Source organism: Octopus sinensis, linkage group LG23 (assembly GCF_006345805.1).
Source record: "Octopus sinensis linkage group LG23, ASM634580v1, whole genome shotgun sequence".
Lineage (NCBI taxonomy): Eukaryota > Metazoa > Mollusca > Cephalopoda > Octopoda > Octopodidae > Octopus > Octopus sinensis.
This window is the reverse complement of record NC_043019.1, coordinates 28,510,057-28,654,235: the sequence shown is the minus strand read 5'-3', so window position 1 is coordinate 28,654,235 and position 144,179 is coordinate 28,510,057. Positions and strand designations below refer to the sequence as shown.

Below are 144,179 nucleotides of genomic sequence, written 5' to 3'. Positions count from 1 at the left end.
GAGAAAAAGATGTTTTATGTAACACATTCTACCACTATACGAAGTTTAAAAGTGTTTAGTTACAAAGAAATTATTTTAAAAATCTGCCGGTCAAAGCGAAAAGATCCCTTATTTCTCCTTTTAAGACGGTAAGATGAGATTTGAGGGAGATCCTTCTGCTGCTTGTTAGTTTGATTGCAAATCTGTCCAATCGCTTTGTGGTACTACTTAAGAAGAGTGGTCCCGGTGCGCGCACTCGCGTATCCGCGCTAGCTAGTCGTGACTAGTCGATCCTATAACGACTACCTAGCAAAGTAAATAAAACACAAAATAAATCATTTTTTTTACACAAAGTAAATAATTTTTTAAAACAAATTAAATAAAACACAAAAACACAAAGTAAATAATTTTTTAAACAAAGTAAATAAAACAAAAACACAAAGTAAGGATCGACTAGTCGCGACTAGCTTGTGTGAGTACGCGAGTGCGCGCACCGGGACCACTCTTCTTAAATAGTACCTCGCTTTGTAACATAAGGCCAGAATTTTTTGGAGGAAGGAATCAGTTTATTAAATCAACCCCCGGAAGGATGGAAAGCAGAGTTTGATCTCGGCCAAGTTTGAATTTAGTTGTAACTAAATACCATAGGGCATTTATTCGACGCTCTAACGATTCTGCCAATCCGCTGAAATAATTGATGAATGGTTCAGTCATTAGCCTGCAGCAGCGATTTTTAAGTACCTCTTTGCAAGAAGAGCAATATGAGAGAGAAACCAATGACCTATTTAGAAGATTTATCTCTCATCCGCTTAACAATGTGTGCGGGCGTGCGTGTGAGTGTATGTGTATGTATGTGTATGCATGTGTGTATATATATATATATATATATATACACATGTATGTATGTATGTACGTATGTATGTATGTACATATGTACGTATGTATGTATGTATACACACACACACACATATATATACATACACGTTCACTTACATACATATATACATACATACATATTTTCTCTATTGGCAAGAAATCTTGAAATAGACTAAATAATGACATATATTCGTTCACACTCTCGTATATGTACGTGTCTTCTCTCTCTCTTTCTCTCTCCCCCTCCCCCTCTCTCTCTATATATATATACATACACACACACACACATTCAGAATTTGAGGAAGCAATATCCCCGTAAGGGATTGTTAAAAAACAATCCAGATGCCAATTGGGCTTAACCAAATATATTGATAGAAAGTTCCTCAATATATGTGTATATGTGTACAGTCTCATGAAATTAAAAAGTCAATAAAAGAAAATGGAGAAGAAAAAAATAAAAGATGCTTGGTTCATTTTATTTGTATCACAATTGGAAAAGTAACGCAAATTAAAAGAATAAATGATGTACCTAAAAGAACAAGTATAAAAGGAACAGCATCAACAAAACAACCCCAAATTATCTTAAAAAGAGATAGACAGACAGGTAGCCAGAAAGATATACAGATTAGATAGATGGATAGATAGATAGATTAGACTGATGGATAGATAGATAGATAGACAGATAGATGGAGGGATAGATAGATAGATAGATAGATAGATAGATAGATAGATAGATAGATTAGATTGATGGATAGATGGATAGATAGATAGATAGATAGATAGATAGATAGATAGATAGATTGATGGATAGATAGATAGATAGATAGATGGATAGATAGATAGACAGTCAGACAGATAGAGAGATAGATATATAGATAGACAGATAGATAGATGGATGGATAGATAGATAGAGAGATAGACAGATAGATATAGATCAGCTTTTATGGAGTCTCGTGACTTGGGAAAGCATTAACCTTTTCACTTCCCATAAAGTCTTTGATTACGAGCCAATGGAGAGAACTTCAATGCAGTCGTTTGACCTATTTATTGGAATTTATAAATATGATGAGTAAAACACGTTATTCATATTTTGTTATATGAAAGAATAATTAATAAAACAAGATAAGCTTCTATATAATTTTTCTTAAACTTTTAACTTTTTAATATCGCTTTTTTTTTATAGAAAAATTTATCATGTCAACTTGGTTTTTGAATTTGGCTTGCAAGTTTCTTTATATGAATTCTTGTGTTGAAACAAATTTGTTGTCTTGGGAGAGTCATCATGCTAATATTAATAACACATCCACTGGTTCAGTTCTACTCCTCTATTAGACAATTGATTAAATGTCTATTCAGCTAACTAATCGATCGTTTGTTTAACTTGTTGGTTAAAAGTCATTCTCAACCTTTTCATGTGACTATCTCTCCCACTTCGCTACAGAGGACATTTTTGCCTGTGCCAGTTATTTTTTGCTTGATCTGCAGAAAGCTCAAATTCAAAATAATTTTCAATCTTTATAAGACCTTCTGCGGAAGCGCAATGGCCCAGTGGTTAGGGCAGCGGACTCGCGGTCGGAGGATTGCGGTTTCGATTCCCAGGACGGGCGTTATGTGTTTATTGAGCGAAAATACCTAAAGCTCCATGAGCTCCAGCAGGGGGTGGTGGTGACCCCTGTTGTACTCTTTCGCCTCAACTTTCTCTCGCTCTTTCTTCCTGTTTCTTGAGTAACGCTGCGATGGACTGGCACCCCTGGGGAGAACACATACGCCATAGAAACTAGGCTTGAAAAGGGTGCATAAATAAATAAACAAATAAGACCTATTGCGGGTATCAGGAAACATTTTTAACCAATTACTCTAAAATATATTTATTCACACCAACATTGCCCCCTTGATTTGAAAGGGAGAAAATCATAGATTCTTAGAATTCAAAAAATTTATTGAATTTATTTATATGAATCTACTTACACGTCCATTATATTGGACAGATGCAGTGTTGTTGCCAAAAGAAAAAAATCTGTCGTAACAAGGAACATGTTTTTTATATAATTTTATTTATGTCTAATGAGTCCGCATTACCCCCAAGAATTTCATTTTTACCCCACTTGGGATAATTTACCCCGGTTCACCGACCCCCATTCTAGTGTCATCTTTTCAACAAGAGATCATTAAGGTTTATATAGCATAATTCTTTATCATTCAGATCACTCTCTCAATTGACATTTGCTTACAATATGAATATCATATTGTTTTCGTGGAATCATACATTAACTTGTAGCTTTGAGATTTCAATGATGTACATGTTTATTTTTAGATGGATATTATAGGGTAGTTGTGAGAGGCTAGATCTTGTCAGTTTGAATATAAACCAGCTGGAAAATTTGTGCTGGATATGGCTGGTTTAATCCTGTAGCATTTAAATTATTATCAAATGTAATGCTTTTCAATCACATTGTTTTGGATTAACCATGCATTATCTTGTAGCTTTGAGATTTTTGATGATATGATTCTATATTTTTAAAATGATATTGTATGGTAGGTGTGAAAGGCCAAATTTAGTCTGTTTAAACTTAAAACAGGTAGAATATCTGGGCCTGCTATTGCCAATTTAAACACTAAGACAGTGGTTCCCAGCCTTTTCACAAGGGTTCCCAGCAGTGGTTTCCAACCCGTTTATTTAAATGAGTTTTCCCGTGGACCCCTTTTATTATGCTTATCCTTATATATACTTTTATTTTTTCACTTGTTTCAGTCATTTGAATGTGGCCATGCTGGAGCGCTGCCTTTAGTTGAATGAATTGATCCCAGAACTTACTCTTTGTAAGCCTTGTACTTATTCTATCGGTCTCTTTTGCTGAACTGCTAAGTTAAGGGGACATAAACTCATTAACATCGGTTGTCAAGCAATGATGGTGGTGGGGGACACAGACACACAAATACACACACACACACACATGTATATATACAATGGGCTCTTTCAGTTTCTGTCTACCAAATCCACTCACAAGGTACTTGTATAAGACACTTACCCAAGATGCCACGCAGTGGGACTGAATCCAGAACCATGTCGTTGGGAAGCAAGCTTCTTATGAAATTTTGAATTTAGTCCACAGACCCCAGTACTACCTTTGTGTCCTAGAGCAAGATACTTCATTTCACACTGTTTCAGTCCACTCAGCAGCTAGCAAAAATGAGTTGCACCTGTAATTCAGAGATCCAGCTGTGTTACATTCTGCATCGCATTGAATCTCCTATGTTAATGTTATGCATATCTGTGGGGTACTCAACCACTTTTGCGTTAATTTCATATGCAGGCTGATCTGTTGATTGGGTCAACTGGAACTCTCATCATTCTAACTGATGGAGTGCCAGTTTTTCAATCCTGATTGAGTTGACTTATGATTGAAGGTGTTCCAGTCATGGCCATGCTGTTGAGTCCTCTCCTTTTTTGAGATGGTAAGCTGTGATTCAAAAGAAACTTAGCTACTATTTCTTGTAGGTTGTGTGGCCCTCAGAGGTGCCTTCCTTGGCATGCCTTCACTAACATAGCTGTTCCTTCCTTAGAATCAGGTTTTCCACGATCAAGCAGACCTGAGATCAGAAATGTTCAGGTGTGACTGTTCAGTGTTGTTCTCATACATAGTATATCAAGGACTACATAATGTAATGTGTGCGAGCTGCAGAAACATTTGCATGCCGGACGAAATGCTTAGCGGTATTTCGTTTGCCGTTACATTCTGAGTTCAAATTCTGCTGAGGTCAACTTTGCTTTTCATTCTTTCAGGGTCAATAAAATAAGTACCAGTTACGCACTGGTTCGATGTAATCGACTTAATCCCTTTGTTTGTCCTTGTTTGTCCCCTCTATGTTTAGCCCCTTGTGGGCAATAAAGAAATAAGAAACGTTAGCATGCCAGACAAAATGCTTTGCGGTATTTCGTCTGTCTTTATGTTCTGGGTTCAAATTCCACCGAGGTCGACTTTGCCTTTCATCCTTTCGGGATCGATGAATTAAGTACCAGTTACACACTGGGTCGATGTAATCGACTTAATCCCTTTGTCTGTCTTGCTTGTCCCCTCTATGTGTAGCCCCTTGTGGGCAATAAAGAAATAATGTAATGTGTGCTGCTTCGTATAAGACAAAACCAAATGAGTGGAGAAGGATTTGGCTGCTATTTCTAGCAGGCCATGAGACCAATTATTGACCTCCCTCTCTGAGATCTAGTTTAGCTTCTCTAGCTAATTCTCTAATCAATATCCCTGATTACCTGCCTCATTCCTTCAGCATACTAATCTCTGCCTCCCTTTTAAGTCTGAACATTAATCTCAGCATGGCTACTTCTGCTTCCGTTGCTTCATCTTATCAGAATAACTCACAAAACTGAATTTTCCATGTCGATGTTTGGTTGACAAGGAAAAGCAGCTAAATCTCAATCAAATCACACCCTACCGTTTTAAAGAAGGAAGGATACATTAGTTAATGCAGTCTAAATAAAATGTGTCTGAATAGGTACAGGTGTGGCTATGTGATAAGAAGTTTTGCTACCCAACCACATGGTCCCAGGTTCAGTCCCACTACATGGCACTTTGGGCAAGTGTCTTCTACTATAGCCATAAGCCAACCATAGTCTTCATCACCACCACCACCACCACCACCACCACCACCAATTCAAGGTGGTGCACCAGCATGGTCACCGTCCAGTGAAACAAACAGATAATAAAAGGTAACATATAAATGTATATTTTAGGTAGCATTCACCAGCTCTTATATACTCTTACACAAGAGTATATAAGAGTGTATATAAAGGTATATATAAGTGTGTATTTCCTTGGTTTTCTCAGATCAAGTCATTTGCCAGAAAAGTATATTTTTTTTATCATGATATTGTATATTATTTTATATATACATGTGGTAAAAAGTTTGCTTTCCAACCATGTGGTTCTGGGTTCAGTCCCACTACATGGTATCTTGTGCAAGAGCCTTCTGTTATAGCCCTGGCCTTGTGAGTAAATTTGGTAGACAGAGACTGAAAGAAGCCCATCACACACACACACACATGTGTCTGTGTGTCTCAGGGTTTGTCACTGACAGAACTTGACAAAATGGTGTTAGTTTGTTTACATCCCTATAACTAGCATTTTCAATGTTTTGCTCAAAATAGTTCACATTTTAATCAGTAAAAACTTCTCACAATATACAAAACCAGCAGACTAATGGAAAGGATGTTGCTCCAGAGGATAGAGAGGCAAATGTACTGGAACAGTCAGCCTGACTCATGGGGCTTGTATTTGCAGACAGCAATCTCTCCCCCAATAGCAGTAAGCAGAGATATCGTCTGGGGAAGGGGGGCAAGAACACCAGAGGTCTCAACTGCCACAGGCTCACCCTGTAACTTAGAGGTTTAGCAATTGGCAAAAGAAACCAGTAAAATAAGTACAAGGCCTAAAAAATAAGCACCGGGGTTGATTCGTTCAACTAGAACCCTTCAAGGCAGTGCCCTACCATGGCTGCAGTCCAATGACTGAAACGTAAAAGACGGAAGATTTATTCAGATCAATGTTTTGATGGTACATTTGTTAATATATATTAAGTTTGTATATTTTGCTGATGGATGTAAATGTTGGTGAGAAAAAAAATAATGATAATAAAAGGGTAAAAAAAAACAGTGCTTTTCAAATGAAATTCTTTGCAATATTTGCTTCGCACCAAGTTATGGACACACCCATGTCATTCTCACTGTAAGAAATTCAGTGAACCAGTGTTTGATCCGTCCACTGAAAATCTGTAAACGGCAACACTATTGTTCACCAATTGCAATAGATAATAAATAAATACATAAATAAACTCGTTAATATAAATGAGGTTAGAAGTAGCATCAGGAGAAGGTCGTCAAGTCATTTAAATATCATTAGTTTTGAAAGGAAATGATTTCCGATCGATATTGAGCCAATAAAACCTTAACACAACAATCTTTGACATTCTCGTGGCTGTGCATATTGAATTATAATTTCTCAATAGTTGTAGTTTATTTGTGTTTGGCTTACCAATGACAACAAACAAAGAATCACCGAGAGAATAAGGAAGCTTCTACTCAGTCATTTGATCTGCTAGAAATAGCAACTAGATCTCCCTTAAATCACATACTCAACAAATATCTTATATAAGTATACACTTTTGTTTATGCGCCCTTTTCAAGCCTAGCCAGGCTCATGGGCCCGGTTTCCCGGTTTCTATGGCATATGTGTTCCCTCCAGCTGGACGGGACGCCAGCCCATCGCAGTGTTACTCAAGAAACAGGAAGAAGGAGTGAGAGAAAGTTGGGGCGAAAGAGTACAACAGGGGTCGCCACCACCCCCTACCGGGGCCTCATGGAGCTTTAGGTGTTTTTGCTCAATAAACATACACAATGCCGTGTCTGGGAATCGAAACCGCAATCTTCCAACCACGAGTCCGCTACCCTAACCACTGGGCCATTGCGCCTCCATGTAAGTTAAAAGTTACAACAATGCAAGGAAGCATTATAAAATAAATAAACAACAGCAGGTATGGATGAGTGGTAAGAAGTTTGCTTCTCAACCACATGATTCTGGGTTCAGTCCCATTGCCTGACACCTTGGACAAGTGTCTTCTCTTATAGCTTTGGGCAAGCCAAAGCCTTGTGAGCGGATTTGGTAGATGGAAACTGAAAGAAGCTCTTGGTATATATATGTGTTTGTGTCCCACCACCACTGCTTGACAACTGATGTTGGTTTGTTTACATCCTTGTAACTTAGCAGTTTGGCAAAAGAGACCGATAGAATAAGTATCAGACTTTTCAAAAATTATAAGCTCTGGGATCAATTTGTTCAATTAAACCCTTCAAGGCAGTACTCCAGTATGGACTGAAACAAATAAAAATCTAAAGATAAAATGTCGTTAATAATTCTCTGTATTATTTTTGTTGGTGCAGACCATCAACAGTTTCCATACTAATGCAGGACAGATTAGGATCAACTTTATAATCGCAAAATAATATTCTATACAGACAAACTTCACCATCCCCAGCAGGATGTAAATGCAACAATTCTGAAGGGTGTGAATTTTGGTGAGAACATTTGAAAAACCCAGAGCTTTTCCAAATGAAATCCCTTGGAATATTTGTTCTGCACTGAGAGACACTCCCTTACCACTCTCACTGTGAAAAATGCAGTGAACGAGTGTTTGATCCATTGAAAACCTGTAAGCAGCAACACTATTGTTAATTAATTGCAGTATATGATTGATAATTACATTTTTTTTTTCTGCCTTTAACCCGCCAACGCAGAGTGTAGGCCACTTATAATTGAATCCCATGTTGCATAATTTTTCGTTTCTGTACTTATACTCTGCCATGAATATCCCCCATTCTCTAGTTCCTTTTGTGTTGATCTACGCCACGAGTTCTTTTGGCCTACCTCTCTTTCTGTATCCATCTGGATTCCACTGTAAAGCACTTTTCGCTACATTTGGTGTTTCTTTTCTAACTGTGCTACCAATCCACTTCCACTTTTTCTTTTGAACATATTAATATAAATAAGGTTAGGAATAGCATTTAAATATTCGCTTCCGCCTTGGGAGAAAATTCTCAAACACCCAGAATAATAGCAGTGGCTCTATGCTCTGCAGTTGTAGAATATACCACATGTCTTATGGGGGTGGGGTTTAAATTTTCACATACCATAAATCCTCAAGTATAATCCACATTTTTTCCCAAAATTTAAAGGTCAAAATCCCTAGTGCATACTATATACTAGGTTAAAACTGAAAATTATTTTCAAAACAATGTCCGAGTCTCTATTTGCTGTCCGGCAATGTTTATTCAGATGCATTTTGTGTTGTCGGGCGCGAAAATACATTAAGCTAAGCCTGAAAGCAATGAAGTCATAAAAGAATCATCCATAACTTGCCGTAAACAACATTTATTAAACGTTATTACTGTTATTTCTTTATTTTCTGCAAACAAAATGCACAAAAAAGCTACACATTTGCATTATGTTATATATACAATAATAATAAAGTACGTTACCATATACATTTTTACAAACCAAGGACATTATATAGACCTCCTAGACTCAAGTTAGAGAAGGAGTGCGTATTATACACAAAAAAAAACCCTCTGGATAATGCTGGATTAACCATTAAGCAAAATAAGGAGGGGAAGGAGGGGACATCATAGAAATGATAAATGTTTTATGGCATAAAACTTGCTAAAATAATATTTGAGATACCTTATCTCAACTGTGTATTGAAGTAGATGCGTTATATACTATTGAATAGTAACAAAAAATTTTTTTTAATTCTCATGATTACATTTTATTCAGTGTGAGCCAAATACAAACTTGCAAGTTTTTCGGAGAATTAATAAGCCGTAGTCCTTATTAGTAATAAACAAGGATCACATCTTACAACATTGAGGTGGTTACAAGTTCCAACTAGATTAGACAAGACAAGAAGCTGACAAAGCAATAACATATCATTTTACTATATCCAAGCAATTTTATTACTTTGTTATAAAATTACATTTGTCATGTTTAAACTGAGCATCAGTTGTTTTGTTAATCTGTAACTTGAGGCTTTCATGTAATGCAATAGGATACCATATTAGTTGTACTTATCTCAAGTAGATACACCTCTCTACTTGGAATGCTTGTCTCTGGCAAGTTTCTGAACTGACCTTACATGTCATTGTAAAAATACATCAGATACTTAACATACACAGGAAAATCATTGTCTTACAGTTTTATGTTAAGTGTCACCGAGAACATAACTTTGTTTATTAACTTTGAATGGCTTATGTTTTTTTCAGTGAAAATATTGGTTTCAAATTTTTGGTATTAGGCCAACAATTTCAAGGGTGGGGCATGGCGGAAGAGAACCAGACTACTACATCAACCCCAGTGATTAACTAGTAATTATTTTACCAACCCCAAAAGGATTAAAGACAATGTTGATCTTGACGGAATGTGAACTCAGAACATAAAGACAGATGAAGTATTTTTCCTGTTGTGCTAATGATTCTGCCAGCTCACTGCGTTAAATAATTTCAAACTTTGGCACAAAGCCAGCAATTTTGGTGGTGAGCATTATTCTATTACATCAACCCCCAATGTTCAACCGGTGCTCATTTCATTGATCCCGAAAGGATGAAAGGCAAAGTTGACTGCAGCAGAATTTGAACTCAGAAGGTAAAGATAGCTGAAACGTGGTAATAATTCTATCGGCTTGCTATCTTAGGTTTCAAATTTTAGCACATGATCAGCAATTTTGGGGGAAGGGGGTTAGTTGATTACATTAACCCCAGTGCTCAACTGGTACTTATTTTATCAACCCTGAAAGGATGATAGGCAAAGTTAACCTCGGTGGAATGTGAACTCAGAATGCGAAGATGGACAAAATGTCGCTAAGCATTTGGCCCAGTATTCTAACAATTCTGTCAGCTCACCGCCTTATTTCCAATGAAAATATTAATTACTGTTTTGCAAGATATAAGGTTACAATATTTTTCTTGTAAATGTTTGTTCTGAAATTAAGGTCTTGAAATATATCTGAGGTTAAAGTACATCACGTCTGGCAGCAACCATATGTTCATTCACTAAGTTGTTTCCTAGTCAGCAATAACACAAAACTGTCCCAAAGTGCCACAGTGTAATGAAAGACAATTACTTATTGATAGCTGTTACCCCTCAATACATCACTAAGTGTTTAAACTTTTCAACATTTCAATCATTAAGTTCCTGAAAAAGATGATCATGAAATGAATTTGGTTTGATAGGGTTGACAGCTTTCATAAGAAGAACAAAAACATTTTGAAGAAATCATCTTAGTTGTCTTGAAATTAAATGCCGAGGATGGACCCATACTGTTTATGCAAAGAACCATTGGCACAGCATTTTGAAAATAAAGCAATAGACCCTGACCCTTATATATTTATTTATGTACTGCATATATATATGTATTATAGAAGCAGAACAAGTCATTCATCATCATCATCATCATCGTTTAACGTTCGCTTTCCATGCTGGTATGGGTTGGACGATTTGACTGTGGACTGGCGAACCAGATGGCTGCGCCAGGCTCCAATCTGATCTGGCAGAGTTTCTACAGCTAGATGCCCTTCCTAATGCCAACCACTTCGAGAGTGTAGTGGGTGCTTTTATGTGCCATTGGCATGAGGTCCAGTCATGCGGTACTGGCAACGGCCACAATCTCAAATGTGCTTTTCATTTATATGTATATATGTTCTACTGAGGTAACACAAGCCATTATATTTATACATGTGCTACAGAGGCAAAACAAGCATCACTAAAGATTCATTTTTGTTACTCAAACAGATGACTTTGGTAATTTCATTTGCAATCTGCTTCATGACAGTTGCAATCGCAACAGATCCAAGTTCACATCTATTAATTGTCTTACAAGGTTTTGTAATTATCTTGAAAATATCATAGTATGCAAGTCAACTGTCATCTACAGTATTTTCTGGCCTACAAATCAAATTGGTTGACCAAAATTTACAGCCAGGAAAAGGTAGGTTGACTTATAATCCAAGATGACTATGAGGGACCAAAAATTTTATGTGAAATGCAGCAGGATTTGGTAAGATAATGATGAAGTTTGAACGTTTACAATACAGATTTATGTTATGCAAGGGGGTGCTGAAAAGTTCCTGGCTTTGGGGCAAAGAAAAGACAGGAAGATCAGTTAATTATGATTTTATTCAACATATTCCTCTCTCACATTCACACACTTACTGCAGCAGTCCTTCAGTTTTTCTAAGTCCTGTGAAACAACTCAGAGGGTTGGGCCTCCAGCCAGGCCTTTTGTGATACCCTTAGAGCTAGGAACTTTACAGTACCCCATCGTGTACTATGTCAACTTGTATGCTGGAAGATACACTACTTCAGCTTCTTCTTTACAAAACATTTGAGTCAATGTTTTCCCAGCTTGGAAATCATCTTTTATCTTTTATCTTTTACTTATCTCAGTCATTAGACTGCGACCATGCTGGGGCACCACCTTGAAGAAATTTACTAAAATAATAAATCAACCCCAATACTTTTAATTACTTTTAATAAGCATGTTACTTATTCTATTGGTCGCTTTTGCTGATGTGCTAAGTTACGAGGACATAAACACACCATCACTGGTTGTTAAGTAGTGGCGTGGGACAAACACACATACACACACACATGCACTCACACACGCATGCATGCACACACACATTTAATGTATAGTTTATAATATACATGCATATATATATTATATATATATATATACATATATATATGTGTGTGTATATATATATATATTTCAATAATAATAATATATATGACTTGAGATGTTTGCCTTGCCTTAACGTTTGTTGTCCTCTTTAACAATTATATATATATATATAATATATATATATATATATAATATATATATTATATATATATATATATACACACACACAGACATACATACACACACAAAGACACACATATGTAAAATTCATTACAGAGATAAATGCATAGATAGCTAGATGGACACACGTGATTCACATCATACATTTGACTCCACTAAAAACGAGGTATTTATCACAAATGTGCTCACTCAATAATTCTAAATAAATTAAATTAGACACAGCTATGATAACATCTATGTGACAAGTGAAACAGAAATTGAAAAATCTTGATATGTATATACATACACCTTCCATCCAGGTTATATAAGTAGATATCTTTCTGTATGTAAGCTATAAAATGTTTCATGAGCTGGTCAAACTGGTCTCAAGAAAAAGGTGGAATTAGAGCTGCTAGTAGGCATATTTATCCCTATTATTATCTATCTGTCTGTCTGTCTATCTGTCTATCTGTCTATTTATCTATCTATCTACCTATTTGTCAATCTATCTATCTATCTATCTATCTATCTATCTATCTATCTATCTATCTATCTATCTATCTATCTATCTATCTATATGTATGTATGTAGTTATATCTAATGTGTGTGTGCCTTTGTGTCTTTGTTTGGCCCCCTACCTCTGCTTGACAACCAGTTTTGGTGTGTTTATGACCCCATAACTTAGTGGCTCAACAACTGATATCAGGTTTTAAAAAAAAGCATTGGGCTCAGTTATTTCAACTAAAATTCTTCAAGATGGCATCCCAGCATGGCTGCAGTCTAATAACTTTTATAAGTAAAAGATAAAAAATCAGCAACTAAAGTGAGATCACAGCCACGGCCAATGCCAGTGTTGCATATCCGGCTTATTTAAGTTACATATCCAGCCCATATCAGGCGATATGATATGCTTGAGAAGACCTGTTGAGACAAGTAAAACCAAAATCGTAACCCCCTGATTGGCTCCCGTTCTTGTGGCATGTAAAATGATTCATCTGAACGTGGTTGATGCCTGTGTCCCCTGACTGGCTCCTGTGCTGGTGCTACATAAAAAGCACCATCCAAACGTGGCCAATGCCAGTACCCACTGACTGGCTCTTGTGCTGGTGCCATGTAAAAAGCACCAACTGAATGTGGCTGATGCCAGTACCCCCTGACTGGCTCCTGCGCCAGTGGCATGTAAAAAGCATTATCTGAAAGTGATCGATGTCAGGCCCGCCTGACTGGCCCCTGTGCTGGTGGCATATAAAAAGCACCCACTACACTCTTGGAGTGGTTGGCATTAGGAAGGGCTTCCAGCTGTAGAAATATCACCAGATCAGATTGGAGCCTGGTGCAGCCTTCTGTCAAACTGTCAGCCCTCAGTCAAAACTGTCCAACCCATGCCAGCATGGAAAACGGACATTAAACGATATATATATATATATATATATATATATATATATATATATATACAAAATTTAAAGGACTGACCACTAAAAGTGGACAGTCTATATGCTAGATATAGACGTCAAAATCGCTATTTTCCACTTTTAGTGGTCAATCCTTTAAATTTTGTATGTAAAAATATTTTTAATCTTCAGATTTTTTAAAAATATGCTAGGCCACTGGTTTTAATTGATTAATGTCAATTTCTACCCTTATTCAATTTTATATATATATATATATATATATATATATATTATATATCATCATCATCATTTAACATCCATTTTCCATATTAGCATGGGTTGAACAGTTTGACAGGATCCATTGTCAAATTTGGCATGGTTTCTAATGCTGTATGCCCCTCCTAATGCCAATCACTTTACAGAATGTATTGGTGTTTTTTTTTTTTACCTGCCGATAGGACCCTGGTGAGGACACCTGATTAAACTAGCAAGACAGAAAAAGAACAAGAAAAAAAAAAAGAAAAAGTTCCCACTACTAAGAGGGGAAGGTAGTTAGGTGGGAGGCTTTATGCCAAGTGTTGACTGGCTAGACTATAATAGAAGGACAAACTCAGGCATCTTGCTATAGAGGAGATACTTGGCTGAAGGAGACAAGAGGAAGGTAGTGATGAAGTGCTGAGGTACTTGAGGTACAAGAGTGTGAGCATAAGATTGGATACAGACAGTGGGTTATGGGAAGGGAAGAGAGAGTGGATTCTTTCATAAGGGTGTGGAGGGGAGCAACAGAATATAGTGTGAGGAACTAGGGTAGAGGTGCAGTTGAAGGGGAGAATACCAGAATGGAGAGGGGTAAAGTGAGAGATACAGGAGTGAATTAGGTAGAAGAAGAAGAGGTCAAGAAGTAGTAGCATGATATGTAAAGTGTAGAAGCAGTGGAGAAGAACATGCACAGGTACATAAAGGTGCTATAGATATGATATGAGAGGGTATTGAGAAAGAAAGCAGATAAGAGAAGTGTTAAGAATAGAGTTTAGTGGAGGGGTGAGAGAGAGAGAGGGATAGAGAGAGAGAGAGAGAGAGTGGGACAGAGGGAGAGAGAGTGGGACAGAGAGGGGAAAGAGAGAGGGAGAGAGAGTGAGAGAAAGAGAGAGAGAGTGAGAGAGAGATAGAGAGAGAGAGAGAGTGGGACAGAGGGAGAGAGTGGGACAGAGGGTGAGAGAGAGGGGAAAGAGAGAGGGAGAGAGAGAAAGAGAGTGAGAGAAAGAGAGTGAGAGAAAGAGAGAGAGTGAGAGAGAGAGAGCAGTGACTGAAAGCATAGCAAGGAGGTGATTGGTAGAAATATTGTGGACAGGAATGATAACAAGGAATGGAAATGGTTCGGTGGGGTGGGGTGGAGGTGGAGGTGTCAGAAGGGAAGGGATTGCAGTATGTGCCAATTCTGCTTTCAGGTAATTACAGCAGCTGAATAGTACCATAGTACCATAGTACCATAGTACCTGTGCATTTTCCACATACAAACCCTACTTTCTCATCTTTTACTCTTTTACTAGTTTCAGTCGTTTGACTGTGGCCATGCTGGAGCACCACCTTTAGTTGAGCAAATCGACCCCAGGACTTATTCTATTGGTCTCTTTTGCCGAACCGTTAAGTTACGGGGACGTAAACACACCAGCATCGGTTGTCAAGCAATGTTGGGGGGACAAACATAGACACACAGACACATATGCACACACATACATACATATATGTATGGCTCGAAACGTAAAAGACTTTTTCTATTCCTGAGCGCTATACTAATACATTTGTTTGTTTGTACTCCACCTGCCTTCTTCTTTTGTTTATTTTCGTAAACTTTCCCTTTACATATATACGACGGGCTTCTTGCAGTTTCTGTCTACCTGCCATTCATTCTCCCTGCAATCCTGCAGAAGGCTCTCATATCTGGCATGCTTTCATTCATGGGCTTCATCACACTCCTCTTTCCATGGGACTGTGAGTTCAATTACAATAATTTTCTTGTCCTTTTCAGACTACAAGACCACATCTGGCTTTAGGGTTATATGGACAACCTGGGAAAACTGCAATCTCTCCCCTAAGTCCTTTTTCATATCCCATGGGTGAGATCCATGCAGCAAGCTATACATTGTTTTTGCCGACTTTTACTAGCCTCTCTCCCTCTTTCATGAACTTAATTGCTGTTGCCTTCCCCTAGTGATGATGGTTTTTTTTGCCTTTCCGACTCCAGAGTGTGAGCAAATGTTGCAAGCATCCTAACATGGTGCCAGTTATATCTGCCTTGGGAAAGTACTATGCTGCACTCTGCCAAAATGTATGCCAGAGTGCCCCTTTCTCCACAAAGTCTACACAGCTGGCCTTCCCTCAAACCTCATCTTACAGGTTCGTTGGTGTTGGAAGTGTGTCATACATTGCTCATGGCAGGAAGATGTGAAAAGGTTCCAGCCTCCACAGGTCAGTCCATGTTAGTTTCCTCTTAGGGAGGTCCCATTTAGACCATGCACCCTGATATGTAGATACCAATGGTATCAGGGCTTGCATAAGTCTTGAAAAAATTACAAACATCTATTCCAGGTGAGAATGCGATCGATAAAGCCATGGGAATGTGCATTTGTACGTGCAAGTACATCAGCTGTTGCGATTGATACTACATGTATGCAAGAAAAATGCACATGCAGTTAGCACAAAAAAGCCGGCCTGTTTGGTGTCTCAAATTTAGGTTAAATCAGTGTTTCTCAAAGGTGAGGCCTATGGGACAGTCGGACAAGTTGTTTTGAGAAAATTTGGTTTAAATGTTTACAACTCAGCACTGTCCATTGGACAGAGGGCATTTTGCTCATATATATATATATATACATACACACATAAATATGCACACATATATATGTATATACATACATACACCATATATTATATATACATAATACACATACTTGTATATCATCATCAGCATATAATTGTCCATGCTGCTGCTGCTGATGATGATATTGATATACAATTATGTATATTATCTATCTATAATATTTGGTGTATGTATATGTGTGTGTGTGTGTATGTATGTATGTATTTATGTATATGTATATAAGCATGTGTGTGTATATGTATATATATATATATATTATATATATATATATATTTGGTAAAATCCTGTCCAGGATCTTCTTGCTGACGGATCCGATGTCAGACTTGGTTGGGTTAATCAGTCGGACCGATGGTTTGTATTGAGTACCTTATTTACTGTGGTTAACCCCGACTCAACCCGGGACCTACATATCCTAGCACACCCCAGTGCCCTTATAACCATCACCAAGAAAAAATGCTGACAAGAATCGACCTCAACACTTCCTTGAAGAACATTGCTATCCCACCAAGGAAACAGTACCAAAAAGCCCTTATTAGACGGACTGATGAGTTCATCAAAAGAATTATATATATATATATATATATATATATATATATAGTTATAGCAATTCAGGAATAAATGTACTATACTTGGGTGTAACCCTACAGTCTCTTATGTGGTGGTTTAATAAAGTATGTGATTGAGTATTATCTGGTAATTGATATTTGATTTAGATATATTTCTCCATTTTCTTATCTTGTATATATATATATATATATATATATATATATATATATATAGGTAAACGGAAACACACATATCCACACGCACGCACACATATATGTATATATGTCTCTATGTACATATGTATATGTATATACCTATGCATGAATCACCCTGGTATCCTGCTGTGTATCTGTTTTACACCACAAGTATTAAGAAGTCCCAACAGTGAAGAATCTCACCGACATCCTCCTACCTATGCCAGCCCTTTAAATATTTGTTTCTCTTATTAAGTTGTATGAGTATAAATAAGGCATAATCTAATCTGATACCTGTTGTCTAACTCTTTATGTTTTTGTTCTTTTATACATATATATGCATAACAACATAAATATGTATAGTGTAGCTGAAACTGTGAACTCACTGTCAACAATGTTCTTGTTTAAGAATAATAAATTTGTACTCTACAAAAGTATAGAGTAACCCATTAGATTAATGTGAGATAGTTTTTATTATAACTGAACATAAAAACAAACATTAATACACACACATACAAACATTAACACACACACATACATATACATACATACACACACATGTTTGCATATATATATATATATATATATATATATATATATATATATATAAGTATACATATATATACATATTTATATGTATGTAGGCGCAGGAGTGGCTGTGTGGTAAGTAGCTTGCTAACCAACCACATGGTTCCGGGTTCAGTCCCACTGCGTGGCATCTTGGGCAAGTGTCTTCTGCTATAGCCCCGGGCCGACCAATGCCTTGTGAGTGGATTTGGTAGACGGAAACTGAAAGAAGCCTGTCGTATATATGTATATATATATAGGTATGTGTGTTTGTTTGTGTGTCTGTGTTTGTCCCCCTAGCATTGCTTGACAACCGATGCTGGTGTGTTTATGTCCCTGTTACTTAGCGGTTCGGCAAAAGAGACCGATAGAATAAGTACTGGGCTTACAAAAAGAATAAGTCCCGGGGTCGAGTTGCTCGATTAAAAAGGCGGTGCTCCAGCATGGCCGCAGTCAAATGACTGAAACAAGTAAAATAGTAAAAGAGTATATATATATATATGCATAAATATATATATACATATACATGCATACACACACACACATCATCATCATCAACATTGTCATCATCTGCATTTAATGGGCATTTTTCATACTGGCAAAGTGTATATATGTATATATTTGTGTGCGTGTGTGTGTGTGTGCATATATATTATATATACTTGTGTAAGCATATATATGTATAAACATATTTTTATGCATATACACAAAAATGTATTTATGTATGCGTATGTATCTGTATACACACACGTACACACACACACACACTCACACATATATATAAATATGTATATATATATATATATATATATATATATATATAATACATATGAATCTCAAGTGTGTGTATATTAGCTTTATTATCTATTTTATGCTGCTGCATAGTTTAAAATTCTCTTTGATTTATTCTTCATTCAATTTAGCACTTCTATAGCTTCAGAATGACAGAATTTTGTGCCTACACCATGAAAGCATGTCTGGACTACTTGAGATGCCTTGACATGTGAATACTGATTATGAACAAAAAGCTTTAGCGTTCATACAGTGTCTTTTGTTTGTAGTTCTCTGCAAAAGTATGTTCAGGCCGTTCTTTGTTCGATTCTGCCTCAATCAAAGTTGTGCCTGATCTATGCAAGCATGGAAAAGTAGATATTACAGTGATGATGATGACATAAATTGGCTATGTTTTATAGACATATTTTACTATTAGTTAAAATTATTAGTTGTCTGCCTTGATTTCCTTCTGGTTTTAGATTGTACATGCACAAGTATATATATACGTTTATATGCTATGGGCTTCTTTCAGTTTCTGTCAACCAAATCCACTTACAAGACTTTGGTTGGCCCAGGGCTATAGTAGAAGACATTAGCCCAAGGTGCCATGCAGTGGAACTGAACTCAGGACCATGTTGGGAAGCGAATTTCTTACCATACACCCATGTCTGCAGGGTACTCCCTTGGTTATGATGACGAATGTTCCAGCTGATATGATCAACTGAACAACCCACTTGTGAAATTAATGTGCAAGTGGCTGAGTACTCCACAGACAAGAGTACTCATAATGCAGCTCACATGGAGGTTCAGTTGAAAAATAGGTACAACTCATTTTTTGCTAGCTGAGTGAAATAGAGCAATCTGAAATAAAGTGTCTTGTTGAAGGACACAATGTGCTGCAGGGAATTGAACTCATGGTCTTACAATTGTGAATTGAATACGCTAACTAATTTATCGACCTCGAAAGGATGAAAGGCAAAGTCAACCTTGGTGGAATTTGAACTAAGAACATTCACATGGATGAAATACTGCTATGCCGGCATGCTAACGATTCTACCAGCTTGCCACCTTGGGTTTTTATAATAATCTTTTCTCCAAATGGCATAAGGCCTGGAATTTTTGGGGAAAGGGCTAGTTGATTACATTGAGCCCCACCTCCTCCCAGTACTCAACTGGTACTTATTTTATCGACCCTGGAAGGATGAAGGGCAAAGTTGACCTTGGAGGAATGTGAACTCAGAATGTAAAGACGGATGCAATGCTGCTAAGTGGCTAACAATTCTACCAGCTTGACACCTTAATAATAATAATAATAATATTAATGATGATGGTGAGGGGGAGGAGGAGGAGGAGGAGAAGAGGAGAAGAAGAAGAAGAAGAAGAAGAAGAAGAGAAGAAGAAGAGAAGAAGAAGAAGATGTTGAAGAAGAAGAAGAAGAAGAAGAAGAAGAAGAAGAAGAATCACTGGGTGAGGAATAATTTTTATAACATATCTGATGGTAAGTTCTTAAAAAGTTAATCACAGAGATTAAGGAAACTTAGAGTGACAGATAAATAAAGTGGAGTGTTGGGAAAGCCTAGCAGTGATATCTCTTTACTCTTTTACTCTTTTACTTGTTTCAGTCATTTGACTGCGGCCATGCTGGAGCACCGCCTTTAGTCGAGCAAATCGACCCCAGGACTTATTCTTTTGCAAGCCCAGTACTTATTCTATCGGTCTCTTTTGCCGAACCGCTAAGTAACGGGGACGTAAAGATACCAGCATCGGTTGTCAAGCAATGCTAGAGGGACAAACACAGACACACAAACATATACACACACATACATACATATATATACATATATACGACAGGCTTCTTTCAGTTTCCGTCTACCAAATCCACTCACAAGGCTTTGGTCGGCCCGAGGCTATAGCAGAAGACACTTGCCCAAGATGCCACGCAGTGGGACTGAACCCGGAACCATGTGGTTGGTTAGCAAGCTACTTAGCACACAGCCACTCCTGCGCCTATTAAGCAAATGATGGAATAGGAGGGATGGGGTGTTTATAGATGGTCAGTGGGTGAAGTGATAAGGTAAAAGGATGGAAATAAGTAGGGGAAAGCAGATTCAACCAGGAAGGAATGGAAAAATATTTCTTTTTTTAAATATATATAATGTAAAAAGGAGTTTAGTTAAAAAAAAAGATAAGAGATAAGGATTATAAACAAATGCGTGTGCACGTGTGCATGCACATATACACACATATACAAACTTGTGACAGATACATTACATCTGGCACAGAAGGAAATTCATTCACTATTCAGGAACAACAGACAGTTATGGAACGAAGATAACAATGAAGGAAATAAAGTGAACTCCATGTTGTGATACAAAATGTTGATTGGGCCATACTAATATGGAAGATGCCATCCACAGTTTCAACAGTTGTTTGAAAATATCTTCAAAGTACTACTTTCTCATGTGGTGGATTCGCACATACACACACTGATACACATAACATATCTACAAAATGAAACTATTGCTTCCCACTACATCCACCTTTCATCTCCAGTACCCACATAAAATTTTCTGTGTTCTCGTCCAGGTAGCAGTGTTGCCTACTTTCAAAACACTACGTAATCGTTCGACCAGCTAGAAATAGCAGCAAGATCTTTCTCAAATCACACACAAAACCCAGAGCCGTCTTAACAGCATTATAGGCTTCCGAGTAAACCAGTGCACGGGACCCTAGAATATTTACTGATAGTAAACCACAGCATACACAGATTAAAATTGCTTACTAGACCTGGGCTCCATTTTCCCCTCTGAGCAATTGCCTAGCGTGTCCATGTCTTAAGACGACACTGACAATACCGTCTTAAAACATAAAGGATATAATAGATATACCGCGTCTGAAAATACAAAGACAGTAATAATGTTGCTTGAAATGCATTCGCTTATGGGTTTGTCTGCTCGATCAGGGTTGACCTGTGGTAAAAACTGCAACAATGCAATGTCTGCCATGCATCCTTTTCAAATTAGAATAATCTATTTTAGCAATTTCATTCAGCAAGCATATCGTTTCGCGCGGTTCACGATACATGCGAGGTTAATGTTACACCAAAACTTGTTCTGTCTCAAGTTGGTAATCTATAATGTATAATATATGCATATCGTTTACAATAGTTTACTTTCAATGAGTTTTTATAGGGAAAGAAAATTGAACATGACCTTGTCGCCTGAATGGCTGGTCGCTTCGTGCGTCACACAGTTAAACCTTATACTCAAGAGGAGCTTGGCCCTGGCAAACATCCCCTCCATCTTCAAACCATCTGGGTTGTCCAGATGTGATGGGAAGAGACCTGACGGCCTCACCTTGTGCACCTAGTCGAGAGGCAGATGCCTTGTCTGGGACGTCACAGTTAGCGACTCCTTTGCTTCTCACATCCTGGATGCTGCGGCCAGGGCGAGATCCACAGCAGAACAAAATTCTGAAGTAACGCGATCTGTCGGTCAACTACATTTTCCATGCTGTGGCGTTTGAGACGTTTGGTAGGGTCGGACCACTGACTGCGAGATTCCTGTCTTCACTGGCAGCTCGCCTAGCAGAGGTAATTGGGGAAGCTCGTGAGGGCGCTTGGTTGTTCCAGCACATCGACCTCGCCATCACCCGCAGCAACGCTGCAAGCCTGCTGGCGTGCCTCAAAAGTCATTAGAGAGGTTTCCCAGCACCCCCAAATTTTCAACCTAAGGTGGTGAATTGTTTTCGTTTTTTTCTTCTTCTTTTCACTCTTATGTATATATTTAAGTATAAATAAATTGTTTTAAAAGTCTTTATATTAAAAAAAAAAATGTGTTTGGAAATAGATTACACTCGGGGATCGAAAACAAATTCATGAGCTCAGGTTGCAAGTAGCTCACCCACATTCTATAGTAGTTAAGATGGTAGAGACTGTAGGGAGAGTTGAGTGAGTGGGTTAAGTTAAAACCCCTCTTTCTCAGCAGAAACTAAAATTCTGGTGAAGACTGCACCGCTGTCTTGTGTGAGCCACGTACTCTTTCAGTCATATCGGTGTCAAGTCGAAGCAGAAGCTTTTCAAGCGTATAAAATTGTTTAGTATATATTGAAGTCAACAATGACTACTTTTATGAGCTGATTGTTTAGTAGAAAGTAATCGGAAGGGAGAAGTACACTGCATATGTTAAAATCACGACTACAAGGGGTTAAGTTTGAACATGATGAAAGGGGTCATGGAATATGCTTAAATTAACTCCTCTATAACAAGTACACCAGAACATGTAGAACCTAAACTCAAAAGTTGTTCAGGAGTCTAGCATTGAAATATGGGTCGACTTTACTAGAAGACATCACTCCTTTGGATGAAGAATGAACGTGCAAGCCCAGATCGGTTGCATCATTTTCTCAAGAAATATGAAAACATTTCATTGAAGATACATGAGGTTTCATCCCTGGATCACAACAGACTTTAGTCATCATAACGTGACCCTCTTTTTTCAATAAGAATGAATCTGTTCTTCGGAGAGATAGCTTCACTCAAGGTAACGCTTGAAATCTCGACGAAAGTACGACAGTGTAGAGGCCAGGAATAATCATAGCTGAAGAAAAATGGACAAATAGTTTGGGGCCATAGCACTAGAGAGCGTGGACATTGTGTAATCAGTGCTACAGGGAACATTGTTCCTCTTATACTTGTATTTTCTCGAATTCATTTGAGAACCATTTTCTTCATGGTGTACCACGGTGGTGAACTGGCAGAAACGTTAGCACGCCGGGCGAAATGCTTAGCGGTATTTCGTCTGCGTTACGTTGTGAGTTCAAATTCCGCCGAGGTCGACTTTGCCTTTCATCCTTTCGGGGTCGATAAATTAAGTACCAGTTACACACTGGGGTCGATGTAATCGACTTAATGCCTATGTCTGTCCTTGTTTGTCCCCTCTGTGTTTAGCCTCTTGTGGGTAATAAAGAAATAGGTATATCAGTGTGGCATATAACTCAGGGTGGATAACTGTAGAAAATTTTCCACTTCAACGAAGCATTTTGCGGCACATGTTGATTGTAAACCAGGCAAAAAGAGAGAAAAAAAAAGGCGGTGTTCTCTTTGTACTTGCTACGTTAACGCAAAATGCTGCAACATCAATCAGCCAGGACCAACTGCTACAGGTCTCTTAACGCGAGTGCATTTCAAACCTTTCACTAAAATTGACTCAAGAAAACAAAAAGGTGGGAGAAAATCTGGGAGAACAACAGGAAGAATATTTCTGAGCAATCTCAAACCGTTATGAGCCGAGAAGAGACCCATGAAATCATTCAAGAAACAAAAGAAACCAACAGCTGCAAGGCAGTTTTTTGAAGATTCTACACAGGAAGCTGATAGCAAGACTACAATGTTTCTCCTGACATTGTATCGAATTAGGAAGAACGAACTGACGGTCAACAAACTGCAAACCATCAAATGCAGGAATTTGCGCACAGAAAAGAAAAAGGTGCATTATTATGTTGCATTGGTCGATAAAATATACGAAAATGGTGACATAACTACCATAATCCTGAAACGTATTCTGTGCAAAGATTTTGCGTTCCAAATTCACAATATCAGATGCTGCTGAAATATATACATATGAACGTGAAGATGTATTTATTTTACCCGCTTCGTACGATTAAACGTTGTTAGCAGAAATTTGTGTTTTCTGTTGATTTATCGACCTGTAAACCAGAATAAATAAAACACACGAATCATTAAATCTGTTTTATTGGTGACACACACCAAAGTGACAATCATGCCTAGTTGACATCTGTTAAAAATACATCACACGAATTGATACCGATATACCGATTCTAGAATTGTCCTACAGCTACTGGTGTGTTCCAACACATCCCAAAGCCTCTTCCAACTTGCCTCGTTGAGGAGCCGACTCGGGGCAGAAAAATTTACTTTTTTCAGAAATCTTTCTAAGCTTTCGACGAACAAGTTTGGTTAGTTTGTTGTATAAACGATGTAGATTTATTAATATAAACGAATGTTGAAAGCAAGTGATTTTGTAAAATACGTTCCAACAAACTCTACCTTCTAATTCTTGGTAGCTGCAAAATTTCGTTTTCGCAGTAAAAAAAAAAAAAATGTAATAATAATATAGCGTTCATACATTCCCCAAGGACATTAGCAAGTATAAAAAATTAAATGACTTCATTTAATGAACTGAAATCAGTCGCAGACGCAGCTAAGCGGGAGCTTACATGACTGACAGTTTAGTCTTATGGAATTCTTCAAAGGCAAGTAGGATAATTCCCTTAGATAGTGGCGGGTGAATGTTTGCTTGTAATACGATGAAACAGCAGATTAAGACACCGAAATATTCTGATCTAAAAGTACCCGATGTGCTGGAGCGATTTATACCATTCTTCTTTGTCAAGAGATGGTCTATAGTTGGAGTCGAATTCAATATTGCAAGCCTACTAAAACATCAGTTAATTATACAATACACTATTCACTTTCACCGCTGATTAAATAGTTATTTCCTTTCATATGTTAATCAGTATCTATTTACACCTATGTAAATGGAAGCAGTGAGAACTCTAATGAGTTGCCTTGGTCAAGCGACACAGCACAGGACGCAAACGATTGTCCAATACACTTAATCAACGTGACCAGCTGTGACTCAATACATACATACTTGCATACATGAGTCTTCATTAAATATATGACGAATATTAATTCACTGGTGTATGAACTAAGTACTTCGATAAACATAATTTAAATGATATGGTTGGTTTAGAATACACAAAGTAATAACAGCAGCTTGCTTTGGCCACAGTAGTTTTATTTTTTTTGTAGACTTTAATGAATGAGTTTGTCTGCTTACAAACGTAGTAGCGCAGGTATCGACACAATGTGCGGCAGATACCACCCGTTGATTGTTCATATCTAACTTAATTGGGCAAACTATTACAACCGACGTCCTTATTGGCTAGTTCACGCGTGGCGTTCTCTTCTTTAATTGGTCAGTTTTTTTTAATATCTTCATCACTCTATTTTCTCTTTCATTTTGTCTATCTATCTATCTATATATCTATCTATCTATCTGTCTGTCTTAGGTTCATACATACACACACATTAGTGTTAGCATATTCTACACACACACACACACACACATACACACGAGTTCAAATATACACACAAGTTTTTTTCTTCACGTCATACTGATTATTTTCAACATGCCTATGCTTTTTATATTTCTATACTCATAAATATATACAATTCTTTCTTTAATAAATAAATAAATAAATAGATAAATAGATAAATAAATACATATATACAAATACACACACATACACTAACATACTTATGGGTGTATGCGCGGTTATGTATGAATGTATGTATGTGTGTGTGTGTGCGTAGTATATCCTACTGCCTTTTTTCTTTTCCCCAGTCCATCCCCTTTGATAGTAGTAGTAGTAGTAGTATACTCCTTCTACTACTACTACTACTACTACTGCTAATCATAGTATTATTAGTAATAATAGTAGTAGCAATATCGTAGTTGCAACAGCAGCAGCGAGCTCTGCTGGTCTATCGTTAGCGTTATTTTTGCAGTCTCTTTCCTTCTCTTCTACAACCTACTACTTTTCTCCTAATAACGCTAAATTCATACACTTTCTCTAATCTATCTATCTTTCTCTCTTTCTTTTTTTTTAATTTAAATGTAAACGGAAATTTTTATAAATATATATATATATATATATACGCATACATACATATATATATATATATATACGCATACATACATATATATATATATATAAATATATATCTTTCCTTATATCTCTTCACACTTAACAGTGCTGCTTAAGTTTTTTTTTTGTGTTTACCCGGAATTGCTTAGGAGGAAAAAAAAAGACAAAAAAAGACGGTAATCGAGTTGAAGAACACAAAAATTTTTCAGGTAAATTACATTTTCCATTTTAAATATACACGTACATAGTATGTATGTATATTATATGTAACTGTGCGACCAACTTAACCGCATTAAGGGAGCGTCTGTGCGGGTGCTCGACCTGTTAGAAATGGCAGCCAGTGTCCTTAAAGTCACACCCTATGTCTTATAAAAAAAAAAAGCGGGGAAAAGATGTGTTGGGTTGATTATAAGTCTGGTTAGTCGGAGCTTAAATCTGGAAGGTCGACATAACATTTTAAAGACTAAAATGATAATAATTGTGCATACATGATATTGCTGTTGTTGTTGTTGTTTAGCCCTAGGACAATCCTGATTAAGCAGACCTATGACGACAGGCATTCCATTCCATTAATAACCATCCTTGTCTTTTTATCGTGCATTTAACACTACATTTTTATCTAACGAATCTCTTTCCCGTATTTAAGGCGGTAAGATTATGTTACGTGAGAGCGATTTGGCTGTTATTTCTAACATGACGAGCAACCACAAAGGTGGGTGGGCTCCCTCCCCACGAAAAAATTTTTTTTCTGTAGTAGCATGGAGCCTATTTCAAACACTTAGAAAACTGAACTTGGGGTTGGGTTGCGTTTAGTTGTTTTATTAATTTTATATCGCACAGAATATATATTCGTTTCAACTTATATCACACCATAATCTTAATTAACACAATCTCTTTTTTAGTTATAGATCCTGTTTTTTTCTTTTTCGCTTTTGTCAAAATATTGTCGGTTCCCTCCCTATGTTGAAATGTTTGTGATAATATAGCAAATCTTCTATATGGACTAGAAGCTTTTTCATGCCAGATACACCAACACCACGTTCACCGCATTCGTCCCAACCGGCTTCTGCTACGATGCCATGCCATGCTATGTTGTAATCTAATATAATAATATATCATATTAAAGCTGTCTTTTTAACTCACACTTCTCCATCAACAACGCAAATATATAATCTTTCACTATATCTCTTTTTTTTTTTAAATCTTACTTTCTATTTCTTCTTCGGTCCGTCGTCCATATAGCAGCTTCTCTTAATTTCTTCCTCTTATTTTATTTATTCCATTTTATTTCTATTAAATTTATTTATTCACTCCGATGTGAGTTTTTTTTTCTTCTTTTGACAACTGCAACAGCTCTCTCTCTCTTCTCATACGCACATATATGTGTGTATGTTTGTATGCATATATATATATATATATATATATATATATATATATATCTTGTTTGGTTTCTGTTGGTTTTTATGGTCGTTCCCAGAAATACAGTCCTGTTTTAGACACACACACACATGCCTAGTTATCTCGCTATACACGTACATAAATACATTACATACATATATGTATGTAGTTGTACATATATATATATATATATATATATATATATATATGTTGTGTGTGTAGGTTCGCTCTATCTTTTGTTGCTTTTCTTTTTTTGTGCCTATCTTGACATCGTCACCAAAAAGAGACCCAGTAGCTAGCTTAATCAGGGTCTCTTTTTGAGCCCGAAGACCTCCCTTTATAACAAACACCGCACCAGCTTTTTAGATCCTTTACACACACACAACCACACGCACGCACGTGTATGTGTGTGTGTATTTGTGTAAGTGTAAATGTACGAATCCCTCTGTGTGTGTGTGTGTATTAAATCTTGAATCTAGGAAATGAAAACATCAGTGAAATAAATGAACCTTTTCTCATGTATTGCCCGTTTATGTATTTATTAAGTGAAAATATATGCTGCTATAGAGATGACATTTGAAAAATGTCAAAGCAATGTAACTTTCTCTGCCCAAAACGATGAGAATAATTTTTTCTCTTTCTCTCTCTCTCCCTGTTTCTTCATTCTTTTTTCTCCGCTTAACCTTGAAGTTTTCTGACTAGCAGCTATCTTGTTTTGTTGCTTCCTATCTTCATGGAACTTCTGTCTTTCCTGCGATAACTGTTACTAAATGACCGCTTTGTGGTTAGTTAATTAGTGGCAAGACGAACGCGAAATTACTAATAGGTTACCATCTCTGATGAACCATATATATATATATATATATATATATATATATACTCTATTTAAAGCAGCAGAAAATTCAACAAAATCTGTTACTCTGAGTTTCTCGTTGCCGTTCATCAGACAGTTTTTTCTAGCTTAAAATAAAGCATATTACTCTACCACTGGTATTTGAGTACTTTTTTCCACCTTGTTTCACATTTATGTGTTTACTCCGGTGTATATATATATATATATATATGCGTACATACATGTATATGTATTCTGACACTAAAATTTTATTTTTCTTGTATAATTTATACCAAACCACAGAACGACATCCATCCAGCTAGCCAGCGTTAGTCGCAAGTAACACACAGGTTATTATAGTTGTATAACTTTTAATGAGAAAATATACTCTTATATATGAATACTGACATGAAAAATGAAAAGATATGAGGAAGATGGGTTGCCTTTTAGTAGTAACAAAACCAAAATTTAAAAAAAAATGAAGCTAGTAATCTCTCTATCTATAAAATTGTTTCATAAAACTTAATTAAAAATGTCTCCGGTGTATGTCAGTTGTGAGTATACATATGTTTTGTGTGTGATATGTTCATATATGATACGTTTTGTACCTTGTAATGTATGTATAACAATGTTTGTGATGAGTATCTGCGTGTGTGTGTGTGTGCGCTTTGTCATGTGTGTTGGCGTATGTATATTTGTGGCTATAAGTATACTGTGTAATATTTCTTTTTATGTAATGCGTATACCTATCATGTATGTATATGTATATATACACACACATGATGCTCTGAGTGATATCAAGTACTTCTGTGAGTCGCTTGTCTCGAACCTGTATGTATATATATATATATATTATATATATATATATATATATAATATATATATATATACATATACACACACTGTGTAATACAGTGTGATAGGTGTGCCTACTTATGTAATATAGGTTTAAGTGCCTCGGCTGTATATATATATGTATATATATATGTGTGTATGTGTGTGCTCTGATATCCGCAGTGTCTGGACCTTGGAGATATATATATATATATATGTATATATATATATATATATATATATATATATTTATTTATTTATGATGATTAATGTTGTGAGTGATATATAATATCTGTGCTTATGGTGCCTATAGAGTGTTTACCCACCCAGTCCTTGTGACTGAAATTTAGAGTTGAGAGAAAATTGAACGGATGTCCGTCGGTTGAACTAACTGTAACCTAAAATTTAAAGGTCCGGCGTTGTTACATATCGTGTCACGCTGATTTGGCCTGAGAATTACGTCAACGGAATACTCGGTCAGGTAGTTACGTTAGTTTAGCAATGAGGCATTTAAAGTTCATTGAAAATCTAAAATGGTCATTGTGTAAATCGACGGAGGATCCCTCAGTGCACACGCACAGATACACACACACACACTATATGTGACGAGCGTTTACTCTGATATCTCCGCTTATGTAATGCGACTATGCCCCTGATGTATATATTGTATTCATGTACGCTTTTGATGCACGCGTATCTGATGTATGTATGTGCTATGATATTTGTATGTGTATCAAGTATAGCTTCGCATCCATGTGGTCTTGGTTTCGAATCCACTATTAGGCATCTTTTGTATATTCCCTTTATTTATTTTTTCTCATAGCCTACTCGAACTTTGTGAATAAAATTGAGTAGATGGATACTGCGTAAAAGAAACCTCGTCGGTCGCATTTTTATCTATAATTCAAAGGGGCCAACCATGTCACACTGTATCACGCTGAAAATTTCGCTTAGGGTACACGTGTCTGATCAATACTCAATCACTTCCCACGCGAATTCGATGACTAATAAGTCGTCAAGTTGATCGAACGACTGATCACTCATACATGGAAATCGATGAGAGTCTATTCTGTGTGTGTATTCGATATGGTCGACCAACCCCGTTTCCCATAAATTTCTGGTCTTGTGCCTATAGTGGCGAGCTGGCAGAATCGTTACCGCTCCGGGCAAAATGCTTTGCAGCATCACGTTTTTCTGAGTTCAGATTCTGTCGAGGCTGACTTTGCCTTTCTTTCTTTCGAGGTCGATAAAATAAAGTACCAGTTTAACATTGGAGTCAATGTAATCGACTTACAGGCGGAAAGAATACATACACCACCCGTTTTCGGCGTAACAAAAACCCTAACCCTAACTACTAAATGCTGGGGTGTACGTATTCTTTACTTGTGCCTATTATTTATTATTATTATTATTATTATTATTATTATTATTATTATTATATGACAAATTCAAAAAAGAAGCCTTGTCCAGCCACTTGGAGTAAAATATTCAGATAAATCTGAGTGTGAATAAAAATAGTTCCCGATGAGCCATAGGCGAGACAGGACATATTTTGTCGACCTAACGATTATATATATATATATATATAGGCGCAGGAGTGGCTGTGTGGTAAGTAGCTTGTTTACCGACCACATGGTTCCGGGTTCCGGGTTCAGTCCCACTGCGTGACACCTTGGGCAAGTGTCTTCTACTATAGCCTCGGGCCGACCAAAGCCTTGTGAGTGGATTTGGTAGACGGAAACTGAAAGAAGCCTGTCGTATATATATGTATGTATGTGTATGTGTTTGTGTGTCTGTGTTTGTCCCCCTAGCATTGCTTGACAACCGATGCTGGTGTGTTTATGTCCCCGTTACTTAGCGGTTCGGCAAAAGAGACCGATAGAATAAGTACTGGGCTTACAAAAGAATAAGTCCCGGGATCGAGTTGCTCGATTAAAGGCGGTGCTCCAGCATGGCCGCAGTCAAATGATTGAAACAAGTAAAAGAGTAAAAGAGTATATATATATATATACACATACATAAAGAGAGGGAAGGTGCGGGGTAGTTGTTGACTTGTTGCAGCTTCTTGTAGTTTTGTTGCAGCTTCTTGTAGTTTTGTAGTTGCTGCACGGATGAGGAAGGGGGAAAAAATGCTTGTGGGCCAGAAGACCCTGCCTAGGCATTCCTAGACATTCGTTGGTAGCATCGATGCTGCCCGGCACCGTTGGAGGGAGCGACACAACGGGAAGGTTCCGATGATGTCTTTGTGCTCCTACCTCTACCCTATCGACAGCTAGTGAAAGGAATGTTGAATATTCCGCAGCCATAAAACTCCTGAGCAATAATAAAACACGGATCGGTGTGTGTTTTTTTTAAATAAAATTATTCACAATGTTAAGACATTTATGACAAGAGTCGCGCATAAAAGCAGCACATGGCTTTAAAGCAGGACAAGCACGCACGCGTGTATACGCTTTCTTTTCTATCTCTGTCTGCTCCTCTCTCCTTCCATCCTTTGTTTTTCTCTCTCTTTTTCCTCCACATTTCCCTCTCTGTCTCTTTTTCTACACGTCTATGTTTCCCTCGCTTTTTTTCTGTCTGTCTCTCTCTCTCTCCTACGCACACACGTTTGCGGCAATGATGTGTATGATTTACAAGTGGCTTTTAAATGTAAAAATATTAATCATTTTCTTTTTAAAACTTCACACCGATATCAGATTAATATTAACATATTGCAACGTTTTAACCTACAGCTTGTGCAGCGGGACATTCCCTTCAACAAGTATTGTAGGGTGTTACACATGTAATATGATGAGTTGATAAATTTCCATTAACTACCATTAACCATGCAATTCGCGAACAAAAACCCCCTTTGGAGAGTGTTTAAAATTTACAAAACAAGCAACAGGTTATTTTCAATAAGATCAGCATATCGAAACCTCTGGACTGATTTTTAAAGCCAGCTGGTCGAAATAATGGGCGTGTTTCAGTCTTATTAGATCTTTTTAGCGAAGTAGATTTTACTTTGTTAACAAGGCTAAGATCTGTCTGTCTGTCTGTATCATCATCGTTTTAGCGTCCACTTTTCCAAGATTCCATGGGTCAAACGGAATTTGTTGAGGCAGATTTTCTATGGTCAGATGCCCTTTCTGTCGCCAATCCTCATTTGTTTCCAAGTAAATTTTGTTTGTCATTAGACTGCAGCCACCACCTTGAAGAATTTTAGAGGAACTAATTGACCCTAAAGTCAGGTACTTATTCCATTGATCTCTTATGCTGAACAGCTAAGTTACAGGGATGTAAGCACATCACTGGTTGTCAAATGGGGGTGGTGGTGATGAACAAAGACAGGCACACACACACACACACGCACACGATGGGCTTCTTTCAGTTTCCTTCTACCAGATCCACTCGCAAGGTTTTGGTTGGGATGAGGCTATAGTAGAAAACTCTTACCCAAGGTGCCATGCAGTGGAACTGAATCTGGAACCATGTGGTTGGGAATCACAAGTTTTTTGTTTGAGGATACCATCCTTTCACCTCTCACCAGTCTCAGAGGCCTTGTAATGGGCCAGAGATACTTTCCTTTCCTTTCCTCCAGACTAAGTGGTTATACGATATTTTCTGGCATACAAGTAGAATTTTTCAGACCAAAATTTGCAGTCAAAAAATGGCAAGTTGACTTATGCACCAAGACAACTTTGGGGGACCAAAAATTCTATGTAAAATGCAGCAGAATTTGGAAAGATAATGATGTTTGAATGTTTACACAACATGTTTACACTGCATACTGTGTTGACTTGTATGCTGGAAAATTATGTATGCATGAACTAATGAAGGAAACCTTTACATAGCCACTAGGTCTGTTAGAAATAGCAGCTAAATCTCTTTAAAATTGCACTCTTCTGTCTTATATATATTTGATACTGTATTTTCCAGCATACAATTTGAATTTTTCAGACCAAAATTTAGAGTTGATAAAAGTAGGTCAACTTACACACCAAGATGATTTTGGAGGATTAAAAATCTCATGCGAAATGCAACAGGATTAGAATGGTAGTGATCTTTGGATGTTAATGCCATATGCCACATTGATTTGTATGCCAGAAAATATGGTAAAAACAATGGTAACAAGTGATTGCAATGATTTAAGCGCCTCTGAAACTGTCACCCCTTCTACTGCTGCCTAGCAATATTGATGCTCCTGGGGTGTGTCCTGTTTCTGGTACACATCTTAGCATCCTTTTCTTCCCTTCCTCTCATCTATACAACTATCTTCCCAAACCAAAGAGAAGCTATACCCATAAACAGGCAGACAACAGGCAACAGGTCAGATTGTGACACACACAACTTTTAGAGAGAATCAAATACATGTATTTATGTATTTGTTCCTCTCTACATGTTGTATAAGAATAAATATGGCAAATCTGGCCTGATACCTGTGTATGCTTTTATTCCATTGTGCACACACCAGCTCAATCAGTGCATTGCGCACAACCAGTCTTCATTTAATTAGCTGTCACATCCCTGCACTTAAACTGGAGTTTAGGCACAAATTTGACCTGTGTGCTAATTGTATGTACCTATTGTCTCATGTCATTTGACATTGTGTTTCCCACAATTTATTTCTATTTACCTATCTATCCATCTATTTATCCATCCATACAAACATACATATAAGATGTAGGCAAAAAGTATCTGGCCTTTGGCCAAAAAACAAGTAATATTAAAAAAACTCTCCATTTTGATTCAGTCCCCTTCAAAGTATTCGCCTTGGGAGTCTATACATTTCTGCCAGCATTCCTGCCACTGCTTGTGGAATAAGCTGCCGGACGAGATAGTGAAGATGCCGACGACCGCTCGGTTTAAAGTCTTCCTTGACCACAAATGGCCTGAACTCTTTGCATGAACACCCTCCCTGTACATAACTCCATGTCCCCCTACATGGCCTTGCTTTTTGCTTTTTGAGCCAAAAAATTAACTTAACTTCTGGAAATAACTTTTTGGGATGCTGTAGAGCTGTACTGTTGAATTTTGCATAATGTCCTTTGTTTTTTTTGAGCTTTGGGAATAGCCAAAAGTCACATAGAGCCAGGTCTGTGGAGTAGGAAGCTTGATGAACAAGTGGTGTGTTTTGCTTGACTAGGAATCCTTGGATGATGTGGGGGCAATGAGCAGGTGCGTTATCATGGTGGAGTTTCCAGTTCTTTACTGCCCATAGGTCAGGTCGTTTTCACCGCACAGCTTCGCAAAGGTGATGATGAACCCCCAGGTAGTATTCTTTGTTAAATGTTTGACCTTGTGGTACACAATACCTCTGTAGTCAAAAAAACAGGTCATCATCAGTTTAACATTGCTGTGCACCTGTCTACTTTGGTCTTGGCAAGGATGGATGCTTCCATCGGGATGATTGCAATTTTGTTTCAGGGTCATAGCCGTACACCCATGTCTCATCACCAGTTATGATAGTGTTCATGAAGTTTTGATCTTGGCTAGCACATTCCTGCATGTCCTGCAAGATTTCCTTTGTTTTCTTTCTGCTGGTCAGACAGCAACTTTGGTACAAATTTGGCCAACACCCTCTTCATGCACAAATCTATTGTTATAATTGATTGAACTGACCCATGGCTGATTCCAACTTCAGCAACAATCTCCTCAATAGTCACACGACAGTTTTCATAGACTATTCATCAAACCTTTGCAATCATTTTGTCACTTCTGTTAGTCAATGGTCTGCCACAACATGGCTCATTGTCCACTTAGGTGCGGCCAACTTTGAACTGGTTGTACCACTCCTTTATTTGTGCTTTTCCCATAGCATCATCTCCAAAAGCCTTCTGCATCTTCTTGATAGTTTGGGCTTGCGTATCACCAAGTTTTTGGCAGAATTTGATACAGTATCTTTGCTCAATGCTCTTGGTCATCTTGACTCAAAAAGAAAGATCGCACAGCATACTCTTAATGTCTCTACTCAACGCTTCACTGCAGGCAAGTGGCGCAACCTACAGACACAAAAATTTTTGTGCATGCTCAGGAAGGATGCAGCCACCTAATAGCCATGCAGATTTTGCTCATGTGTTATTATTTTGTGCAAAAACAATCATGGTCAGATACTTTTTGACTACACCTCATATATGTATATATAGAGGATGCATCCATTAAACTTGGAAAACTATAAATCTATACCTGGAAAATCTTATGATCTTGGCCTTGTTGGCAGAATGGCATTTGCTGTGATTGTAGAGTGCCATATATGAGTGGTAGTTCCAGCTGCAGAGTCTACACTTGAAGGCGCTGTTTGCTACCTGTGTCTTGGTGCTACATTTACTTTGAATATGCATTTCTTCATTAGGAATCATCGGCCTTTGGTCATTGTTATTAGTCTATTTGATATTCAGAATTTGTCTCAGGCTGGGTAGGTGGAGGGCATTTAGATGCTGTTCCTGTATGTATTATATATATATATATATATATATATATATATATGTGTGTGTTTACATATACATACAATTCACTTTTCATGCATAATTATACAAATGTGTGTATGTTCCACGTTGATAATCATGCATTACATACTGACAAGGACACCGTGTGGTTGCTCAATCTGCTAGAAATAGAAGTTAAATCTTTTTCAAAAGAGACTTTGCCTACAGGTGCAGGAGTGGCTGAGTGGTAACTAGCTTGCTTACCAGTCACATGGTTCTGGGTTCAGTCCCACTGCGTGGCACCTTGGACAAGTGTCCTCTACTATAGCCTCGGGCTGACCAAAGCCTTGTGAGTGGATTTGGTAGACGGAAACTGAAAGAAGCCCGTCGTATATATGTATGTGTGTGTGTTTGTGTGTCTGTGTTTGTCCCCCCAACATCGCTTGACAACCGATGCTGGTGTGTTTATGTTCTCCGTAACTTAGCGGTTTGGCAAAAGAGACCGATAGAGTAAGTACTAGGCTCACAAAGAATAAGTCCTGGGGTCGATTTGCTCGACTAAAGGGTCAAATGACTGAAACAAGTAGAAGAGTACTGTCTTCAAAAAATAGGACACACTGATCCATGAAGATGATGTGGTCATGGTTAGAATATCTTTGGCCATTGATCTGATCGGTCAAGATTGATTTGAAGCTAAACAGTGACACCAACAGCTCGCAATAATCCTTTCTAGTACTATATTGCACAAAGGTCGAAATTTTGTGGCAAGGTTTGGTTGATTACATTCACCCTAGTGCTCAACTGGTACTTATTTTATCAACCCCGAAAGGACGAAGGGCAAAGTCAACCTTGGAGGAATTTGAACTCAGAACATGAAGAACCAGAGGAAATGTGACTATGCATTTTTTGTCTCTGCACCATATTTGTGCATAATAATAATAATACGTACATATATTTCAGGATTTCTGCATTCCTTGACTGCTTCGAGGAGGAGTTTGTGTGACATTTTTGAATGACATTGGACATTGTTAAAACGGCTTAAATAGTAATGTCATGTTTTATAGATACTTCAATTATATTCCAGCTTTCAAACTGTCAGACACTAGTATACTGCTGAATTCTCCATTGGTCTGCAGAAAAATGACGAGAAATTATTGCTATTCACTAATGAAAGAAAACTACTGAGTTAGTAGTGTGTGTGTGTGTATATGTATGTATGTATTTTTTAATTCTTTTACTTGTTTCAGTCATTTGACTGCGGCCATGCTGGAGTACCACCTTTATTTGAACCAATCGACCCCAGGACTTATTCTTTGTAAGCTTACATTTGTGAAGAAAAAAAGATACCCTTCCCCTAACCCTAACGAACCCTAACTCTAAAACAGATTGAAATGCAATAGATCAATACTAGGGTCATAATTATGGGTGACAATTTCATATGACACCGCTAGAAAAAACTGCCATTCAAACCAAAAAGATCCCTTATTCTATCGGTCTGTTTTGCCGAACTGCTAAGTTACTGGGATGTAGTAAGCACACCAACATTGGTTGTCAAGCGATGGTCGTGGTGGGGGACAAACACAGACACACAAGCATATACATATATATACGACAGGCTTCTATCAGTTTCTGTCCACAAAATCTACCCAAGGCTTTTGTTGGCTTGAGGCTATAGTAGAAGACACTTGCCCAAGGTGCCACACAGTGGGACTAAACCTGGAACCATGTGGTTGGTAAGCAAGCTTCTTACCACACAGCCATGCCTGCACCTATGTATGTATGCAATATATATATATATATATATATATATATGTATATATAATCTTCTATCTTTTACTGGTTTCAGTCATTGGACTGTGGCCATGCTAGGGCATTGCCTTGAACAGTTTAGTCTAACAAATCAACCCCATAAACCTTTTTGTCTTTTTTAAATCTGATACTTATTCTACAGATCTCTTTTCCTGAACCACTAAATTACAGGAATGTAAACAAACCAACACTTGTTATCAAGCAGTGGTGGTGGGGACAAACACAAACACACACACACACTCTCTTTCTCTCTCTCTCTCTCTCACATAAGCACACACATGCACACAAAAGAAATTATGTCATGAAGTTCATTAGCTCACAGCTGTTTCTGCTATTAGATGCACTGCACTCACAGCGTGCACTGTATCTTATTGCAGAAACAGCTCTAACATAATTGCTTATTTCCTTGTCATTTTAATTTATTATTACTGTTCTGTACTCAACTGCTGCTTTGTTCTGAAGCATATGTATATTGAGTTCTAAAAGCAGGTTATTAGTATTGCTATGCCTAAGTGAAATCATCATCATCATCGTTTAACGTCCGTTCTCCATACTAGCATGGGTTGGACGGTTCGACCGGGGATCTGGGAAGCCAGAAGGCTGCACCAGGCTCCAGTCTTATCTGGCAATATTTCTACAGCTGGATGCCCTTCCTAACGCCAACCACTCCGTGAGTGTAGTGGGTGCTTTTTACGTGCTACCTGCACAGGTGCCAGGCGAGGCTGGCAACAGCCACGGTCGGATTGGTGCATTTTACGTGCCACCGACACGGAAGCCAGAAATATATAATAATAATAATGCTCTTGTGATTTTCTCTGTCACAACATATGAATGAGAAAGGAAGAGGTGATAGATGAATAAGGAAGGAAGGGGTGGTGGCAGACTGGTGAGATTCTTCTTCTTCTTAAGGCATTCACCCGGGGTGGGTTGAGCTTGCTTCATTCATCCTCAATGCTGCATCTCTCACAAACGCCGACCAGGCCTGGCGATTTGAGGCTAACGACCGCGTGATCTCCAACCACTCCTTATTCCAGCGGCGAGCGCCGTAGATATGGGGGCCTAGGTTGGGTTCCAGATCAGCCTTGACCGTCATCAGCCAGGTTTTTCATTGTAATGGGGTGAAACGGGTGTGTCAGAGCTATGCTGTCGGAGACTTCGGTTTCTGGTAGGGCCACCCAAGGCGGATTGTTCTGACACCCAGCGGTATCAGGGCCGCACCTGGCTAACAGGGCTCTGGTGAACAGAAGCGTATGATCCGGCAACTGGCGGCTTCAACCCGTCCTGTCCGTGCGTCTGTGGAAAATCTACAGCAAACAAGACGTTCTCCCAACAGGGATATACTTGCGGCTGGGGACCGCTAGTGAACTGCCTATTCCCAAGATCCTTCAAATATTCCTCAAACTGGTGAGATGGTGAACATTCAATGCTGAAAAGAAAAATTAAACAGCGTTTCAAATCTGTGTGAGTGTACAAGGGAAGCAGGTGAATGTATGTGAACGTTGACAAGTGTATTAATTTGATTTACCATCCATATTTACATATAAAATACTACAATTAGCCATAATTTTTTATGGCATGGGGCCAGCTAATATAATAATACACACACCCACAATGGGTTTCCTTCAGTTTCCCTCTACCAAATCTGCCCACAAGGTTTTGGTCAGACAGGCTACATAACTGAAGACACTTGCCCAAGGTGTCATCCATATAGTGGGACTGAACCCAGAACCATTTGGTTGAGAAGCTAACTTGTTATCAACAGACACTATATAATATATATATATATATAAATACATCCTTTGATGTTTGTTTTTATGTTCAGTTATAAAAACAATTTTACATCAGTCTGAAGGATTACTCCATGCTTTTGTAGAATGCAGATTTATTATTCTTTAACAAGTATAGCATTGACAGAGACTTTGAAGTTTCAGCTAGCTGAGACATCATTAGACAATCTGACAGACAGACATACACACACACATGCACATCATTTAATGGCCATGTTCTGCTGGCATTTGTAGGACTACTTGATAGGATCCGATGTGTCCAAGGACAATATCAAGGTCCAGTATCTGTCTCTGCACGGCTTTTTGCTGCTGGATGATTTTTTCCTGATGCTAACCACTTTACAATGTAGACTGGGTGCTTTTTTCCAAGCCACTGTAAATAAAGTCTGTGCTGGTAACAACCTTGACCACGACAGCTTCTTTCGTTTCATCTGTTACACTGCTTATTTCTTTGAATTTCTTAACCACCTTCCCTACAGTGGTGGTGGCATTTTGGGATGATGTGCCTTGAAAGCATCTGCTTTCTGTCATCTATTGAGTAGTATCAATTAAATTCTTTCTTCATTAGACAAACGCCTTTTCAGCCTGTGAAAGAAAAAAAAACAAGAATATTAGTGATGTTCCCCATGTCTTCAGACTTTATGGTTACTATGTACATATATCTATGTATACTTGTACATCACCTTGATCACCTTGACCGACCAGTCCGTCGAGCGTCCATTTGACACCGCTGGTCATAGCACGCTGTCCACTCCTCTCTGGATTGCACCTTTCTCATCCACGTGATCCCAATCATCCTCCTGAAATCGTAACTCCACCGTCTAAATGGTGAGGGATGTCATCGCAGAGTATATACTTGTATATATGCGTATATATTTATGTGTGTAATAATGTATATCTATGTATATATATTTATATGTGCATGCATGTACATACATACATACACGTGCCAGCATGGAAAATATATTTGATGATGATGTATATATGTATGTGTGTATGTTTGTGTGTGTACACACACACACATCATGAAATGAAGTGATAGGTCCACATATAACATCTCGAGGTACATCTTTTTTCTCTGATGAAATTATGCTCATGTCACATAAATGCAAATTTAATGTACAAATTTGTAATTAAATTATTGAGTATTAATTGAAACAGCTGTAAGAAACATTGATGATCAATTTGTTAATAAATTAATTGGCAATGACCAAGACCTTTGGCCTTATGTCGTGCTTGAGAAGAAGACCAATCAAGCTGAACAAAATCGCTGTTGTGTGAAACAAATGGTGGCATGTAAAAGCACCCATTACACTCTCGGAGTGGTTGGCGTTAGGAAGGGCATCCAGCTGTAGAAAACCATGCTAAATCAGACTGGAGCCTGGTGCAGCTTTCCACCTTACAAGCCCTAGTCAAACCGTCCAACCCATGCCAGCATGGACAACGGACGTTAAATGATGATGATGATGAATTGTTAACTTCCTTATCTCCATTTTTGTTTCTTCAACTGGACGGACGGACACACACACACACACACAGTAAAGTATGTTTGCCAACACAATATGGCAGTCCTACAACAGGGCGTTGTTTCTACTTTTTAGCTCCAGGAAAACATCTTTTCCATCTGGCTACCAACACATGGTCTGTGTCCGTATATATCTAAAAAATATATGTATACATATATCTATGTATATGTATGCGTATAGATGTGTGTGTAATTATACGAATATATATATATTATATATATATATATATACACGTAATTCCGCCGAGGTCGACTTTGCTTTTCATCCTTTCGGGGTCGATAAATTAAGTACCAGTTACGCACTGGGGTCGATCTAATCGACTTAATCCCTTCGTCTGTCCTTGTTTGTTCCCTCTATGTTTAGCCCCTTGTGAGCAATAAAGAAATATGTATGTATATGTAACATCTACATCTCTATAGTTGATAAACACACACTCATACATTCCCATTGTTTCACATGTGTAGAATGTTTAGTAAATGTTCTTTATGGATAGGTATGCGATGTAACATTCGTGGAAGAATGCATGCATGCTTTGAATGTCTGCCGACAGTTTCCACAGGAACTGGTATTGTAATTTTTTGTGAGGAAGCACAAATATGGCTTGGCATTGTTTTAGCGTCCGGCACACTTTACAGAGGAACACACTCGATTCTTTATTCTGCAACACGAAAAGTTAGATTTAATTTGTCATATACGATTTATCGGAATTTGTAAAAATAAATTTCTCGTAAAGAACCCAACCCATTTTTTTGAATTACAGGAAAGCTTATTTTAAAAAAAATTCTTGGTAGTTATTGAAACTATGAAGTCATGATAAAACTCTTTGGTTGTATATTAATATTAATAAACTGTTTCCAGTAATTTCTCTTAAATTATTAGAAAATTTTATTACAGAAGCGGGATCTCTTTAAATTTATTCCTGCCTCTTTGAAGTAATTAAAGTTTACCAGATTATTTAAAAAAAAAAAAAAAGTTTTGCATACTGGTGACGAAAATCGGATTCATTTTACCTAGAAATTAATGGTAAAAAAAGTTTCATCAGTGGAGAAAATTTATCAAAAAACAATCTGTTGAAAATTTGAAATGACTTGAAAAAATGGTTAAAAGAAATTAAACATGATCCCCAAAACGAAAGAAAGAAAAAAAATAAAGAAAAAAAGCAACCATTTTCTGAGAATTTATAAAGTATCAGACGATACAACATTAAGAGGAAGAAAACCTGATGCTTTCATTATTTTTATTATTACTATTGTTGTTATTCTTAATAGTTAAGAAATACAGCTGCATGTATAGAGATCTATTTTTATACTAAACACGCCACTGTCGGCTACAAATAACTTTTTGAAACTCTCGTCGCCGTCTGCCATAAACGCGCTATTGTAATTCTCCGCATTAATGCTACAACACTTTCACAGCAACTTTCTTCTCGTTGCTTCTTACATGATGTAGTATGGTGTATATTTTTAACGGTTCTCTCTCGTTAATAAATAAATATTTCTTACGTTTGGTGTGTAATATAGCTCACACGGTGACTTGTCATTTTTTTAATGCAAGTCATTTAATCAATCTATTTGTTAAAGTACAAAAAAACCCAAACGAGAATCGTCATCATTTGCTTTTTGATAAGACTCATTCAATGGTGCCTTTTTGCTCGAACAAACAACAGTTGTTACTACTTGAATAGGATAGTCACAGAGACGTTCCGGCATGACAATTTCGACCTTTCTTTCTTCTTCTTCTTTTTAATATTTTCCTGGTATCCAGCACACAGGCACTGCATTGTTCATTGCAGTGTCTTTTCTTTAAGACACTACATTTAAAGGCGTTTCCATTTTTGTAGGTTAAGCGACCGCATACATGCTCTTTCGGTTGGTTTATCAAACAGCCGCCATTCTCATTCGAAGGTATCACTTTATTACCCCCTTTTCTGTCCCCCCCAGAGACAGCGTTAACGGCCTGTACACGTTCGTTCAGCCTGCTAGAAATAGAAGCCGGGTTTCCTTCCACTACACCCTATCGTGTTCAGTAACGAAGGAAACTTAATACAACGTAGTAGTAGTCATTTTTCGATATACCAAGAGACGCTTTGGCCTCGGTTGCAACCGTCTTTGATCGAAGCTTTCATGACCTGGGACAGATAAGATACTAACAGCAGCAGCAAGAAGAATCCTTTTCCACTTGTATTTGTTTACTGGCTTTGTAGAAAGGTATGTTAACTATTTACTAATAGGTCATGAGCTGAAATCTCTTACAAGCGATTTGTGGTTTCTGCGCCGGACATTTTCCACCACCTCGTCGACAAGGAAGCCTCGATGTAGTCTTTCGAACTTCGAGAATTAACAGGTAGATTTTGCCTCATATTGCTGCTCTCTACCGATTTATAAAGAGGATGAGTACAAATAATGTAGTCATAAATAAAACTATGCCTGAAACAAATGGAATGTTCAGGTCACAGGTCTGCTCTACCAGGCCAACTAGGGTTAAACGAAAAGAACAGGGTACCACCACATCAATCTATTTCAGTCTCAACCAACAGTTTATCTGTTGCCTCACACTGTTTCAGTATGACCTACATATTAAGGATTAACTGAATCCTTAATATGCGGATCATACTGAGACAGAGTGAGACAGCAGGTGAACTTTTGGTTGGGACCGAACTAGATCGATCTGGTTCCCTCTTGCTTTTTATGCAGATTAAATCACCTTTCATATTCCTAGGAGATATGTGACAGGTAGTCTGTCTGTCTCTCTCTCTTTGAATGAACAGCGCATAATTAAAGTCTTAAAATTTACTACAAATAACAGATATGATAATTTTTTATAATTTCTCTTGTTGATCTGATATGAATATAATTACATTGAGAAATACTAGCATTGTTTCCTCTCTTTGGTTTGCCATACATTACTTCCAATGTAACTAATGATGTTACTGCACCTATTCTACCGTGTTCTTCAACCATTGTTTGTGCTTTCCACTGGTACAAGATCCACTTACTTTTCATTCTTTGTGCCACCGCTTTCATCACTCAACCCCATCTCAGCCTATTATAGGTGGTTATATTGGACCTGGGTATGACTATAAACAACTGCATCCAGTAGTGGAGCCCTAGTTCAGGAGTTCCAGAGTTTTGAAGAGGGTGGAATCACCTCTTAGTCATTGTTGTTCCCAGATCTACTCCAACTTGGAGTAATATAGCACTTGTAAGGGTCCCAGCTATAGGTTAAATAGTGTACTAGAAATTACCTACATAAGTATGAGTAGACCGGGTATGATGGATTCTGCAGAAGAGATCTTCAGGGTTTAACCCTCTCATTACCAACCTTGCAATTTCTACTCTTCTCCTCTGGAAGCCATCTACTCGCAATACCAGAGGGCGCACACTCTCCTACCTTGATGTAATCTCCAGGGATACAGGCAGCCAGCAACAGGACCTCCGTAATGCTATGATGGACCGTGAAGTCTGGTGTAGCATGGTAAATTCCATTGTCTTGACCACGATCAAACAATGATGATGATGACCAACCTGGCTGAAACTGGCTCTGGCTCTGAGTACAAATGTCTTGTTTTCATAAGTTTTGAATTAAAATCTTCCATCAAACCTTAGTCACAATTTATGTTCCTAATACTAGCTGAATGATAACTAAGTTATTTTACTAAATTCTTTCTTATATTTAAAGTATTTGAAGGAAACACAGAGCATCTCAAAATAAATACAGTAACGAAAGGGTTAAAGGGGAAATGGCATTTGAAGCAACATGTTGTCGAGTGCAGAGAGAACACGATGAGGCAAGTAAGACATATTGGTCAACTATTGCATCCATCTCCATCCCTAACTGTCTTGACCTGGTCTTGCCACTGAAGTGACAATGGTCACAGACAAGAATGTGAGGTTGATGGTGCACAACTCTTCTTCGTTTTAAAGTCATTGTGCAAGGTGAGCAGTACCTTCAAATATGTGCTGAGTCCGATGATGGCAACCCGTCCAATGCATGCCAATGTGGAAAGCAAACATAAAGACAAATAATAATGGAAGAGTCAGACCTAGAAAGACATGGGATGATCTCAAGATGTTCAATCTCACAAAAAAGATACTGAGGAGCCATGTAGAGACACTATCAGCTTGATTGGCAGGTATATTATTTATTTTTTAGTTGTTCTAGTCAGCAAACTGTGGCCATACTGGTGCACTACCTTGATTGGTTTAGTTGGAGAAATCAGCACTTATTATTTTTTTAAGCATCATACTTATTCCATCAGACCTTTTTTGTTGAACTGCTAAGTTGCTGGGACGTAAACAAATCAACATTGGTTGTGAAGTTGTGGTGGGTTACAAGCATAAACATAAAGGCACACACACAGATATGTATTATGTGTGTGTGTGTATAAATATGCAGCTATTCTCCACATAGCCTAGTCGGTAGATGGAAACTAAAAGAAGCCTGTCGTGTGCATTTATGTGTGTGTGTTTGTGTGTGTGTGTATGTATATATATATATATATATATATATATATATATATATATACTCTTTTACTCTTACTTATTTGACTGCGGCTCTTTTGCCGAACCGCTAAGTGATGGGGACATAAACACACCAGCATCGGTTGTCAAGCAATACTAGGGGGACAAACATAGACACAAATACACACATATATATATATATATACATACATATATACGACGGGCTTCTTTCACTTACCATCTACTAAATCCATTCACAAGGCTTTGGTCGGCCTGAGGCTATAGTAGAAGACACTTGCCCAAGGTGCCATGCAGTGGGACTGAACCCGGAACCATGTGGTTGGTAAGCAAGCTACTTACCACACAGCCACTCCTGCACCTATATATATTTATTGTTTTAAGTGATGTTCAGATTTAATATATTAAGAAAAAGGAGCAGTCAGAATTTTGGATAATTTTTTTATTAGTGCTTTTGTCTCCTTCATGGAGACTCCTCAGATTGTGTGTGTATATATATATGCACACACACACACATCAAGCTTTCATTTTCCGTCTACCAACTAGGTTTTGTGGGGGATAGCTGCTTATTTTCATGAGGCAACATTCTTTGAGCAACACATGAGGAACTTTGACTGGTGCAGAAGAGAGGCCACACTAAATAAACAGTGATCAATATAATGATGGAATAATCTTAGATCAATCAATAAATCATTCAGTCTGTAGATGAGGACGAATTGATTGTTCAGCTTTGGAGAAAAGTGTTGGGGTTAGAAGTTAGCGCAATGATTTTGTTGTTGTTAAGTTTCTGGTCTGTTCTCATTGAACTGGCTTATGATTAAGTGTTTAGCATGTAAACTGGCTATATCTGGTCCAAATATTCTACCTGTTTTATGTTCAGACTAACCAGATCTGGCTTCTTACACTTGCCCTACAATGTCATTCTAAAAATAAGCAATCACATCATCAGGACTACAAGATAATGCATGATTAATTCCCAACAATGTGAATAAATAAATATTATATTTGACAGTAATCTGAGTGCTGAGGGGCTGCATTATTATCCCCAATGCAGGAGTGGCTGTGTGGTAAGTAGCTTGTTTACCAACCACATGGTTCCAGGTTCAGTCCCACTGCGTGGCACCTTAAGCAAGTGTCTTCTACTATAGCACCGGGCCGACCAATGCCTTGTGAGTGGATTTGGTAGACGGAAACTGAAAGAAACCTGTCGTATATATGTATATATATGTATGTGTGTGTGTTTGTCCCCCTAGCATTGCTCGACAACCGATGCTGGTGTGTTTATGTCCCCGTCACCTAGCAGTTCGGCAAAAGAGACTGATAGAATAAGTCCCGGGGTCAATTTGCTCGACTAAAGGTGGTGCTCCAGCATGGCCGCAGTCAAATGACTGAAACAAGTAAAAGAGTAAAAGAGTAATGCATGCAGGAATACATTCCTTTCTTCTTTTCTAAGATGATAGGGTGTAATATGATTGAGATTTGGTTGTCATTTCTAGTGGGTTAATTGACCTTGTAGAAGTGTCCTCTGGCTACATTTGTCATTAAAGATACTTGTGAATGAGATAATTAATGAAGTAATTGAAAGCTAAAAGGTCCTCAGAGATATTAATATACTGAAGGCACTGCTGTGGTTGTTTATTTGTAACTGATGTCGGAAGCTGCTAGGCTTACGTAACAATACTTCATTAAATGTAATATTAAGTGTGATATAGTAGCTTGAGGAAAGTTTAAAGGGGTAAATCTATAGTGTATGCTAATGAATATGTTGGTGAGAGCGTCAGTTATATGCGAGATACAGTTACAATCAATAAAATTCAGTCTGGATTTGTAGTTGAGTAGAGAACTACATAAATTACAGTCCACTCTTTGTAAAACAATCAGACAAAAATGCTTGGCAGTGAACAGCTAACTTCATCTTGTCACTGTTTACCTCAAGAAAGTGTTTTCTGTAGTAATAATCGGTTGATAGATAGCGGAAGCTATTTGTAAATAAGTCGTTGGTGATGAAATCTGTATTTGTTAGTTTCGAGGTGGTTAAATGTCGGGCAAAATGAATTCATACATTTGATTGAGAGTTTTATTATTAACATGAAGGTGTATAGCCTAGTGGTTAGGGTGTTGCACTCAGAATTGCAAGATCAAGTTTTGAATTCCTGTCATGTATATTCAGAACTATTTTATCCAAAATGTCCTGCATTTTCTCCATTTTTTTTTTATTTAAAATCAATGAAATAAACATAGATGGCCTAATGGTCAGGGTATTACACTCACAATAAAAGTGGTGAGCTGGCAGAAACTTTAGCTTGCCGGGCGAAATGCTTAGCGGTATTTCGTCTGTCGTTACGTTCTGAGTTCAAATACCGCCGAGGTTGACTTTGCCTTTCATCCTTTCAGGGTTGATAAATTAAGTACCAGTTACGCACTGGGGTCGATGTAATCGACTTAATCCATTTGTCTTTCCTTGTTTGTCCCCTCTGTGTTTAGCCCCTTGTGGGTAGTAAAAAAATAGGTATTACACTCATAATCGCAAGACCGTGGTTTCAATCTGTGGACCAGACAGATCATGCTCTTGAGCAAAATACTTCATTTCACATTGCTTCTGTCCACTCAGCTGTAATCGAGTAACCTTGCGAAGGGATGTTGTGATCTCAGTCACTTATATTTTCCTCTGGTTACCATGGAGTCCTAGGACTTACTTCACTTTTATTTCAAAGGAAAGGTAGTAAGTTTATTACATTGACCCCAGTGTTCAACTGGTACTTATTTTATTGACCCCGAAAGGATGAAAGGCCAAGTCAACCTTGGTGGCATTTCAATTCAGGGTATAAAGACATCTCAATGCTGCTAAGATTCTGCCAGCTCATCATCTTACTTTACCTTTATTATTAACCCTTGTTCATGTGCAGGTAGAATGATTAGTGCATTGGGAAAAATACTTTGTGGCATGTCTTCTGACTCTATGTCCTGGGTTCAAATCTTGCCAAGGTCAACTTTACTTTTCATTTCTCTGGGCTCGTAAGATAAAACATTAAAATCAAATACTAGAGTTGATGTAATCAACTATAACCCTCTTTTCAAAATTGCCGGCATTGTATCTAAATTAGAAATCTCCATTAACACTTTAGCCCCTGGTTGGCATTAATTTTTGTTTTAACATTTAGTCAGGAAGGGCAGCACTCTTGATAAAGTATTTTTAAGGCTTTCTGAGATGTAAAGAAGAGATTTTATCTTCAAACCAGGGACCTCACTTGAATGCTTGTAACAGTGTAAACTCTGTTAACCTTTTGAATGCAGTAAATGGATACATCTCCTCAAGATTTTGCTGCCATTAACTGTGGAAAGCAGCTTTATCTCACGGCTTTGAAACAAAACCTCTCCATATGCTGTGAGAAGCAGAGTCAACCCCAGTGACACTTTTTATACTATCTCTTTACTCTTTTACTTGTTTCAGTCATTTGACTGCGGCCATGCTGGAGCACCGCCTTTAATCGAGCAACTCGACCCCAGGACTTATTCTTTGTAAGCCCATACTTATTCTATTGGTCTCTTTTGCCGAACCGCTAAGTAACGGGGACATAAACACACCAGCATCGGTTGTCAAACAATGCTAGGGGGACAAACACAGACATGCAATATATACATATATACGACGGGCTTCTTTCAGTTTCCGTCTACCAAATCCACTCACTAGGCTTTGGTCGGCCTGAGGCTATAGTAGAAGACACTTGCCCAAGGTGTCACACAGTGGGACTGAACCCGGAACCATGTGGTTGGTTAGCAAGCTACTTACCACACAGCCACTCCTGCGCCTTATGAAAGATAATTTTTCAGATTGTCACAATTTTTTCACTTATATATCTCTTTACAGAGCAAGAATCAAATACTTTTGGTGGTGGATATGAAAAAAAAAATCATACCGATAAGAGATACTGAGAAAAGTATTACAGAAGCAGAATATATCAATTTTACTTTTTGGTGGATAATTTATTATTACAAAAGTGACCATGAAATTTAATTGGGTAGTTACAGAGTTAAACGGGCCCAATGACCAGTGGTAGTGTTAAACTGGTCAATGGATGAAGCCAACCACCCAACAACTCAAAATACAAAAATCCAGAACAAATATCACAAGGCACCACAGCTGACCCTCTAACAATTCTACAAACCACTGCCCTGGACTTGTGCTTTATTTCATTGACCCCGAAAAGATGGAAGACAAAGTCGACCTTGGTGGCATTTGAACTCAGAGCGCTGAACTTGAACAAATAGTGTGAAGCATTTTTATCTTGCTCTGATTCACTACTTGATTTAGTCAATCTATTATTAAAAGCATTCCAAGGCAGTGAGCTGGCAGAACTGTTTGCATGCCGGGCAAATTGCTTAGTGGTATTTCGTCTGTCTTCATGTTCTGCATTAAAACTTCACTGAGGTTGACTTTGCCTTTCATCCTTACCAATGAACACTGGAGTCAATGTAATCAACTTAGCCCCCTCTCCCTTGAACTTGCTGACCTTGTGCCAAAATTTGAAATCATTATTAAAGGCCTTCCAGCCTTGAATGTCCTATTTAAAACTACATAGTCCTAAATGCTTTTTACCTTATTTAAGAAGCTAGCATGTGTTATGATAGAGATTTGGTTGTTACTTTTAGCCGGTCAAATAACCATATAAAGAAGTAGGTCACATAGTTTATCACAAGTGGACCATATTACCAAAATAAATTACGGGAATTTTTTTTTGTTATGCATGCCATTCAGAAAGTCATTTGGGCCACCTGTTCCCCATGACTGATTTAAAGTTTCCATCATTGGTAGGTTAATGTAAAAACCAACACTTCAGTTAAGACAAGTGCAAAAAACTGGAAAAGATCATTTTATGTTTTATCTTTTACTTGTTTCAGTCATTTGACTGTGGCCATGCTGGAACAGCACCCCGAAAAGTTTTAGCTGAGTAAATTGGCTCCAGGACTTTATATATATTCTTTTTAAGCCTAGTACTTATTCTGTTGATCTCTTTTGCTAAACCACTAAGTTACAGATAAATAAACACACCAACTCCAGTTCTCAAGTGGTGATGGGGGTGACAGGCATAAAGATACATACACAGATATATATATATATATTTCTTTACTACCCACAAGAGGTTAAACACAGAGGGGACAAACAAGGACAGATTAATGGATTAAGTCGATTACATCGACCCCAGTGCGTAACTGGTACTTGATTTATCGACCCCGTAAGGATGAAAGGCAAAGTCGACCTCGGCGGAATTTGAACCCAGAACGTAACGGCAGACGAAATACAGCTACGCATTTCGCCCAGCGGGCTAACGCTTCTGCCAGCTCGCTGCCTTACATATATATATATATATATTATATATATATATATATATATATATATATATATATATATATTATATATATATATATATATATATATATATACATACATGATGGACTCCTTTCAGTTTCCATCTATGAAATCCACTCAAAGCTTTGGTTGACTCAAGACTATAGTAGAAGACACTTGTCCAAGATTCTATGCAGTAGAACTGAACCCAGAACCATGTGGTTAGGAAGCAAGCTTCTTACCACACACCTAGACCTGTGTCTATGGATACAGACTTATTTTGGTGTCCAAGTGAGGGAATAGACCAGTGGGTTCACAACCATTTTTTACCTATGGACCTCTTTGATTTCTGTTTTACTCTACTGGGCCCTACTAAACATTCAATATTTTTAAAAAAAGTCCTATTATATTTTTATAATTAAATATTAGGAATTGTATTAAAATAATTAATATATTTATGTTCTGTAGAAGTATAACTGGGTTCTTGCGCATAAATTTTTAACAGCAAAATCCTATGTGGTCTTCCAAGGGCCATGTGAACCCTGAAACAAATTTTTTGATTTGATCTAGTGTTGAGTGGCAAATTCCAGACTATCCAGGTGAGGAGGATGTTGGTGATTATTTGCAAGTGCTGGAACTTAATAGAGTAAGTATGGAAGCCTATAGGTGCAAATGTTGGTTGTAGTAGCAGCAGCAAATATTTGAACGAGATTGTTGATAAAATGTAGGCATATTTAAAAATGATCATGTCATCTGACTATGAAACTTTGATAGTATGACTCATTCATTTACTTTCTTTTATCCTTTACTTGTATCAGCCATTGGACTACGGCCATGCTGGGGGAGTTCCTTGAAGGGTTTTAGTCAAACGAATTGACCTCTGTTCTTATTTTCTGGTGCTTATTCTATTGATCTCTTATGCTGAACCACTAAGTTACAGGGATACAAACAAACAAGACAAGGTGTGTGGGGACAGATACAAGCATGGCTATATGTTAAAGAAGTTTGCTTCCCAACCACATGGTTTGGGCTTCACTCCCACTGTGTGGCACCTTGGGCAAGTGTCTTCTACTATAGCCTCAGGCTGACCAAACTCTTGTGAGTAGATTTGGGAGACGGAAACTGAAGGAAGCCTGTCATATGCATACATGTGTGAGTGTGTCTTTGTGTTTGTATCACCCACCACCACTTGACAACCGGTGTTGGTGTGTTTACAACCTGTGACTTAGCAGTTCAGCAAGTGCCAAGCTTTAACGAAAATAAGTATTGGGGTTGGTTCATTTGACTAAAAATCTTCAAGGTGGTGCCCCAGCATGGCCATGGTCTAATGACTAACAAGTAAAAGACACACACACACACACTTAGTGGGCTTCTTTTTGTCTGCCAAATCCATTTGCAAGTCTATGGTCAGCCCAGGGCTAAAGTTGAAGGCCTTCACCCAGGGTGACACACACTGAGACTGAACATATCAATTATTATCTTGTAATAACTTACCTGGACAGTTTTTTTTTAAAGAAATTTGTTTGCACTTAGTATTTAGCCTTTTGTTCATTAGATAGGTCACACAACCAAAGTTGTGTGAATGACCTCAATATTCAGAGTAATGCAGTACAACCAATTAGATAGGATATGTGAATTTGTGTGAGAGGAAAGACAGAGGCTGATAAATGTAGGCCTGTTGAGGAAAATTAGTATAGCAAAGTTTTAAAATTGCTATGAGCTGACAGTATGTTTATTGTTTAGTAGCAGTTTCAGACACATAGCTAGTTTTGTTTTAACAGATCTTTGAAACTTTAGCTTAGCACTGAGTCACAGTCAACGTTAACCCTTTTGTTACCGTATTTCTGTTAAAATACACTGTTTTTGTTTCAGTCTTAAATTATAAAAGAGAAGCTAATCTCTATCTGTTTGTCCATAGCAACATCTCTGTGTGTGTACAGAGAGAGAGAGAGAGGAAGGGGAGGAAAAAATTGAGAGAGTAAGACAGTGAGTGAGTGAGAGAGAGCGAGAAAGTGTGTGTGAAAGATAGATAAATAGGTAGTGTTGTCACCTTAGTAACTTACAAATTTTGATCAAAAAGGCAGTAATTTTGAATGCAAGTCCATCAAGACAGCACAACACAGACTTCAAAACTGGATTATATGTGTATATTTAATACATATAGTTATTTTTTGGGGTTGTTTGTGTGTGTTTTTCAACATATAGACAATGCAACACAAACTTTAAGAAAAGATTTTCACTTTGAACAATTTATGAAAGTATGTGCATGATTAACAAATATTCTTACCAGCAGCGTAGCAACAGGTAACAATCTATTTGATTTTGAAAATAATGAAGAATTTAATAAAATAATTTTTCTCATTATTAAGTTATTGTTTGGAAGATAAATTAACACTGAAATTTCAACCGAAAGTGGTTTCAGGTTCAATTTCATTGAGCAGCTTGTCTTACGCTGACCAGTGCCTTATGAATAAAACTGGTTGACAGAAACTGTATGGAAGCTTACCTTGGATCTGTCTGTATGTGAGCATGTGTGTGTGATTGTTTATTTCTGTCTGTGTGCATGTGTGTGTGATTGTTTATTTGTGTGCATGTGTGTGATTGTTATTTCTGTTTGTGTTAGCATGTTGTGTGTGGTTGTTTATTATTTGGACGACTCCCCACCACACTTGAGCAATGGTATTATACTTACAATACAAATTGTAAACCAGCAGTTTTGTCATGTGTCAAAATTGCTATTGTAATTGACAAAACACCCCTAAAAACTTTCAGGTCTTGTACCTATAGTAGAAAGGATTTATCATGCAACAAAGTGAATGCATGTGGCGTAGTGATTAGGGAGTTTGTACTCTCATTTACTAGATAATGGTTTTGATTCCTGACACTTCCATTTCATGTTGCTCCAGTCCCCTCAACTGTAAATGAGCACCTCTGCAATGGACTGGTGTCCTGTTGAAGGGAAATGTGACTCCAGTTATTTGTACACTACAAAAACTGAGTTACTGGCTCTACAAGTCCTAGGGATCAAAGCAGTACCTTACTTTTACTGCACAAAGTCTTGCATGTATATAAATTTTGAATGTGTACAGTTTGTGACCCATTGAGTTGTTATTGCTATTCTTTAGCTCCAGTCAGCTCATGGCTACCTCACCCATTTCTTGAGGACTGGCATCGCTGTGTGGTTAATAAGACATTTGTTTTCCGACTACATAGGTTTGGGTTCAGTCCCTCTGCGTGGCAATTTGAGCAAGTGTCTTCTGCTATCCCCAGCCTAACCAAAATCCCTCTGAGTTGATTTGAGAGTCGGAAACTGTGTGGAAGCCATGATATGTAAATATATATATATATATATATGTGTGTGTAAATTTGTGTTTCCTTGTCTTGACATCGTGTGATGTCATTAAATGAATGTCCTTCATTTCCAGTATTCTGTGGAAACCCGTCTGACCATGGAGAAATATTAATCTTACTTGGAAACAGGTGGGGGTTGGTGACAGGAAGGGCATCCAGCTGTAGACAATTTACCTCAATTTGCAAGCATGGAAGTGGACATTAAAACAACGATAGTGATTGCATATAGCGTGCTAGACTTGAAGTAGAAATGGTTATACTTCACATTCATTGATTTTTGTTAGGACCAAAGCAATCAATATAAAATCAATTTAAACTGACAGCTCACTGTTGTTAGGTCATCAGTTTGATTCTCAGTGGCACGTTGAGTCCTTGAGCAAAGCACTTTTATCTCGTGCCGCTCCAGTCCACTCAGTTAGCAAAAATGAGTAGTACCTGTATTTCGAAGGGGCCAGCCTTATCACATTTGGTGTGTGATACTAAATCTCCCTGAGAACTACATTAAGGATACATGTATCTGTGGAGTGCTCACCCTGTTGCACATTAATTTCACGAGCAGGTTATTCTGTTCATTGGATCAACTGGAACACCTGTCATAACCGGCAGAGTGCCAGTTTATAAAATCTATTTATTTGTGTCGGTGAGTTTGATAGTCTTGAAAAGTGTGAATCGGTCCTGGGCAACACTTTCTGAGAAGCAGGTCACATTAGACATGGCTCATCATCGGGAGGCTGCATTTTTAAAAAAAGAATTCGTGGCTGTGTGGTAAGTAGCTTGCTTACCAACCACATGGTTCCGGGTTCAGTCTCACTGCGTGGCACCTTGGGCGAGTGTCTTCTACTATAGCCTCGGGCCGACCAAAGCCTTGTGAGTGGATTTGGTAGACGGAAACCGAAAGAAGCCCGTCGTATACATATGTATATATATATATATATATATATAATATATATATATATATATATATATATATATATATATATATATATATATATATAATGTGCGTGTGTGTTTGTCCCCCTAGTATTGCTTGACAACCAATGCTGGTGTGTTTATGTCCCCGTCACTTAGCGGTTCGGCAAAAGAGACCGATAGAATAAGTACTGGGCTTACAAAGAATAAGTCCCGGGGTCGAGTTGCTCGATTAAAGGTGGTGCTCCAGCATGGCCGCAGTCAAATGACTGAAACAAGTAAAAGAGTAAAGAGTAGTTTTTCGTTTGGTGTGCCATTCAGAAAGCCTCTTGGCCTGCGAACCACAGGTTACTCCTGTCTTGTGTAAATATCTAACATTCTAATGGCAACTGAATTTACTGACACCTACAAACTAATTTTGCATTTCATTATTGTTCTCCTGATACTGATTGTTACCACTTTCCTCCAATTCTGGATTTTACCAAATCACTACTGTACAATTGAATATTTGCCAAGATTACTAATTTGGCCAATCATTTTACCATTTCTCTAAGTGTTTGGAAGATGTTTACTGACGAAAATTAGGGGATATTTTTACAGCTCGGATTGAATGATTACCATATTTTCTGACATATAAGTTGATATAGCATGTAGTGTAGTCATATAGTGTAAGCATTCAAACATTGTCACTCTTTTTCCAGATCCTGTTGCATTTCACCTGGAATTTTTGGTCCCCCAAAGTTGTCTTGGTGTATAAGTCAACCTACCTTTCTTTTGGCTGTAAATTTTTTGTTTGAAAAATTCCACTTGTATGCTGGAAAATATCATATGTTTGTATTTAAGATAGGGTATGATTTGAAAGGGATTTAGCTGCTATTTCTTATTTCTTTACTGCTCACTAGGGGCTACACACAGAGGGGACAAACAAGGACAGACAAAGGGATTAAGTCGATTATATTGACCCCAGTGCGTAACTGGTACTTATTTAATCGACCCTGAAAGGATGAAAGGTAAAGTCGACCTCGGCGGAACTTGAACTCAGAACGTAGCGGCAGACGAAATACCACTAAGCATTTCGCTCGGCGTGCTAACATTTCTGCCAGCTCGCCACCTTTTGCTGCTATTTCTAACAGACCTAATGACCATCTAGAGGCTTTCTTTTGTTAGCTCATGCATACATACAGAATTTTATGACATACAAGTCAACATGGTATATAATGTAAACATGTATAAATATTCAATCATTATCTTTCCAAATTCTGCTGCATTTCACATGGAAATTTTAGTCCCCCAAAGTTGTTTTGGTGTATAAGTTGACCTATTTTTCTTTTTCTGTCTATAAATTTTGGTCTGAAAAATCTGACTTGTATGCCAGAAAATACAGTAGGAATCACAAGTGATGACATTCATCTTTCAGCTCTTAAGAAACAGTTTCTTGAAGGTAAATTTCACTTTTCAACTATATTTCCATTTCCTTCTTTTTCCTTTTTACTGCAGTCCAGTTTTTGACATGGAACTCTTATATGAGATCAGTGAAGATAATGGTTACTGTCTTTAGAGATTTCCTAGCATTTTTAGACTCCAAAGAAGCCAGTGTTGGTCTGCTTTGACAAGGCTTATATAGTAGAATTGATAAAAATAGGATGTAGATCTCTGCATGTAGATAAAAATAGGATCTAGGTCTCTCATTAATTTCTTTTCTTTCAACTTTTCTCTCACAAAGGATTCTGCCTGAAACATTGGTTTTTCCACTCCCCCATGGCAAGTTCACTACACTCTATGTGTGTGTGTGTGTGTTTGTGTTGTTCACGAACAAGAATATAGTTGACAATGGCTTCAAAGTTTTGGCCAGTTAAGCCATCATAGGCAGTCTGACGATCACTTAACTGGCTAAAACTTTGGAGTCACTGTCAACAATATTCTTGTTTGAGAACAAATTTGCACTCTGCAAAAGCATGGAGTAACCCCTCAGATAAATGTAAAAGAGTTTTAATTATAACTGAACTTAAAAACAAACACACACCCACACACACACATATACGACGGGGTGCTGAAAAGTTCGTAGCTTTAAGGGTCTCGCAAAAGTCCTGGTTGGAGGCCCTATCTTCCAAGTTCTTTTACAGGGCCCAGAAAAACTGAAGAACCACTGCAATAGGTATGTGAACTTGAGATTGGAGCATGTTGAATAAAATCATAATTAACTGATTCTCCTGTATTTTCTATTCTCCTAAGCCAGGAACTTTTCAGCCCCCCTCATATATAGATATGTACATCTCCACTTTTAATCTACCAGTATCTGCCTACAACTGTATCAGGGACATTCTGTCTAGTTACACAAGGTAGGCTGTACCTATTCAGGTTAGAACTATAAATATTTCTAAAAAACAGAAAATGAAGTAATAATAATACCAGTGAATAATGCTATTAATTATGTGCTGGAGTTCACCTCTATAGTACAAAAAAATAGTGTTTAAACGGAAGCAGAAACTAAACCATCTGTGTGTTACAAAGTGTAAGTATGTGCACGTGTGTAATATCACATGTGTGTTATATTACATGTGTGTACATGTGTGCATTTTGTGATTGAGCTAATTTTAAGAGATATTCTGTTTCATGTGAAAGTTTAAAATAGTAATAATGAGTATGTAAGTACAAGTGTATGTATGTGTGTGTGTATGTATATATGTATGTATACACATATATATATATTAGTAAGATTATAGAGTAACCTGTTAGAAGGATAGATAGGGAGGAAGATGAGAGAAAATAAAATAGAGTAAAACTATAAAATACAATAAAAGGTATAACTGTGTGGTAGGAAGGTTGCTTCCCAACCGTATGGTTTTGGGTTCAGTCCCGCTGTGTGGTACCTTGGGCAAGTCTCTTCTGCTATAGCCTCGGGCTGGCCAAAAGCCTTGTGAGCAGATTTGGTAGACAGAACCTAAAATAAGAAGCCCATTATATATTTATGTGTGTGTGTGTGTCTGTTTGTCTCCACCACTACTTGACAACCAGTGTTGGTGTATTTATTAGATCCTACTGCCTACTCCAGGAATTTATTCATGGTATGTTTGGTGTGAGTGTATATATCTTCATTATCATCATTTTAACATCTCTATTCCATGATGTATCCTATGGGCTGAACGGTTTGTGCTCCAGTGTCTGCTTTGGCATAGTTTCTATGTCACGATGCCCTTCCTTATGCCACCCACTTTACACAGCATGTACGGTGTACTTTATTCATGCCACCAGCACTACTGAGGTCACCATGTTATTCTCAAGGCTACAGACCCTGAAGAATAACTAAATTTTTTTTTAGCTTTCCCTCTTTTACTTAATAAACTGTATTTTATTTACTAAACTCCAGGCAGTTCTTCATTACTACAATTAGTAAAGTGAAGGTGCATGGCTTAATAATTAGGGTATTCAGTTCACGATCATAAGGTCATAAGTTCAATTCCTGGTGGCACATTGTGTCCTTGAGCAAGACTCTCCATTTCATGTTACTCTTCACTTTTTTCACATTATACTCAGCTGGCAAAAATGAGTTATACCTGTAATACAACGGGCCAACCTTGTCACATTCTGTGTCATGCTGAATCTCCCTGAAAACTATATTCTTTTCTACTCTAGACACAAGGCCCAAAATTTTTGGGGAGGGGGCCAGTCGATTAGATCAACCCCAGTACACAACTGGTACTCAATTTATCGACCCCGAAAGGATGAAAGGCAAAGTCAACCTTGGCAGAATTTGAACTCAGAACATAGAGACAGACATGTTAATTTCATGAGCAGGCTGTTCTATTGATCGGATCAACTGGAACACTTGTTACAGACAGACTCCTAGTTACAATTAGCAAAGTATTTAAAGAGTAATTTATGTTTGCCTATTATTTTATAGTTATTACTTACAAAAAATATAAATTTAAACTTGACACTAGAAGAATTTATAAACTTCAAGATAACTTGAAATAATTCTTTTCTGAAATGGGGGATCTTGAAGCAGATAAAGCTGTAAATAATAGTGTGTAAATATTGGGTTAAAAGATCCTTTGGATAGACAAATGTCAAAGGCTGCTTGTGAGACTTGAACCCACATGTCCTGTAAACTTGACAGGTATTCAACCTGACATTTACATGCTATTATTTATAGCTTTATCTTCAAGATACACCATTCCAAATATGAGAATTATTCTCGCTGGTAAGTGAAGTTTTTAGAGAAATTCGAAGGATTGCTTTGGTCCAGTGGTTAGTTAGAACAGCTCTCGCGTTTACAGGAGATGTGGGTTTCAAGTCCCATGAGCATCGTTCAGCTTTTTCTATCTGAAGAGTAAATTTAAATATTGGTCATGTTTGTTTTTCAAATTATTTCCTCATCCTGGATATGTTGTTGTCATTGTCTTTGGTTTGTATTCTCTACAGTAATCTTTCAGGCGATATTCTTGGGTCAAGGATATTACTACAGTATACAGATCAGTGTCTGTACCTGAAACCTTTATTTTACCAACTGGATCTAATGTTCTTAACACTAGCCATTATCCCAACAGACACTAAGTGTTGTCATTTTAAAAGTACTTAATCATTTATCTCCACGTAGATAAATATTGGTCTTACATTATGTTTCAAAGACTTAAAATCAGAAGCTGCTGTAATACTTTTCACATCAGATTATTTCTAACCAATCTGACGAACAAATTAAATGGCTTGATTAAAATGTACTGTCCTTTCCTCTATTTTGTTTGATTAATTTAACATATCGAATACCACCAAGAAAAGCTGATTATCTGTTACAATTAGTGGTTCTTTATTTAAGTCATTGTTTCTGGACACACTGCGACAACCCTATAAGAGAGACACAATAGAAAGTAGCCTACTTAAAAGTTTAGGAAGCAAGCTGCATCTGATGTTTTATCATTTGTTTTGATCAATCTAAACTGAATACATGTATGGCCATGTGGTGAAGCTGATTGAATTGGAATCCATGGTTCTGGGTGTGATAGCCATTGTGCAGCATCTTGGAGAAGTTTCTTCTACTTTGGCTAAAGTTTGACCCTGTGGAAGCCTGTTGAATAAACTGAATTTATTCAGGCCTCCAGTCTGAGGATAATTTGATGTTTTGGTCTGCTACTTCCAACTGCAATAATCTAAGAGTTGTTTCTTCTTCCTGTTTCTAGACAACCCTAAAATATGCACACGTGCATTATAGTATGTACAGTAGGTGTGACTTAAGAAGTTTGCTTCCAACCACATGGTTCATGGTCCAGTTTTACTGCATGGCTAATTGGAGGTTTTCTACTATAGCTCTAGGTGCACCAAAGTCTTAGGTGTGGTTGTGTAGTAAGAAGCTTGTTTCCCAACCATATGGTTCCAGGTTCAGTCCCCCTGTATGGCACCTTGTGTTTTCTACTATAGCCTCAGGCCAACCAAAGCCTTGTGAGTGGATTTGGTAGATGGAAACTGAAAGAAGCCTATTGTTTATATTTATGTGTGTGTGTGTGTCTTTGTGTCTGTTTGTCTCCCCATCATCACTTGGCAACCAATGTTTGTGTGTTTAAGTCCCCATAACTTAGCAGTTAAGCAAACGAGACTGATAAAATAAGTACTAGGGTTACAAAGAATAAGTCCTGGGGTCGATTTCATTAACTAACAAGCTCTTTAAGGTGGTCCTCCAGCATGGCTGAAGTCAAATGACAGAAACAAGTAAAAGAATATGTATGTATGTATGTATGTGTATATATGTCCTGACATCATGTGATAGTTGTAAAATTATTGTCTCTCTCATGCAAACAGTGTTATTCATTTCCAATCTACTGCAAGGACACATGTCTGACCATGGGGACATTACTTTGCTTGGAAACAGGTGAGGGTTGATAACAGGAAGGGCATCTGGCTGTAGCAAATTTTCCTCCACAAACTGCATCCAGCCCATGCAAGCATGGAAAAGTGGATGTTAAAACGATGTAGATGATGATGGTGAAATACATCTTTGTAAATATGTCAGACTGAATCTATTTAAAACTGAAGTATTTTAGAATCTCAAAAAAAATATATTATAATCTTTATTTATTATTTTTTTGTCCACTTATTTCATGCTGCAATGAGTTGAACTCATTAATATATTTCATAGTATTGATATTTTTTCCATATGTGTGTGACATTTACTTCATCTTCATTTGATCATCTTATAGTTCATTGTATTGTTTAGATAATGACAAGTTATTTTCCTCAATGAGATATCGAATGCCTAAGTTTCTAGGATATTAAAGAAGCCAGTTGATTGGTCAGAGCCATATATCCTGTTATGAGTGTTTTGGAGTCAATGGCCAAGAGTTTACTGTATTTTCTGGCATAAAAGCTGGTGTAGCACTCCTTTACTTGTTTCAGTCATTTGATTGCGGCCATGCTGAAGCACCACCTTTAGTCGAGTAAATCAACCCCAGGACATATTCTTTGTAAGCCTAGTACTTATTCTATTGGTCACTTTTGCCGAACCGCTAAGTTACTGGGACGTAAACACACCAGCATCGGTTGTCAAGCGATGTTGGGGGGGACAAACATGGAACCTTGAGCAAGTGTCTTCTACTATGGTCTCAGGCTGGCTAAAGCCTTGTGAGTGGATTTGATTGATGGAGACTGAAAGGAACCCATTGTGTGCGTGCATGTGTGTGTTTCTGTGTATGCATGTGTGTGTTTCTGTGTATGCATGTGTGTGTTTCCGTGTTTGTCTTTCACCAGCCAGAACTGGTTTGTTTACATCCTTGTATTTTAGTGGTTCAATAAAATGAGGATGGTAGAATATGTTCCAGACTTAAAATAAGTATTGGGGGTTGACTAAACCCTTCAAGATAGTGCCCCAGCTTGGCCACATTCCAGAGACTGAAACATATTAAAAGTTAAATGATGAAAAAAGAAGGGATAGATAGTAACGACCGCAAGCTGTTTGTTCAGGACTCGTGGAAGGCTGACCAACAACTTAACTGTTAATTAGCCAAGCCATTTAACAGCTTTGAAGTTCCACAAGCTGCTTTGCTTTTGTTGCTGTTTAGCCTTCGGTCAGCTCTAATGGAGCAGACCAATTAGCAAAGACATTCCAACCACTAATTTTTGTATATTAGAGACTGTATTTGTTGAGTGGGTGAAGTGAGACTAGAGAGAGAGAGGGAGAGAGTTGGCTGGTATTTCTAGTAAGGTGAACAATTGCACAAACCAGGAGTGAGGAACCCTCATCTTCATTCAAATTTGAAATCATTTGCCAATGCAGTGTTCTTTGGAAACCCATATGACATAACAAAAAACAAACAAACCAAAGACAAAACAAAAACAAGACACACCCTTATCCCCAAACACCCCCCCCCCTTCAGATTAAGCGTGAAGACTAAAACAGTAATTTAATATTAGTTATATTTATGAATCTGTGAAATCAAAGCTTCATTATTTTATTTTCAGAACAGATGCATCACAGCTTCTTGCGTGCTTGCAGTTGGCTCCAGGTACTAATACCCCCACCATCCGCCGCAATCCAATTTAGAGGTTTCTCTCTCTTTAGACTTGTAATATGATAAAGTTGACAAAGGATATGTTGCTTTTGCATTAAGGGAAAAGCTACCTCTGTCACACGTATCATATCTAGGTGTGAGGTTACCTCTCATCTGGTTAATACTATGGAAACATAGCTAGGTGTGGCTGTGTGTTAAGAAGCTTGCCAACCACATGGTTCTGTGTTCAGTCCCACTGTGTGGCTCCTTGGGCAAGTGTCTTTTATTATTGCCTCAGGCCGACCAAAGCCTTGTGAGTGGATTTGGTAAAGAGAAACTGGAAGAAGCATCCTGTATTCTTTTATTTTTTTTACTTGTTTCTGTTGTTTGACTGCGGCCATGCTGGAGCACCGCCTTTAGTCGAACAAATCGACCCCAGGACTTATTCTTTGTAAGCCTAGTATTCATCCTGTTGGTCTCTTTCGCCGAACCACTAAGTTAACGGGGATGTAAACACACCAACATCGGTTGTCAAGCCATGGTGGGGGAACAAACACACACACACACATGACAGGTTTCTTTTAGTTTCAGTCTACCAAATCCACTCACAAGGCTTTGGTCGACCTGAAGCTATAGCAGAAGACACTTGCCCAAGGTGCCACTCAGTGGGACTGAACCTGGAACAATGTGGTTGGTAAACAAGCTACTTACCACACAGTCACGCCTGTGCCTATATATATATATATATATATATATATATATACATACATATATATATATATATATGTATTGGAGCTTTAGGTTTTTTTGCTCAATAAACACTCACAACGCCCGGTCTGGGAATCAAAACCACGATCCTACGATCGCGAGTTCGCTGCCCTAACCACTGGGCCATTGTGCCTCCAGATATGTGTATGTATATTTATATATAAATAAAAGATCAATGAACTGTCTTGTCCACTGGGAAAGTCTTCTAGTTGAAAGTTTTGTTGCATGATGTCTGTCAAGGGATTAATATCACATTGATTGGAAATTATGTATAAGTTATAACTCAGAGATTGATAGAGTTGAAATTGCTTAGCCTGCGGTCTGCATTTTTGCCTTGACCAGCCTGTCTTTTATTTAAGCATTGTATATTCTGGACTACATTATCTGGTGTATCCTTTCTATTTTTAGAATGCTTGCATGCAATTTGAGGAGATATAATTGTTGTTTCTAGCTGGCGACGAAGAATTGTTCCCTCCCTCTCCCTGGTTTGTGATGCTTGTCTTCATTTTAGTGGCTACTGGGAATGAAAATCCTCATCAAGGGCTGAAGTGGGATACTGGACTACAAAAGGATGATTAATTTTATAGGTGTATACTGTGTGTTAAGAGGTTTGCTTCCCAACTACATGGTTCTGGGTTCAGTCCTGCAGTGTGGTACTTGAGCATGTGTCTTCTACAATAGCCTCGGGCCAACAAAGCCTTGTGAGTGGATTTGATTGATGGAAACTGAAAGAAGCCCATTGTATATATGTGTGTGTGTCTTTGTGTCTGTGTTTGTCTCCCTCGACTGCTTGACAACTGGTGTTGGTGTGTTTACATCCCTGTAACTTAGTGGTTCAGCTAAACAGACTAATAGAGTAAATACCAGGTTAAAATTCAAGGCAGTGCCCCAGCATGGCCACAGTCTGATTGAAACAAGTAAAAAAACAAAAGGATGTGTGTTTAGGTATGTGTTTACCCTGCACCAATACTTGATAACCAGTGTTGGTTTGTTTACATCCCTGTAACTTGGCAGTTTGGCAAAAAGAGACTTAAAAATAAAATTAAGTACAGGGGTTGATTTGTTTGGCTAAACCAGTGGTATTCAACCATTATTTTGCTGATGGACCCCTTTGATTCCTATGTTACATGGGTGGACCCTCACAGCCATTCAGTATTTAGTTGTATGAAAAGAAAATTAAAATATTGTATGAAGTGTGACTAGTTTGTTGCACGTGGATTTTACCAACAAAATCTTATAAGGATCCCCCAAGGGCCATATGGTCCCCAATTGAGAAACATTGGGCTAAACCAGAGCTGGCCAATCTGAGGCCCACAGGCCGCATGTGGCCCTCAGTTTTATCTTGTGGTCCACTTAATACTTTCTTGAAATGGGTTTATTTAAACAAACATTTTCAAAATTCTATCAAAAATTTAAAGATTGTAATGAAAAGTAAAAAAGAAAGACACTACTGTTTATGCAACGATAATATTTCATGTTGAATCAACAATCATTCATGTCCTGGACAGTAAAAATAAGAAAAAAGTGGAAATTTTACCGGTGAGTGTGTTAAATTATAAGGCACAAAAAGAAAATGACTCTCCCTAGACACAACAGAATATGCTTCAACACCCGAACTCATATAAAGAATCTTGCAAACCAAATCCAGAGAAGAAATCATTCCTTCATTATTGTAATAATAGCATGAGAAAGCAAAATGTAATCTGAGTTGGCCAGGCCTGGGCTAAATCCTTCAAAGTGGTGCCCCAGCATGGCCACAATCCAATGACTGAAACAAGTAAATGATAGAAGATAAAAATGTTGATTTAGAAACCTCTCTTACTGGGTTGGATGTTTCAGTCATTTGTATTTCCTTAGATGTGTAATACACACGGATGACCGATTGGTGTGTGAGTAGGGGAGAACTGCCACAATGCTTTTTGATGGTAGAATATAACTGCTTCGTGGTTGGAGACAGGATAAAGAAGTCTCAAAATCGAAAGTAATCAGATAAGATCTTGGATAAACGGTGTGACAGTGTGAGGTTGATAATGGCATAGACTATTTAGGGCATTGTCAGAGGCAACAGATGTGAACTTGATGACAACTATGACGACGAGAGGCTTTTAATGCTTAGAGGAATCAGGATACTTTATATGCTTATTATAACAACTGTGTTTTAGATTTCAATATAGATATAGTTTGAGTTCACAAATGGTGTATACATATTCATGTGTGTGTGTGTGTATATATATATATATATATATATATATATATAATGTGTGTGTGGCACAGTGTGTGAATGTGGTTACAAATATAGTATTTCTGTGCATATACAAAATTAAGAAGATTTAAGATTTAGAGAATTGCTTTCATAAGCTGATTTTTTTTTTCTCATCTTCATCAAACCTCCCTTAATCTCTTAAATTCTATTTTTTTTTTATTACTCCCAATAATACAAAGCAGTTTAATTGTTGCTCTTAATATACATATATATACACATCATATAATTATGTATTTGCTCACTTTTACTAATTGGGCTGTGGCCATACTGCACACCCATTGCTGTTGGATCTGTTTCAACAGCCTTCTTTCTGTGGTTAGTTTTTGGTGACTGAGGAAAATTTTGGTACAACCTTACTCATTAGCATTTCTTACAATGACATAAATTTATTTGGAATCTTAGACAGAATGACTAGGTTTTTCTGTTTCTTGAATACATTTGCAAGGGGCTGCTGAAAAGTTACTGGCTTTAAGAGTATCATGAAAGGCCTGGTTGGAGGCCCAAACTTCCGAGTTCTTTTCCAGCACTTAGAAAAACTGAAGGACCTACTGCAATAGGTGTGTGAATCTGAGAGGGGGAATATGTTAAATAATATCATAATTAACTGATCTACCTGTATTTTCTTTTATCCAAAGCCAGAAACTTTTCATACCTCCTCATACAGCCCACTGTATGAAGACCTCTTGTTTTGGTAGAGTATTCAAAAGTATTCAAAATATGTGGTCCCTTGAACTCCAAGCCTTTGCAGTATCTGGACCTAACTCTTGATGGGAAGTAGCCAGACATTTGGCTTAATGTAGTGGTGACAAGTTCAGGGATTTGTACAGCTTTCAATGCAAAAGTCTGGTGTTGCCCTTTCAGAATTTCCTGTGTGTGTGTGTCTTGTATCAGTCAGTAGTCTGTGGGCATGCTGGGGCACTACTACTTTGAAGAATTTTTAGTTGAATGAATTGGTCCGGTAATTTTTTTTTTTAAGCCTGGTATTTATTCTATCAGTTTTTTTTGCTGAACTGCTAAGTTACGAGGCTATAAACACACCAACACATGGTTGTGAAGTGGTAGTTGGGGACAATCACAGATATGCATTAACTTCTGTTTTGCAATGCCAGAAGCCCTCGAACAGGGTTCGTTTTCTACAATTCTTTTCAAACAGCGAAGCTTCCTTTCCGAGGGTCCAGGTCAGCTGGAACAAGAATCTGTTGATTCTTTTCCTTGGCTTTTGAATTGCACTATAATTCTATTAATAGTAGCAAGAGAAATTTGAAGATTTTCGGCAATTTTTCTCTAAGACCAGCCTCAGATTGCCCAACAATATGACCTCTTTGAAAATCTGACAGTTCTACTGAATTTTTTATGCGTGGCATGGTTACTCTGTGCAAATGTTTAATATAATGGCACCTGGAATGAAAAAGAATAATTACATTGTAAATTCTACACCGCTTAAAACATTAAGACGCTTAGATCAGAAATTTTGAAAATTAAAGGTGTCTATTTACTTTCTGCATGTCTGAGGTAATTACAGGAAACCGAGACCATTGGAGATATGCTGTGATTGAGAAGTCCCGGCAACTAAAGTGAGATCGCAGCCATGGCCGATGCCAGTGTTGCATGTCCGGCCCATTTAAAGGTACACGTGATGCGTCAGGCAATATGATATGCTTGAGAAGACCTGTTGAGTCAAGTGAAACCAAAATTGTAGCTGTGGCCAGTGCCCCCTGACTGGCTCCTGTTCCAGTGGCAGGTAAAAAGCACCATCCGAATGTGGTCAATGCCATTGCCCCCTGACCGGCTCTCGTACCAGTAGAACATAAAAAACACTATCCGAACATGATTGATGCCAGGGCCACCTGATTGACTTCCATGCCAGTGGCACATAAAAAGCACTATCCAAATGTGGTCGATGCTAGTGCCTCCTGACTGGCTCATGTGCTAGTGGCATGTAAAAAGCACTATCTGAACATGATTGATGTCAGGACCACCAGACTGGCTCCTGTGCTGGTGTCACGTAAAAAGTACCCACTACACTCTGAGTGGTTGGCATTAGAAAGAGCATCCAGCTGTAGAAACATTGCCAGATCAGATTGGAGCTTGGTGCAGCCACTGGCTTTCCTGACCCTAGTCTAACCATCCAACCCATGCTAGCATGGAAAACGGACGTTAAAGGATGATGATGATGATATATATATATATATTCTCTTTTTTCTCCTTTTACTTGTTTCAGTCATTTTGACTGCGGCCATGCTGGTGCACCACCTTTAATCGGGCAACTCGACCCTGGGACTTATTCTTTGTAAGCCCAGTACTTATTCTATTGGTCTCTTTTGCCGAACCGCTAAGTGACGGGGACATAAACACACCAGCATCTGTTGTCAAGCAATGCTAGGGGGACAAACACAGACACACAAACATACACACACATACATATATGTACATATATACGACAGGCTTCTTTCAGTTTCCGTCTACCAAATCCACTCACAAGGCTTTGGTCAGCCCGAGGCTATAGTAGAAGACGCTTGCCCAAGGTGCCACGCAGTGAGACTGAACCCGGAACCATGTGGTTGGTAAACAAGCTACTTACCACACAGCCACTCCTGTGCCTACATATATAAATATACATACATACATTATGTACAAAATGTGTAGTTGTTTCCTCCACTCGTTTATGTTTAAAATTTTTCAAAATGTCAACAATTTTAGATCTAATGAACTCGCCTCCTCAACCCCCTCCTCTCTAATCCTTAAAGAACTAATGAACCACACTCACAGTCAATGTTTCAACCCACTCTTACACACACACACACACACACACACACACACACATCAAAGAACATACACGTCTTCTTACTGAAAGATAAATCGGTTGTTTGCCAATAGAAGTTAGCAGTTGCTAAAACTTCCACCGCCAATCTTGAATCCCAGCTTTTCTGCTATCATTAGCACTATCTCCAAAACTATGCGTGTTACCTAGGTAACAGAACATCTACCACTTCAATCCAACTATCTCACCAGTTTAAACGATGTTCAGTTCATACTGTTAACTAGCCTCAGTGCACCTAAACGTCTGGCTTCCCCACTACCTGCCATCGTGCTGTTAGACATCTCACTCTGTGTTGTTAGTGCATCTCTCCATCTTTATAGTTTCATTTTATCCCTGAAAATATTGCAAAGCCTCGTCTTTGATGTGGCTTTCTGATATTAGTTAGTTACAGCCTTGTTGTTGTGAAGTAGATTCCTTTCTCTTTTCCCCCCTTAGTTTGTTTTTAGTCATTGGACTGTGGCCATGCTGGAGTACTGCTTTGAAGGGTTTTTGTGGTACAAGTTGACTTTCTCTTTACTCTTTTCTCTCTTTTACTTGTTTCAGTCATTTGACTGCGGCCATGCTGGAGCACCGCCTTTAGTCGAGCATATCGACCCCAGGACTTATTCTTTGTAAGCCCAGTACTTATTCTATCGGTCTCTTTTGCTGAACCGCTAAGTGACGGGGACGTAAACACACCAGCATCGGTTGTCAAGCAATACTAGGGGGACAAACACAGACACACAAACATATACACACACACACTTATATATATATATATATACATATATACGACAGGCTTCTTTCAGTTTCCGTCTACCAAATCCACTCACAAGGCATTGGTCGGCCCGGGGCTATAGCAGAAGACACTTGCACCAAGGTGCCACGCAGTGGGACTGAACCCGGAACCACGTGGTTGGTTAGCAAGCTACTTACCACACAGCCACTCCTGCGCCTTCAGTACTTTCTTTCTTTTTTTTTTCCTTCTTAGGTTTGGTACTGATTCAGTCGGCTCCTTTTGCTGAACCACGAAGTTACAGGGGGCATAAACTGACCAACAGCAGTTATAAAATTAAGTGTTGATAGGAGGACAAGCACAAATACACACACACACACACTCACACTCACACTCACACACACACACACACACGCATAATGTAAATGTTGAACCATGAGAATGAGTGCTCAACACCACATTGGTGGAAAGAATTTCTCTATTTGTGTATTAAGGCTACCATTGGTTTCATGTTAAGAAAAATATCTTAATACCTTCACAATTTTTCAAACCGAAATGCAGCTTTGCAAGGCCTAGCACCCGCTAACCACCCAAGCCAGGGTTATGTTGAAATCATGGGATGCAGCATGGTGGGTGTGAACTGTTTCAGCAGATGAACTAATTGAGTCAGTGGCGAATATCGTTAGATGCTGAGCAGATGAACAGTTAACAAACTTATCAAGTCTAGGTCACCCAATTCAGTTAGTGAACTACTACTAACTCCTGTAGCTGTGTTGTACTCGGATGAGACATTCAGCTAGTGAAAGACCAATGTGACTCATTAGTCTGAGCAAGTCACCTGACCAAATGAAAATGGTATGTGTATATATGCATATATGTGGCTATCAATGTATGTGTAAAGTATATCTCTGAGTGTATATGTGTTTGTTTGTTTGTTTTTACATCTATTTACCCATGCTAGCATGGGTTAGACAAATATCTCTTTGAGACATTTGGGGTGTTTTTTTTTTACAGAATAAGTACTATGCTTATTCTGGGGTCGATTTCTCGACTAAAGGCGATGCTCCAGCATGGCCATAGTTAAATGACTGAAACGAGTAAAAGAGTAAAAAGAGAGAGTTGTCGAGTTTTGCTAAATTGTTTGCCTCTCCTTTTCTACTTTAACCTCTGTGTGTGTGTGTTTGTTATGTATAGATACAACTGGGTTCATTTTCAGTTTCTGTCTACCAAATCCAGTCACAAGTTTTTGGTCAGCACTGGCCTATAGAAGGGACTTGTGCAAGGTACTTCACAGTGCAACTGGAACCTTGGCCGTGAAGTTGAGAAATAAACTTTTCAGTTAACTTTTCATGCTTGCTTATATATGTGTGTCTATGTATATATATGTACATATATAAGTGTATATATATATGTATGTGTGTGGTACGTCTGTATATTACTCGTTTACTTGTTTCAGTCATTTGACTGCGGCCATGCTGGAGCACCGCCTTTACTCGAGCAACTCGACCCCGGGACTTATTCTTTGTAAGCCCAATACTTATTCTATTGGTCTCTTTTTGCCGAACCGCTAAGTGATGGGGACATAAACACACCAGCATCGGTTGTCAAGCAATGCTAGAGGGACAAACACAGACAGACAAACACACACACATACATATATATATATATATATATATATATATATATATACATATATATATACGACGGCCTTCTTTCAGTTCCGTCTACCAAATCCACTCACAAGGCTTTGGTTGGCCCGAGGCTATAGTAGAAGACACCTACCCATGGTGCCACGCAGTGGGACTGAACCCGGTACCATGTGGTTGGTAAACAAACTACTTACCACACAGCCACTCCTGTGCTTGCATATGTCCATATGCAGTAAAGATATGTTTGTTCTTACCAGATATTTCCCTTATAAATATCACACCAGGCTTACGAAAATCATCTTCAGTTTGTACAGCGTTGTATGTATCCACCTACATAAATATACTGCAGCATATTTTTAAACCAGCTTTCCCATGCACCAGTACAGCTATGCCACTTTTCACTTCCTTTGATACCTGATACACTAGTTAATACTCGTTATTTCACCTTTATAGCAGTTAGTGATACTATAATAGTCATGAATGGATAATAGCTTCCTGCAGAATATCACTAGCTACACACGATACAAAAACCCATTCTGATGCTTTTATCATTACAGCAGCAATCCCTTAAGCCTTGGCTCTGCTATTCATCTCTTCTTATACCCCTATATTTATATATATATACACACACACACACAGATGCTTTATTGCCTTTCCAACTGTCGCCTTATTGCTTTTTGACACAATTACAAATGTACTGTTGTGCTCAAAGTTATATGGGTGTTAATAATTGCTATGAACGCATTAGAAAAGGTTTTAGTTGTGTCAAAAATCACTAACCCAGACTTGGAATTACATACGACAGCACGAAACAGCAGTTTAATTGCTGTTATCTTTCTCTCTCTCTCTCTATCTCCCTCTATTTCTCTTTATATAATATATATATATTATATATAATATACATAGTGTCTATAATATATGTATTATATATGTTTTATATATTATATAATATATATATATATATATATATATATATATGTGTGTGTGTATATATATGTATGTATCTCTCTCTCTTATATATACACAAATATTTGTACCCAAATTGCTTAGTTAACATAGATAACTATTTTTATTGTAACTATTTTTATAATTTACTAATAGCTACCTAGTAGTTTCATAGTTTTATGTTAATCTAGAATTCATAATTAGTCAAATCTAATAATCCAGAAAAGGAACTTCCTATTAGTAAGAATTATTTGATTATTTTACCTAATATTCCATAGTCTTCTATAATGGTTTTTGTAAAAAATTGGTGACAATATACGTTTTGTGTCATGGTACAAAAATATATGAGTACTACAATAATTTCACAAGAATAAAATTTAGTTTCTAGTAGTTTAGCATTTTACCAATGGTATTAAATATTATTATATGTTCAGTGAATTTACATAAGAAAAACTAATTTTAATATTATTAGTATTGGTATTTATGTAAGGTTTATGATTAATATTTATATTAAAATTTGCAGTGATTTATTATTTTTGTAGTAACACTTGCTTCACAAGATGGTATTTGGTGGCGCTGAAAATAAATGCGAAGCTTCTTATAAAGAACAATACTGTGACACTGATAACAAGAATTCTCTGGATAGTACGTGTTTTACCTTATATTTACCTAAACTTAGTGAGACACTTAAGCATTTAGTAATGTATTGTCAAAATTTGATCAACTGCTGCTTCGTAATGAGTAAATTTAGTAGAATTGAAGATGTCAGTATTCCTGCCTTTTGAGTTCGAGTGTAAAAAGTCTGTGAATGGTTTGTACCTTAGCAACTGTGGTTTCAGGTTCAATCACACTGCATTGCACCGTGGCCAAGTGCCTTCTTTCATAACTTGAGGCTGACCAAAGTTATGTATGGGTGACATTTAATAGCTGGCGACAAAATGGAAACCTGTAGAAAAGGTTCCATTCTTGTTCGTGGGTGGTAGACTTTATCCGTCACTCAATTTCACATCACCACTTGAGGGCCCCTTTGATGCTTTTTAACAAGCATTCAGGCCTAGTTGTTACTGGGCTGAGGATAATTTCCTATCACCTGTTGTGGAGATCCCTGAAGTGGGTCAAAGGTTACTACCCTTCCTCCTGTAAGTCAAACATTATCATCATCATTGTCATCATCATTGTCGTTGTCATCAACATCATTGTTTTAATGTCCACTTCTCTGTATTCACATGGGTCAGATGGAATTTGCTGAGGCAGACTTTCTATGGCTGGATGCCCTTCCTGTCGTCTGCCCTCACTTGTTTCCAAGTAAGCTAATATTTCCCCATGACCTGACATGTCTTCATGAAAGATTGAAAATGAAGGATGCTGCTTGCATCTCGGTGACACTCATTTACAACTGCCATGTCAGCACAGGGAGCTAGTAATAAACATATACACACATGTTCACTTGCACTCTCACACACACACACACACATGACAGGCTTCTTTCAGTTTCTGTCTACCAAATATACTCACAAAGCTTTGTTTGACCTAGGGCTATAGTAGAAGATACTTGCTCAAGGTTCTCTGAAAGCAAACTATCTATCACACATCCATGCCCTGCACCTATATATATATATATATATATATATATATATATAGCATGTCTCCATTCTTGTTTCACCATTCTCTATATTCATCTTTCCCCTCATCTCTAACAATCTGTCACTCTCCTCTTCCTCCACTCTTGCAAACCTGTTCCCCCACCCATTTTTCTTCTACCTTGTTACTGCCATCTTGTCTCTCTTTCTGCCACCTCCCACCCACCCTTATATATTACATGGTAGTTCTGTATCTCCTCTACTTCAAGACACCTGTTCTCCTTCTTCCATCGTACTTTTACCTTTCTAACTGTGCATAAGACCACCTCCCCTCTTTATTACATTCCCACTCAACTGTGTGCTCATTTTTTCTATTTGTTTTGTGAGTTAATTGACAATCTCACTTGTTCTGGTGCCATGAAAATAAGCATTTAGTACACTCTGTAAAATGGTTGGTGTCAAGAAGAGCATCCAGCTGCAGAAAACCCTGTCAAAGCAGACAGTGGGGCTCAACGTAGTCCCTGGATTTATTGGGTCCTGTTGAACCATCCTACCATACTAGCATAGAAGGTGGACGTTAACCCTTTTGAAACTGCCTCTGGCTTTGTAGTACAAATGTCTTGTTTTCAAAAGTTCTGAATTAAGATCTTCCACCAAACCTTAGTAGTCACAATTTATGTTCCTAACACTAGCTTAATGATAACCATGTTATTTTACTAAATTCTTTTTTTTCTATTTAAAATTAATTGAAAGAAACTCAGAGCATCTCAACAGAAATTTGGTGACAAAAGGGTTAAATGATGATGATTTTATATATATATATATATATATATATATATATGTTTACATATTTTGTATTCCAAAAGCTCTGTATTTAGCATTTAATTTGATGGAGGTTGTTTTTAGTGGGCAGCTTAGTTTAATGGTAGAAGAGTCGGTCAGTATCTAAGGGGTGCAGGCTTGAGTCCTGTGGCTGTCTGTTGACAACTTTTTCCCATCTTATAAGGGTACTAATATCTAATCTGTCTGCTGTTTTCATGGCCATACTGCATTCAAAATATTACCTTCTCTGTATAACATGATCCACATTCAACGCTTCTAAAGATAGTTTGTTTACACACTTAAGAAGCACTCCGTCGGTTACGACGACGAGAGTTCCGGTTGATCCGAATCAACGGAACAGCCTGCTTGTGAAATTAACGTGTAAGTGGCTGAGCACTCCACAGACAAACGTACCCTTAACGTAGTTCTCGGGGATATTCAGCATGACACAGAGAGTGACAAGGCCGGCCCTTTGAAATACAGGTACAACAGAAACAGGAAGTAAGAGTGAGAGAAAGTTGTGGTGAAAGAGTACAGCAGGGATCACCACCATCCCCTGCCGGAGCCTCGTGGAGCTTTAGGTGTTTTCGCTCAATAAACACTCACAACGCCCGGTCTGGGAATCGAAACCGCGATCCTATGACTGCGAGTCCGCTGCCCTAACCACTGGGCCATTGCACTTCCACTTGTTTACACACACACACACACATTTAGTGGAAGCTTAGTTTACAAGTTTAATTTGTTCCTGAAAACCATTCACCACCCAAAATGTTCTTAAAGCAATACTATTTTTCCCATAGAAAATTCAAGTAGGGAAGTGAACTAAGCAAAGGATAGACAGCAACTGACACTTTTCAAGCTGGTACTCCCAGCTTTTCGCCAGCTATTACTGCCAGCTTGTGTGTTTGTTACTTTAGTTATTGTCACCCCGAGATGTTTTATGCTTGAAAAATTATTGGCGAAACGATTTGTTGGTGATGGAAGGTGTTTCGTAAATTGAAGTTCTGCTGCATATCATGTTCACCTGTTGAAGCAGCAAGCACCTGATGGCTTATGAAGTGCCTTTATGCAAAATGAAGAAGAGTTTGCCTATGGCCATCTTCAATCCAGTGGCAAAGCTGGGTCAAGACAAACGGATGGGGACAGATGCAGTAGACAACCAGGATGTCTTGCATCATCTTCTTCTCTACACTCCACAATGCATTGCTTCAGTCACTTTCCTTCCTGTTGAACCATGAAGGTTTCCTCCACAGAGTCTTGTCAGATCCAGTCTTAGGTAGGCGAGGCCTGATATACTGATTAACCTATAGCTGGGAGCCTGACAGGTGCTACTAGTCCGGGTCGGAGTAGATGTGAAAACAAGTGTGGCATGACTGGCCAATGTGTAAAAATTCGAGCAAGGTCGTTGCCAGTACCACCTGACTGGCCCCCCGTGCCAGTGGCACGTAAAAGCTCCTACTACACTCTCGGAGTGGTTGGCGTTAGGAAGGGCATCCAGCTGTAGAAACTCTGCCAGATCAAGACTGGAGTCTGGTGCAGCCATCTGGTTCGCCAGCCCACAGTCAAGCCATCCAACCCATGCTAGCATGGAAAGCGGACGTTAAACGATGATGACGATGATGATGTAGTTAAGCAGTTTGCTTTGTAACTCTAAGAATTCTAGGTTCAACCTCTGTGTGTGACACCTTGGCAACAAGTGTCTTACTCTTTAATCACCACAGAGTGAACTGGGTTTTGTCATACACATATGGTATATTAGGAATGAGTTGCTGATAAATCAACATATTAAATAAATGCACCTTGCAGTATTTATTGAATAAAAGTTACATCTTGTAATGCTGAGGTCAAAATAGCCATTTCATAGATAGAACTCAATAAATTAAGTACCAGACAATGTATGGAGAAGTCAATATATAATGATTGACGGCAACGTCCTGAGAAGGCCATAGTCCAAAGTTGAAACTAGGAAAAGAGTGCATGTATGTGTATCTATTAATCTTACTCCATGCACATATCCCAGAATGCACACATACATACATACATACACGTGCACATGCACACACACACACACACACACACACACACACAACACACAACACAACACAACACAACACACACACACACCACACACACACACACACACACACACACACACACACACACCACACACACACACACACCACACACACACACACACACCACACCACACACACACACACACCACACACACACACACACCACACCACACACACACACACAACCACACACACACACCACCACACACACACACACACACACACATACATACACACACACACACACATGGTGATTGCTCCTTCTTCATGGATGATTGCTGTCTTTGTGCTTCCTTGTTGTCAATGACATTTCCGACTTTCCACCCATGGCCCTCTCAGTGCACTATTCAGTCCTGTTACAGATCTGCATGTTACGCACGCTGCCACTCTTCCATTGCCGTAGGACTTTCAACAGATGGAACGAAAAATGACGTCGCCATAAAGAGACATCTGTGCATTGATGGATTTATAGTGCTGTGCACTTGTGCAACACAAACACCACTCACTGAGTCTCCATGATTAGTACCCAGTGACAAGCTGAAGCAAGATGACCGGCAATCACAAGCACACATACACAATCACATACATTCATACATACATACATACATTCACATACACACATATACATACACATATGCACATGTGCGCACACACACACATTTTCTATTGATATTTCAACCACTAACACGCAAGCTTTCTTTCACTCTTAGTAAATAATTAAGAGCTTCTCTGTATGATCCATTAATAGTGAAATAAAACATTCAAGTTTATATAACCTAATGATAAAGATACTGCACTCTATTATTTCTTGTATTGAGTATATAAAACAATAACTGTTGTAGCTTTTTTTCTTAGTGTCCTGAATGGGTCACTTGGTCCTCTTTGTAGAATGAGTGTATCATGAATGGCTCAGTTAGGGAAGGGCCATTTCTCTGCTGTATTATACTCTGCACGGGTGGCGAGCTGGCAGAAGCGTTAGCACATCGGGTGAAATGCTTTGCGGTATTTCGTCTGCCGTTACGTTGTGAGTTCAAATTCCGCCGAGGTCGACTTTGCCTGTCATCCTTTCGGGGTCGATAAATTAAGCACCAGTTACGCACTGGGGTTGATGTAATCGACTTAATACCTATGTCTGTCCTTGTTTGTCCCCTCTATGTTTAACCCCTTGTGGGTAATAAAGAAATATGTATTATACTCTGCATATTGTATTAACGGTGAAGTGGACAATTGCAGGGATAGAATGTCAGGCTATTTAGACATATTTAAGAGATGTAAGACTCGTCAGTTTGCTTCATGGTCCCAACAGACAAAAAATGGAAAAAGTGTTGCCCCCATAGGATGGCGAAGGATATGCACTGGAACGGTCACTCCAACTCATGGGGCTTGCACTTTCAGATAGCCATCTCTGCTTTGATAGCAATGAGCTGAGATGTAGCCTGGGGACCCTGAAGACCAGAGGCCTCCACTGCTACAAACTTTCACTACTGTTAATTCAGAACTAACAGCAGGACGAAATGCCACTAAGCATTTTGTCCAGGATGCTAACGATTCTGCCTGCTCACTGTCTTATTTCAACAGATTTGGTAACAAAAACGGTCATGGGACAGCTATTTCTGTTAAGACTGGCAGTTGCATAGAAACCTCTCTTAAACCAGATTTGTATTACAGATATTTTAGTCTCCAGGTCACCAAAATCTACAATCAGATGTGTTCCAATCTGAAGCATTCTCTCTCTTTTACTCTTTTACTTGTTTCAGTCATTTGACTGCGGCCATGCTGGAGCACCGCCTTTAATCGAGCAACTCGACCCTGGGACTTATTCTTTTGTAAGCCCAGTACTTATTCTATCGGTCTCTTTTGCCGAACCGCTAAGAAACGGGGACATAAACACACCAGCATCGGTTGTCAAGCAATGCTAGGGGGACAAACACAAACACACACACGCATATATATATATATATATACACATATATATATACACATATATATATACACACATATCTACGACGAGCTTCTTTCAGTTTCCTTCTACCAAATCCACTCACAAGGCTTTGGTCGGCCTGAGGCTATAGTAGAAGAAACTTGCCCGAGGTGCCACACAGTGGGACTGAACCCAGAACCATGTGGTTGGTAAACAAGCTACTTACCACACAGCCACTCCTGCGCCTCTTGCATTTTTCTCTCTCAAACTCTTTGAGCTCTGATAGTTGTTGTTTTGTGATGAGAAACCAAAGTGACCTGTAGAATCACTGTCCCAGTTTTACTAACAGAGTGAACTGCATCCGTATAAGTGGATCGAAGACTAGTAAATAGTAAAGAAAATATCACATTTCTCTGATCAAACCTATCTATCGATACAACAGCTTATCCATTGCCTAGCTGTCTTCCTGATTATCTGTTTAACCTATTAACCTAATCTAATATTATCCAATCTAACCCAACCCATAATAATTCAAAGCAGTTTGCATGTGGTGTGTGTGTGTGTGTGTGTGTGTGGTGTGTGTGTGTGTGTGTGTGCGTGTGCGTGCGTGCGTGTGCTTGCATGTGTGTGCACACATAGCATATTATTTAAATGCTGTTTGGATGTGTGTGCATTTTTTTTTCATTTTTATTTACTTGTTTCAGTCATTGACTGTGGCCATGCTGGGGCTTCTGCCTTGAAGGGTTTCATCGAACAAATCAACCCCAGGACTTCTTTTTAAGTTTGCTCCTTATTCTGTCAGTCTTTTTTTGCAACACCACTCAGTTGGAGAGACATAAACAAACCTAGACTGGTTGCCAAGTAGTGGTGGGGTATAAACATAAGGACTTCCACACACAAATACACACACATACACACAAGTGTGTTCTGTCAATGATTACAGTCTGGATTCTCTTGACAAGAAAACATATATCCACTTGTAGTTTAACTCTCTAGGTCAAACCTGGCTGAGCAGAACTATATTTAAAAGCTTTCCAGCACTGGTAATCCAGTCTCTTGTAGCCATAGTTCAGCTCAGATTGCATTCATCGTCATCATCAAATATCCATTTTCCATGCTAGCATGGGTTACATGATTTGACAAGAACTGGCAAGCCTTGTGCCAAACTGTACTGCTTGCTTTGGTATGGTTTCTACAGTTGGATCCCTTTCCTAATGCCAACCACATTACAGAATATACTGGATGCTTTTTTTCTTTTCATGTGGCCCCAGGACCAGCGAGTTCATCAATGATAACTTGCAAGACAAGACCCCTCATCTGAGTAGGGAATAGTATTGAGGGAGGTAGCTTTGTGCTAGGTGATGAGAGGTTAAAATATGATAGAAGGGACTGAAACAGGTGTTTTGCAGTAAAGGAGATACCTGTAGTGTCTCCCTCTTGAGCTACAGATATACCCAGTTGGGAAAAGTGAGATGTCAGGACATATCCTCAAGTTAAAGGGTGTTGTATATAAACGAAATGGTACAGAGGTCTGGATTGAGTGAGTTGGCAGGTAAGTTCATGAGAATGGGAGGGCAATATTTTTTTTGTTAAGGTAATAGAATGTGGCTTGAGATTTGGCTGGTGTTTCTAGCAGGTCTGGTGACCAAGTAGAGACTCTCACATTGTTATTTATTATTTATTAAGTTGGTAGTAGCCAAGCTGACTGAGATCTTTGTTTAAAATCCACTTATTTTTAAGCCATTTTTCAAATCTACACAGAATGTTATTTTCAATGATTTTCTGTGTAAATTTGAAAATATTCTTTTGGTGGGGGTTTATATAACATACAAAGAGTATTGATTTTAAATTTTGGTGCAAGACCAGCAGTTTTGGAGGAGGGCAAAATCAATTACATCGACCCCAGTGTTCAACTGGTACATATTTTATTGACCCCAAAAGTCAATGTTGACCTTGGCAGAATTTGAACTCTGAATGTGAAGATGAACAAAATTCTGCCAAGCATTTTGCCTGGTATACTTAATGATTCTGCCAGCTCACTGCCTTACATATGAAGAAAATATTAAGAAGATGGCGAATAAATGAATAAACCTGTTTATGGTTACTTGATTTGCAAGGAATAGCTGCCAAATCTCTCTTAAATCGTACACTAACATCTTAAAAATGGGATACAGAGAATAGTAGAGTGCTAGATAGACTATTCCTGAATACAATCTGGGAAGGTCACAGCTGGGAAGGCCTTTGATCATTGATCTGTTCAGTCCAAGCTAACCTAGTACTAGTTAACAACATAATGGATATATATATATATATATATAAATTAATAAATAAAACATATGCATATATATAAACACATATGTACGTACCTACCTCTACATGTACATATACACGCATATATGAGTACAGGACACCAAAAAAACGTCGAACACAATGAGAAACGAAAACATAGACACAAATCCAAGGAACTGGACATTTTTTTAAACAACAAAAAAATAGAGTACAGGACAATTAACACAAAGAAAAAAACCCTTCTTCAGTCGCCATGGTTTCATCTACTCTACATTTCGAAGGTGGTGTGTGTGTGTGTATGTCACCATCATCGTTTTACGTCTGTCTTCTATGCATGCATGGGCAGGAGAGTTGACAGGAGCTGGCCTGGTAGAAAAAAACTACCCTAGGCTACTGTGTCTGTTTTGGTAGGGATTTTACAGCTAGATGCCCTTCCTAACACCAAACCACTGTAGATAATAGTGAGGGATTATCAATCTGGGCAAAATACTTCATAAGCTCTCTGTTGGCACACCAGGCTATCGATATTGTTTAGGTTTGTGACGAACTCCATGTATTCTTATGGCCAGTTCCGAGTTTATGGTTCATCACAATTCTGTACTGTAAATTCATGGATGGGTTCTAGACAAACTGGTTTTTACACAGTGATATATAAAACAAAGTATAAACAATGGTCATTACATATTTTTGTTTGTTAGAGTAAATTTGGCTTACAGCTGTTTCCATAGGAAACATCAACAACAGAATGGTCCAATTAATCCTTTTGATGATAAGCCACACCATTCTGTAACTCCTGATAAATTAACATGATATTCCTTTGTAATATGCAGATTCTCAGGTCTCCAGCAGGTGCATTTGTGGCAGTCAATTGAGCTATTTAATTTAAATTTAGCCTCATCACTCCAACCTTAGTTGGAAAGGGTGCATCTTCTACACATCTTGAATGTAAACCATTCAAATATTGTCACTATCTTTCTAAATCACTTTGCTTTCCACTTGGAATTTTTGGTCCTGCAAAGTTGTCTCAGTGTATAAGCCAAACCTATCTTTTTTTTTTGCATTTTTTCCTATCTTTGGCTGTAGATATTGTCCTGAAAAATTTGACATGTATGCCAGAGGGTACAGTATTGAAAATTTGCCACTAAATGTGTATGAGGAACCCATTTTCCCTCCTTTGAAATCAACCTTAGCTTCTTGAAATGATTATGGACAGTCATAATGTTAACATTGAATTCAATGAAAGCTCTTTTATGGTTATGGTATAATTCCTCACAAATGTTATCTCTAACCTTTTGTTGTCCAATTTGGAAGAATGCCCTGATATAAGGCTCCTCAAGCATATTAAAATTGCCGTGTCTGAATTTTTCAATCCACCTTTCTTCCATTCATTACATCTTGATCATAAAACCTTACAAATATTTTTGCCTGCTTCAATTGCATTAGAACCTCAATGAAACTTGTAAATCAACCATGTGCAACCAGCAGTCTGCAAGACTTTCTGAATGGCATGTCTAATGAAATTTTTCAGTAGCACAGCACACCTGATGGTGATGAGTTATGTCTTATGCAGCCTGCTTCTTGAAAAAGGTTACCCATGCCTGTTGTAAAGTATATCACAAATATGCACTTTGCTTTGATTCCGTGATAAGCTCTTCACATAGAAAATTAATGTACTAAAATGTGGTTGTTGCTCTGCAGGAACTCATGAAATGATTATGAATCAGTGAATGGCGCTAGTATTTACAGCCTAGAGCCAAAAAAAAAAAACTGTTTCAACAGGTTCATGCTTGTAAATCAGACAGAACTTTCTATATGGCCTGATACATGCATTTAACCTCACTAGGTGGCACAAACTTACGAACACCTTGAATAATTTCACCTGTTCATTTCTAGTTTTTACACAGAGAGAGAGAGAGAGAGAGGGAGAGAGAATGTGTGTGTGTGGGGATGATGACAAATTGTAAAAAATGAAATTGGCAGCCAGCACTGATTTTACTAATTTGCACGTTAGTACATTCATTAGCAATGCATATTCACAGGACTGCTTCGGTCAGTCAGTCCCTGAAATGCACGATTTCACAAGGAACATACTAATTTTGTTCACCTTCATTTTGAAGGAAGTGCGCCATACTTTAGTATAAGGGAAATAATTCTAACCCCTTCCCCTATCATTCATTTTTGTTTTTAACAGAATCATTTGTAGACTGGGCTTTTAACTCAAACAAATGCCAACAGCATTTTATATGAACAAGCATGGTTGTGTGATAAGATGTTTGGTTTCAGTCCCTCTATATGGTATATTGGGTATGTGTCTTCTGCTATAACCCTGGGCTATCCAAAAACCTTTTGAGTGTAAGCGAGTTTCACTGTTGTGCAAGTGGTGTCGTCTTTCATTCCCAATCTTCCATGAAAACATGTCTGGTTATGAGGAAATATTTTTGGAAGCACTCCGTCGGTTACGACGCCGAGGGTTCCGGTTGATCCGATCAACGGAACAGCCTGCTTGTGAAATTAATGTGTAAGTGGTTGAGCACTCCACAGATACGTGTACCCTTAACGTAGTTCTCGGGGATATTCAGCATGACACAGTGACAAGGCTGGCCCTTTGAAATACAGGTACAACAGAAACAGGAAGTAAGAGTGAGAGAAAGTTGTGGTGAAAGAGTACAGCAGGGATCACCACCATCCCCTGCCGGAGCCTCGTGGAGCTTTAGGTGTTTTCGCTCAATAAACACTCACAACGCACGGTCTGGGAATCGAAATATGAGGAAATATTACCTTACTTGGAAACAGGTGAGGGTTGGCATTAGGAAGAGCATTCAGCTATGGGAGATTTGCCACAACAAAATTCCATCCAACCTATGCAATCATGGAAAAATGGACATTAAAATGATGATGATGATGATTAAGAGTTAATTAACTGAGGTAGAGACAGGTATGGCATCATATTTGTGGATAAGTTGTCAACAAATTACAAGGCGCAGGAGTGACTGTGTGGTAAGTAGCTTGCTAACCAACCACATGGTTCTGGATTCAGTCCCACTGTGTGGCATCTTGGGCAAGTGTCTTCTGCTATAGCCCCGGGCCGACCAATGCCTTGTGAGTGGATTTGGTAGACGGAAACTGAAAGAAGCCTGTCGTATATATATATTATATATATATATATATATGTGTGTGTGTGTTTGTGTTTGTCCCCCTAGCATTGCTTGACAACCGATGCTGGTGTGTTTACATCCCCGTCACTTAGCGGTTCGGCAAAAGAGATCGATAGAATAAGTACTGGGCTTACAAAGAATAAGTCCCGGGGTCGATTTGCTCGACTAAAAGGCGGTGCTCCAGCATGGCCGCAGTCAAATGACTGAAACAAGTAAAAGAGTAAGAGTATGTTTAATAAATACAAGTATATATTTGATACATTTAAGCATGCTATGTAAATTGACACTGAGGTCAAAGCAGGGGGTTAAATATCTGTTTATTAAATGTACAATGTAAACATATTTACAGCTTTATGCATTTAAGATATATGATTCCTATTAAAACATTTGTAGCTTAATCCAATTTATGAAAATCTGTTGAGAACATGAAATTGTTAAACATGTTTGATGCACATGTAAAGTATCAAAACAACGAAGGCCTTAGTTAACAGGAAATGGGAAACATGTTTGGAAGAGATTAGTTTTTCTCGTTAATGAATGCTATCTTATTATCAGAGGCCAAAGCAAAGCAGTAAGCTGGTAAAATCTTTAGCATACTAGAAAAATTGCTTAGTGGCATTTTTTTGGGTTCTGAGTTCAAATTCTGAGGTCAACCTTGCTTGTCTTTTTTTTTTTTACCAATCATTTTTTATGAATTGAGCATTGGGGAATGATGTAATTGGCTAGTTCCTTGCCATAAAATTTCAGGCCTTGGCATATCTGTGCGGGTGGCACATAAAAAGCACCCACTACACTCACGGAGTGGTTGGCGTTAGGAAGGGCATCCAGCTGTAGAAACATTGCCAGATAAGACTGGAGCCTGGTGCAGCCTTCTGGCTTCCCAGATCCCCGGTCGAACCGTCCAACCCATGCTAGCATGGAGAACGGACGTTAAACGATGATGATGATGTTCCTATAGTTTAAAAAGTTATTATTACTATTTGGAAGGTGGCAAGCTGGCAGAATCATCTTGTCCCACCTTTTGGGGTCAATAAATATGTATTAATTCAGGACAGTTTCCCTCTTTCAGAGTGTATTTCTCTTTGATGTGTCAATATATTTGCCATTCCTTATACACACAAACATGCATATTAGATAGCTTCTACTTATTTTCTCTCTTCGAGATTTCACGAAAAACACTTTGTTTATCCCAAGACAATGGCAAAAGACACTTTCTTTCTCAAAGTGTTGTGGAATGGAACTTAACCCAGAATTATGTGCCTGTGAAGTAAACCTCTTTATCACAGTCATGTCTGTGCCCTTTCTGTCTACAAGATTATCTTTTATAACTCAGATTGCTTCATCAAAGGCAATGCTTATTTATTCACATTGTTTTGAATTAATCATGCATTACCTGTAGCTATGAGGTTTCGAGGATGTGATTGTTCATTTCTAAAATGACATTACAGGGTAGGTGTAAGAGGCCTGATCTGGCTGATTTGAACATAATACTGGTTGCCAGACATGGCCAGTTTAAATGCTAAAAGATGAAAAAAACAACTTCTGGTAAACTTTATCCATGGAAGTAGTTGCTATGAAGGTATTGTAAGCCTTTCTTGTATAAAGTAGTCGCCTTCCTTTCCTGATATCTATTAATATCTGTCTACCAATCGACTGTCTTCATAGAAGTAGAAATTATGTTGTAAATTGATTTAGGCAGAAATCAATATATTGATTAGAATCTAATTGCATAACTTTTCTCATGACTGGAAGACACTTATTTGAAGACTGGATTTTTTTCTGGAGAATTAAACAATGAGATATTTAAAAAAATTAAAATTTTGCTAGCCAGCAGCACTTTTTAGAAATAACAGCTAAATCTCCTTCAAATTATACCTTACTGTCTTAGTAAAAGTAAGTACTGTTGCATGCCCTAGAACTCTCAGAGCTAGATATCCGGTTTCCATGGTGTATAGCTGACCAAGATCATATTTCAGCCTTAATGGGATTCCTGTCCATTGCAGGGTCGCTCATTTGCAGCTGCATGGACTGGAGAAACATAAAATGGAATGTTTTGTTCAAGAACACCATGCACTGTCCAATCATGGAAAGTGAAACCATGGTCTTGCGATCGTGAGTTAAACAACCTGACCACTAGGTCATGCACCTTCAAATTTATGGGGGTGTGAAATGGGACAGAAAAAAATGAGGGAAGGACACTTTTTAGATATACTACATGATTGGAATGTCTTTAAACATTTGCTGGATCTGAGCTGACCTGGGGCTAAACATTAGCAATTACAACAATACTAATTTGAAAATTTGTTTAGTTCATAGATTTTAATTGCACTTTCATTAGTCTGTGAAAAAACAAGTCTTAATCATCATCATCATTTAATGTCTACTTTTTCATAGTTGCATGGGTCAAAGAACTTAAGGCAAATTTTCTGTGGTTGGATGCCCTTCCTCTTGCCAACTTTTATCTGTTTCCAGGCAAGCTAGAAATATTTTCCCATGGAAGATTGGAAATGAATAACATCACTTGTACGACAGTGATACTTGTTTAAAACCATCCCGTGGTGCCTAGACAAAGGGTCACACACACAAACACAGACATACATACGTACGTACAGACAGACAAACTGAGATACCTGGCACCTTGCTATACTCAAGAAGACACCTCGACCACAACAGAATTGATACCAGTGCTGGTATCACATAAAACACATTGGTGCTGGTGCTATGTTAAAAGCACCCTGTACACTCTGTAAAGTGATTGCCATTAGGAAGGGCAACAAGCCATAGAAAACCATGCCAGAACACACTATGGAACCTAGTTTGGGCTCCTGGCCTTACCAGCTCCTGTCAAACTGTCCAGCCCATGCCAGCATGGAAAAGGGACTTCAAATGATGATGATATATCATCATCATCATCATCATTGTTTAACATCCGCTTTCCATGCTAGCATGGGTTGGACGATTTTGACTGAGGGCTGGCGAACCAGATGGCTGCACCAGGCTCCAGTCTTGATCTGGCAGAGTTTCTACAGCTGGATGCTCTTCCTAACGCCAACCACTCCGAGAGTGCAGTGGGTGCTTTTACGTGCCACCGGCATGGGGGCCAGTCAGGCGGTACTGGCAACGACCTCGCTCGAATCTTTTTACACATGCCAACGGCACAGGTGCCAGTAAGGTGATGCTGGTAACAGTCCCGCTCGAATGGAGCCTCTTACATGCCACTGGCACGGAAGCCAGTTAGCCACTCTGGCAACGATCACGCTCGGATGGTGCTCTTAGCACCCTACAAGTACGGGGCACAAGTGCCAGTAAGGTGGAGCTGGTAACGATCACACTCGAATGGTGCCTTTTATGTGCCACTGGCACGGAAGCCGATATATATATGTATATATCTACACACACACACACACACACACACACACGTGATGGGCAACTTTCAGTTTCTGTCTTCAATATCCACTCTGAAGACTTTGGTCAGCCTGAAGCAGGAAAACACTTGCCGAAAACGCCACATAGTGGGACTGAACCTGAGACCACATGTGCCTGTAACTTATGTAATACATTTTGCTTTTAGTAAAGCTGGAGATGATGAACTTTTAAGAAAATATCTATAAAGTCAACGAAGGAGCTTCTGTGTCATTGCTCAACATGCTAGAAATAGCAGTCAAATCTCCCTTGAACTATACCTCATCATCTTTGAAATGAAGAAGGACATATTAGATAATATAGTCCTAGGTACCCATACTATGCTCCACAACTCAACAAAAATGCCACTATATGGTCACAATATGCAAGAAATAGCAGTCAAATCTCCCTTGAACCATACCACATCTTGAAAATGAGGAAGGACACACTAGATAGTATAGTCCTAAGTACTCCTTAGAAAAACTTCTATGCACCTCAAGTCAACACAGATGCTAGCATATGGTCACCCAACATGCTAGAAATAGCTCCAGATCTCCCTCAAACTACTCCTCCATCGTCTTGAAAATGAGAAAAGGCACATTAGTTAATGTAATCCTAAAATTTAAAAAATGGGGTTAGGAGAAACCTGAGAAGACTAATGTCATACAAGACAACACGGTATAAGATATATGATCCAATAAAGAAACCTACCTCTCAGGCATTGTTTTTTTTTTTTTTTTTTTTTTTTTTTAACCCAGAGGGAGATTTCAAGTGTATATGAATATTTGAACCTGTAGGGTGTATCCATGCTGAGTAAAATACTGAATTTCTAGTTTTGATAGGGATTCAAGTATCAAATTACTGTTTTGAGCTTAACCTCTTTGGTACAAATCTGCCTGAGACTGGCCTTGGTTCTATGATAAAAACTTGTTTTGAATTGTCTAGATTAAATCTTATCAGAATTTTGTGTTGGTTTATGTCCCAAGTATTAAGCTTAATGCATGTTGATGGACATTTCAGGAAAGTGGGTGAGTGGATTATGTGAACCCCAGTGTTCAACTGGTACTTGTTTCATAGACCCTGAAAAGATGAAAGGGAAAGTCGACCATGGCAGAATTTGAACTCAGAACATAGAGACAGATGAAATGCTGCTTAGCATTTTGCCAGGTGCGCTAACGATTCTCCCACACAACCACAGCAGTCTAGTCTTAGATATATATATATAAAAAATAAATATGGAGTGGCTGTGTGGTAAGTAGCTTGGTTCCGGGTTCAGTCCCACTGCGTGGCAGCTTAGGCAAGTGTGTTCTACTATAGCCTCGGGCCGACCAAAGCCTTGTGAGTGGATTTGGTAGATGGAAACTGAAAGAAGCCCATCATATACATGTGTGTGTGTTTGTGTTTATACCCCCAACATCGCTTGACAACCAATGCTGGTGTCTTTGCGTCCCTGTAACTTAATGGTTCAGCAAAAGAGACCGATAGAACAAGTACTAGGCTTAGAAAGAATAAGTCCTGGGGTCGATTTGCTTGACTAAAGGTGGTGCTCCAGCATGGCCGCAGTCAAATGACTGAAACAAGTAAAAGAGTAGAGTATGGGGTGGTCGTAGCTGGAATACCTTTTGATCAGAGGTTGGCTCAATCAGGGCTTACCTGGGGCTAAAACAGCAATGGACAATACAGTCAGAAGGTTTCTGTTCAAAACTTTAGAAACAATGTTATAACTGTTTAAACCGACAGTTGTTCTTTTTTAGCCCTTGGTCATCCTAACTGAGCAGACCTATGATAAAAAATGTTGCAGCTGTGACCTTTTCACCTTTTTGTATGTCTAGGATTACTTTACATTATACAATGTGTCCTTTTTTTTTTGTTTTTAAAACAGTAAGATTTAATTTGAAGGATTTTGGCTGTTATTTGTAACAGCCGAAGCAGCTACATATAAAAATAATGAGGACTCTCTTTAGTACAGTGAATGAAATGTAGGTGCATATGAACCCGTGGGGGTACATCTGTACCTAAAAAAAAATAATGAATGTTTTATTCTATATACATTCATAAATATGCGGCTTGTATTAACCTTTTCTATGCATATTTCTGTTGAAATATGCTGCCTTTCAGTTGATTCTGAAAATAATGAAAAGTTTATCAAGCTAATGTTTGGAACATAAATTAACACAAGATTTTGATGAGAGAATTTAATTTACATCACTTTAAAATAGGAATTTTGTATCTGAGAACCAGATGTAGCCTAAGGCATGTTCCTATCAAAATGGTTGAATTACCGTTTTGGTCTGAAGGCTCAAGTGATTTTTTTTTTTTTTTTTTTTTCTTTTGAGATTTTTGATTCTTTGTCATTAGGTTTTCAGTTTCAAATCTGAATGTAGGTGAAATCTCTCCCAAGAGCAAGGTGTTCCCCACCCCATGATTTAGAACAGGAGTTGGATCTTTTCGGTTTGAACGGCAGTTTTTTCTAGCGGTGCCATAGGAAATTGTCACCCGTAATTATGACCTGAGTATTGATCTATTGCATTTCAATCTGTTTTAGGGTTAGGGGTGGGGGGAAGGGTATCTCTTTTTCTTCAGAAATGTAAATAAACCCAATCTGTTTCTTAAACGAGGGACATATTCATACGGCACAGAATGTTTTTTTTTTACCGCAATAGACGTCAGTGATTGGTTGAAATTGCAGAAATTGAAGAAAAACAACAACAAATATCTTACAAACTATAGAATTTTCTCAAAAAAGCCAAGAGAAAAAGATGTTTTATAAACAGTATACGAAGTTTAAAAGTGTTTAGTTACATGGAAATTTTAAAAAACTGCCGGTCAAACCGAAAAGATCCAAGGGTTGAATTACTGTTTTGGTCTGAAGGCTCAAGCGATATTTTTTTTCTTTTGAGATTTTTGAGTCTTTGTCATTGGGTTTTAAGTTTCAAATGTGAATGTAGGTGAAATCTCTCTCAAGAGCAAGGTGTTCCCCACCCCATGATATAGAACAGCAGTTCTCGTCCGTGGTCCGTATAAGATTTAGTTGCTAAAATTTATGTGCAATTTATTGGTTAAACTTCTACAATGCACAAAAATCCTTTAACAATTTTTTAAATACAATTTTTAATAATATTTAATTATGGAAACCTAATGGGATTTTTAAAACATGTATGGCTCTGAGGGGTCAAAAGTTAAACAGGAGCCGAAGGGGTCCTTAGGTAAAAAAAAAATGGTTGAGAAACATATAAGTTTGCTCATTGGCTCAACTAAACATAGTTTAACATGGTTGTTATCAACTCTACCCAAAATCATTTTAGGTACAACACTGACTTCCTGGATGCTGATGGTTCAGAACCTTTCATAATCCATTCTAATCTATGAGCAGGAACTGCAAATTTCCACAGCTGCCTGGCTAGTTTACTAGGAAGCCCTGCTTCACTCTGCTTTGCACAGTACAATATTAATGAACTTGTATCACATACTAACGTATCACTTATACTAATGAAATTACACTTATTTACAGCTACCACACAATGTCGAGGCACACACACACACACACACATACACTGGAATTGTTTTTCAGTTTCTCTCTACCAAATCCTCTAACAAGGCTTTGGTGTGCCCAGGGCTATAGTAGAAGACGCTTGCTCAAGATGTCACACAGTGGGACTCCGCCTGGAGCTATGTGGTTGTGAAGCACAGCTCCCATGACTTTCGAAAACATTTTTTCACACTAAGAGTTGCTGAAGCATGGAACAGACTGCCGGCATCAGTTGTTAGTTGTCGCAGCACTGCATCCACTGCATCCTTCAAAACTTCCATGCTTCCTGAGATTCGCCAACACTACACCTGATTTTCTCCCCTCCATACACACGCAAGCATGTATCTGACTCATACACTGTTCGCTTTCCAGACATTTGTACATTACTGCATATGCTTTATATGCTCTTTTGACAAGTTATGGTGCACCTGAGCACTGTATACAATAAATTCATTGTTATTATTATTTACTACACAGTCACATCTGTGCCTATAGTACATTATTCAATATGTCCTTCCTTCTTTATAAATATTTTTTTTTTGTTATTTCGCTGCTATTTCTAGTATGTCTTACATTCATGTTGACAATCCTTCATTTGAATTTATAGTTTTCAGATATAATGTTAATGTGTCTGTTTCATGTAGACTGGACAAGCAACTTCAAACAGTGTTATAAAAAAACCAAAAGCAATCCATACATGTAGGACTGGTGATATTTCACAGCTATTGACTATCAGTCTTGCTTTATTTTATTTCCCTCTCTTTTCTAAACATTTTTTTGTTTGTTCTTTTTTGTTTATTGTTGCTTATGTAATTTCTTTGTGAACTGCCTGTCATATATATATATATATATATATTATTCAATTATTTTTTATATTTTTGCACCAGTTTTAGTCTGTGAACTGTAGCCATACTGGGATATAGTTGATTGCATCAATTCTCCATTATATATCATATTGATTGTGTAAGAATGAAAGGCAAAGTTGACCCGGGCAACAGTTAACTCTTTAGCATTTAGCCAGCCCAAGTATTCTACCTGTTTTATGTTCAGACTGACCAGATCCAGTCTCTCACACATGCCCTACAATGTCATTCTAAAAACAAGTAACACATCATTGAAATCTCAAAGTTATGAAATAATGCAGGATTAATTCAAAACAATGTGAACAAATACGCATAACATTTGACAGAGTAATGTGAATGCCTGACTCTTTCGTTACTGTATTTATTTTGAGATGCTCTGTGTTTCTTTCAATTAATTTAAAAATTATAACAAGCAGCAGTGGCTGTGTGGTAAGTAGCTTGCCTACCAACCACATGGTTCCGGGTTCAGTCCCACTGCGTGGCATCTTGGGCAAGTGTCTTCTGCTATAGACTCGGGCCAACCAATGCCTTGTGAGTGGATTTGGTAGACGGAAACTGAAAGAAGCCTGTCGTATATATATATATATATATATATATATATATATGTATGTGTGTGTATGTTTGTGTGTCTGTGTTTGTCCCCCTAGCATTGCTTGACAACCGATGCTGGTGTGTTTACGTCTCCGTCACTTAGCGGCTCGGCAAAAGAGACCGATAGAATAAGTACTCGGCTTACAAAGAATAAGTCCCAGGGTCGATTTGCTCGACTAAAGGCGGTGCTCCAGCATGGCCGCAGTCAAATGACTGAAACAAGTAAAATAGAATAAAAAAATAGAAATTTAGTAAAATAACTTAATTATAATTCAGCTAGTGTTAGGAACATAAATTGTGACTAAGGTTTGGTGGAAGATTTTAATTCAAAACTTATGTATACAAGACATTTGTACACATAGCCGCCATAGCCGGGTTGGTAACGAAAGGGTTAAACTTGAAAACAAATGCCACAAATTATTTTGTCCTAATTCTCTACCAATTTTGCTGTCTATCCAGTTTGTTGGTGGCAGGTAGGGTTCCATTTGCATTGCTCCTTATTTTCTGAGAGGAATAAATTAGTCGATTTAGATGTGACGTATTTCTATGACCTTGAAAGATTAGTACCCAGAGAATTTCAGGTTGAAGCTATCCAACATTAAAACTGCCCCCTAAAATCATACTGGTAAGGAAGACTTTACATCGGTGGCTGTCAATCATTTTTTACGTCTGGATCCCTTGGAATACTATTTTATTCGGGGCTGCTATAACCATTCAGTGTTTATAAACAAGTTTTATAGATACCGCTTCAAAATTCCTATTTTGTTTCTCACACATTAACTTGTGTAGGTTGAACTGTGTAAAAAGTCAGGGAAAGGAAGCTAGCTGTTTCTTGCAATAAATACATACTCTTTTACTTGTTTCAGTCATTTGACTGCGGCTATGCTGGAGCACCGCCTTTAGTCGAGCAAATCGACCCCAGGACTTATTCTTTGTAAGCCTAGTACTTATTCTATCGGTCTCTTTTGCCGAACCGCTAAGTTACAGGGCCGTAAACACACCAGCAATGTTGGGGGGACAAACACAGACACACACACACACATATACATATATACGACGAGCTTCTTTCAGTTTCCGTCTACCAAATCCACTCACGAGGCTATAGTAGAAGACACTTGCCCAAGGTGCCACACAGTGGGACTGAACCCGGAACCATGTGGTTGGTAAGCAAGCAACATACCACACAGCCACTCCTCCCTTAATATCCTGCTGTGGATCTCCATTTTACTATTTTGCTTGCATGAACCTCCAGAAATCTTACATGAAACCTCTGGAATCCTGTTCACATTGTTTTGAATTAATCCGGCATTATTTCATAAATCCTGGGGTCGATTTGCTCGACTCAAGGCGGTGCTCCAGCATGGCCACAGTCAAATGACTGAAACAAGTAAAAGTGTATAGAGTTGGTTATTCTTTAATAGCCACAAAATAAATGGATTATTCCTGAAAAATACATATTAAAATTTTTAAAACCCTTTTGTGACGATATTCCTTATGAAATTCAGTTTTATATGTTTCAATTAATTTTGAAAATGATTAAGAATTTGTAACTTAAATAAAAGGTTCTGTCACATAAAATTATAATGAAAGGTTTTATTTCAAATTTGAACATTTTAAAATGAAGGATATCTCAGGCTGGTTGTTATCAAAAAGTGTTAAATTTCTTCTCAGTGAACAACCTATTTCCATATTTGGATTGTTATTATGCAGTGTGTTAATGTATATTTGCCTTCCTTCTTGTTTCAGAAATGGCGGACGTTGTGCAAGCTCTACTACAGAAAATTGATTATACTTCTGATACAACTGCAGGTAAGTTAATGAGCCAAGAGTCATAAAAGTTTGATTTCTTTCAGGGGAGAAGGCGGGGAAGGAAAAAAGAAAAAAAAGAGAAAAACGAAAATGTGAAGAAATCTAGGATGTGTTGATTATTCATTCAAATGATTGAAGTAAAGAAGCAGTGTAACCATATATAAGAAAAAATATTTGTAATGACATCAAAATATGAATAGTCACTACTGTATTTTTGACACAATATGTAGTGTAAATATTTAGTGCAAACAGTCAAACATCACTATTTTTTTTCAAATTCTGCTGCATTTCAAAATGGAATTTTTAGTCTTCTAATGCCATTTTGGTATAGAAGTCAAACTACCTTTTTTGGTGGTAAATTTTGATCTGAAAAATTTGACTTGTATGCCGGAAAATATGGTATGCTATATAATAAGACTGAAGGGTCAATAAGTTGACATGCTTTTTTTTTTGTGGGTAAATTTTGTTTTGGAAGATTTGACTTGTATGCTAGAAAATATGGTATGCTATATATAAGACTGAAGGTTGCAATTTGAAAGAGATTTAGCTGCTATTTCTAACAGACCTAGTGACTCCAGCATACATATAAGTATTTTGCAACATACAAGTGATGCAGTGTATTTATTGTGTAAATGTTCAAACATTGTAACTCTCTTTGTAAATTCTGCTGCATTTCACATGGAATTTTTGGTCCTCCAAAGACTCAATGTATAAGTTGACCTGCCTTTTTTTTCTTTGTTTTTTTGAAAATTTTGTTCTGGAAGATTTGACTTGTATGCTGGAGAAAATATGGTGTGTACATAGAGATTCGATTGGTTGTTGAAAAAAATTCTTAGCTTCTGCCTCACTCAGGCATCTATTGTTTTGTGCAGAACATGTGTTTTCATCTATTCGTGTGTAAAAGCACATGACATTTTCATATCTTCAATATTATATGTATAAAACAAAAGCAAAGATGGTAGTTATTCTTAATGAAGTGTAAGTGTTAATGAACAAATAAATGTATTTTATTGATATAACCAAAACATGGCAAATCTATCATATGGGAAATAAGCTATTTCAACCAGTTGGTAGCTGGAAATTTCTCAGTCAGTTATCAGTGGAGTCACAATCAATGGAACAGTGTGCCCTGGGTCAAGAGGATGGCTGCTAGAAGACCCTGTATCTGGCAACAGGACTCTACACCATGCCACACAAACAAGAGATCCCAGTCATGGCTGTCAGACAATTTCTGTTATCACATCACTCTTAACATCTGGCCACCTAACTCCCCAGACTGCAACCCCCTTGATTATTATGTGTGGGGCATAGTTGAGTGAGAGACCAACAAAACTGCTTGTAACACAACAAAAATTAACTGAATGCCAGAATTATGGCAGCATATACCAACTTAAACAAGGAGACCATCCAGAAGAGTTGCAGAAGATTCTGAAGTCATCTGGAGGCCGTGGTTGAAGCCAATGTTGATTTTATTGAATAAATTTATTCCTTAGTATTTCAAGATATTTTTATGTAATTTTGGTAAATATATGTTTGGCCTATACCAAGGGTATAACCAGTCCACTTATGCGTACCTTTCCTTCATTGGACACTAAACTCTGCTTGCGAATACTTGGGCTAAACATAGAGGGGACAAACAAGGACAGACACAGGGATTAAGTTGATTACATCGACCCCAGTGCGCAACTGCTACTAAATTTATCAACCCCAAAAGGATGAAAGGTAAAGCTGACCTCGGCGGAATTTGAACTCAGGACGTAAAGACAGATGAAATACCGCTAAGTATTTCACCCGGTGTGTTAACGATTCTGTCAGTTTGCTGCCTTTACATACACACAGCTTCTGTCTGTCAAATCTACTCAGAAGGCATTGATTGGTCTGGGGTTATTGTAGAAAACTCAGGCTTAAGATGCCACACAGTGGGATTGAACCCAAAACCAGATGGTTGCAAAATGAGCTTCTTAATTACACAGCCATGCATCTCTATTTGTCTCTCTTCTATATCTCCTTTCTCTCTCTCTCTTTCTTTCCTTCTCCTCCCTCTTTCTCATCCACTTATTTTAGATTGATCTATATTCAGTCTCCATCTACTTGTTAACTCATTGTAATCTACTTGTTGCTTCTTCCCCTTGTGGGCCTATTGCAAGTTGTCAGTAAATTTTAAGAGGTGACTTTCAGCCTTAAAACAAAGCGCTGCTGTTTAGCCCCAGATCAGTTCTGATCCAGCATACCTATGAACAAAGGTAACGCAGCTTCGACTGTGCCTTCTATTTGTATATTAAGGATAGCCGTTGTCAAGATGTGAATATGTGTCTGTGTTGTCTCCTTGTCATGACATTTGCATGCTGGATGTAATATTTTTTCACGCTGAAAGTTGCTGAAGCATGGAACAAACTGCTGGCATCAGTTGTTAGTTGTCGGAGCACTGCATCCTTCAAAACTTTCATGCTTCCTGAGATTCGCCAACACTACACCTGATTTTCTCCCCTCCACACACACACAAGCATGTATCTGACTCATACATTGTTCGCTTTCCAGACATTTGTACATTACTGCATATACTTTATATGCACTTTCTGACAAGTTGTGGTGCACCTGAGCACTGTATACAATAATTTCATTATTATTATATATAAGCAAAATCACTGTTACATGCTCAGGGATTCATTTGTTGACTATCTTCTGTGGAAATGTGTTGAGCCTTTTAGTTGTTCATTGTTCGAAGGTTTAGGGAAAATATTCTATAGACGAGAGCTGTCTATAGGAAAACCTGACGACGACTAAACGGGGTCAACGTCAGCAACATTGAAATAAAGATTGCACATCAAATAAAGATTGCACATCAACAGCAACAATGACAGCATCAATACATTAACCCCTTAGCATTTAAACTGGGTGAAATATTCTACCTGTTTTATGCTCAAACAGGCCAGATCCAGCCCCTCACACCTACCCTACAATATCATTCTAAAAGCTAACAGTTAGGTCATCACCACCACCACCACCACCACTACCATTGTTGTTATTGCCATCATCATCTCCACTATCACATCACCATCACAAGTTTTGTCTGTTACATGTAAGCATGGAAAAGTGAACATGAAGAATGAGTGGCTGTGTGGTAAGTAGCTTGTTTACCAACCACATGGTTCCGGGTTCAGTCCCACTGCGTGGCACCTTGGACAAGTGTCTTCTACTATAGCCTCAGGCCGACCAAAGCCTTGTGAGTGGATTTGGTAGGCGGAAACTGAAAGAAGCCTGTTGTATATATGTGTATATATATATATATATGCGTGTGTGTGTTTGTGTGTCTGTGTTTGTCCCCCTAGCATTGCTTGACAACTGATGCTGGTGTGTTTATGTCCCCGTTACTTAGCGGTTCGGCAAAAGAGACCGATAGAATAAGTCCTGGGCTTACAAAAGAATAAGTCCCGGGGTTGAGTTGCTCGATTAAAGACGATACTCCAGCATGGCCGCAGTCAAATGACTGAAACAAGTAAAAGAGAGTAAAGAGTATTGTATGTGTGTGTATATATATATATACATACACACCAGGTCTGATCCAAAAGTATCAGGACTGTTACTATGGTAACGGAGCTAAAGTATTTAGAGTGAAGCCACTTGGCACAGATTGAACACTGTTGTGTAATGCGCACCAAGTTTAATGTTCTCACTTTCATTATTTACAGAATTGCTTGGAAATTAAAGTACACAGAGTGAAACTGCTTGGCACAGACTAACCTTGAACTCTGTCTCACATGCACACTGAGTTATAACATCATTCTCATTCACTTCTGTTGTTTATAGCAGTGCTTGAAAGTAAAGTGTGTAGAGTGTGGTCGTTTCAAAACGAAAATTGGGTTTCAACTGTACAGAATCTTGATTGTGTCGAGGTTGATGAAAACTTTTTGAAAATGGTCCTGACAAATAATGAATCATGGGTCTATGGCTAAGATCCCGAAACCAAGGCTCAGTCTTTGCAATAGAAAACCCCAACAAGATTTCAAGATGTAGGGGAACTCTAAGAGAATGTGATGGGGCAGTTGCTCGCTATCCCCCCCAAAAAGGAGTTCCAGGAATGTTTCCATCAGTGGAAATGACACTGGATAAAATGTGTCGTTTTGGAAAGGAACTACTTTGAAATAGATTAAATGCCAAATTGATATGCATTGTAGGCTTTTTATATAGCACTAGTTTCAATACTTTTTGAACAGATCTTGTATATGCATGTGTGTGTGTGTATGTATGTATGTATGTATGTATATGTATTCATGTATATGTATATGTATGTATTGGGGTCAATAAATTAAGTACCAGTTACGCACTGGGGTCGATGTAATCGACTTAATCCCTTTGTCTGTCCTTGTTTGTCCCCTCTATGTTTAGCCCCCTGTGGGCAATAAAGAAATAGGAAACTAAAAGAAGCTTGTCGTTATGTGTGTGTGTGTGCTCTTGCCTTGACATTGCATGTAAATGAGTGTCACTTATACCAGCAGTGTCATTTCCAATATCCTAGAAGACCATATCTGATCATGGGGAAATATTAGGTTGCCTGGACACAGGTGAGGGTTGGTGACAAGAAGGGCACCCGGTCATAGAAAATCTGCCTCAAATAAACTCCATCTGATTCATGCAATGCATTAAAAAGTGGACATCAAAATGATGATGATGATGATGATTGCATACATATACACATTCACACATATGCTACGAACTGGATATGCTACAAAAAGGATTAAAATACTAAATTCTTATGTAAATAAATAGGCTTTAGTGATTAAGGCGGGAATCTTTTAAGACCATAATGAACCTAACAATACAAACCAATGTTTAAATTTTGCATCACTATTAACTAAACAGAGCCTCAACACAGTCACTCAGCCTAGTAGAAATAGCAGTCAAATCTTATTCAAATCAAGCAACTATCATTTTAAATAAGGAATATTGGACAGTTATGGATATTACAGATGGGATGGTCATAACTGGAATGTTTTTGATCATAGCCCAGGTCAGCCCTGACTGAAAAGACCTAACTACAACTGAAGATTGCTGCAATGAAGGAGATTCCATTTGGTTGCTTGGCCTTTTAGAAATAGGATACAAATCTTCTATTAAAAAAAGAAGGCCACTTAGATAGTATAGTCCTAGATACACTTTGTTGATATAGTAAGAATGACAGGTATGCCTTTGATCATAGCATTGCTGGATCAATACTGACCTGGGTGTCTAAATAAACAACTGAAGATTACAAAACGGATATAAAGTACTTCTTTCTTCCTTTACTTGTTTCTGTCATTGAATTTTGGCCATGCTGGGGCACCGCCTTGAAAGGTTTAGTCCAGTGTTTCTCAATCAGTTTCTTATCTGTGGACCCCTTTGAATTACTATTTTACTCTAGTGGACCCCCACAGCTATTTAATGTTTAGAAGCTAGTTTTATAGATACTTCTTCCAAAATTCCTACTTTGTTTTGAGTGGCTGTGTGGTAAGTAGCTTGTTTACTAACCACATGGTTCCGGGTTCAGTCCCACTGCATGGCACCTTGGGCAAGTGTCTTCTACTATAGCCTCAGGCCGACCAAAGCCTTGTGAGTGGATTTGGTAGACGGAAACTGAAAGAAGCCCGTCGTATATATGTATATATATATGCATGTGTGTGTTTGTGTGTCTGTGTTTGTCCCCCTAGCATTGCTTGACAACCTATGCTGGTGTGTTTACGTCCCCGTTACTTAGCGGTTCGGCAAAAGAGACTGATAGAATAAGTACTGGGCTTACAAAAGAATAAGTCCCGGGGTCGAGTTGCTCGATTAAAGGCGGTGCTCCAGCATGGCCGCAGTCAAATGACTGAAACAAGTAAAAGAGTAAAAAAGAGAGAGCATATTAACTTGTGTTAGATTGAACTATGAAAAATGTTTGAGAAAGAAACCTCATTGTTTCTTGCCATAAATACATCTAAGACAAAAATTTTCACGGACCATTAAAAGACCCCTGTGGATCCTTAATTTATTATTCTACTTGCATGGACCCCCCCACCCTCCCAATCTTACATGGACCCCCACCCCCAATCTTGCAGTGTTTAGGTATGAGCAGAATTTAGGCTAGTTGAAATATGCTTGTCACATACTTTAAAAGGCAAATACACTGCAGTTACCATGGAGAAAAATCTCTCTTATGGTAAATTCTGCCTTTACCTAAACACTGCTACATGCTAACACTTTGTTGTTTACATCCTTCGGGCAATTCTTCTAGCGCAAATCAGTCAATGTGTCGACAGAATTCTACATAAAGCAACAGCTTTATTAAGTTCGTTCAGAGTTGCCTCGCTTAAGTAGATCTCATTGACAAGAGTCAAAAAACTTGAAACATCGTTGTCTAGGATTCCTAATGGATAGTGACACTGAATTAAATGAATGTTTTCACACTTTTTTTGCCTTGAGAGAGATTATTTCTCCATGGTAACTGCTGTGTATTTCTCTTTTAGCAGTTGAAAATATGTGACAAACATATTTCAACTAGCTTAAATTCTGCTCATGTATATGTGTGTGTGTGTGTGTGAATATATATATATATATATATATATATATATATATATATATATATATATATATACAACTATATATATGTGTGTGTGTGTGTGTGGAGGCGTAATGGCCCAGTGGTTAGGGCAGCGGACTCGCGGTTGTAGGATCATGGTTTTGATTCACAGACCGGGCCTTGTGAGTGTTTATTGAGTGAAAACACCTAAAGCTCCACGAGGCTCCAGCAGGGAGTGGTGGTGATCCCTGCCATACTCTTTCTCTGCTACTTTCTCTCACTCTTTCTTCTGGTGGCCAGCTTGCTTAGCTAGCGGGGTGGTGTCATTTGAAGGCTAAAACAATGTGAAGCGCATTGTGACCAGTGTTGTGTAGCAACATCTGATAGCCTGGTCGGTCACAGTGATATATAAATATATATATATACACACACACACACACACACACACACACACACACACACACACATACATACATACATACATACATGAACAGGTGGACAAATAAAAGGAGGCGTCACTCAAGAACATTTGTTAGGAGTTACATGTATTATTTTAAATAATTTGATTTGGTTCCATGCTGCAAAACATTTCGCAGGCCACCAACAGAGACTTGTCTCTTTCAGGCTATAGATTACCAAAGGGATAGATACAGGAAGTCCAAAATCACTATTGGAAGTTAGGCTGCTATTGGCCAAGGCAGGTCACATGGTGTCAGAGACTATCAGTTTCTCAGCGACACCAGTTTGTTTAGAAAGAGGAATTTCTTAGACCATGTGGCTGGACAGGAAACTGGTGACACTTATATATCTATCATAGAAGGGCAGTTGTGGGCACACTGCAGCACACCTAATGAAAAGAAAAAAAATACTCAGAACTTGTTAGTAGTGCAGCCCACTTGATGATAGCCATCATATCTATAACAGGGAGGATGTGTGTGTATGTGATTGTAATTATGCAAATCCACAAATTAGCATGCTTGTCGCTCTAATTTTAGGAGGACATTTGTCAACATCCTATCTGGGTTTTGTCAACTTATTTTTTTCCCGAGGCACCCGCGGATAGGGTAAAAATCTGTTTTCAACCATAGCTTTTAACCATAACAAATATCAGCTTAATAATCGTAACTTAATCCTGGGCAAGGCCGGGTTATACTGCTAGTGTCTCATATAACTCACTGCTTAAGTTAGGGCTACATATAACTCACTGCTGGTCTAGGGCTACATAATTCTGTAGATTTCTTCTCTTTTTTTAAGATGATTTGGTGCAATTTGAAGGTTTCTACCATGAAGAGCATCTACATTGTGATTTCATCATAGGTTATGTTGTTGCTGTTTATTCACATTTATTCACATGGTTTGGAATTAATCATGGATTATCTTGTAGCTTCGAGATTTTGATGATGTGACTTTGTATCTTTAGAATGACATTATAGGGTAGCTATGAAAGGCCAGATCTGGTTGGTTTGAACATAAAACAAGTAGGATACTTGCACTGGACTTGGCCAGTTTAACCCTTTTGTTACCCGTGCCGGTGGCACGTAAAAAGCACCCACTACACTCTCGGAGTGGTTGGCGTTAGGAAGGGCATCCAGCTGTAGAAACTCTGCCAAATCAAGATTGGAGCCTGGTGCAGCCATCTGGTTCGCCAGCCCTCAGTCAAAATCGTCCAACCCATGCTAGCATGGAAAGCTGACGTTAAACGATGATGATGATGATGATGATTTCTGTTGAGATGCTCTGTCCAACCACATGGTCAAAGAAATTCCTGTTTCTAAATAAACTGGTGTCACTAAGCAACTTATATTCTCTGACAACACCATGTGATCTGCCTGGGCCAATAGCAACCTAACTTCCGATAGAGATTTTGGACTTCCTGTATCTCTTCACTCAGTAATCTATAGCCTGAAAGAGACGCGTTTCTTATTTCTTTATTGCCCACAAGGGGCTAAACATAGAGGGAACAAACGGATTAAGTCGATTACATCGACCCCAGTGCATAATTGGTACTTAATTTATTGACCCCGAAAGGATGAAAGGCAAAATCGACCTCGGCAGAATTTGAACTCAGAACATAACGGCAGATGAAATACCCATAAGCATTTTGCCCAGCGTGCTAACATTTCTGCCAGCTCGCTAAGAGAGACGAGTTTCGGTTGGAGGCCTGCAAAATGTTTTGCCGCATGTGAATCAAATCAAATTTATAGAATTTAATAAGATAACTTAGTTATCATTCAGCTAGTGTTAGGAACATAAATTGTGACTAAGGTTTAGTGGAAGATTTTAATTCAGAACTTTTGTAAACAAGACATTTATACTACAGAGCCAGAGCTGGTTTCAGCCAGGTTGATATCAAAAGGGTAAATATAACAAAGAATTTAGTAAAATAACTTAATAATTATTAAGCTATCATTAGTTATCATTTGTACTACAGAGCCAGAGTCGGTTGGTATCAAAAAGGTTAAAGGCTAAGGTTTCAGCCATGACTGAGCGGATATATTATCAAAGACATTCTAGTCATGATTGCCCTGGTTTTTGTTTTTCAAGCAGTGTAAGTCTAGGACAATGATTTTAAACATGCCTCCGGCTCTCTTTTAATTTCTTTAATAATCCTGTTATTATAGTGTCACTTATAAGTATACATGTATTTTAGTTTTGGTAAGCTGTTTTTGTAACCTCACAATGCAGTAGTGCAAGGAAAACGTTTTTGTTTTGTCTTTTCTTTTGTCAAAATTCATCACACTTTTACTGTTTTGCTGGAAAACTTGCAGCATGTCCTGTTCACATGCTTGTCATAAATTTTATATAACTGACCCAGGACTACATCATCCAATGTATCTTTCCATCTTTCCTTTCATCTTCTACCTGTTTTACTCATTGGATTATGACCAAGATGGAGCACTTCATTGAAGGATAGTCACACAAACCGGCCTCAGTATTTATTATTTTCTTAAAGCCTGGTACTTGTTTACATCTCTGTATCTTAGCTATGGGGATGTAAACAAACCATCACCAGTTGTACAGCAGTAGTGGAGGAAAAAAACCCCATAAACACACACACACACACACACACTTAATGGACTTCCTTCAACCTTCATCCACCAAATCCACCCATAAGACTTTTGGCTGTAAAAGATACTTGCCCAAGGTGTTGTGCAATGGGACTGAACCAAAGACCACATAGTTAGGAAGCAAGCTTCTCAAACCACACAGCCATGCCTTAAATCACAGGATTTGATTTGAGAGAGGTTTTGCTGCTATTTCTGTCAGATCAAAAGACAACAATAGAAGTTTCTCTTATTAGCTTATTAGTTGTGGTTCTGATGGCAAACAATAGAAGTTCCTCTTATTAGCTTATAGATGTTGTGGTTCTGATGGCAATGATGATGACTAGCAACAGTTGTGGTACTGGAATGGACCTATATAAGTAATAATTATTAGTTTGCTATTTGGTTTCCAGATTTATTAGCTTGAGCTGATAGCGCTTTCAAGCAACTACACTCAGATAAATATATCTGGGCCAAATCTGGAAGCAAGGTAAAGCTTAAAAGTTTTCCTCTTACAACTCAAGCAGAATCCAAGCAGAAGATAAGAACCAGCTTATTGAAATAAGGTGTAATGCTGCCATTATAAATATACCTAATATATCTTTTCTTTCAGCTGTGTTTCTTAAAATAGCCATATAATCCCTTGCAGCTAGCTAATGATGTAGCTAATAATTCCCCCCAATAGACCATTAATAGGTCATTCTAATTGGAATCCTGAAAAAACTTATCTTACAAATCTTTTGCATAGATGTTTAAGTCTTCGCCATTGATGCTAATTTTAGGTGAGTGCAGGGAAAGCATTCTAATGGATGTGTTTTGTACGATATATAATAATACTTTGAATGCATCTTAATGTTATTAACTGATGTTATCTTTTTACTGAGAATCAATCAAATGTTATTGACTTATTTTAAAATACATTGTTTACCTTGCATTGTTTTCGATATCTTCTTATGCTATCTCGTACTAAAGCGAAGATTATAAACAAAACTAAAGATAAACTTTTTTTGTCTTTTTCTCTCATGAAATTTTTTTGTTTTCTTTTTATCTTTTTTTTTTTTTTTATATCCAGATCCAAGGACAAAAGACTGGTTCTTCTTAGAAAGCAGTCCCTTGAAAGTATGGATTCTAACAGCAATGTACATTCTCTTTGTTATTTATGGACCAAAATATATGAAAAATCGAAAACCTTTTGATATACGTATTTTCATGGTTCTGTATAATCTTGCAATGGTTGTACTCTCTATCTATATGTTTGTTGAAGTGAGTATTATTATTATTATTATTATTATTATTATTATTATTATTGAACTGTTGTATTCATTGACTATTTCAGCATGCAGAGTTTGATTTTTTTTTTTTGTTATTTTCTTTCTTTTCAATTAAGCCATCATTTTCAAAGCCGGTGCTATTTAAAATATCCATAAATGGTATTGAACTGCTAATGAGAGCGCTTTCTTAAAAGGAAAATATCCTCTTATCTACAAAACAGTGGCAGAGCATTGGGTGCAGCTGTGGCTGTACGGTTAAGAAGTTCACTTTGCAATCACGTGGTCCCAGGTTCAATCCCACCATACAACAATGACACCTTGGTAGAGTGTCTTTTACCATAGTTTTGTGAGGAGAATTTGGTAGATGGGAACTGTACTGAAGCCCATTGGTTGAGCTGGATAAGTTCTAGAATGGTAATCAAAAATCTACCAAGAATCTGGTTTACTGCTAATAAATGGAGCTTTTGTATCTTCATAAGAGTCCACTCTGCCCTGAATATTCAAACTAGGTCCCTGGTCTTGAGCATACAGTGATAAATTATTTCCTACTTTTCTGCTGTAGCAATCCATGAGTCATAATTTCTGCCCCCTTTTTCCCCATGTCAAACCCTCAGAAGCTTTACAAAAGGTCATAGGTTGCTGACCTTCTATTTCTAAGCCATTAAAAGAAAGGGAAAAAAATAATTGCTACAGATCCTCTCTAACAATTATTCCACAAACTTTAGCATTATCTGTTAGTTATCTTTTTATTTTTTTATTTTATTTCTTTCACTCATTGGACTGTGGCCATGCTGGTGCACCACCTAGAAGTGTTCAGTTGAACAAACTGATTCCCTGGCCCCCTTTTTTTTTTTTAAACCTGGGACCTTATCAGTCTCTTTCATGGAACCATTAAGTTACTGAGACATAAACATACCAATACTAGTTGTCAAGTGCTGGTGGGAGAGAGAGAGAGAGACACACACACACACACACACACACACACACACACAGTCGTGTGTGTATATACTAGTAGAGATACCCGGCGTTGCTTGGGATTAAAATGGCGTAATTTGTATATATATTACAGTTATGTTGAAATAGGTGATACTGGAAAGTGCAACATTGACAACAAAACATTTGTGGAGTAAATGATGGGCTAATTCAACTAAGCGACATCCATTTGGAGTTTTCCAGGCCCTAACCTGTCAGGGAAAATTGGGATGAGGGTTATGTGATTTTTGAATGCACCGAGAAGCTGTCAGTGGATATACTTTCATTTGTGGCATTTGGCACTGCATCTAACATGACCCATTGTCTGAAGTTTTGACGCCTCCTCGGGTTTGTTGTCCTACATCACTCATAAAGTAAATTTGGATGAACTGTGGTTGTTCATTTGTGGGTAACAGAACCAATGAGGTGATAGACTTGCCCTTGAACGTTGAACGTCAGTGTAAATCCATGTTCAGCTATCTTCTTAGATGCACCAAACAATGTCATTTGAAATGCAGAGTTGTATTGTCTGATATTGTCCAGAAAATCCTTTGACTGGATGGAAGTGCTTTCCAGAAGATTCATAAGAGGTTGATGAGGAGCTGGTAGTGCGTGCTGGCAATCTTCTTAACTTGCTGCCTGAGCAGCACATGTCATTAGTTTCATTTGGAAATTTTAAAGCTTTGCAGAAATGACAATTTGAGTTTAGCACACCAATTTGGACAGAATTATCATCTTTATAAGAATTGGATGGATCATATCTGAAAGCTGCTCCAGTTGTGAAGAATAAATTTGTACATAGTCTGTTTCTCAGAGCTATTCTATTGGATCTCTGTCTAATCATTAAAACATTGTTTTAATGATCCAGCAATAAGTGCTGCAGCATGCATTTGCTGATCTTGGGAAAGTCTCATCTCTCTTCTCTCTTGAGACTCCATCTGACATGCTGCAGCATGCCTTTTGAGAAAGTCTCATCTCCCTTCTCTCTCTATATATGATAGACTTCTTTCAGTTTCCATTTGCCAAATCTACTCACAAAGTTTTAGTCAACCTGGGACCATAGTAGATGATATCTGCCCTCGGTTATTATGCTAATGGTCGGAAAGTAAGCTTCTTAACTACATAGCCATGCTTGTACCTAGCAACAGCTGTTTATAATTTCATTATGAACTAGATGCAATGATCAATGAGAAATACGACTTCTTAGAATTATTAATTTCTAACATGGACAAATGCACTAGCTCCAGAATTCAGTCTTCTGAAAAAGAGAGGTTTGTAAAGAAGTCAAACTCATTATCTTCAGTTTGGTTCTCATGCCTATCCTCACCTAAGGCCATGAATGTTGGGCAATAACTGAATGAGTAATATTGCGAACACATACAGCCAAAATGGAATTCCTCTGAAGGATCTCTGGAGTAATGTTACCTGACAGGTTGAGTAGAGATCAGAGAGTCCCTCCAGGAGGAGCCACTACTTCTCTGCATTGAGAGATCATAGTTTTGATTTTATGTTTTAAATGTTACAAGAAAGAAATGCAAGGCATTCTTCAAGCCAAGTCAACCAGCAAGAGACCTAGAAGTAGACCAAGAACTGCCTTTATTTTATAAAGTATGAGAGAACAAGCATTTTAACAAGTATTCAGAATGATATTGAGCTGGGTGCTTCATATTACAGTATTTAATTACAGTCATTTCCTTCTTGGGACACAAAACTCTACTTGTGAAGACCTGTTGAGGCAAGTGAGAATCGGAATCAAAATCGAAATCGATCAACATCAATGGAAATTGTAGCTGTGATACCAGTGCCGGTGGCACGTAACCGAACCATCCAAACGTGACCGTTGCCAGCGCCACCCCGACGGGCCTCCATGCCGGTGGCACGTAAAAAGCACCATCCGATCGTGGCCGTTTGCCAGCCCCGTCTGGCATCTGTGCTGGTGGCACGTAAAAAGCACCCACTACACTCACTGAGTGGTTGGCGTTAGGAAGGGCATCCAGCCGTAGAAACATTGCCAGATCAGACTGGGCCTGGTGCAGCCTTCTGGCTTCCCAGACCCCAGTTGAACCGTCCAACCCATGCTAGCATGGAAAGCGGACACTAAATGATGATGATGATGATGATAATGATTTAATTTTGCCATCCAGTTTAAGTTTAAACCAGTACCATGGACATGTGATTAGAATATAACAAGAAAGAAGCACAAGACAATTTCTTCAAACTGGGTTCACTGTCAGGAGACCTCGGGGTAAACCAAGAATGAGATGGTTCTATAATATCCAAAGTTTCAGTTGGTCATGCTTGGGAATCCAATTGGAAAGTGTCATGATAATTGTTTCTTACAGGACCCTATAGTGGTGGTATGTGAGGACTCTACTCACAGAACCCTCCCAGGAATTATGGGCAGAGATGATGTGTAGATGGACTTTGAATAAGGGTTGTTTAAGAATGTTGAACTAAACACCCATGTCTCCAGAGGTGAATTATTCAAACTCCAAAGAATTCCTCTCAATGCATGGCTATGATACTTTCCCACTATTTCCGTTCATGATCAGAGATGCACATATTGCCAGCCACCAAAGGACATGCTCAACTGGTTAAGGTCAAACAACTGACAAGCAAATCTGTGGTATTGAGCAGAATATTTGCTGCAGCCCATCTTTTATACCAAGAACAAAACATGTACATGATAACACTTTCAGTTGGTTAAGATCAAGCCATGAGAGCCAGTGCCTGGTACAGCATCAGGGCATTTATCATCATCATCATTATTATTATAATTATTTTTATAATTATCTGAGTTCAAGCGCCTTTGAGGTTGACTTGCCTTTCATCCTTTTAGGGTTGATAGAATTTATATCAGTCAAGCAGGAGGGGGAGTCAATGTAATGAACTTACTCCCACTACCGAAATTGCTGGCCTTGTGCCAAAATTTGAAACCCTCACTACTAGTGGTGGTGGTGGTGGTGGTGGTGGTAGTAGTAGTAGTAGGAAGAGGAAGAGGAGGAAAACAGCAGTTCAGTGACTGCAAGTAATTAGTACTAATACTATAAAATATGAACGCTATCCCTTAAGGTGTTTGCTTCCCAACCACATGATTCTGGGTTCAGTCCCACTGTATGGTACCTTGGGCAAGTGTCTTCTACTATAGCCCTGGGCTGACCAAAGCCTCGTGAGTGCATTTGGTAGACAGAAACTGAAAGAAGTCCATCATATATATATGTGTGTATGTGGTTGTGTGTTAGAATTATACTTTTTTTTTTTTCATGTAATCCATTTTTGTAAGCATTTTTTCCAGTTTCTGTTATATTTTTACAGTGTTTCATGTTTTGTAAGATGTTATGACTACCACCCCCACCCCCACCCCGCCGCTACCACCCTACCCCCTCCTTGGCATCAAAAACATGACGAGTTGTTGTTCATTGTTTTAGTTTCAGTGACTGATGTCACTGGATTTTTTCTTTTTTTTTTCCTTTCTGCTTTCATTTGTACAAAGACACGCCAATTATGATTGCCATTGTTACTAATGAAACATGACTATCAAAATTGTGACATTTAGCAAGTATTACAAGTTGCTAGGGTTAGATGTTTTGAAAGTTCAACTGGTACGTTTGATTTATGTGAGTCACAACATTGCCAAGTCTGTCTGTGGTATAGGGATGGTGTATTTTGATCATGGGACTTGCGTGGTCAGGAAAGAAAGATTGTCTTCTGCTTCAGTGACTTTATTATCTGAGTAGTCCACCACATCAGACACCAAGGTGTTTTTCTGTAATACTATGTACTATGGAATATCTTACATCATGCGTCCATTTTTTTTTAAAGAACCGGCTTCCGTGCCAGTGGCACTTAAAAGGCACCATTCGAGCATGATTGTTATCAGCGTCGCACTACTGGCACTCGAGCCCCGTGCTAGTAGGGTATTAAGAGCACCTACCGAGTGTGATCGTTGCCAGAGCGGCTATCTGGCCACCATGCCGGTGGCACATAAAAGATACCATTTGAGTGTGATCGTTACCAGCATCACCTTACTGGCACCCACGCTGGTGGTATGTGTAAAAGATTCGAGCATGCGTAAAAGTGCCGCCTGACTGGCCCCGTGCCGGTGTTATGTAAAAGCACCCACTACACTCTCGGAGTGGTTGGAGTTAGGAAGGGCATCCAGCTGTAGAAATTCTGCCAGATCAAGATTGAAGCCTGGTGCAGCCATCTGGTTCGCCAGCCCTCAGTCATACGTCCAACCCATGCTAGCATGGAAAGCGGATGTTAAACGATGATGATGATGATGACTGGACCTGATTTGGTTGCTTGTATTATGTCAGAGCTCCCACGTGGTGATGCCATTGCTAGTTCTACTTCTTTATTGTTTGTTTTGAAAAGCTTGCTAATGAAAAGAGAATATTTTGCAAACTAAAAGATGGCATTCTTATTTACTAGAATGTGAGTCTCATGAATACAAATCAGAAAATTTTCAAACTGGTTAGTTCAGCTACAATGGTAGCGGTGGGCGTTTTGAAGGAGAGATAGTATTTTCTGTCCTTTACTTGTTTCCCCTATTGACCTGTAGCCATGGTGGGGCATTTCCTTGAAGGGTTTAGCCAAACAAATCAACTCCAGTACTTAATCTTTATATATAAAGCTGAAGTTGTCTGTGTGTGGCAGGTTTGGTTGCTTTCAACTAACACTATCTCCTCCAAGACCCTGCGACGCAAGTTGATGAAAATTGAGAGTATGATAGAAGAAAGCTTGCTCTTCATTCCGTAGAAGAAAAAATTCAAATTGGACCATGTTAAGACCAACAATTATTTACATCAAAAAAGGTGCTTTTTTTCCTATGAAAATCCCTATTTTTTATGATTTTTTTTACTGCTGTGTCGCCATTGTTTGGTGTATTTCAACCAGAAAAATGTTCACTTAAAGAGAATAACAAGCTACATAATGCAAAATTTTTACTTTTCAAAAATTCCAATTCTAAAGGGTCGAAAAGAAAACAAGCTTGAGCAACGTCAGGCTATATTGTTATTTTTTTTAAAAGCCTGGTACACATGCGATTGGTTTCTTTTTGCCAAACCGCTAAGTCATGTAGATGTACACAAACCAACACCGGTTGTCGAGCAGTGGGGGTGGGGATAAACACACACAATGAGCTTTTCAGTTTTTGTCTACCAAATATACTCACAAAGCTTTGGTCAGCTCAGGGCTAAAGTAATGGACACTTGCCCAAGTTGCCATGCTGAGAGATTGAATCCTGAACCAGATGGTTGGGAGGCAAGCTTCTTACCACACAGCCATGCCTACGCCTATGGTACCACGCTGTGGGACTGAACCCAGAAATATGCAGTTGGGAAGCAAGCTTCTTACCTCACAACCATATTTACCCCTATTTCTTTTATGCAGTTCAGCTGTGTGGCTGTGGTCATACTGGAGCACCACTGTGTATTTTTTCTTATTAAAGTTCATATTGCTTTTCAATGGTTAACAGAAACGACCACCCAACAAATGCAGGTGTCTCCTGTAAAGGAGGCAGTTATTTTGCTAGATTGGTGTTTGGTGCAAGATAGATTATACTTATCTTTTTTGTCTTTGGATTTAATCATTAGATTGTGGCCATACTGGGTCATTGCCTTGAAAAATTTTAGTCAGACAAAACAGTCCCAGTGCTTATTCCATTGGCCTCTTTTGATGAACTGCTAAGTTACAGGAACATAAACACACCAACACTGTTTGTCAAGCACAGTGGTGGAAGACAAACACAAAGACACACACACACGCACACACAATCATCTTCATCATCATTTAACATCCATTTTCCATGCATGCATGGGTAGGACAGTTCACAGGAGCTGGCCAGGTAGAAAAACTACCCTATTCTACCCTGTCTGATGAGCTTCTTTCAGTTTCCATCCATCAGACCCACTCACAAGGCCTTTGGACAGCCTGAGGCTACAATGGAAGATATTTGCCCAAGGTTGATTTTTTTTTTTTATTTCCCACAAGGGGACAACATAGAAATTTGCCCAAGTTGTCATGCAGTGGGACTGAAACTGGAACCGTGTGGTTGGGAAGCCGACTTCTTCCAATAAAGCCATTGCCTGCAATCTCTATGAGGAATTTTGTGAAATTAAAACCCCCATAACTCTTCAAGAATCTTCATAAAATTGCACTTTCTCATTATGATAGCCTGATATTACACACACACAAAGAGTCTGGAAACAATGTAGAACTTCATCATTTCAATAAATAAATTGTTTGACATTTGGCGGGGAAAAAAAGAGAACAAAAACTGTTCTGTCAGTTTGATTAAATGGAACAAGACAGAATAATTTTGATATGTATTCTATGCTAACCTCATTCTCCCTTTCAAAATATGATATTGCTGGTTTTCTAAGGCAGGGTTTTAAAGCAACGAGGAATATTCTTTTTTCTCTTTTACTTGTTTCAGTAATTTGACTGTGGCCATGCTGGAGCACCGCCTTTAGTAGCATTAAATTGACCCCAGGACTTATTCTTTGTAAGCCTAGTACTTAGTCTATCGGTCTCTTTTGCTGAACCACTATGTTATGGGAACCTAAACACACCAGCATCTATTGTCAAGTGATGTTGGGGGTGGGGGAGACAAATACAGATACACAACATATACACACACACACATGCATATATATATATATATATATAATATATATATATATACGACGGGCTTCTTTCAGTTTCCATCTACGAAATCCTCTCACAAGGCTTTGGTCAGAATTTGAACTCAGAACGTAGCAGCAGACAAAATACTGCTAAGCATTTTGCCTGGCGTGCTAACGTTTCTGCCAGCTCGCCACCTTAATAATAAAAATAATAATAATAATTACAATATCCTTTCTACTATAGGCACAAGGCCTGAAATTTGGGGCGATTACATTGACCCCAGTACTGAACTGGTACTTATTTTATCGACCCCTGAAAGGATGAAAGGCAAAGTTGACCCCGGTGGAATTTAAACTCAGAACCTAAAGACAGACGAAATACCACTAAGCATTTTGCCCAGCATACTAACAGTTCTGCCAGCTCATCACCTTAATATTATTACTACCACTAATAATAATAATTTCAAATTTTGGCACAAGGCCAGCAATTTCAGGGCAGTGTGTAAGTTGATTATATCTACCCCAATGTTCAACTAGTACTTATTTTATTGACCCTGAAAGGATGAAAGGTAAACTTGTCCTCAGCGGGATTTGAACTCAGAGTGTAAAGGCATGAAATGCTGCTATGTATTTTGCCTGGTGTGCTAATGACTCTGCCAGCTCACTGACTTAACAGTCATAATCGTTTCAAATTTTGGTTCAAAGGGTGGTGGGTCAGCTGCATCGACCCCAGTGTTCAACTGCTACTTATTTTATTGACCCAGAAAAGATGAAAGGCAAAGTCAACTGCATAGTTCTGGGTTCAGTCCCACAGCGTGGCACCATAGGCGTAGGCATGGCTGTGTGGTAAGAAGCTTGCCTCCCAACCATCTGGTTCAGGATTCAATCTCTCAGCATTGCAACTTGGGCAAGCGCCCATTACTTTAGCCCTGAGCTGACAAAAGCTTTGTGAGTATATTTTGGTAGACAAAAACTGAAAAGCTCATTGTGTGTGTTTGTCCCCACCCCCACTGCTCGACAACCGGTGTTGGTTTGTGTACATCTACATGACTTAGCGGTTTGGCAAAAAGAAACCAATCGCATGTGTACCATGCTTTTAAAAAAAAATAACAATATAGCCTGGTTGAAATTTGAACTCAGAACATAAGGATGGACAACATGCCACTAAGGAGTGTGCTAATGAGAGTCTGCCTGCTTGTTGCCTTTGACTTAATGGTAGTAATAATAATACCTACCAACATTATATTTTCTACCATTGGAAATAAATATTAATTATTAATTACTCCTGTTGTATCTGATGACCGATACAACTGAAGCAAGCTGGTTGTTCCTAAATAGGCATTTAGTGAGCCGTTTGTTTTTCAGAAAATATCATTCTTGAATCAATCTATATGTTAATGAAACAAGTGGAAGGAGTGGTACTGGTTGCAGTAGATGTTTATGATGATGATGATGATGATGTTGCTTAGTTCCGGTTCAACCATAATTGAGCAGGCTTGCTGTTGTTGCCATAATCATCCTGTTTTTTTCCGAACAGTGTATCTGTCATCTACAGCTACGTAACTCCACTGATGTTTTCTGCTGCTGCTTCTTTTTTTTTTAAAAAAAAATAATAGTATGTGTTTTGAGGGAGATTAGATCAGGCTGTTATTTCTTCCAGGTCAGGCAGCTATGTACAAACTTCTATAATGGCTCAACTGTCGTCAGTTTGGGCTAAATTTTGCAGTTTGCATGAAGGGATTAAGAAAACACAATATCCCAAACTTCAACCATGGCCTCAAGACGGCTCCGGAACCTGTCGCATATGTTCATCACCATGTCCCTTGAAAGATCTTTCGACATCTCTTTATATAAGCTTTTCGTGCATTTGCCCTGTATACCACAACCAACAATGCTGCAAAGTATAGTAGTAACCAGTGGAGCTTTAGGTGTTTTCGCTCAATAAACACTCACAACGCCCGGTCTGGGAATCGAAACCGCGATCCTACCACCGCGAGTCCACTGCCCTAACCACTGGGCCATTGTGCCTCCACACGCACGCACGCACACACACACCACACACACATTCACAGTTTAGGCTTGTGAATATTTAAAGTCACACTACATCCTCTGGTGTATAAAGTGCAGGTTGATAAAAATGAACAACGAAATTTGCCTTGAAATGACCCTTTATTGGCTTTAATTGTTAGTCTCATGATAAGTTTTGAATTAAACATGTCAGCAAGCGCTCACTATTGTCATTTTAATAAAGACTTGCACAATGTTATACGCCTATATTCGTAGATGAGGTCTTTTGTAAATGGAATCCTTTCATCTCTGATTCAGGTGAGATTATGCAAATCTTTACGCTGCATAACCCTATTTGAATTCCGACAATGGAGAATGAAAAGTCGTGTAAAAAGGTTGCCGATAAATAATTAATGTGATTTAATATGGTTTTATGTTGCAGTAGGTAAGTGATAGTATGATAGTATGGTTAGGTTCAAAAGGGCCGCTCAGTGGTTCACTGCAGTTTTTTTGCAGGTGAGTATAACAAATGAGTTTCTCTACCTTGATGCCAAAGATTTTTTAATTTTATTTTTAAGGGTGTAAAAGTTTCAAGCTTTCTATGTGACTAGGATGTCAGGAAACACCTGCATTGCTAGAAATAAGAGCTAAAGCACTCTAATGTTGTAGTTAATGGACAGGAGAGAAAACATATGCATTAACAGGGAGCATAATTGTCCGAAAAATCTCAATCAGCATTTTTTGGACAATTATGCTCCCTGTTAGTGTATGTGTTTTCATTCATGTGCATTAACTACAATATTAGAGTGCTTTAACTCTTATTTCTAACAATGTGGGTGTTTCCTAACACCCCAGTACATTTAGTGACAGTTATAATTCTCCTTCTTGGTGAAATGTTGCCAACAGCTGTTTATATCAATTTTAAATGTGTATGTATATATATATATGGAGGCGCAATGGCCCAGTGTTTAGGGCAGCGGAGTCGCGGTTGTAGGATCGCAGTTTCGATTCCCAGACCGGGCGTTGTGAGTGTTTATTGAGCGCAAACACCTAAAGCTCCACGAGGGTCCAGCAGGGGGTGGTGGTGATTCTTGCTGTACTCTTTCGCCGCAACTTTCTCTCACTCTTTCGTCTGTCGGCCTGCTCACTTAGCCAGCGGGGTGGCGTCATTTGAAGACTAAAACAATGCGAAGCGCATTGTGACCAGCGATGTGTAGTAACATCTGATAGCCTGGTTGGTCACGGTGATATATATATATATATATATGTGTGCAGGCACAAGTCATGGCTGTGGTAAGACGTTTGCTTCCCAATCACATGGTTTGGGGTTTAGTTTAACTGCAAGGCACCTTGGGCAAGTGGCTTCTACTCTACCCTCATGCTTTATGAGTAGATTTCGAAGGTGGAAACTGTGAAAAGCCTGTTGTGTGTTTAATATATCTATATGTGTGCATAAATGAATGTATGTGAATTATGTGTTTCCTTTGATATCAGATAATTATTGTAAATGAATGTCCTTCATTTCCAATATTCTGTGAAAACACATCTGTCTGGGATGCTGAGCCTCAGCTCTTTTAGCCTTTTTGTAATACATAACTAGCATTAGCAAGGTTTACTTCCTAACCACATGGTTCTGGGTTCAGTCCCACTATGTGGCACCTTGGGCAAGTGTCTTCTGCAATAGTCTCAGGCCTGTGAGTAGATTTGGTAGATGGTTGGCCCAGTCCACTCAGCTGGCAAAAATCAGTAATCCTGTGACAGACCAGTGTCCCCCACCCCCAGGTGGGGAATTTATTAGCCATGGAAGCTGGGAAATCGACTCTTATGGGTCAGCATGATTTCAGAAGATAACCTTTACTTTACTTTCTAGTTCAATTGAGTCCTAGAGGAGGGTCTCTGTTTCAACTACTTTGAGAACTTTGGGTCAAGATCAGGCATGGTTGCAACCTTTTACAAGAATTGGACCACATGAGATATGGCTCATCATCAGGTGGTAATTTTAATAAATGTTGTTTTCCTTGTGAAATTAGGCACGCCATTTAGAAAGTCCCGTGGGCTGCAGTTTGCCCATGACTGATCAAGATGTTGAATGTGTTAAAAGTAGCTAGATGCTCAGAGTGCGAAAGTGTTAAATGGCTACTTGATAATGGTGTTTTAAGTTGTTAGATGCTGGAGGTATTAAATGACTGTTGTTGGAAATGTTATGCGGCTAGTTGCTTGAGATGGAGGGGTATAAAGCCGATAGCTGATAGATGAGTTGAATTACTAGATGCTGGAGGTGCAGAGGTACTAAGTGGTGAGATTCAAGGTAGTGTGAAGTGACTAAATGCTGGAGATAGTTAAATGGCTAGTTGCAGGATATATTTAAGTGGCCAGTTACTAGAAATAGTTTAATGGCCAGTTGTTGGAAAGTATGGAGATATTTAATCTGTTAGCGGCTGAAGATGCTAAGTGACTTGTTGGAAATACTGACTGGTATATTTATATTCTACTAAATTGATTTGACTATTTTTTTACACTTTATCTTCTTACAGATTATCCTAAGTACACAAGCCCTTGGATACACTGTTATATGTGCACCATATACTAAATCTAATGCTCAAAATCCTAAAGAAATGAGAGTAAGTATTTTTTATTATATTTCCAATCAATGTCCTCTCAAGATAGTTTTTAATTATACTGTTTGTTTAGGTTTGTTGTTGTTGTGGTGTCACCAACCTGATTGATTAGACGATGATCAAAAGCATTTTCAGTCAGGGCCATTCTGTGTTGCTGGAATTCTTGCCATTCTTCCCAGCTATGTTCTAGACAGAAACGAGAAAGGCATTTCAGAGTCTGATTAATGTTTTAGTCAGTGTCTGTCTGACTTGACAGACAGGAGGAAATAATTAATTATAGATCTAATTACAAACTTGTTAGGCTAGAGTGTTCTAAGCGGACATAATTATAACGTTATATACAAGAGTCCAAGGAGAAAAAAAAAATTGGTTGTCTGGGTTGGCAAAAACTATAAAATGATGTTCAGGAATTTGAATTTAATTTTGTATTGTGTGAGGTGGAAAGAAAACTATAACATTTCAGGGGCGACTTTTTGTCTGAGAGAGAAGAACAGTAATTCATATTTTCAAACAATAATTAAAGTATTGGTCTAATTACTAATCAGATAGGTTAGAATACCCTAAGAGAACATAACATAGATTTAACTACTGATGAAATGGGTTAGAGTGTTGTAAGAGTACACATTTAATTTTAGAGTTAATTACTAGCTTGGTAGTAATTCGTCTGATTACTATTAACAAAGTCTCTTTCTTTAGAACCATGTTGTAAAGAGTATGATCATCTCTCTTTCTCTCTCTCTCTCCATCCCTCTCTCTTCCCCTCATTTATTCAGAATACCTTTTATTGCTTGAAATGTTAGCTATAGCCCTTTTCCACTCTATCTGTTATGGATTGTGGTTCCTTATAGACTTGAACCTTTTGTGCAAAATACTGGGAGTAACAGTCTCTTTCTGTTGGGTTTCATTTTTAATATGAAACATTCAATGTTTTTTAATAAGACAAGAATCTTAAATTGTCTGCAAAATTGACTGATCTGATCTGAGCAGGGCAGAAAGTTTTATATACCTAAAACTAAGTACACTGCTTTATCTCATACTGAAAGTTTAAGGAACCTTTCTACCTTATATTTGGTTGTCATTGGACTGCGACCATACTGGGACACCAGCATGAAGGGTTTAGTCGAACAAATCAATACCATCAACATCATCATTTAGCATCCGCTTTCCATGCTAGCATGGGTTGGACGGTTCAACTAGGGTCTGGGAAGCCAGAAGGCTGCACCAGGCCCAGTCTGATCTGGCAATGTTTCTATGGCTAGATGCCCTTCCTAACGCCAACCACTCCGTGAGTGTAGTGGGTGCTTTTTACGTTCCACTGGCACAGGTGCCAGACGAGGCTGGCAAACGGCCACGATTGGATGGTGCTTTTTATGTGCCACCGGCATGGAGGCCAGGCGAGGCTGGCAACGGCCATGATCAGTACTTATTTTTTTTATACTTATTTTATCAGTCTCTTTTGCCAAACTGCTACATTATGGGTGTGTAAACAAACCAACATTGGTTATCAAATGGTGGTGTGGGACAAAGACATGCACACACACACAAACACACACATCTACCAAATCCATTCACATGGCTTTGGTTAGCCCTGGGCTATAGTGGAAGACACTTGCCCAAAGTGCCATGCACTGGGACTGAACCTCAAATCTCATGATTGAGAAGCAAGCTTCTTAACCATACAGCCACTGTGTTATAATTATGTTTATTTGGAACTTAATCAAGTTTGTAATTAGAACATAATTAATGATCTCCTCTTAGAACGTTCTGTCACCTCTGACACTAATTAAAAGATTGATGAGATTCTAAGATGCCTTTCTCATTCCCATTCACATATATCCAGACAGTATGGCAAACGTTCCAATCAATGGGATGGTCATGTCTGAAATGCTTTTGATTATGATCTGGGTGCCATCTTACTTCATTATTACATAATTGGCTTTCAGCACTGGGATGTCGTTCATTAAAATTACTTTGAGTATTTTCATTAGTGTGGTCCTTCTGACGATGAGCCATGTTTCATATGGCCCGCTTCTCTAAAATGTTGCCCACACCTGATTTAGGACCTCATTATCCAGTGTGCCCTTCATTTTTAAGAAGGTCAAATGTAATTCAGGGAAATTTAGCTCCCATTTCTAGTAGGTCGAGTGGTTTCATCTGTTGTGTAATAGTAAGAATATGTAACTGTTAAAGGATTTAATGACAGAAAAAGTATTGTTAATAAGATTTTTATTTTTCAGACTACAGACCTCATCATTAGTGATGAAAAATGGTTTTCTTTTTTTTTTTTGTTTAGTAATCATCATCATCATCGTTTAGCATCCGCTTTCCATGCTAGCATGGGTTGGACGGTTCAACTGGGGTCTTGGGAAGCCAGAAGGCTGCACCAGGCCCAGTCTGATCTGGCAATGTTTCTACGGCTGGATGCCCTTCCTAACGCCAACCACTCCGTGAGTGTAGTGGGTGCTTTTTACGTGCCAGACAAGGCTGGCAAACGGCCACAGTCAGATGGTGCTTTTTACGTGCCACCGACAATTTAAATTATTTAATGTCCATTTTCCATGCTGATATGAGTTGGACGGTTTGACAGGAGGTGGCAAACCAGAGTGTCTTTAGCAGAGTCTACACTGTTCAGGTATTTGGACTAGGCCTCTGGTCTGAAGTTAACTCCCCCATTAATCTTAGAAGTCCTGAATGCAGTTTCTAGACTCTGAAAATAGTTTATAGGCTCTTCTTTTTTACCTTTTAATAAAGCTATGAAAAATATGATAATGTGTAAAATATGCTTTTCTCTTCTGTCTGTTTTGCAGCTTGCTCGAGTTCTTTGGTGGTACTATTTCTCGAAAGCTATTGAATTAATGGATACAGTGTTAATGATATTAAGGAAAAAAAATGACCAAGTTACATTCCTGCATGTCTTCCATCATGCCACAATGCTGAATATTTGGTGGTGGGTTATGATGTTCATTCCTGGGGGTCAGAGTAAGTATTACCATTAATCATGTTTTAATAATCATCTTTTGACGTCAGTTTACTTCAAACCTTTAGCATTCAGACAACTCTGTCAAATGTAATGCTTATTTTTTTCACATTGTTTTGAATTAATCCTGTATTATTATTCCATAGCTTTAGGATTTCAGTGATTGTGATTGTTTTATTCTTAGAATAACATTGTAGGGTAGGTGGGAAAGGCTGGATCGGGTTAGTTTGAAAATAAAACAGGGAGTGTATTTTGGCCGGATATGGCCAGTTTAAATGCTAAAGGGTTAATTATGGCTTAGTGGTTTGGGTATTTGGCTCTTGATCATGGTGTTGATTCTCAGCAGTGCATTATTCCCTTGGGCAAGACACTTTATTTCATGTTGCTTCAGTCCACTCGGCTGGCAAAACTGAATAGTACCTGTAATTCAAATCCTTGTCACATTCTGTGTCATGTTGAATCACCCTGTGAACCATGTTAAAGGTATGTGAGTCTGTGGAGTGCTCAGCCACTTGCAAGTTAATTTCAAGAGCAGACCACCCAGATCTATTTCATTCTGAATGCTTGTTCTTTGATACTTTATAAAATAAAAGCAGTTCTATTTGGCAAGTTTTAACATCACCACTGCCACTAAGCACCTGAGTACTTTTAGAAGAATTCACTCTGTTGTAATCATTTGGACCAGGTTCTTTTGGTCTGAGTTTAACTTCTTCTCTTCATTCAATTAGTCTTAAGAGGGGCTGAACAGGATCAAGGATGTAGCCCTTCTGCCTCTGACTAATATATATGAGAAACTTTCCTAAGAAGGCTTATACTGGGATCAGACCAGGTTGATCAGACCACCTGAAGCACTTGTAGTTAAAACTGACAGACTTTAATTACAAAGTTTAATAGAAAGACATGTGAAAGAATTGATGTTGCTACAATGTTTTGTGTATATGTTATGGTTTTTGTTTGATTGGATCTTGGGGGTGATGATCCAGTGGCCTTAGGGGCTGGCCATAGAGGACCAGCTTTACTAAAACCTTGTGAGTAAAATTTGGGAGATGAAAACTATGTTAAAAACTGTGAAATGGACTGTTTCTGTCCTTGAATGGTAGGCTTAACGCCAGCAATTAAGCTTACCACTCAGACATAATTGGATAATTGTGTTTACCATCTAATTGCCACTTAATTACCATTTTAATTAAGCATCACATTTTCATTCTATGATAACTTTTACGGATTCTGATTCTGCATAGACATGAATCTCTGGAGCAAATGCTGGAGAAACGGTCTCTTTCCGATGTATTTCCCACCTATTATTTCTGGGTGTTATGTGGGGGTAGAGTCCTCAGGCACCACTACCATAGGGTCCTATCAGAAGCAATCATCATGACACTTTCCAGTTGGATTCCCAAGCACAACCAACCGAGACTTTGGACATTATAGAACCATCTCATTCTTGGTTTACCCCTAGGTCTCCTGACAGTGAACCCAGTTTGAAGAATTTGTTTTGTGATTCTTTCTTGTGATATTCTAATCACATGTCCATTGTACTGGTTTAAACTTAAACTGGATTGCAAAATTAAATGATTGAAGTGGAGTAATATGGAGTTTTAGACTGTAATATGAAGCACACAGCTCAATCTCATTCTGAATGCCTGTCAAAATGCTTGTTCTCTCATACTTTATAAAATAAAAGCAGTTCTATTTGGCAAGTTTAATATCACCACTGCCACTAAGCACCTGAGTACTTAATTTATCGACCCCGAAAGGATGAAAGGCAAAGTTGACCTTGGTGGAATTTGAACTCAGAACATAACAGCAGACGAAGCTCCGCTAAGCATTTTGCCTGGCGTGCTAACGTTTCTGCCAGCTCACCGCCCTACATGCCAGTCCAATCTTGCTACGATAATATATAGAATACTGATCATCTTTTCAGACACTGGTATTGCAAATAGCCAGCAGGGTATTCCAGTGCTCATGGTAGATGATTCTTGTTTGTTATTCATGACTACACAGGCACCTAAAACAATTAGTGAAAGCATGGTACATGTTACCAGGCCATATACACGTGTGTGAGTGATGGTCATGGAAGGATGGATACACAGTCTCAACCCTTTAGCATTCATTCTTTTTGTCAAATGTAGTGCTTATTTATTCACATTGTTTTCAATTAATAATGCATTAACTTGTCGCTTTGAGGCTTCAATGATGTGAATGTTCATTTTTAGAATGACATTGTAGGGTAGGTGTGAGAGGCCAGATCTGGCCAGTTTAATCATAAAACAGATTGAATATTTAGGCTGGATATGGCCAGTTTCAATGCTAATGGGTTAAAGATAGCATTGAGCAATATCTATTTGTAATCTATACTACTTTATGTCTGTACAACTGTACAATACAGTAACCAATTCTTCCTAAAAGATATAATTCAGTGATTCTATTCTTGTATTCTTATATTAATTGGATTTAAGTAGATTTTCATAACAGCATATGTTATCATAATGGTTAACATTATTCTCATAATGCATTTGGTTGCATGACTGCAGAAATTAGCATTGAATAAACTGTTGCTTAAATATCTAGATCTTCTCCTGTTACATCAAGTATTTTATCATAGTAATAAGAATGGCTATTAGTAATGAAGACAGATTTAGGACAAGTCTTTGGCTAAAGACACAAACAGGGTATGTGTGTGTGTACATATGAATGTGTATGCATGTAAGTATATATGTATCATCATCATCATCATCGTTTAATGTCCGTTTTCCATGCTAGCATGGGTTGGACGGTTCAACCGGGGCTCTGGGAAGCCAGGAGGCTGCGCCAGGCTCCAGTCTGATCTGGCAGTGTTTCTATGGCTGGATGCCCTTCCTAATGCCAACCACCCTGTGAGTGTAGTGGGTGCTTTTTATGTGCCACCGGCACAGGGGCCAGAGGAGGCTGGCAAACGGCCACGATCGGTTGGTGCTTTACCGGCACAGGGGCCAGAGGAGGATGGCAAATGGCCACGATCGGTTGATGCTTTTTACATGTCACCGACACGGACGCCAGTCAGGCGGTGCTGGCATCAGCCACATTTGGATGGTGCTTTTTACACGCCACCGGTATTGCCATGCAGTCATCTGACAATGCAATGGATCACATATTGCATATTGTGCTATAGGCAACATGCATAGATCCACCTCTAATATACATCTGTCTCAGAAACAGCAGTTAAGCACTATCTGCACCTGCCATCTCTTGTGGATTTTTCACCAGTGATCTACATCAAATCAACATTAAGAACCCCCTTTTTGTCTCATCCTAGAATATACCAATCTATGCCAATCACTATGAACTCTCATCCTCCAAATCTTCCTTGTTTCCTCTATTTGTATTTGGATCTCTGTAAATACACATTTCCTTGGCTGCTTCCCTCTGAAAATAGGCCTTTGCACCCGAAATATAAAGGTTTTTGTGTAAAACTTTCTTCATTGCTAGAAGCGTTCTTTATTTCTCATTTCATTCATTATTTTACTTGTCCCTTGCACTGCCCTCAAACAATGTATTCCCAAGCTAACCTTTATCTTTGCCATCTCTTCAGTTTCCATCTCTACAGCAGTTCTCCACAACCTCTTTTCACTTGCGGTACACTTATATTCTTTTCAAAATTTGCTGGCATTCCTGAACTAAAAGTATAGGGCAAAAAGTTATATTCAGGTTACACTGTGGCACACCTAGCATCATCTCATGGCACACTAGTGTGCCATGGCATGCCGGTTGTGGAGCACTGCTCTACAGAGTTATATCTTGATTTTTGAAAACAAGTGAAAAATTCATTGTTATACAAAGGTTCCATTTATTTCATGGTATGTATCTAAACAAATATCTCTCTATCTTCACCAAAATGTTTCTTTATAATAATAAAAAGTTGTATTCAAGCGATACTTCATGTGTTCTAATTCTGTTTTACTTTCCTTTTGTTTCAGCTTGGTTCGGTGCTTGTTTAAACTGTTTTATCCATGTTGTTATGTATACATATTATGGCCTGTCTGCTATACCATCATTAAAAAAGAGACTCTGGTGGAAAAAGTATATAACAAAAATGCAACTGGTAAGACTATGTTGATGTTCTGTATATTCGTTTTTTTTTCTGATGATAACTGGGAAATGTTTCTAGCTTCTTTGGGTATTTTATTATCTGCTGTAACTGATCACTCCCTGTAACTAGAACAAAGTATTCTTGCTTCAAATTATGAAATTTCTGTTTTAGATATAAACAGGCGTAGGAGTGGCTGTGTTGTAAGTAGCTTGCTTACGAACCACATGGTTCCGTGTTCAGTCCCACTGCGTGGCACCTTGGGCAAGTGTCTTCTACTATAGCCTCGGGCCGACCAAAGCCTTGCGAGTGGATTTGGTAGACGGAAACTGAAAGAAGCCCGTTGTATATATGTATATATATATGTATGTATATGTTTGTGTCAGTGGTTTTCAACCAGGGTTCCGCCAGTACAGTCCAGGGGTTCCGCAAGAAGTTACAAAACTGCTAAAATCGGCAGTAATTTTTAATTCTCCTGTGCAGATATGTGTGCATAAGACTATTAAATTATTGCACAGGGGTTCCTCGAGCCAGTGGAATGTTTCCTTGGGGTTCCACTCCAGCAAAAAGTTTGAAAAGCACTGGTTTGTGTGTCTGTGTTTGTCCCCCCCAACATCGATTCACAACTGATGCTGGTGTGTTTACGTCCCCGTAACTTAGCGGTTCGGCAAAAGGACCGATAGAATAAGTACTAGGCTTACAAAGAATAAGTCCTGGGGTTGATTTGCTCGACTGAAGGTGGTGCTCCAGCATGGCCACAGTCAAATGACTGAAACAAGTAAAAGAGAGTAGGTGTAGGTGTATCTGTGTTGTTGGGAAGTTTTGCTTTCCAGCCACTTGGCTCTAGGTTCAGACTCCTTGGGGAGATGTCCTCTACCTAAGACACTTCCTTAAGCATCCTGAATAGAAGACAAAAGCCTTATGACAAAGTGTGTGAGTGGACCTGATAGATGGAAACTGAAAGAAACCTATTGTGTGTGTGTTCCCTTGTCTTGACATCGTGTGATTATTCTAAATGAATATCATTCATTTCCAATAACCTGTAATAAACATGCCTGGTCATGGGGAAATATTAGCTTGGAAATAAGCGAGGTTTGGCTTCTGGAAGGGCATTAGACTATAGAAAATTTTCAACAAACTCCATTTGACCCATGCAAGTGTAGAAAATGGACATTAAAATGATGACAAGTTTTTAACATCAGAGACTTTTACATTATTTACATTTGACGGTTATTTGTCCTCATCTTGTTTGTTGTTAACACAACGTTTCGGCTGATATCCCCTCCAGCCTTCATTTGGTGTCTTGGCGAAATTTCGAACCTGGGTTCTCATTCCTAAGGTATTTTTCGATGAGCTGGCAGAAACGTTAGCACGCCGGGCGAAATGCTTAGCGGTACTTCGTCTGTCGTTACGTTGCGAGTTCAAATTCCACCGAGGTCGACTTTACCTTTCATCCTTTCGAGGTCGATTAAACAAGTACCAGTTACGCACTGGGGTCGATGTAAACGACTTGATCCCCTCTTTTGTCCCCTCTATGTTTAGCTCCCTTGAGGGCAATAAATAAATAAATAATAATAATAATTATTATTATTATTGTTATTATTCTGGTCGCTGCCTGGAATCGAACTCGGAATCTTGTACGCGTGTGTGTGTTAGGTGACCAAAGAAGTGTGATAATAATTATTGATAATTATTTCTGAGTTATGTCCCTTGACTCGTACGTCGTTTTTCACTCTTTATGAAATCGATAAAATATATTACCAAAGTATTTACTGATAGAAGGGGTGAGCAATGCGTATTCAGTGATGTTCTTTGGCGGGCAGAGCTCTTGCCTGGCTGCAGCCTCATGGTTGGAGGTAGTAAAAAAAAAAAAAAAAAAAGAATAACAGAATTTAAAATTCCCTAGTATGTGTTTAAACCTTGAGCCTTTATATTTACTACAGCTTTCGTATTCTTAATGTGTGCTGCAGCCCTTTTCTACGACAATTACTTGATAAAAGTTTAGAGTAAATAAATTCGTTTTGTGAGGATAATTTACAGCCTCTACTCTTTAGACATTTGCCGTATTGTGTGGCGTACAAGTCAACGTCATGTAAGCATGTGGTGTAAACATTGAAACATTGTCACAATCTTTTCAGTTCCTGCTGCATTTTACACAGAATATTTGGTCCTCCAAAGTTGTCTTGGTGTATAATAAGCTAACCGACGTGTTTTGAATGCAAATTTTTGTCTGAAAAATACGGTAAACTAGTTGAACTATTCAGAGAATAAATAACGGATTTAAATAAATTCAGACATCGTCTGCACAATAAAAAAATTTTTTTTAAAAGGCAGTAAAGATTGTGTAGAAATATTTAATGCAAGGTTAGTATGGGGGGAGGGAAAAAAAAACAAGTAGAAAAAATATGCAAGGAAGAAAGAACAATTTTTGTTGGTTGTAAAATGCTTTTATAATTCTTTCGGCAAGTATGGGAGACAACTCAGGATAACTCAGAGAATACGTTTTGCTGTAGTTGTTGAAGTAGCGAGGAGACACTAAGTATAAAGTAATGTAAAATCGAAGGTACCGTAAATCCTCGAGTATAGTCCGCCCTTGAGTACAATACGCAGGGGACTCTTAGGGGGCTGTACCTCTGAAAGGCCTAAACCTTGTGTATAATACGCACCCCTTCTCTAACTTGAGTCAAGGAGGTCTATATAACGCCCTTGGTTTGTAAAGGCGGCGAGCTGGCAGAAACGTTAGCACGCCGGGCGAAATGCTTAGTGGTATTTCATCTGCCGTTACGTTCTGAGTTCAAATTCCGCCGAGGTCGACTTTGCCTTTCATCCTTTCGAGGTCGATTAAATATGTACCAGTTACGCACTGGGGTCGATGTAATCGACTTAATCCGTTCGTCTGTCCTTGTTTGTCCTCTCTGTGTTTAGCCCCTTGTGGATAGTAAAGAAACAGGTTTGTAAAATTGTATACGGTAACGGCTTTTTTATTATTATTGTATATATTACATAATGCAAACGTGTAGCTTTTTTGTGCATTTTGTTTGCAGAAAATAAAGAAATAACAGTAATAACGTTTAATAAATGTTGCTTACTGCAAGTTATGGATGATCATTTTATGACTTCATTGCTTTCAGGCTTAGCTTAAGGTATTTTCACGCCCGACATCACAAAATGCATCTAAATAAACATAGCCAGACAGTAAATAGAGACATGGACATTGCTTAGAAAATAATTTTCATTTTTAACCTCGTATATAGTACGCACTAGGGATTTTGACCTTTAAATTTTGGGGGAAAAATGTGGATTATACTTGAGGATTTACGGTTTTATTTTTTACTTAGTGATTTTCAGATTACTATTAAGCTTTGCTGAGGAAGTCTAATAAAACCAGAACCTGTCCATTGTTATCTTCCATTCTTGCTGAAAACAACCCCCTCCTCTGTTACTAATTGATATTCTAAATTTCATTTATCTTTTCTTTCCAGATCCAGTTCTGTGTAACATTTGCTCACTCAGCAAATTCTATACGAGTGAATTGTGAATTCCCAAGTTGGGGAAAGTATCTACTCACATGTTACATGATTCTCATGATAATATTGTTCAGTAACTTCTACATCCAGGCTTACATCAAAGGCAGACGAAATCCTAATGTAGACACAGCAAATAACTATGCGAAAAAGAAAAGCTCCCAAAATGGAAGCACCATTAATGGAACGGTGAAGAAAGCTCAATAGCCAAATTCATAATATATTTGCTTTTTAATTAATTTTTTAAAATTCTTTTCTTGTTTCCAACTTATATTTATTTTTCTCTTGTTTTTTTTTTATGTTTTTGTTAACTTTATTCTTCAGGGTATGAATTCATTAAAAAACAGTTAAACCAGCATGGCTTCAATTTTGAAAATATGATGATAATAATAATAATAATAATAATAATAATAATAACAATAAGTATGTTCACCGTTTTACTTAACTATACAAGAACCATTGGCTAATGAAACTCCCCACTTCTCTCTCAACTAATCTTCACCATTTGTTGGAATTGCCTATTAGAAACAGCTGTCATTTTTATAGGAAAACTGGATGATATCTGAAAAAAACAAACAACAAGAAACAAAGAAATTTATCATTTTCATTTCAGGTTTTATAAAAAAAAAGTATTATATATCCTATAGAATTAAAATTTAGATCGTTGAATAAATATATTTTATTGTATTTTCCTGTGTGCATATTTCATATTATATACATTTATATATATATATATATATAAGACCTGCTAGTTTGCTATTTCAATGCAACTGTCTGTTTCTGACACTAAAATTATGGAGAAAATTACTAAAAAAAAAAAATGTAAAAAGAAAAATCCTCAAAAAAACTTGAAGTATAATTGAAACATCAAATTGAAATGTTTAACTGTTACATATATTAAATGACATTTATATCTACACAATTTCCATTATGGCCTTACTTCACTTCCCCTACTTCCCTCAAAACACAAAATCATACTCACACACATGCTCAGCTATGTATGTATTATATCTATGTGCAATTTATCTAATAAGTAACTCCTACAAGGCTTGAACTGTTGAGCTCTTGAGGAAGTCATCACAGAGACTCTCTGTTCCCTTCTCCCACAGCAATACAACAGCACTGGTCTTGCAAGGGTCACTTTTAATATCCACTCTTTCTATGTGATGTATTGAGTAGCTTACTTTAATTGTGCTTCTCTTCATTTCCAACAGAATCTAATTACAGCTATCAATTATGTGTGTGTACACACACACACACACACACACACTAATATTGAACAGTGAGAATGAGTGTTCAACACTGCATTGGTGGATAAACATTCTTTATTTTCCGGGCTATCAAGGCTACCAATTGTTTCATGTAACGATGTTTCCATGTGGCAGGCTTGATAATTGTTGAGATTTCACTCTACATGAAACCATTGGTAGCCTTGTTAACCCACAAATAAAGCATATGTGTATGGGAGGAACAAAAATGAAACAAGCGGATATTTCTATACGTGTTTCTATAACATGTTTATTTAAAAATATGAGTACAGTTGTGTAAATTAAAAGGTATCACTATGTATATTTGTATTTTCACAAGATTCCTTTTCTTCAGGTTATACTCTGCTGAATATTTCCTAAGTGAAACACCGGCAAATATTTTAGCGACTTATAAATAATTTCAAGAGGGAAGCAAAATTTTATGGTAAAACGTAACAAACAAAAGGAATTCAGTGTATTCAACATGGGCTGGAGATATGTATGTGTGTGTGTATATATATATATATTATATATATATATATATAAAATGTTGTAAAATCAATAAAAAGATTACAGTGAAATTGGTGTGGGAAGTGGAAAATCCAGCGTTTTGGGCAGTGCCCTCTTCAGGGAAAAGAGAGAAATTAATGAGTGACAACAGTTATACATCTTCTAAGATATATATATATATATATATATTTTGTGTGTTTATGTTTATATATATATATATATATATGTTTGTGTGTTTATGTTTATATATATATATATATATATATATGGCCTGCTTACTTGGCCAACAGGGTGGCATCGTGCGAAAGCTAAAACAGTGCAAAGCACATTTTAACCAGTGATATATAACAATATCCAGTTGTGTGATCAATCACATGATATATGTTTGTATGTGTGTTTATATATATATATATATATATATATATGAAATAGTTCAACTATTATTACAAAGAATGGAATATTATAAGCAAAGAGTACTCAATATGTAACTTAGAGTAAATAACAATCCTTGTATTATTGCTAAAATTCACTGCTTTTCTATTACTTCAAGTTGCATCAATGGTGTATCACTTAGCTAATATATCTGATGCACACACATTCACAGACCACATTGTGTATATAGAGGTACAAAATCAGTTTTTCAGAATCTATGGCTCAAAGCCTTTTCAGATTCCTAATTTTTTCCAAATCAGGGGTGGTCACCTTGGTCAGCACACTCTGGATTAAACAAATATTACTTATATTATTTAATGAAAATACAGGCACCTATACATTAGTATAAATGATACAAGTTTATAAATATTGCAAGGCACTGTGAAACAAGTCTGATGGCTGCAAGAATTTAGGATTCTTGATTGTGAAATAGTGCAAATTATAAGAGGTTCTGGATCATTGGTGTCTGAAAAGTTGCTATCGTACCTGTATACACATATGTACACACACAGACATGCAGGAAGTAAATAGACACCTTTAATTTTCAAAATCTTTTATTTGATATTAATTGGTTGAAGGAGAGGTTTTCTTCTAGCTGCTTGTCCATAATATCCAAGCTTATGCAGATATGTAACACACGTTCTTGGACTAACTTCTAGCTGTTTTGCAATGTCAGAAGCCTTCGAACAGGGTTTGTTTTCCACAATTTTCTTCAAACAGCGAAGCTTCCTTTCTGTGGGACCAGGTTGGCCAGGACAAGAATCTGTTAATTCTTTTCCTTGGATTTTGAATTGTACTGTAACTCTATTAACAGTAGCGAGAGGAATTTGAAGATTTTCGGCAATTTTTCACTGGCTAAGACCAGCCTCAGATTGCCCAACAATATGACCTCTTTGAAAATCTGACAGTTCTGCTGAATGTTTTGTGTGTGGCATGGTTACTCTGTGCAAATGTTTAATATAATGGCACCTGGAATGATAAAGAATAATCACATTGTAAATTCTACACAGCTGAGAGCATATTAAGACCGTTAGATTAAAAATTTTTTTAATTAAAGGTGTCTATTTACTTCCTACATGTCTGTGTGTGTATATATATATATATGTACACACACACATACATACATGTGTGTGTATATATTATACATATATACAAGGGGGGATGCTGAAGAGTTCCTGGTTTTGGGGAAAAGAAAAGACGGGGTTCAGTTAATTATGATTTTATTAAACTTATTCCCCTCTCAAATTCACACACTTATTGCAATGGTCCTTCAGTTTTTCTAAGCCCTGTAAAAGAACTCGGAAGGTTAGGCCTCCAACCAGGCCTTTCGCGATACCCTTAAAACCAGGAACTTTTCAGCACCCCATCGTATGTGGGTGAACTGTTTGTTCAACAAGGTTTGTATTCCAGTGTTGTCTTTTATAATTAATCCATGATTGTCTCCAAACAAAGTCACGTCCTGCAAAGCAGAGAGCATCTTTAGCTTAGCTGACTCGCTGAAAATAGCAGTCAATTTTCTTTCAAATCAAAGTCTACCAAGAAGGACACAATTTAGTCCCTGGTGTACAGAATGTTTGGGATGGTCATAGCTAAAATGGCTTTGGTCATATGTGTGTGTGTGTGTGTGTCTCTTGTTTAGAGTGACCTGGAGCTACACAACTTCATCATCATCAATAACAAAGTCATGATTGTCACAATGTCTCCTGATATTAGGCTGATCTCACAATCTTTCATTGGTACACAACGCAACGTCAGCTTACAACAAAGTTTCAAATAACTGAATGTGTGTGTATATATATAATTATACACCTACCTATACTACATAAATATACTCACACATATTTACATACATACATACACATGTATACATATGTATTAATATATATAATATACATGTATATATGCATGTATACATACACACACATACATATGTATTTATATTATATATATATATATATATATGTATATATATATATATATATATATAGGGGTTCTCAAACATTTTCTTCAAGTCTACCCATTAATCCTGTTCGACCATACCGGTGTGCTGCTGGTGAATTTCATAATTTCACAATGGGTTCTTGGGTACCATACAACATACAATAGATATGTATTGTTTGGCGGCGAGCTGGCAGAAACGTTAGCACGCTGGATGAAATGCGTAGCCGTATTTTGTCTGCCGTTACATTCTGAGTTCAAATTCCGCCGAGGTTGACTTTGCCTTTCATCCTTTCGTGGTCGATAAATTAAGTACTGGTTATGCACGGGTTGATATAATCGACTTAATCCGTTTGTCTGTCGTTGTTTGTCCTCTCTGCGTTTAGCCCCTTGTGGGCAGTAAAGAAATAGATATGTATTGTTTGCTGTTCCATTCAATGTATTATCACAGGTTTTAACTAAACAGATGAGCTTGACCCTTTCCAGCAAGTAACCAACTCAGTCTTTGATAGAGTCTCAGAGACAATACACAAGCACATATCATTTTTAGATATCAGTCTTACATGAAATTTGGTTTTGGTTGTACACACATTGCTGAAAACCCCCGTTTGAAATAGTAAATAGCGAGGAACAGTAAAAAAAAAAAACTCCCTGTCTATTTCTTTTTCTTAGATAAGTAAGACTTTACCATGAAAAACCTGAATTTTGTTAGGAACAATGTTTCAAAGAGATCTTTGACCATGGTGTCATTTGCAGATTCAGTAAATTTATTTTGCAGATCTTCTACAAGTGATCTTAGATTAATGCTAATGAGATTTTGAATGAGTTGATAATCTACTTTATTAATATTAGTAAAATAAAGGCGACAAGCTTGCAGAATCATTATCACACCAGGCAAAATGCTTAGCAGCATTTCTTCCAGCTTTACATTCTGAGTTCAAATCCCGGCAGGGTCCACTTTACCTTTCATCCTTTTGCAGTTGATAAAACAAGTTCCAGTTAAGCACTGGGGTCGATGTAATCAACTTAGTCCCTCCCCTGAAATAGCAGGCCTTACACAAAAAATTTGATACTAATATTAAGTTTCAGTACCATACGAGCATGATCGTTGCCAGAGCAACAAGCTGGCCTCCATGCCGGTGGCACGTAAAAAAACACCATTCGAGCGTGATTGTTACCTGCATTGCCTTACTGGCACTTGTGCTGGTGGCACATGAAAAAACATTTGATTAAGGTTGTTGCCAGTGCCGCTGGACTGGCTCCTGTGCAGGTGGCACATAAAAAGCACCATTTGAGCATGGCCTTGCTAGTACTGCCTGACTGGCCCTCTTGCCGGTGGCACATAAAAGTACCCACTACACTCTCGGAGTGATTGGCGTTAGGAAGGGCATCCAGCTGTAGAAACTCTGCCAGATCAGATTGGAGTCTGGTGCAGCCATCTGGTTTGCCAGACCTCAGTCAAAATCGTCCACCCCATGCTAGCATGGAAAGTGGACGTTAAACGATGATGATGATTAATAAGATTAGTACATAACTTATCATGTAGCAAATGAAATTATTCTGAGCTGACATACTGCTTCCATTAATGTCCCCTACTTCCAGAAATGTAAGAGAGTTTCACTTCTGTTCTCAAAGACTTAATGTATCCTCATCAATTTCTCTTTTGCACAACTCAAGTTTCACCAGAAAGATTTTTAATTCATTGACGAAGCCTATTTCAGAAATCGGGTTTCTGTGAAAAGCTTTGCCATCTGTATTAGGTTGTGAGGAAATATTTTGGTAAGTTTGGGCAGAATTGTTAGCATGCCTGACAAAATGCATCATGTTGTTTCTTCTGGCTTTACATTCTGAGTTCAAATTCCACCAAGGTTTGCGTTTCTTCTTTCTAAGAGTAATGAAATAAGTACCAATTGTGTACTGGGGCTGATGTCATTGACCAGCTCCCTTCCACAAAATTTCAGACCTTGTTCCTAGAGTAGAAAAAGGATTATTCTAGAAAGCTAACTTGTCCTTCTGGTTGTTTTATCTGCAAACTTGATTCATTGATCATTCTGATTTTTTTAAAGAAAAAAAAAATCTTTCAGTTCCCTTTTTCATCCCTCCAACAATCCAGGCTACCACATTATATCTTGAAATTCATCCCACTTCTCCATGAAACAAAAGCACCTCTTTTTCAGCATTTAATTGGCTTTTAACACATGCAGTATCCTCATATTTAGACGATTGTATTTGACAAAATCCACTGTGTCTTCATCATCATCAAGAACAGATTTGAACACTGGAAGTGGTGTTTACATACAAAATGCATCCTTCATCTTTTAATTGATTTCAGTCATTGAACTGTGGTCAAGCTGGGGCACTGCCTTGAAGGGTTTTTGTCAAACAAATTAACCCCAAGCACTTACTTTTTTTAGGACTGGTGCTTATTCTATTGTTCTCCTTCACCTAATCAACCAAGTTACGGGGATGTAAACAAACCATCACTGGTTGTTAAGTGGTAGGACAAACACAAACATGACAGCCCTCTTTCAGTTTCTGTCCATCGAATTCACTCACAAGGCTTTGGTTAGCCCAAAGCTATAGTAGAAGACATTTATCCAAGGAACCATGCAGTGGAACTGAACCCAAAACCATGTGGTTGGGAAGCAAACTTGTTACCAACAGCCACTCCTATGAATCATACAATACATATCTGCACATCAAAGATGACATTCAACACTCTACAATCGGATCCACAACTCAGTATCACAGAAGTTCCCTCGGTATTGTAGGTGAATATTATGTTTCAAGGAAGACCTTTTATGAATAAAACAAAAACTAGACATAACTTCATCGGCATGGGTGGTAAGAAGTTTGGTTGCTAACTACATGATCCCAGGTTCAGTTCCACTGTGTGACACTTTGGACAAGTATCTTTTACTATATCCTAGGCCAGAAACTGAAAGAAGCCCAATGTGTGTGTATGTGTTTGTTCCCTCACCTATCTTGATTTTTTTTTTTTTAATATAAATTTGAATTATGTTAGTCAAAAAGTAATGCATTTCAATTGCTGGTGAGGGTTTTACAAGGTTGAAGTGCAAATCCTACCTCAATCTCTTTGAGTTACCTTTAATGACATGCAGAGAAAATGTTGGGTCTATTCTTTGCTATGGTAGTCCCCAGACAACATATACCTGGGAGAAGTGGGGGAGGAAAAAAGATAATTAAAAACCAAGAGTAAATTGGAAAATATGCCTCTTAAGATAAAAAAGATTACTTTTTGACTCCCCCTAGTGTGTGTTTGTATCTGTGATTGTATTTGCTCGACAGCTGGTGTTGGTTTGTTCACGTCCCCATAAATTTCACAGCTCCGCAAAAGAGAGACCAATAGAATTAGTACCAAACTTAAAAATATATATATATATATATTAGGAAGGGCATCCAGCTGTAGAAACTCTGCCAGATCAGATTGGAATCTGGTTCGCCAGACCTCAGTCAAATCATCCAACCCATGCTAGCATGGAAAGCAGACATTAACTGATGATGATGATGATATAGCACTAAGGCTGGTTTGTCCAACTAAACCATTCAAGGTGGTGCCCCAGCATGGCCTCAGTCTAATGACTGAAACAACTAACAGAATCTTTTATGTAACTTCAGCCTTTTGCCAGATATGTTTGGGAACAACAGAAGATATAAGAAAATATGTTTTGAAGATGCTAAGTTTGACCATCTTGGGGCAAATGTAGCAGACAACTAGGGAAATAACTGATTGAAATAGTACAATGTTCAGTGATCTTAAAGCTGACATCCAGCTAGCTTATTGTGTATCAGGTGAACACGATAAGTAAAGTGCATTTAGTTGGTTATGATTACTTCAGAGATCCAGTGATTTTACAAATCTTGCATACTCCTAGAGGTACCTGTACACTGGTTTGAGAACCCCGTCACTTAAATAGATCTATGCGTTTCACTATAATAATAATGAAATTATTGTATACAGTTCTCAGGTGTACCACAACTTGTCAAAAGTGTGTATAAAGCATATGCAGTAATGTACAAATGTCTGGGAAGTGAACAGTGTATGAGTCAGATACATGCTTGCGTGTGTATGGAGGGGAGGAAATCAGGTGCAGTGTTGGCGAATCTCAGGAAGCATGGAAGTTTTGAAGGATGCAGTGCTCCGACAACTAACAACTGATGCCGGCAGTTTGTTCCATACTTCAGCAACACTTAGTGTGAAAAAATGTTTCCGAAAGTCGTGGGAGTTGTGCTGTTTTCTGACTTTGTAAACATATCCACAGGTGTTAGACAGGTGGAGTTCGAAAAAGTGCTCAGAGCATGTTTTTCTGCAATTTTGTGTATTAATGTTTGAACACCCAACACACACATATATGTATAGATATACACTCATATATATGCATACATATATATAGGCACACGCACATACATATATATGTGTTATTCATTTTATATATATATATGTATAATTTTCAGTTATCTAAAATTGAAGCTTTACTCAGTAGCTATTCTGAGGGTCTTGTTCCTGTCCTTCATAGTGAATAATGGGAAATGTTTCACTTTATATAATTTATGCATTGGTATTGCTATATGTATGTGATTGTAAGCATTACAGGTGTTATTTTTATGCTTGAATATACAAATGGAAGAAGAAGAAAAAAGTGTACTCTATACATTTGGTAGCGCATAATCATTCAAAGCTGCTATTTCACTGTGCTGCTACTCATATTTTTCTGGCAATGTGTAACTCTTCACACAACAAAAGAATTGTACACACAGACATATGTATACATACATATATATATATATATATATATATATATATATATATATATATATATATATTATATATATATATATATATATATATACATACACATGCACAAACGTGTGTATAAAAAAACATACGTGTACACATATATATACACGTGTGTTTTATGTGTATATATATGTGTGTGTGTGTATATATATATATATTATATATATATATATATATATATATACATATATATATATATATATATATACATACACATGCACAAACGTGTGTATAAAAAAAACATACGTGTACACATATATATACACGTGTGTTTTATGTGTATATATATGTGTGTGTGTATATATATATATATATATATATATATATATTGTAAAGAGCTTTTAATTAGTTCAGACTGACTAAAAAAAAATTATAATTAAATACAAAATATAGATATATTTTTCAACATAACTTCTATGATATTAACAAACTCTGACTCCCATTTTCTAACTGTTATACAGGTTCACAGCAAATAATATAATACGATAAGTCTCATATATGGAAAAGAACTTTTTTTTTTGTTTTTGCTTACCATCAACACTGTTTCATTGATGCTTCTTCTCAAGTTATTCTCTTTCCAACCAAACAAGTTTTTTTTTTTTTTATTTTCTTGCTTGTAAAAAAAGCTATATAGTTTGTTTGTTTAATAATCTAGGGTGGAAAGAGAAATAGAAAGAAATCTTTGCTAACTGTCAACACTATCTTTTGTCCGCACTTCAAATTCAAACTCTGACAACCAAACAGGTTTTCTGCTTGCAAAAGTGTTAATTTGTTCAGTTACTTCAGATGGGAAGGAAATAAAAGATTACACAATTCTATTGTTAAAACAATCCATTTTTTAAATTTCTTTTTGTTCTTAAAATATTTATTTATTTATCAGAGTATTTGGCTCTCAGAATCTGAGAATCTCTTTATAGAATTGTTATCTTACATTCGTGTGAATAAATATTATTATTATTATTATTGTTATTATTGAAAATTTTCAATTGAAGATTCTTTTCATGAAAATCTAATTTGTAATTGATAATTTTGAAATTCTTTGCTTTCTAATGAGATACAATTTAAGAAAAAAAAAATTTTAATTTTTGAAAAAAAAAATTGAGAAATAAACTTGTTTTAAGTGACTGGTTTGTAACGAGTTGGTCTCAACAGCTGTGTTTCTTCCTGGTTAAGTTGATAGCATATGCAGGTACACACACACACACACACTCACACACATATATCACTTTTCAAATTCCATGGATTTTCTTTTGAAATTAGAGCCAGCACTGAAAGATATGAGGTTTCATATACAAATACATCTATATCATAGGTTCCCAAAATGGGCACTACCACACCCCCAGTGGGCGTTGAGACAGTCCAGGTGGGTGCTAGTGCTTAAGGGGGCGGGCATAAAGAAAAAGGAGGCGTTGGGAGGAAGGCAGTGAATTGGAGGACGCTATGAATTTATTTTAATATTTTATACAAATTATATAATATATTAAATATCAAATGATTCATAGTATGTATAAATTACTAAAATATAAAATATTCATTTATACATAAAAATAGGGGTTGGGGCACTGAGGGTATTATGTAGCCATGAGGAGGGGTGACCCAAGAAGTTTGAAAACCTCTGGTCTATATAAACAATGTGATTGAAAATAGAAAAATAGGGAATGGGTGTATATGGATATTTTAGGAGTTCTTACTCCTTCTTCAGAACCACATCCAATCCAATGGCCATCCACAAGCACATTGCTTAAAAAGCCACCAAATTTAGACTAATTTTACACAGGAAACACATTCCTGGCAACTGGAACGTACATATTAATTGCTAGTAGGGACATGTGTATATGTACACTTTGTGTGTGCATGTGTATATTTGTGTGTGTATGTATATATATGTGTGTGTGTGCGTGCATATAAATGTGTGTGTGTGTATGTATTTGTATATCAGGCGTGCGGTCCGTGGAAGCAAGGGAAGAAATGCTTCCCTTATAAATTACAGAAACAAAATCAAAACTATTATTACTTCATAAGATTGTTCTTCTAATGTTCTGTAAAATAAATATAAACTACATGACATCATAGGCTTAAGACTTTTATTGTCAGAATTAGCATGAGATGACAAGCAGTGGCAGACAACACAAAGTATTTGTGCAAGGGAAGCAACACGACGTGTTGCATCCTTTCTGGTGTAATTTTTTACCATTTTTTCCGAGTGGTCCAGAACCACTCCAAGCTACACTAATTTATGAGCAGGGACTTCAAATTCCTTCTGCTACTAGACTAGTTTACTGGTACTTTACTTAGTATGGTTTTAATCAACTTGTATCCTTTATATTAGTGTACAGATAACTGTTTTTCATCTGATTCTTTTACTTGTTTCAGTCATTTGAGTGCAGCCATGCTGGAGCACTGCCTTTAGTTGAGCAAATCGACACCAGGACTTATTCTTTGTCAGTCTAGTACTTATTCTATCGACCTCTTTTGCTGAACCGCTAAGTTATGTCCCCAGAACTTAGCAGTTCAGCAAAAGAGATCTATAGAATAAATACCAGACCTTACAAAAAAAAAAAAAAACCTAAGTACTGGGATTGATTTATTCAACTAAAACTCATCAAAGTGGGGCTCCAGCATGACCACAATCCACTGACTGGAACAAGTAAATGATAAAAGATATGCAGCTGTCAATCAATCCACTTCTCTTGAGTGCTCTTCTTTAATCAGTTATTATATCATAAAGCACATTGAGGTCAGGTTGGCTTCTTGTATTGATATTAGCTGAGAAGATAAATATTATGTTTAATAGCATGACACTCAAATTAGATTAACTAATGTAGCAAATACAAGTGTACTTCAACATTTTTTTTTTTGTTTTTTTGTTTTCCTCTGAAGAGAAAATTTGTTAATACTGTATTTTATGGTAAGCAACGAAACGCTTAGCGGTATTTTGTCTGCCATTACATTCTGAGTTCAAATTCCGCCGAGGTCGACTTTGCCTTTCATCCTTTCGGGGTCGATAAATTAAGTACCAGTTACGCACTGGGGTCGATATAATCGACTTAATCCGTTTGTCTGTCCTTGTTTGTCCTCTCTGTGTTTAGCCCCTTGTGGGTAGTAAAGAAATAGGTATTTTGTCTGTCTTTACGTTCTGAGTTCAAATTCCGCCAAGGTAGACTTTGCCTTTCATCCTTTCGGGGTCGATAAATTAAGTACCAGTTACACACTGTTCTGAATCTGGTTAACAGCATCATATGAGGCCTGATCGAAAAGTATTGAAACTGTTGCTATGATAATAGAACTAAAGTACACAGAGTAAAGCAACTCAGCACAGATTGGCTTTGAACTCTGTTATGCATGTGCATTAAGGTATAATGTTCTTGTTTACTTTTGTTGTTTATAGCAGTGCTTGGAAATAAAGTGCGTAGAGTGTGATCACCTTAAAAAGCTACACAGGATCTTCTTGATTGTGTTGAGGAAGATGAAAACGTTTTGAAAATGGTCACAAGAGGTGGCAAATCATAGATTTATTGCGATGACCCTGAAACCAAGACTTGAAAGCAATCCCATTTGAAAGGAACAAGATTTCTGGTGTTAGGAAGGGCATCCAGCTGTAGAAACTCTGCAAGATCAGATTGGAGCCTGATGCAGCCATCTGGTTCGCCAGTCCTCAGTCAAATTGTCCAACCCATGCTAGCATGGAAAGCGGACGTTAAACTATGATGATGATGATGATTTCAAGATAGTAAAGATTGTTTGCCAACATAACATGGTAGTCCTGGTTTAGGACAAATGTTGCTGTAATTTAGCTCCAGGAGACATCGTCTCCAGCTGGTTATACGACACAATCTGTGTCCTTATATTTCCGAACAAGGGAATCTAGCACCCCCACTCAGCTCAAAACAATATCTGTGTATTGCGATTTTCAGGTTATTTCCCTTCATCAGCACAGAATAATTGTCCAGCTAGAGGTGGCATTGTCAAATTCCTGTTCATAATATATAGTTTGGGATTTAAAATGGTAATTTTCTAAGATTTCAAGATGTTGAGGAAATCCAAGAGAACGCAATGAGGCAGTTACTTGCTATCCTCGAAAAGGAAGTTACAAGAATGCTTCCATCAATGGAAACAATAACAGAAAAAGTTCATGGCTTCAGAGGGGAACTACTTTGAAGATTAAATATCATCCTCATCATCATCGTTTAACGTCCGTTCTCCATGCTAGCATGGGTTGGACGGTTCGACCGGGGATCTGGGAAGCCAGAAGGCTGCACCAGGCTCCAGTCTTATCTGGCAATGTTTCTACGGCTGGATGCCCTTCCTAACGCCAACCGCTCCGTGAGTGTAGTGGGTGCTTTTTACATGCCACCTGCACAGGTGCCAGGCGAGGCTGGCATTGGCCACGGTCAGATTGGTGCTTTTTATGTGCCACTGGCACGTATATCTTAAATGGCAAATTGATATATGTTGTAGCTTACTTTTTATAGCACCTTGCCCAGTACTTTTTGACCAGACTTCTTTTATCCTTCAGTACACGAAGAGGTACCCTAAAGAAACTGCAATTTTGCAATATTATTTCATCCACTTAGTTTTACATGTTTACACTTTTATTGCCCTCAAAGTGTTCTCCATTTGAAGCAGCACTGGAACTCTTGCGAAGTGATGCTTTTAATGCTTCCATTGTTTCCTTTCTTCACCCATTCTACAAATTCCATAGCACCAGTTTTCATCACCAGTCATGACCTTCAAGAAAAAGGGTCCAGATCAGCTTTCAACTGTTCTTTCAGTTCACGACATGCATTCAGTTGTGACTTCTCTTGATCTTCTGTGAGCAAGAGAGGTGCAAATTTTACTGTAACTCTTTTCATTTGCAATTCTTCACTCAAAATTCGTTAGCAGGAGCTCCAAGACACACCAGTCATATCAAGAAAGGAGGCCACATGAGATATGGCTTGTCATCCGGCAGGCTGCACTACTAAAACATTCAGACTATTTTTCATTAGATGTGTCCTTCATAAAGTCCTACTGGCTGTGCTTTGTCCTTGACCGATATAGAGGCTTTTTCATTGGTTCATGCTGTGAAGATGAGGATGATAACTCATGGTCCAATAGCATAAAAGGATGAGGTCCACAGTGAGCTACGAACAACCTGTGTACATATCTCTCTAGCTACATGCCATAACTCAAGGAGAAAGCCTCTGTGTGATCACTAGTTCTGCTAGAAATAGTTACCAAAATCTCAATCAAACTACACCCCATTAATTTTAAAAGAAAAATTACACACTGCATAGTGTAATTTGGGATACAGCATCTCTGAATAAAAGATAGGATTAAGGGTTGATTAAGAGTTGACTCAGAGCTAAGTAATAAGGAAAGACATTATACAGGGTGGGCCAAAAGTCATGCACAAGATAAGTGCAATATGCTCTGGAATTGTCAAAGATATTGAATAAAATAAAATAATGATGGCTACACACATACTTGTACATTATGAACAAAATGAATGAATGAATGATGATGATGGTGATGGTGATGGTGGTGATGATGATGATGATGATGATGATGATGATGATGATGATGATGATCTAAAACAATACCTGTTGTTGTAGGTGCCCTGGGAATGATAGCAAAAGGGGCTGATTGCTACCTAACTCAGATACCAGGAAACCCAAAAATGGCAGAAATCCAAAAAATAGTGTTCATGGGAACTGCTCATATCCTACGCAAATTACTTTCTATGTAATCTCAAGTTTTAAAACAAACATAATTTTTATAACTTTTTTTATAGACATTCACTAGTACAACACTAAATACAAAACCAAATATATGGCACACTAGGCATAACAACATCCCGAACTTCCAACCTGTTGTCTCTTGAGGTCTCTGGGTGAGACTTGGAGCCAACTTGTACAAATATAAAGCAAAAGTCAAACATAGAATAATAATAATAAAGCGACAAATGTTTTGGTGCATGACTTTTGGCCTATCCTGAATAAAGTGATCATATATACTTTGTCTGAGAAATATTGGATGGTCACAGTTGGATTACCTTTGGACATTGGTCTGTTTGGTCAGGATTGTTTTGGAGTTAAACAACAAAAGAGGACGTATTGTATAATGTAATCATAGATACAACAGGTTTAAAGAAAACTGGATGGCCACAATTGGATTGTCTCTGTTTCACGGTCTCTTTGATCAGGGTTGTCTTGGAGCTAAACAACAACAACAACAGCTGCTACTACTACTACTACTACTACTACTGCTACTGCTGCTGCTGCTGCTACTACTACTACTACTATACTGCTGCTGCTGCTACAACTACAACCATCACCACCACAGCTGCCATCTCTACTGTCCCCCACCCCCACCACTACAGTTGCTGCTTCTAGTGAAGTCACCACCACCATCCCCACTACTACTACTACTACTACTACTACTACTACGACCACCACCACCACTACAATTACTACCACTACTACCTTTACTACTAGACAGGTCAGTAACCCAAAATTTCTGATGCACTACTAAGCAATGTTTTCTAAGGAACCAGACTGCTTTGAAAATGATCTTGTTTGAAAGTTAAAACCAGACTGTTTTGAAAATTAATCGCTGCAATTAGTAAAAGAGAATTTAATTAGCCATTCACATCTACCAAGCATGGAAAAGTAGACATTAAAGGATGATGATGGATACAGTGTCAATGCCCTCAACATGCTAAGCTAATCAATGTAAAAGTCCCCAAAGTTTCCGTTTATAAAAATCACAGTTACCTCTTTCATGAAAGTATGTCTCCTTCAAAAGGTGCTTTGCTTATCTGATGAATTATCAACATTACTCTATATTTTAGCTTTGTCTATAGTTGGGGCAAACCAGGGCAAATTACCTCAAGTGGGGTAAAAATTAAATTCTTGTGAGTAATGTGGACTCCATTACACATAAGTAAAATTACTGCATTTAACATGTATAAGGAACCCCCTAATTTTTGGGGCTTAAAATTTGGAAAAGAAGTTTTGTAAGAGATTATAATACTATCCATCATCATTGTTTAACGTCCGCTTTACATGCTAGCATGGGTTCGACGATTTGACTGAGGACTGGCGAACCAGATGTCTGCACCAGGCCCCAATCTTGATTTGACAGAGTTTCTACAGCTGGATGCCCTTCCTAATGTCAATCACTCTGAGAGTGTAGTGGGTGGTTTTACGTGCCACCAGCGCGAGGGCCAGTCAGGCGGTACTGGCAACGGTCACGGAAGATCATGTTTTTTTTTTCATGTGTTACCTGCACATATTTACGGAAAGAATAAAATCTTGTACTGACTATACCTGTATTTTAACTAATTCAAATTAATGCACCTCATCTTGAAAAGTGGCAAAATTTTTGTCAGTTGCCATCAGGGATGATTTTAGTGACAAATCAAAAAGGTAAGATGCATTAAGAATTTCAATTTTAGTGTTTATCCATAATGTTATTGCTTTTACACCTGTTAATTAAATTTACCTTCCCATAAAAGTCCAATTTACTCAGCTACATCAGCTAAAATTACATAACTATAAACCAGTGGTATATAAAGCATCCACTGACAAAATTTCAAATCTGTATGTAAAAAATTTACACAGTTAAAAGCAAATATTGTGGGCACCCCTCTTGAACTTGAATAAGTCAAAATAACGTGAACAAATAAGCATTATATTTGACAGATTGATATGAACACTAAAGATGTTTTTAGGTGTTTTTTACTTACATGCACACATAACACGGCCTTGCTAGGTTGGGACTACTGTATTACTTTGACATCATCATTCCATAAAATTTGTTTATGGGGAGAAAAATATTGAAAAATATCAATAGATGTATGAGTGAGAAAGGAACGAGGAGGGAGGTTTTTAGATGTGCTAGAAACAACAGCCAGATCTCCCTTA

General features: G+C 38.0%; 1 protein-coding gene and 1 long non-coding RNA gene across 4 annotated transcripts; both read left to right on the top strand.

Annotated features, from left to right (window-relative positions):
- The first annotated feature begins 25,501 nt into the window (after positions 1-25,501).
- LOC115223492 (elongation of very long chain fatty acids protein 2) lies at positions 25,502-127,999 on the top strand. 3 transcript variants are annotated; one of them, XM_029794101.2, is made up of 8 exons: positions 26,398-26,548; positions 72,193-72,295; positions 93,624-93,686; positions 104,335-104,525; positions 116,676-116,762; positions 119,567-119,738; positions 123,693-123,817; positions 127,285-127,999. In XM_029794101.2, the coding sequence occupies exons 2-8, from the start codon at positions 72,211-72,213 to the stop codon at positions 127,531-127,533; spliced, it is 972 nt and encodes a 323-aa protein (XP_029649961.1). In that variant the 5' UTR covers positions 26,398-26,548; positions 72,193-72,210; the 3' UTR covers positions 127,534-127,999. The 3 variants fall into 3 exon arrangements, with proteins under 3 accessions (XP_036368410.1, XP_029649962.1, XP_029649961.1); XM_036512517.1 differs by lacking the exons at positions 26,398-26,548; positions 72,193-72,295 and adding an exon at positions 25,502-25,606; XM_029794102.2 differs by lacking the exon at positions 72,193-72,295 and having other exon boundaries at positions 26,396-26,548.
- Positions 128,000-132,842: 4,843 nt separating this feature from the next.
- LOC118767640 lies at positions 132,843-136,104 on the top strand. The gene is made up of 3 exons (XR_005003557.1): positions 132,843-132,895; positions 134,901-135,399; positions 135,764-136,104. It is a non-coding gene; the product is annotated as an uncharacterized LOC118767640 (long non-coding RNA).
- Positions 136,105-144,179: the final 8,075 nt, after the last annotated feature.

What these genes read in the sequence shown, in the direction of transcription:
- LOC115223492 (XM_029794101.2), top strand. Translation starts at nt 72,211, where the DNA reads ATGGTATTTGGTGGCGCTGAAAATAAATGCGAAGCTTCTTATAAAGAA. An exon ending in TACTTCTGATACAACTGCAG is followed by an intron (nt 93,687 to 104,334) that starts GTAAGTTAATGA and finishes TTTTATATCCAG; the next exon opens with ATCCAAGGACAAAAGACTGG. An exon ending in ATATAACAAAAATGCAACTG is followed by an intron (nt 123,818 to 127,284) that starts GTAAGACTATGT and finishes TTTTCTTTCCAG; the next exon opens with ATCCAGTTCTGTGTAACATT.